The 144,179-nt window shown below is 38.8% G+C and overlaps 2 protein-coding genes across 2 annotated transcripts; one reads left to right on the top strand and one right to left on the bottom strand.

Annotated features, from left to right (window-relative positions):
• Positions 1 to 8,411: 8,411 nt before the first annotated feature.
• LOC140227989 (iron-sulfur cluster co-chaperone protein HscB-like) lies at positions 8,412 to 110,798 on the top strand. The gene is made up of 6 exons (XM_072308388.1): positions 8,412 to 8,922; positions 36,742 to 36,838; positions 38,898 to 38,987; positions 90,799 to 90,940; positions 91,678 to 91,725; positions 107,487 to 110,798. The coding sequence occupies exons 1-6, from the start codon at positions 8,504 to 8,506 to the stop codon at positions 107,573 to 107,575; spliced, it is 885 nt and encodes a 294-aa protein (XP_072164489.1). The 5' UTR covers positions 8,412 to 8,503; the 3' UTR covers positions 107,576 to 110,798.
• Positions 110,799 to 127,348: 16,550 nt separating this feature from the next.
• On the bottom strand, positions 127,349 to 129,463 carry LOC140227779 (uncharacterized). The gene has a single exon (XM_072308176.1). It carries the CDS (start codon positions 129,461 to 129,463, stop codon positions 127,349 to 127,351), a length of 2,115 nt encoding a protein of 704 aa, XP_072164277.1.
• Between the last annotated feature and the right edge of the window lie 14,716 nt (positions 129,464 to 144,179).

Raw genomic sequence — 144,179 nt, forward strand, 5'->3', positions numbered from 1 at the left:
TGGCTTTCAGTATCCCAGACAAGGCAGAAACACCCGATGCATACTTCAGCAGTACATTGCAAGCCTTGATCTGAACAGGCAACTATCACGAAGAAAAACCTACGGCATTTCATTAACAATATTGTTCAATAATTGTCTTGATATAGTTTACCAGCCTAAAGTTTTCATGGTGTATACTTTTACAAGGAATTGTCACCAGAGAAATGATGTTGTTCAGCTTGTCCCTCCGTTCGTACATCAGTCTGTTATCGATTATGGCAACGTTGTATCACGAAGGGAAATGAAACGAAAAGTACAAGTGGACAAGTTAATGCAGGGAGATTACTTTAGCAGTTGAACACATCGTCACAAATTGAGGAATATCGGAAAATCCGTTGAAGAGTTATATATACACATATATTTAGAGTTTCAGTGCCGCCATTACGAGATGAGAAAGCTACATCTTTGACGTCAACCACGGAAAATTATATAAAGAAATGTAAAGAAAATAGGCATAGTTTCACGTTTCTAGCATTACAAAAGGAGCACTTGATTTACTTCTTCCAGAAGGGGGTGGGGGTAATATTACCCTTAACATTATGGCAACGACAAATAAGTGGAGGCAATTTGTACTTTTCATTTAGAATCAGATTTTATGGAATTCCCTTGATATTTTCTTCATATACGTTTCCATACCTGAAAGTGACACTGAAACTTTAAAAAATGCATAACTTCCACTGGATCATACGATTTTCCATGTTCACTTATGGGTTCTTATGATATTGCTCCAATCCACGGGTACATTTGGGTTTCATTCCCCTTTAAGTACTGTTTGAGGTATCCAAATGAAACTTTGCATATGTATGTACGATTGGATGAAGTTACTTCTACCACCTTGTGGGTGCCAGCGTTCAAGGTCAAATATTGTAGGTCATTGTCAAATTCTACAATGTCATTTCGTGCTCTTTCTTTGTATCTCACCTTGTAAGCACTGTCGACATAGTATTGTGGTGTTCTTTTAATAACTTTCCACACTTTTGAGCTATATGACCACCAAATTCACTCCCCAGAACATCTAAAGATGGCTGTCAAGTGTTGATATAAGTCCGACTCCGTCAACAGTCAAAAAGTCAAATGAGCTTACATTTGAAAATCAGTGTAATCACAAATTCGATATGTGGGCAAGACATCACTTCGCTTTTACCCTGTTAGATGGTGAATATTTGTGAAGCTTCCGTTTCTAATTCATACAGCATCAACATACCTTATGTCTGAGAATTGTGGTAAAGAAGATTAGATACTTTGGCAACAGCGTGTAAAATTCGCAAAATTTTATTTTGTGCCTTATTTGCTGAACAAACGTCGTAGGAGGACTACAACCTGCCAGGCAGTATGGCGGAACAATTACTCTATTATTAGCGTCATATAATAAATGACAATGATGTAGTTCTGAAGCATGCTATTCATTAGATACTTTTGCAATGACTCCATGTATACTTTTAATCGAACTAGGTATATAATCACCAATGTCTTGTACTTGAATAACGACAGAATGATTTCGGTGAGGAAAGTTTTCTGTCACGTCATTTAGGAATAAGGGAACGTGTCAATATTATGCTATTTGTTCCATAGTTATTCTGAAGTGGTTAAATGTATTTTCCTTTAAAAAAAAATCATTTTATATATACCTACGTTGCATCCAGATGCCTATTCGTTGAAAAATGTGGGCAATGTATTCAAAGGACAAAGATCATAATGGGCCTAGGGTATACAACATTTCACTCGTTATTGTTTTGCTTTGTTTTGTTTTGTGGGGGATTTTTTTGGAGGGGGGAGGGGGGGGGACACGGTTCAAAGTGTCCTGAAACCTTGTATAATACATGCATTTAATCATGTATGATGCCAAACTGTTCCCGCTCATACAAATGCAGCCGTTTCAAGGAAATAACATAAGATTATTCTTATACTACATGATTTGGTAATGCTTAAGTGGTTCATAAGAGTCCAGTGAAACTGAGTACAGAACAAAAAGTGGATTTGACAATGGTATACGATATCCGCAATTTACTCTTTGACGGGGTCTATCATCCGATTAATATGTATAAGCACGGTAGTCCCCTATTCGGAAACTACAAGTTACTAGTAGATAAGCTGCAATCATTTTGCACGCGACCATGGCGTTATAGCCAAAGATGATCTGCAAATCCCTGTGTGCCTACAGAGGATTGGAAAACGTAACAACTTTCTATGTACAGAACTACGAAACAGAAACTGGTGCATGTATTATTCTCAGTCACCTTGTTAGTCATTATGATGATTTGCTCATTGCAGTTCCGGAATCTCAGCTCGAGGGACTCGAATTGATCACCCAAAACAAAATCTGAATACATAACCATGATAACTGCGATTCTGCCTAGTCTCCATTGGTAGCCCATAAGGGCTGGTATCAAGTTCGATTTTCATATTATAATTATACCTTGTATTTAGATGTTTTCATCGAAATGCCCGTATACCTGAATATGGTATGCGTATGTCAGTTAAGTATCTAAACCATAATGAATTGTAGTCGTAATCTAAGTGCCAAGGATCTCATGATTTGAATAAGTGTGAACACCAAGACATGTCGTGATAAGGACTTTAAGACACTTGGCATCGTCATTATAAAACAAACTCCTAATTGTAAGACATGTTTTAAATTTTAGATAAATTCATGTCTATGCTGGAAACATATCTTTTTGATGATTCATGATGACGTCACTGTTACATGAATATTGTACGCATGGAAATATGTAGGCCTATTCGTTTAAATGCATACAAACAACTTGTTAAATCCTCTTACATTTTTTTTTTATAGATATGGTGCATACTTTAGAAATGTACGTAGCATGCTTTTGTTTTTTGAGGCTTTGTGTACTGGCAAAAAGCATATCTTATTCTTATAGATTATGTGAATAAGTACGTATTCAAGTACGTTTTGAATAAAACGTATCCAGACAAATGTATATCATATTTTTACCTCTTCCTTCATGCAGATGTATGCTCTTGCCTAGAGGGTTCGTTTGATAGATAGTGATAGTGCTCACCTCATTGGAAAGGTAATTGGGTAAATATCTGGTTTTAGTATGTCATTCAAACACAACTATAAGTTAACTTCTACATTAACATTTCAAAACTCACAAATTCCACGCACACATTTCATGATTCACAGGATCCAAATTACACCAATCTTATTTACTTTGCAGAGTGCAACAACAGCATAAGTTTGATATACTGAGCAAACAGGCTTGCATTAGTTCGCACTATTCAAGGTTTAAAGTAGTTAAGTAACCAAATTGTACCTTGTTATGTATATTAAGTATATTTACCTTATAGGTATAATGTTGCAAATATGTGGTGCTTACTTCATCCATAACTGCTGCAAAATTGCTTCTTTAAAGGAGCCAATCAGTGTCACTGCCTGTTCCTCTAGAGACGCAATATTGCCCAGTAATCTCAAGGTTCACTTGAGGTTATACTGGGCAACATTGCGCCTCTAAAGGCGTAGACAGTGACACTGACTGGCTCCTTTAAAGAAGCAATTTTGCTGCAGTCATGGATCAAATAAGCACCACATAGGTGCAACATTATACCTATATATATGGCACAAAATCGCACCCTCAAAAGAGGCTACAATCTTGGAACTTAGGCTGCTTCTTTGCACCCTCACGAAAGGTGTAAAGTTGCACCAAAAGTAGAGGCAAGAGAGGGTGCAAAGTTGCGCCGAAAATTAAAGGGAGAAAGTTCGCACCCTCAAGAAAGGTGCATCTCAGCACCAATTAGTGTGGGTGGAAAGATGCACCCTCAAGAAAAGGGTGCAACTTAGCACCACTTAGTGTGGGTGGAAATATGCACCCAAGGGAACCACTTCGCACCCTCAATAAAGGGTGCAATGTTGCACCTTCTTCGGCGGTGCAAAGGTGCACCCACAGGTTGCAAGGTTATACCCCTGCGCAAGGTACCACTTTTGCACCCATTTCTCGAGGGTGCAAGATAACACCCATAGGGAGCCACCAGTGTGACATCACTTTGCACCCTTAAAAGGTGCAAGAATGAATCATTTTTTCTTAGTGTGTAAAGAACATTTTATTGGCATATTTATGGACCTTAGCGAAGAGATGGTGATATGTTGATTAAAAAACTCCGTCATTATGGGGTGCGTGGCAATACTTTACTGTGGTTTATAGATTATTTGAATAATAGGCAACAATATGCTCAATTTCGAACTAAAGAGTCACAGTCACAACGACTTGTGTCCCGCATGGTTCCATCTTTGGACCGCTATCATTCATTATAGATATATAAATGGATATTGTTTATTCGGCACCATTATATTACATTTCACACCAATTTCGGATGATACAATTGTATTTCCTCACAGAAGTTTTGATACCCTTGTACGAATGCTAAATACTGAATTATTGGAAATCCATTCGTGGTTTAAATGTAATAGATCATCACTGAATATTTCAAAAACTAATTTTAAGTATTTCAACTGTTCACATTCTCAACCTGATGAATATGATATTTGCGTAGATAGAAAATTGTTAATTGGACGAGCGTCTACCAATTTTGGGGAGAGTAATTTTGAATAATAAATTGGTTTGGCATGATCATTATAAGGAATTATATCCAGACACATTGTCATATTGTATAAATTGCAATATTAATTGTTGTCATCCAAATCATTATATACTTTATAATGCACATTTTGTTCCTCATAATAATGACTTATTGTAATAGGCCTATTGTCTTGGGTAATTGTAATAAGACCCAGGTAAATATGTGGTTTTTATTGAAAAAAAAAGAAAGAACGTAATCAGAATGAAATATGTTCACACTCTGCCTACTTGGCGCATACGACCCCATTATTTGAGCAGATAATTTTGTATTAAAATTTGTGACATACGTACGTTTCAAACCTCTTTATTCATGCATAAATATATTTATAAAAAAGAAATTGCCCGTGCAGTCATGTCAAAACTTTTTCGATTATAATGCAAACTTACAAGTAAGACACTTCACAGATTTCCATATACATAAAATCCTAAATCCCTTAGATAGCTTACAGGTCAATGAGGCTTCACGGACCACTTGTTTAGGCTAGCAATATTTTGATGTAGATTATCATTGAACAATTTGCCTATATAATTTAGAATTGTATCATTTGAAATAACTTCTTGTACTAATTCTACAATGAATATCATGAACGCTGTCTGTTCAGCAATCAAACAAAAAAAAGCATGCACACGAGGGTATACCCCTGGAGCTACTATTAGTGTTATTTGTATAGCTCCATGGTATACCATAAGGGGCATTTCTCCTCCCACACGAAGGTGTTTTAGCTTTTTTCAGACCTGAAATTCAGCGATCTGGTGCAAACTTTTGGTGCAATACTTAGATTTTTTCCAGTGCCAAATAATAATGGAAATAGATAGGGCTTTTCAGGGAAGTGTTAAAATCACGGAATTAGGTGATCCGAGTATCCTCTCGGATCACCTTCTGTATTTGTACGGATTCTTTGTTGGTTCTTCTTATTTCTGGACAAAAGTTGTGTATCTACTTACTCAAAAAGTTCTCAGAGTATCAATTTCAAACTAATACCATATATGTATCATGTCCCAAAGACGACAAATTTTATGTATCACTGTGATCAGTCGACCATGACGTCACTATGACGTCATTATATGAAAACACATTTTCATTCATATCTCATTGATGGAATGGAATTTTTCAATGAAATTTACGTCACATACATTTCAAGTTATGCGCATTTTACTCATATTCTCAAAATTCATATTTTCTCTTAAAACGTGCGCGTACGCGCGCGTTAAAATATTTGTATGCTCAAATCGAGCTCAAATTTTTTTTGCACACGTTTCAGACCATTTGGAGCATTTTTTGAAAAATTGAAAAAATTGGACGGACGCGTACGCGCGCGCACATATACGCACGTACAGCTCATATGCAATGAAAATTCCCCGTTTTTTTACACTTATCGGATGCGTAAAATGTCAAGGAATATTTCTACCAAGTTTCAAGTTGATCTGACTCAATATGACGTCATACGGGCCCGTCAAAGTTGAAATTCCGCGCGCGCGTCAATGGCGATATACAGTGCAACAATGCAAAAAAACCGCCAATTTTGAATCCGATTTTACTCGTCAGGATGGACGGTGACCCCCCATTTTCTTTACATATTCTGAAAGCTGATGAGTTGTACATGTCATTTCATGGGTTGGCGATGCTGAAAAAATGATTAAAAGATATCAAATTTCTTAATAAATTTTAAAAAGTAAATTTTCAAAATGACGTCATCAAATTTCAAGTTCACTCAAGCGTATCTCACTTATTCTTTTGTTGATTTTCGTCCAAATTTCAATATAATGTAGCTTATTAAATGGTCTTTCAGTCATATAATAACAACATTTTGATTGGATGACGGCATCACCTCGTAAAAAGGGATTAAAAGTAACATTGTCAAATTTGACCAGTTTACGTGTTATCTCTATGGGAGTGCAGTTTTTCTGGAAATGAGAACTGACATGACTATTTTTATCGAGCACTAGCTCACTTATGCTTCGGTGAATTTCTCCCATATTTTAGTATGTTGTAGCTGAGACTTTGGGCTATCGTAAGTGTACCCTTCGTTTTTTCATACGTTGTCGGCATCACGTCCAAAAACTTGGTTGAAATTAAAGTTTATCTTCGATGTATTGAAATATTTCTTCCTTTCTGCAACTTTCTTTGCAATAACTCAAGAAAAACATACCCTATCACCACCATGTTTTGCACATGTTTAGTTCTTGTCACGTCCATTATTTCATAAAATAACAACTACTTGATCACACACCATCTTGGGTATTTAAATTAGGGTCAAAGGTCATAAATGTTTCATCCTGTATCTTGGTGAATACATGTCCTATCTCTCCCATATTTTGCACACGTAAAGACCATATTACAAGGATCATTTCACAAAATAACCATTTTTGGCTCAGATGCCATCTTGTCTGTGCAAAGTGGGGTCAAAGGTCATATGTACTTCTTCCTGTATCTTCGTTATGACGTGTTATCTCTATGGCAGGGAATTTTTCTAGATGTGAAAATTGACATGATTGTCTTTATTGACGACTAGCTCACTTACCCTTTGGTGAATTTCTTCCAGATTTTAGTATGTTGTAGTCAATTTAATACTCTTTAAGTTTTGTTCATCAAAGTTTTAATCGGATGATGTCTTCACCTCGTGAAAATGGATATAATGTAACCTTGTCAAATTTAACCAGTTTACGTGTTATATCTATGGGAGGGAATTTTTCTGGAAATGAAAATTGACATGACGGTCTTTATCTAGCACTAGCTCACTTACTCTTCTGTAAATTTCTCCCAGATTTTAATATGTTGTAGCTGAGACTTTGGGCTATCGTCAAAAATTCTCCGTTTTTTCATACGACGCCGAGATCACGTCAAAAAACTTGGTTGAAATCAAACTTATCTGCGATGCATATTTCTTTCTCTCTGCAACTTTCTTTGCAATAACTCAAGAAAAAGAGCCCCTATCATCCCCATATTTTGCACATGTTTAGTTCATGTCACGTACATTATTTCATAAAATAACAACTACTTGATCACGTTAAAAAACTTGGTTGAAATTAAAGCTTATCTTCGATGTATTGAGATTTTCTTTCTTTCTGCAACTTTCTTTGCAATAACTCAAGAAAAACAGACCCTATCACCCCCATATTTTGCACATGTTTAGTTCATGTCACGTACATTATTTCATAAAATAACAACTACTTGATCAGACACCGTCTTGGGTATGTAAATTAGGGTCAAAGGTCATAAATGTTTCATCCTGTATCTTGGTGAATACATGTCCTATCTTTCCCATATTTTGCACACGCAAAGACCATGTTACAAGGATCATTTCACAAAATCACCACTTTTTCCTCAGATACCATCTTGGCTGTGGAAAGTGGGGTCAAAGGTCAAATATACTTCATTCTGTATCTTCGTTAGTGTATACGGAATTCGGTACCAAAGATGGCAGGTCTGACTCCCTTTTCTAAATGAGAATCCAAACATCACACGGTAAATATCCCCTAAACGCAGATGAAACATTTATGGCCATGCCTATTGGGATCAGGATTTGAATCGTTGATTTCCAAATAGATCGGATCACCTAATTTGTCAGTGTTGACAAATTCCAAGTCTAGTTTAGCTCTTATATTCCGAATGTGCATCACCTCTGTGTATGTACAAAGTCTCGTGAGGTACCGGTACAAAGCATCCAGCACTGAAATCCAAACACAGAGCGTAGAATCACCGCGCAGTGCGTACACGTACCGTGGTTTGTACCAAAGAGTATAGAAGCGCACGCAGCACTGCGTGCGCTCTATACTCTTTGATTAGTACTCAGTATAGTACTTTGCGTGTCAAACACACATAGATTTTGACAACTACGTTACAGATTTTTGTGCGGAAGGAAGCTATGGCCTCTCTGACAAAGTGCTGGAGAATGACTAATCGTACCTTCTCCTTTTGGCTCAGTTTCTCGCCTTTACGGATTTTCGTGGAAGAAAGATTACCCCCTCACACAGAAATTAGAAGTCTACCAAGAACGTTACATTCACAACTCCAGTCTAAGAACGTTTGTCAGCGAATGCGCACACCGCGACCAGTTAGCCACATGAACAGCAGAGCTCATGTGAACAGCGGTGTGAAGTACGTCCGTTGCTCCTCTTCGACAACCAGAACCTGTTGGAACTGTCACGCTGCGCTTCTGGGCGATTTGTCGGCAAGCGCAGGCCATGAAGACGTCCTGCGTCCCTCCGTCGCGTTTTTCTGTCAGTCATGCAGTATGATACAACCACTCGATGAAGACCTTAACCATTTCCAGATCCTGGGAGTGTACGTTGCCGTTAGAAAGAGTTCAGTATGTATGGTTGGACCTACTCACTACTCATCGACCGCCCATTTTTTTGCCTTTTTTATTTGCTTGATAAGAATATTTGGTAATCATGTAGAAATGCACACCATGCACACCTACCATTTCCTTCCTTAATTTGTCTGATTACCGAATATTTAACACTGAAATTGACGTAAAAACTTCACCTAACTGGCTAAACTAGTAGAACTCGTAAGTTTTACTACGTGATTGAGAAAATCCAGCACTATCAAATGCTGTTGTTCCCTTTCACAGTTTCAGTTCGAAGGTTTCGGTGCAAAAATATCGCCGTCGAACTTGAGTGGCCTCTTTTCAGCTCCCCGCGGTGCCGCTCCCTTTTCAGATCGACCGCTGTTTTTGCATTGACAATACACACAAACCGAGTTGTATTGAACGGCATGATGTACGAAGCTTTTTTAGAAAATGCATTGACATTACATTACGATTCGGTTAAAATATTCATTCAAAATTTTGTCCTTGATTAAAACCATAAATGAATAGTGAATTTTCATGTTTTCCCACACATCCTCATCAACGGTCAAAGCCAATACATTTTTGCAGTACAGTATGTGCTCTGCGCGCAGTGCAGTACGTACTAAGATGAGAAATGGTCCAACGTTAAGTGTTCTGTGCGCCAAAACTACACGGTCGGTTTCAAAAAGGATGGTCGATGTGTAGTAGAGCTGCCATACACCTTAAAATTGATCTAGCATTATTCTATTTATTAACAGTCTCACTTAATATCATTGTAAAAGTGGAAATTTTCGTGGTGATGAAATTTTCACGCAACCAGAACCTAGCGTGAAAATAAAAGCATGCAAATATTTTTGCCATGTGATCCAGTTGTTGTTGTCTTGATTCTGCGGTATTAAAAACATGCAAAATGCTTCTCATCAGGCTAAGCGCAAAAAATTAGTCGCACAAAAAATTTCCACTTTTACATTATTAGCTAGATTCTAACCCTGAATCCAACCTACATGTACTTTACTAGCTTATAATATAAGACAGAAAGATCCATCTGTCCGGATGAGTCTTTTTATTTTTTTTTGACGTTATCGCTCTTCTCCAGAGAGGGGATCTATGAAGCCAGACGCAGTCTCCGTGGGACATATCCCTCAATTTGGGAGAATATATTTTGAAACCATGGTCTTAAATGTATAAGCGGAGTTAACCATAAGAAGAAGAAGAATAACATTAGATGGCGTCGGAAGGGGGCGGTTGTTTCACGAAGTCAAATTTAATTGAAGATTGACATAAAAATTGTGGTATGCCACTGGTTCCCAGTTCAATTTCATTAGCCCATGATTAGCCTAATCACCACCCACTTCAAATTATGATTAATGTTAACATAATAATTCCATTGTTATTTATTTCAAATCTTGTTTTTTTATCAATGGCTACGTGAAATAAAGTCTCCAAAATCTTCATTTTCATTAGAAAGTTGAGCAACATTGAAGGCACACACAGCATACCATAATTTTTGTCAGTCTTAAATTTTAAAGGGAAGATAAACGCCAAGAGCAATGTGGATTGAGTGAAAGCAGCAACATTAGTAGAACACATCAGTGAAAGTTTGAAGAAAATTGGACAATCGATGCAAAAGTTATGAATTTTTAAAGTTTTGGTGTTGGAACCGCTGGACGAGGAGACTACTAGAGGTTATGACGTATGAGTGGACAACAATACCAAGAAAATATAAAGAAAATTCAACAAAAATCCATTTTTCATGGAAATTACAAATTCCATCAGCTTCATATTGACATATGTTAAGGGTAGCAATTATTTCCCCTGCTTTCTGAAAGAGGTTGGTCCATTGCTCTTTCATAATTCTAGAAAAGTGAATTTTTGTTGAATTTCCTTTATATTTTCTTTGTATTGTTGTCCACTCATACGTCATATCCTCTAGTAGTCTCCTCATCCAGCGGTTCCAACATCAAAACTTTAAAAATTCATAACTTTTGCATCGATTGTCCGATTTTCCTCAAACTTTCACTTATGTGTTCTACTAATGTTGCTGCTTTCACTCAATCCACATTGCTTTTTGGGTTTACCTTCCCTTTAAGTTTGACTCAAATTCTTCTTTAGGGCGGTGAGTTGGCTCAGTCGGTAGCGCGTCTGCTTCACGATCACGCGGCCCGGGTTCGAACCCGAGTCTGGACTGAGCAATGTTGTGTGTAAACATACCGTCCCCTCTAGCAAGAGGCAAAACACTCTGTCCCTCGGATAGGACATAAAATGGAGGTCCCGTGTATGAGAGAGTCACAGCTCATGCACGTAAAAGATCCCGCTTCATTCATTCATCGCAAAGAGCAGGGTGTCTAACCCGGTGAAGTGGTCCCACCCCACATCCAACTGGACCCCATGGAAGACCAGCTTAGTGTAGCTGAATATGGGCTATCCAGCCATCTTCATAGATGGAAAAAATGAACAACATTTGGAAACCCCCCCCCCCCCCCCCCCCCCGGTCTGCCTAACTAACTGAGGCTGGTAAACCTACACGTGTAGGCCCAATCAGACACTGTGCGTGATGACACTTGTGCACAGCAACAGGGCTGTGTATACCAGGTAGTTGGGCTATGCCTAACCACGGGGCGCTCCTTTAAAGCCTCGACCGAAAGATCAGTCTGTATCTGGCCGTCAGAGATATTTTCTGCAGAGACTGCATCTGGCTTACAGTAAAGTGTATCTGCACCCTGAAATTTATTTTTCTGACATTGTAGGTTGTTGTATTGGTAATATCCCTACCAAATACAATGTATAAGAGTGCAAAGTTACTCACACACAGAGATTAATAGCAATATACGCTGTACAAATATGTATATAGATAATTTCTTTTTGTGCTAGTTTTTTTAAAATGTAGAAAATGTCCTCTGATATTATTGGAATGAGAAAGATTGGTAGTTACACATATCTGAAATTGACACAAAGAAAAAGTTGTTTTATTTATGTTTTTGTTTGTTTTTATGTATGCCTCTTAATGAAATTTGTATATTTTATATTGTAAACTGACTGTTTTGGGTGCACCAGGTGGGTTGGGGAGGATGGCCCGTGGGCCCAAGTCATTTAGTTGGCTCTTTCAAGAACCGGGCTGCCCAACCTGGTGCACCCTTACCACTCCAGTGTATGTTCTGATTTTGAAAAATGTAATATGATATTTGTGATTGAAAGCTGAATAAAATAATGGTAATAAAGAAATAGAACAATCTCTTAAATGCCAAAAATTACATGCGCCTTGATCTAAGAGTAGTCGCCTAGTGTTATCGACTGCATTCGATTGCGTAGTTCGATGATTTTTTGTACGATCAGTGTACTATGATACTAGTGCTCTCAAAACACACAAACTCACGCCAATGTTCACGTACGGTATGCAGCTAGGTTGATGCTGCCGCGCCACGCCGCTGTGCCGGGCCACCAGGCACGGCAGCATCAGCCGCGGCAGCATCAACTCATGTGGATGCATATCCGGCTCGAGAGAGAACCAGCGGGTGAGAGGCCGGTGCAACCGTGCGGCATAGTATAGCATGCGTGCAGTGGACCGGCCCAGCGTCTATGCACAGACTCCCGAAGTCAGTTTATAGTCCCGTAGTACTACCTACTAACTGTGCACTTGCGAAATAAAATTGCAAGACGTTCGTATCCGACGATGGAAAATATGATACTGAACACAGTCCCGGGCATAAATTTTGATTCTGTGCGCTTGTAACAATTTTAAACAGGGTGGCGGTATTCGAGACCCTGGCGAGGTGTGGGTACCTCACTTACTGTTCACATGTTAGATGTCTGACGTTTAGTAACTAACATTGTTAGAGTCTATACACAGCCCATATGCTGTTGCCCAGCGTCTGGTCGGGCTAACGTTATAATAGGGGTCTAACGTTAGACACCCAGACCTAGACCCGTTAGTACCTAGGCCTAACCCTGTTACTTAATTTACTAGATCTACTAGAGTACTAAACTTCTAGACCACACAACAGAGTATACATCTTCAAGAGATAGACTTAACATTAGATCTTCACAGGTTAGTGACAGTGTTTCTGACTACTCTAGTAACCATTCTAGCGACCATCACTTTTCAGTGACAGTGCCAATTTCACTTCATCATGAGTTACGGCAAAGATCGTACGATCTTTGGTTACGGCTGCCTACCTCAGTAACTTACTGTTGAGTCTACTCACAAGACAAACGGGCTTGATGAAAACTGAGGGTCAATAGCATGCAAATTCAGCCTGATTCTGGTGTTCTGATGATGATGTTCTGTACAGTCCAATGTCAACGATGTGTGAAGGCAGAATGGCTGTCAAAAGTCAGCTGGCTTGTTCTTCACACAACCTTGCATTCGGGTTTACAAGCCGGTGTTCCGGCAAAGTGGTGCAACGCAGATAATAGGCATCTTCAACGTATATTATTCGAGTCGTGATCACCAAACACTAAGCTCCTTGCGGGAGGGCCAGCAAGTCCGGGCTCCACTGCTACGATGCTGTCTATCTAGTTTTCGGTACATACTAGTCATGTCGGGCTATCCGGGCATACCGGCATTGGAAAGACACACGTACGTGTACGCGTGTCCACCCAGGCGATACCGATAGACGGTAACATTATACTGTGTGCAGACGGAGGCAAACGAAGAAAACGTGCACACACAAAAGGTCAACGCACTGCAACTATTTTCATTTTTGGTAACTAATGCAGCGCGCACTAGTGTGTGCTGCTTTATTAAAATTAATATTAATATTTAACAATTTTGGGCTTTTTTTGTGATGAGATATAATGTTCTCCAGTGTCCTTAGGACATGCTCTTACACCTCCCAAAAATAAATTTCGGGGTGCAGATACACTTAAATGGAATCCCCTCCTGAAGTCTAAAAATGATAAAAGACTCCTCCAGACAGACAGATTTTTCTGTCTAGGCTATAAAGCCCTAACCACTCCACGTAGGTCCTGCAGTACATACATTGTAGTACATGTACTACATGTAGGCCTACTACGAGCCAGACCATGCTAGACACAGCACTGCCGCAAAGCACAGCGTTTATTTGGCTACCCCAATAGGCCAAACCCTAATGTTAATCCTAATCTTGGCCTGGGCTGGGGCAGTGCCAGTGAGGATGTTTCACAAAGAATGTTGTGCAAGTCGATCATATTTAATAGTTAACCTGTTGAGGACGAGTCCTGAGTATACTCGGGCAGGTGTCTATGGGAAATTCTTGTTGCAGCAAAATCAGTCTGTCCTCAATGGGTTAAGATTAACTTGAAATTATAGTAGCCCATGCCACTTGATTCCCTGTTCAGTTTGATTCATTCTTTTCAGAATCTGCTGCACTGCAAATTTTTATCAAAATTTTCTTGACAGATTCCTTTGTCCCTTGTTAATCTCAATACAAATGGATTGTGGCTGCATGGAGAAAGCAAAAGCTCCCTAGATATTATTTTCATTAGGAAGTTAAAATACTGTACCACTGAAGAGACACACAGCTTTTAATATTCAGTTGATCTTGACTATTTGAATAAACATTCTCAGACTCTGTGAAACACCCCCCCCCCCTTCCTTGTCTATGTAGACAGATCATGACATGGGGTCCATGTAGAATATAGAGTAAAACCACCAGTTTTCAGACACTTGAATTTTTGTGCAATATTTGTTCAACTGAAATGATACTTTAAAAATCATGTGTACAACAGTGTTAATCAAACTACTTTTATCTCGATGTCAATTCTGTTAAAGGAAACCAAAACCCAGAGAGAAATGTGGATTGAGTGAAAGCAGCAACATTAGTAGGACACATCAGTGAAAGTTTGAGGAAAATTGGACAGTTGATGCAAAAATTATGAATTGTTAAAGTTTTGGTCTTGGAACCGCTGGATGAGGAGACTACTAGAGGTTATGATATAAAAATATTAAAATGTAATAAAGGGAACTGCACTAAAATTCAGTTTTCATGAAAATGACACATTCCGTCAACTTGATACTGACATATGTTAAGGGTAGCAATTATTCTCCCTGCTTTCTGAAAGCGGTTAGTCAAGTGCTCTGTCTTTATGCTAGAAAAGTAAATTTTGGTGAAATTCCCTTTATATTTTCTTTATGTTGTTGTCCACACATACGTCATAACCTGTAGTAGTCTTCCTGATTTTCACCAAACTTGGTAGCTAGCATCCTGAGGGGAATAGGATCTTAATTTGTTCAAATGGGGCACCATAGCCCACCTGGGGGCCCCCAGGGGGGCCCAAACACCCTAAAATTAAGGAATCTTTAAAAATCTTCTCTAGAACCAGAAGTGATAGGGCTAAGATAATACTATGAGTTAGTACATTGATAACTGTAGTTTCAATTTTGTTCATGGGATTGGCGGAATCAGGGGTGCCCCCCCCCCCCCCCCTTGGGACCCAGGAGAGGGGATGAATTGTACATGTTCATCTTCTTTTTGAAAACCTCATGATGAATTTTGACCAAACTTAGCAGGTAGCATCCGTAGGGGGATAGAATCTCAATTCCTTCAAATGGGCACCATGTCCCTCTTGGGGGGCCCTTGCCCCCCCCCCCCCCCCCCCACATTAAGGAATATACAAAAATCTTCTACTTTACGTGTAGAACCAGAAATGATAAAGCAAAGGTAATACCATGAGTTTGTACACTGATGACTTTAGTTCCAAGTTTGTTCATTGCAGATCCAGGGCTGCCTGCCCCCCCCCCCCCCAACCCTGGAGTTGGGGGGGGGGGGGTCCATATATGCAGACCTAAGTTTCCAATGTTCTCAGGTAAGAGTGTACAAGAATGCGTGAAAGGTACTCAGGTGAGCGCGTGACCCCCAGGTCTCTTGTTTGGATATCTCAGCCATTTGAAAAATGATTTTCATCAAATGTTGAATCCTGCTTAAAATTACATGCACTTTCATATTTCATAAGAGGTTTCTCATTATCTCACTTAGGAATGTTCAAAACATGAATCCCCACCTCAATCAGTACTGTACAGTCCCTCTGATTAAGTACTGGCACATCATAGAATTTCACAAAATCCCAAAATATATCACCTTGATAATCCAATCAGAATCCATGCTGCCCCTCCAGAATTCGTACAGCCGCTATGAGCGTTCAATGTCAATGCTCATACAAGGCCACTAAAAAATGCACTGCGCCATTCCTTGTTGGTACAAGGTTGCATTGGAGAAGTTGTGGCACCCGTTGGTGTCCAAATTTCGGGGAGTTGGCACTTGCATCAACACCTGTACATTTAGTCACTGCATCAGCATGTACAGAGATTTTGTTTTTCTTTTGTGTTTTTGCAGATACCATCACAATCTGTGTTTGCAGTAAGCAAGAAAATCTTGCAACAGAATGGCATAGTTTTTTATTGTTAGCACTTTTTCTGCAACCTTGATTCTTAACACTGGACTTAATTTGTGCGCGCTTTGGAAAAGTTGCACCAAATCTGCATTTTTTTACAGCAAAATTTTGGATTTTGGATGGAGTTTTGGAGATAACTAAGGGACTTTCCTAGTGTGAAGGACAGTTGCCGTGATGTGAAATGAATGATGTGATATATGGGCCATTCTCTCAAAAAGAGTGCAAAATTGCAATTTTCATGTCGCCAGCATGTTCATACAGTTTAAATCGATATTTTTTCCCTTAGAAATCAAAATTTTTAGTTCATTTCACCCGAGAGGTTAGACCTATAATATATACTGTACGAGCTGAAATTTTCGCGGTGGTTTTATTTCCGTGAATTTCGCGAATCGCCTTTGAACCGCGAAAATAACAACACGCGAAAATAACAACGCGCAAACTAAGTGCAGTTAGACTCTCGCAACCGCGAAATTAACAACACGTGAAAATGTCCTCCAAGTAGCAATTCGCGAAAATATCTGTACGCGAAAATTTCAGCTCGTACAGTATATATCTATAAAGCTATTAGGATGTAGTGGCTCGATTATCCGCGTATTACTTTGTGTGTAGCAACCCTGTGTTTTGGCCAGTTTTTTAATTTGTCACTGCTTTATGAATATCGGTAAGATTTCCCCAGCCTTACATAGCTAGTGGAAATTTCCATGTACAGTTGGTTGACCTTTGCAATCTAGTTTAGACCGGTTCACTGTCATGTCGTGTCGCAATAATGTAGCACACGTTACATAGATTTATTATTCATGATATAGTGTTAATCCAATCACTGTAGATTTTAGTGTGTATTAAGTGCGTAATTAGTATCATTAACGCTTCTTTTGACCAATCGCGACCTCTATTCGCGCGTCACCCATCGCACATGCGAGATGTCACGCGATCCTTCGCCGCATTGAAACACTCCCGCTTCAACCGCCGTTGAGGAACGATCTCCGGATCACCACCTGCGGTAGAGTCACCCTTCACCTTTTACGTTTGATAGAACTGTGTTTTATGGGCCCGCTGGCTGTTTAAAGTTTCTACCCGGCCGCTGTCCTCTCTGCGCACCGTACCAGAGATCCGGGGATGGAGCTTCGCAGTTTTGTTGCCTCCGACACAGAACTCTCATTTATATTTGTCCTCCGACACGCCTCGTTTTATTGACATTGTCGTCGAGTGACCGCACACCAGACATCGCTCCCGCCATGGACGACCCGCTGTCCGGCTGAGCATCTAGATCAACATCTACTGTACATCGTTCCAGGCGACTCACTGTCCTGTCGAACTCATTTTCTTCAGCCTCCTGCCGACGCCCGACTCACAGCGCTGGTAGAGAGCTGCAATTTCATCTCAACCTCCGTTTGGCTCTTCAGCCCCGTACGACGGAGCGTCGCATCTTTAAGCGTCTCCAGCAGTCATCGTCATCATTATCGACTTCATCACCGCCTGTCGAGACCCCTTTTCATCTCTACTCTACATCATCTTCTACTTCACGAGTTTCCTTTCCAGTCACGTCATATCGCGATAGCCACAACTTCCGTGCGCACAACAAAATCGCGTTCAGACAAAGACTTCGCCAGGAACTCATATTCATATTTGGAACTTTAATCACATAGCCTACACTGTACTTATACACACGTGAGTTTGTCATGTAGACCTAGTCTATACTAGCGGCGGCCTTCCGCTATATAAACAGTGCCACTCCTGCTTAGCATGTTAACACACCTCTGCTCTGCTAATTACAGTATCACTGTTGTGGGGGTTGTCAGATCTATACTCTACGTCAACATGTCAGATTGTCACTTTACCAATTATCATGTTACGTTTCATTTGTGCAATAGCTGACAATAATATTTATTTTTTTATGATAAACATCTGAAAAGGGAATGTCTTGATTCATTTCAATTATTTCATGTGTGAACTCCTCTCCAGGTAGATCATAAAGTTTAAAAAGGGAGATTGATTGTTTGAGCACGCCTTTTGTTTGTGTGATTGAAGCTGTAATGTTATGTTCACCTTTTGACCTTCACTACACCACACACACATTCTATTACTTACCCAAAATTTTCTTATCAATTTTTCCCACAAGGACATGTGGGATAATATTAGAAATATGATCTGAAGTTTGATAAAACCACAAATACCCCATGTCACCAGAAAACGAAGTGCTCATTAACAAGTTCTTACTCATTAACATATCATTGAAATCAAATTTTATGTACTTCATTCCATTACCCCTCAATTGCCTAAATGACAAATGATATTACATAACAATATGATGTTTTGATATTTCTCTAGATCATTTATATCATGTCGCCAAATTGCAGTCAGATACATTACCCTTTTTGAGAGGAGATCATAGTAATGCCACATAGCAGTGTAATTTAATGTGTTAAAAAAAGTCAACCTCATGCATACATTGAACCATGATTTATTCATTGAATCTCTTGTTACAAATATATACACATGAATACTGACCCGAAGCCATGGAAACCGTATGTTACGATGAGCTGATATCAGATACTTTACTTAAACTTTGTTTCATTTAGAAAAAAGTATGCTGTAAATAAGCAAAGCACGGGTACTTTTGAATACTTGTAAATAATAATAATAACAATTGTGGATTTATTATTGCACAGTTTCTAATACTATGGAGCATGTATACTCAACTGCACTTAAGATATAATAAAAAAGCACAAATAGATTGATACGAAAATAACACAATCTAATTCGTAAATGAAAATTGTACAATATAATGAAATTTAAGGACTAATGCTTACATAATCATAATTCATAAAGGATATCTGATATCTGGGAACCATGCAGAGATGTAATGAACTGTGACTATGGGAAACTCTCCTTATGACAAGTTTTATGAAACAGGCCCCTACAGGCCCCAGGGGCCTGTTTCATAAAACTTGTCATCAGTGACAAGTTGTCATAGATGTGACAAGCTACTGAAATCCTTGCATCTGATTGGCTGAGAGCAAATTTGTCATAGCAATGTGGCAGTTGTCACTGATAACAAGTTTTATGAAACAGGCCCCGAACGTATGTGTTTTAAGAAGATTTTTTAAACTGTCGATTGATGATGTATGTCTGATTGAGGGAGGGAGGTTATACATCTTGTGAAAAGTTAAAACCTCAATCCTCATCTCAACCAGAATGGAACTATCCCTTAGAATTGTGGCATTTACAAAAAAGACAGTCAGATATATGTTACAAATCATTTTATTTGTGCTTTGTTTTGTGGGTTTTTTTTGTGTGTGTGTGTGTGTGTGTGTGTTTTGTACATGCATAAATATCACAATAACTTTGTGTCTGTAAAAGTCAACTTAGAAGGACTTCATGGGCTTAAGTCTGGTACCCACCTTATGTTATCGACTTCACAGCAAACGAAACTACATCAACGGTCTACCTTTGTTATGCCTCCGCCACGAAGTGGTGCCGGAGGCATTATGTTTTCGGGTTGTCCGTCCGTCCGTCCGTCCGTCCGTCCGTCCGTCCGTCCGTCCGTCCTTCCGTCCGTCCGTAATGAATTTTGTGGACAAGGTAACTATCGAAACCTGTTGAGGTATTCTAATGAAACTTGGCATGTATGTGTATTAGGGGGTGAAGTTGTGCCTATCAACTTTTGGCTGCACATGCTCAAGGTCAAAGGTCAAAAGGTCAAGGTCAAATACATAAAATTTCACTATTTCCACCATATCTATTGAATGCCTTAAGATATTTTCTTGAAACTTAGTGTATACATGTATTACCCAATTAAGATTCTCTGGTGAAAGTGTGGGTCATGAGGTCAAAGGTCAAAAGGTCAGGGTCAAATACATAAAATTTCACTATTTCTACCATATCTATTGAATGCCTGAAGATATTTTCTTGAAACTTAGGGTATACATGTATTACCCAATTAAGATTCTCTGATGAAAGTTTGGGTCATGAGGTCAAAGGTCAAAGGTCAAAAGGTCAGGGTCAAATACATAAAATTTCACTATTTCCACCATATCTATTGAATACCTGAAGATATTTTCTTGGAACTTAGTATATACATGTATTACCCAATTAAGATTCTCTGATGAAAGTTTGGGTCATGAGGTCAAAGGTCAAAAGGTCAATTAGAAATATTAAAACTTCTTTTTTTTTCTCTGTACCTTGGAAAATTGTTCAAGGTATCTTCATGGAACATAGTATATACATGTACTGACTGGAAGTGATTATCTAGAGAATGTAGGGTTCATGGATCAAAGGTCAGTGGTCAAAGGTCAAGTGCAAGACTTCAAAATTTTACTATTACCCTCATATTTATGCAATGCCAGCAGGGTTATTTTTTTTACACTTGGTGTATGCGTGCGTAACCTAATAGAAATTCTCTGGAAAGTTGTTTTTTTTTCTCTCTTTTTGCCTCAAAGGTCAAAAGGTCAAAGATCAATTGAAAGTGCTGAACTAACTTTTTCCTCCATATCTCGGAAGTGGCTCAAGTTAGCTTGAAACTTAGTACATATTATGCATGTTCTACCTGAAAGTAATTATCTCATGAATTTTAGGGTCAAGGGCCAGATGAAAATGGTAACAATTTACTATTCAATTCAGAAATTGCACTTTTTCTCCATACCTGTACCTTGAAAATTACTCAATGCCTAAATGTATGAATGGTTCAAAGTCAAGTTAAAGTCCTTAAATCCCTAGATACATGCTCTCCTATTCATCCAATTAAACCTACGTCAAGGAAGGTGAACATTCAACACATTTGTGACAAACTTGTCATTCCAATATTTTGCCAATTTTGTGAAAATGTAATCACACAGTGTCCACATGTACTATCTAGACCTATTGGGAAAATCATGCATTATGGCGGAGGCATACCAGTCGCCAAAGCGACATTTCTAGTTCATTATGATTTTTGCATTTTATCTACATAAAATGCACTCAATTTTATGGTTAAAGTCAAGAGCACTTCCTTCGTTGCATGTTTATGCTCTGAAAATGACAGTGGGATTTTATGTCTAATGTTTCGCATCAGGTTTTTTGAATCACATTTTTGATGGGGGTTTGATGTAAATCAGTAGTTTAATGTGTCAATGAACATACATTGTATATGCTGTGCCAGATACACGTTATCATTTATTGATTCTTGAGACCTATTTTTTTACAGACAGGAACAACAAAAAAAATTGAATTCATGTATATTATTTGCATTGAAATCTTTTCAACTTCATTTTTCTGTCTTCCGTGTAATTACGCAATTTTTGAACAATATCAGAAAAAAGTATTTATGGATTTGTGTTTTTTTGGTTCTTGTATTTCATGAATACCTCAATTTTATTGAAGAATTACAATGTATCTCTAATCTTCTATCTGTGAAGAGAACATTCTGTGGTGTTTTACCGAAAATAGTCACATTGTGATGTTCTTACTAGTTAAAATGAGTATATTGCCATGATTGATGTTGAGTATGAAATTATATCATAACGCATGCTAACAAACTTCTGATACGTCAGATACGTTACCACACACTGTTCTTCTTTCAATCAAAAATGCATTTAATCTGGCAGAGATGTTACATGGCATTTGCTATTTATGAAAGTGTAATAGTTATTCATGTTTCATACATAATCAATGAGATTGTTGATATAATTTGAATGCAGGTAAAGAGTTAAATTAGGGTCATATATTTAAAGCTGAAAGGTATATGTTCCTGAGTTTTATTTAGCCTTCACTTTATGAATCATTATTTTTATTACAGATTAGATCAAGGCTAACTCCAAAATGTTTCCATGATGTTTGTTTATTTGTAAGCTTGTAGTTTTACATAGGCATTGCCATTTTAAAGCAAGAAATAAGCAGACAATGAACGATTTTCTCTGGTAATGTACAACTTTTGTATCTGATATGTGGTTTTAACATGTAAAAAAGGACTCTGCATTTGGAAATGTTTCTAGAAAAAAATATGAGCTTTCAAATATCACCCTTTGATTGTTTTGTATTCCTAAGGGATTAAAGTTTCTGAATTGATAAGAAGTGAATGAAATCTTTAATGCTGAATTTTTGTCATTTGTACAACTGTAATTGCACACTTTTTTGGAGAATAGCCCATATGTGTTTGTTGTGACAATAGAATTTGCTGGCTTGTTATTATAGCAATAAGTGTCCGGATTCTGGTTGGTGGTCGAAAACTGAGGGTTTCACTCTAGACCGGTAATCTACTTACTGTAAATGTCCATATGTTTGCACGATTAATTTTTCCCACTGAGCAGGTCAAAAAGATATTCGTGGGTTCTTGAATTTGCACTGCAAGATTGTCAACTGGTTCAAATGTGCAAAAAAACATTGTGAAGATATTTTCACAGGTTTTAGAAGTCGCGCTAGCCCAAAGTAGCAAAAATGCACAAAAATGTATGCATCAGGAAATTTTTTTACATTTACAGTAAATTTCGGGGCCTCCTGTTATTACTATGTGGTAGATAATGGGCAATACATCTGTCTTTCTTCTTACTAAGGCTAAAAAAAGGAGGGGGATTTTCCACATTTTCTGTATGCTCTTGAAAAATCTTAACAGATTTTCACCAAAATTAATTTTGATTTGTTAAAATAATGATGTTAAAAAGAGGAGGGGTGAGAGTTGAAGCCTAAGAGTCCCTAAACTCTGTTTTTTGTTAATCTCCTGTAGAACCGAAAAGATAGTTTGTTGCTAAGTTGGTGCTATGAAGACATTAATGACTGAAATATCATGTTTGAGTATGGCGGATGCAGGGGTGCCCTGATTGAGGGCGGGTTGGGGGAGGGGGGAGATTTTCCAAATTTTCTCCATCTTCTTGAAAAATCTATGACAAATTTTCACCACAATTGGCAGATAGCATCGCTATGGTGATACAATCTTAATCTTAAAGGTGGGAGGAGGTGGAGCCCCCCCCCCCCTCCCCAATCTCGGCCCCTTGAAAGGGATGGAGACGAGGGGGTGGGGTCGTGGAATTCAGAATTTCAGGTATTTCTTGAAAACCCTATGCATGACAAATGGGATACATATTTGAAGAAATTTTTTGTACAACTAAGAGTAATAGAACACAATTTTATCACATTTTTTTTTTGAAGGTTGGCCTACTTTGATGAAATTTCACGTCTGCTTATAACATGGTGGCTACCCTCGTCTTAGCCCCCGCATTGGGGAAAGAGAACAAATTGGACTTGTTGCCCCTTCGAACAAAGTGGGATTCTATTACCCTAGAGATGCTACCTCCCACGTTTGGTGAAAATCTGTCAAAGATTTCTCAAACAGATGCAGAAAATGTGGAAAATCCCCCTTCTTCCCTTCATTCTATCCCCCCCCCCCCCAATAAGGACACCCCTCGATCCGCCACAGTCAAACATAAAATTTCAGTCATTAATTTCTTCATAGCACTAACTCAGCCCTATCTTTTTTCTTTTTCTTTTTTTTTTTTGTTCGACAGAAGATAAAATTCCACAGTTTAGGGACTCTGAGGGTTCACACCCCCCCCCCCCTTCAGCAGTGTATGCGTGTGTATGTGTGGGGGGGGGCTCATTTTCTCAAATTAAGATATTAAGATCATATCACCATAAAATGCAATCTGCCAAATTTTGTGAAAATCCATTGTAGATTTTTCAAGAAGATGCTGAAAATGTTGAAAATCCCTCTCTTCCCCCCCCCCCCCATATCTGGGCACCCCTTGATTCGCCATAATCAAACATGAAATTTCAGCCATTAATGTCTTCATTATCACTAACTTACCTCTATCTTTTCCGGTTTGGCAGAAGAAGAAAAAATGCAGAGTTTAGGGACTCTGAGGCTTCAACAACCCCCCGCCCTCCTGTGGCGGGGACTCAATTTATCAGTTAAGATCATACTACAGTGAAACCCCGTTATAACGAGGTCCGTGGGACCGGCGATATTACCTCGTTATAACCGTACGCATCAAAAACAAAGAAAAACATAAGCACGACGTCATACCCGTCAAACTTTTTAGGAACATCCTTTGCGTTGTTATTACACAATTATGGATCGTTATTATTGAGACAATAAAGGGAAATTATTTGTGAATTGATACATAAAAAAGGCAGGAAAAAGTAGGGATTGAAATGCGTTTATTCTTTATTTTTCTTCCAAAAATCTCTTCGCATGATAGTTGCACATTATGTTTTTGAGAAGTAGGCCTACTCGGCAGGATCATATTCGTGATTCTTTTTACACCCATCTCTTCCTCTTGTATCGAACCATTCTGAAAGAATTTTTTTCCGTTTGTGAAATACAGTGTACAGCGTAAAATGACAATGAACAAAATCAGATTGTATTAAATGTGTTTGTTATTAAAGTTTTTCTAAACACCAGCGCAAATAGTGTAACATACGTGCGTTGTTTATTGTAACTTGCGAGGTATGTTACGCTGTTGGTGCCCAGCGGGAATGCGATGATTTCATGAACCATTTCGGCTGAAATCCTATACAATGTATGGTCGTTGTGCCCGAAGGGACTAAAAAATGCATTCTTTATTTTCTTCCGAAAATCTCTTCGCGCTTTGTACACCCGTTCTTTAAAAATATGCGACAGTGTTGAATTTGGAAGGTTGTGATCCTTTTTACGCAAATCTATACCTCATAGACCATTCTGAAAGAAATAAAAATCTTCGTTGTGAAATGCAGTGTTAAATGATAATGAACATACCCAGATCACCTATTCAAACTGTTAAATCCGTTTGCTTCTTTTTCTGAACACCAACTCAGTTAAGTAGATTAACAGGCGCTATTCAACTATCTTTACGCTACTGTCACCTGGCGGGATCGCGATGATTTCATTAATTATTTCGGCTTTAATCATACACACTCATATTTATACATGTATTATCATTTGTTACATGATAATGAAGAATCCCAGATCTATTCAAACTGTTAAATGCGTTTGTTTCTTTTTGAAATGATGAGTTGCGCACGCATTCCAATATTATTGTCCATTTTGGGTACGGGTGTCGCTACATGAAAAGTTTTTGAATGCGTTATATTTTTTTCTCTCTCGTTGCGCTGTTGTCTGACCTAATATCATGCACGCTTCTCGAAAAACAATATCAAAGGATTTTATTCAATAACTTAGTAGGAACATTGGAAGGTATTTCTGTGTCTTATCGCGTGGTTTAGAAGAAAACATGAACTACTCTGCAAAACAAGTAAGAGACATGGATAGCGTGAATTTGGCTTTCAATGTTCCGTTCGTCGTGTGTTTGAAAGCGGCAAGTCAAGACATGGAACCTCGCGAAAAAGAAAATGGAATGATTATGATTATGTTATGTGGTTTAGAAGAAAGAAACATGGAAGGAACGGTACTCGGTTATTTGTCACTGATAATGGATGGTAAAGGAGGATAACGGAGGGACTGAAACATGTTTGTTTCCGAGTCTTCCCGCTTTTATTTGTAGAGATCGAGACGGGACGGACACTTGTGCAGTGTGTTGACTGCGTTTTACACAGACTATGTAAAACGGGGATAGCGTGAATTCGCTTTTCAATGTTTCTTTCATTGCGTGTTTGAAAGCGGCAGGTCAAGAAATGGAACCTCGTTGTATCGATCAAATTGCATATGTTTTTCTATATCATGATGCACCGAAAATATCCTCATTATAACCGAACTCTTTATAACCGATTCATTCTGCCATAGGTTTACACGCAAAGGAAAACGGGACCGACGCGATCACCTCATTATAAGCGGTTCCTCGTTATAACCGAACTCGTTATAACGGGGTTTCACTTTACCATAAACATGCTATCTGCCAAGTTTGATGAAAATCCATCGTAGATTTTTCAAGAAGATGCTGAAAATGTGGAAAATACCCCTCCTTCCCCTTCCCCCCATATCTGGGCATCCCTGGATTCGCCATAATCAAACATGAAATATCAGTCATTAATGTCTTCATTATCACTAACTTACCACTATCTTTTCTGGTTTGACAGAAGAAGAAAAAATGCAGAGTTTAGGGACTCTGAGGCTTCAACCCTGAGTGCTGAAAATTTGAAAAAAAAAAGACAGGTGGTCACTATAGACAGGTGGTGGCTAAGACATGTGGTAAAGGTAGTAATGATTCATCCGCAGGTTTGAGAGTTTCTCTTCCATCTATACATAATATACACATTGCACATTCCCCGGCGACTTTTACACATTTCCCAGCAAAATTGAACATTTGCACATTTCCTGGCGTCGCGTTTGCACATTTACCGTTGATGAAATTTAGAGATTCGCACATTTCCCGGCAAGACGTTAGCACATTTCTTGCCGTTTGTACATTTCCAGGCGAGACGTTTGCACATTTCCCGGCGTTTGCACAATTCACGGTGTTTGCACATTTCCTGACTCCACAGGGGTTGCCTGCGAGGTGCTGCTGCTAAGGGCCTCGTACTGGTGTTTTGCATGTACCTCTGCAGGGAATCCCCGCGACTCACCCGGAAAAAAGTTTTGGTTGTGCTCAAAACTTGGCTGCGGGTAAATTGGACTTGCTTGCGCACTTCCAGGCAACTACGGGCGAGATACACGCTAGGTACTGTCAGGTGCGGACCAGCTGCAGAGAGCTCCGGGTAACAAATATGTTTCCCCACAAGTCAGCACGCAAAATTTCCCCAGGGGCCTGTTTCACAAAGGTCGCACTTAGTAAGTCAGACTTAGCGCTAGTCAATCTTAGTCTAAGTGCGACTTTTTAAGTCTGTTTCACAAAGTCAATCTTAGGCTAAGACTGACTTATTTGATTTGAATAATAATGTACGAGCCAAAAATATGCAAATTAGCCATTTGTTGTCTGCTGATGATTTTTGAGTAATTTCTGGAAGGGAAATTGCTTTGATTTTCTGCAACTACGATTCATATGACATTACTGTATCATTCGTTATTCACAGTGCTCATTTACTGACTCATATTATTTCTCTTTTGTACATGAATAGCCGCTGGTTTGATGATTATTTTGATATGAGATGTTTTGTGCATGAGGCCTCTTTAATCCAGTCCCACATGTTTATATTGGACTGTGTGAAAGTTAGGATGAATGGGGTTACTCGCGCAGCTCGCAGCAGCTACAAGTTGTAGCTGGCAGCTGGCACTGAGATCTCTGCATTCTGTACAACCATTCACATTGCACAATTGGTAACTGTGGACCTTGGTAGAAGAGGATTCTGGCTAGCCTCTTGTTGCACAGGAAGAAAAGTTTTCTTTTCCAACTAGCTAGGGTTGGTCGTAACTACAGAAGTGAGTGTATATAATAGCTTAATCTGTTAGTCATTGATTAGGTAGGTCCTTGAAATTATGCAATTTGAGCAAGAGATGATTCATCGAAGGTTTAGGAAGGGACTGAATATTATGAACTCTGTGTGTGTTGTACCAGTACTAGACTCTGCTCATTACTAATATCATGTCATTAGACAATGTCTACATTAGCCGGACCAGACGCTGTTAATACGCTGTGCGAATAACTAGGCTGTGTATAGTTATGTCTACATTATATAAACTCTTATCAGTTCTAGAATAGTATTAGTATGACTAATACATGGCATGCCTAACAGTTAGTGTAGAGTCTGTGCACTGTGTTATTAATCAAGATAGGGGCACAGTGCCACATCTCCATGATTTTGAAGAAAACAAAGTGCATGATTGCCCTAGACTGCATGTATAAGGTTAGTTAGAACCATAATAAATCATGGCTAATGGCTATCAATTGGTCGAATTTTAAAGTCCAATTGCTGGGCCCTGAGTTGAATTGGGAAGTAATTGATGAATTTATGTGTTTTCGGATTTTGGAATGTGTTTGAGAACTGCATCAATCAAGATTAGGCATAGAAACTACTAGACCTCTAATGTTTTCCGTGTATACGTTACTGTAGCCTTTGATGCGAGGCACTGCGAGGCAGAGGTGACTGTCTATTGGCTAACCGTTTCCTCTAACTGACACAAAATGCTGGGGGTGGGGGGTTGTTATGTCTTATTTTGTTTTGTTTTTTGCTTCCAGGAAAAAAAAAAAGCATTCATTAAGATGTAACGTTAACTGGTACCGTAGAAATGGAAACTTGGCTAATTTCATTGGCAGTCATGTGTAGAGGTAGACCAATAAATCTGCCTCTTGTCGGGTAGCCTCTTGTTAACTGTCTTTATACGGTCGCGAATGCAGTCGACCGTATTACAGACTGTACAGATACAATTAGGCTACCGAACAAGAAACAAATTTATCGGTCTAACCAGTTAGTGTAGATAGACACAGCCCCATCCTGTACACAAGAGGTATAAATATTTCTATTACAAGTATAGGTCTAACTAATTTGTTAGGTTTTTCTAATTTGTTGTGAATGCATGATATTTATAATGGATAGGCATGCACTAATATTCATGGGTAAGTAGCTAAGAAGATAACACAGGCAAGAAAGGATTGGTAGAAATATAATTAATTTCCAAAGTCCAGATACATGTAGATTATATATAGCTCTTTATGAGCTAAAATTTTGGTTTAACTTAACAGTTCAAACTATCAGTACATTTGTAGGTAGGGATCTATTTTTCTATTTCTAATTTGGACCATTGTTCAGTGAATAGTGTAGGAGTAGACCCTCTACGAAACTAGTGATTCTCTAGTTCGTTAAAAATACTGGCATCTCACTCAGGATAAGATAAAGTGGAAGAAATTAATGAATATTAGATGTTGATTATGCTTTTGAACTTCCCATTTTGGAATTTAAGTCTAACTTTACGCATGGCTTCAGGCCATGCGTAGAGTTACGCAGGACTTGGTGGGACTTACGCATGACTTAAGCTTTGTGAAACAGGATTCAAAGTCCTGCGTAAATTTACGCAGGACTTAGGGATTTACGCAGGGTTTGGGGATTTACGCATGAGTTAAGTCAAACTTAAATCTTTGTGAAACACCCCCCTGATATGGTATGACAACGCCTTGAGCATGCTGAAAACTTGTTCTTTGTGAGTCACGGGGGTTGCCCGCAGAGGTACATACAGAACACCAGTAGGAGACCATTACCGGCAGCAACTCGCAGGTAAGTCCAACACAGATACTTCGCAGTACATGCAAGTCGCTCATAACAGAAAATGGATCAGTTTAAAAGCTCTCACGCAGGTCACACGGAATACATGCAAGCACAGTAGTAGGTAAGGACCATGCATCTAGAAGGTAAGACACAAGTGCGAAACTCACAAACATTCTTGTCCGCCTGCAGACATTTCTCCTGCGTGCTGGAAAATCCCTACTCGCAACAAGCCTACATAGCTTGCCCGAAGAGGTGTGACACGGCCTTTAGCATATATGCATGTACTGACTGCCAGTGATTATCTAGGGAATTTGGGGTCAGGTGGTCAAAGTTCAAGGTCAACTCCTCAAAATGTCACTACCAATGGTACTTCCCTCATGTTTATGCAATTCCTGCAGGATTTTTCTTGAAATTTGATATATACTTGCATACATGTATTACCTAATAGATATTCTGTGGGAAGTTTCTTGCCAAAAGGTCAAGTGAAATCGCACTTACACTTCTTTCTCCATATCTCTTAAATAACTCAAGGTATCATCATGAAACTTATTACATATTTATGCATTTTCTACCTAATAGTGACTTTCTTTGGAACTTTAAGGTCAAAGGTAAAGGGTCAAAGGCCAGGTTTAAATACTAAAAATTATTTTATAATTTAATACTGAAATTATACTTTTTCTCCGTACCTTGTGAATTACTCTATGCATAAAATTTTCAATGGGTCAAAAGTCAAGTAAATATCCTCAAATCCCCAAATACCTGCACTCTGACAATTTAGTCATTCATTCAATTAAACCTAGTTCAAGGAAAGTGAACATTCAATGCATTTGTGACAAACCTGTCATTTTAATATTTTGCCAGTTATGTGAAACTGTCATCACACATTGTCAAGACATTGTACCACAGACCTATAAATAGGAGAACCATGCATTATGGCGGAAGCATACCAGTTGCCGTGGCGACATTTCTAGTTTTCAGTTGATTCCATTCAGATTTGTAAGGAGTACCATACATGTACTTTACTCGACCTAATTTTATTCTGATACTGCCCCAGTGTTCCATCTTTTACAGGTCAAATGTCATATATTGGTTACTGTCTTGCATGCACTTGACAGTCACATTTTAGACTGACTTCCAGATTATATACAGTGCACATCATAGTTTAGATTATATATAGTGTACATTGTAGTTTACTCTTCCAGTTATTGATGCTCCCATGGGTGTATGCAAGGGGGGTCGGGAGGGTCGTACGACCCCCCCCCCCCCCCCCCCCCCCAATTTTCAAAAGGTCCACTTTTTGTAAAAGACATTTTTGTTTTTTGAGGGCTTTTTACCCTGTATAGGCCTACAACAGGGGAAAAAAGTGACCGGTGTTCCAGCAAATTGTCAAAAACCTCGTAAATTTCGTAACTTAGTTTTAATATGCCATAATTTACCTTATTTCTAAGCCGCACTGCCATGCCGAAAAAGTCACTTTTGTATGCACCAAATGGCCCTATTTTAAGATATAAAATTCAAAAACTCCCTACCATGGGAGGGGGGACCCCCCTCCCACACCCTCCCCCCGCTCGGTCGCTTCGCTCCCTCGCAAAGGTAAAAGTCCAAAAATTGTGATTACGACCCCCCCCCCCCCCCAGAAAAAATCCTGGATACACCCCTGGCTCCTCCTGATATTCCTTATATATGGTCAAATATCACATTACTAGAGTATGCACCAAATGCTCCAGTTAAAATGCAAAATTAATGAACTTCACTCCAGTGGAAAGGGGGTAGGGGGAGACACCCCCCCCCCCTTCCACACCATCCCTACCCCCCCCCCCCCACCATCACTTGGATTAGTCACTTGCTTACTCCATGGACCAGTCCATGCTTACTCACACTTCACAACAAACTCTCACTCTAGTTTGGCAGCCCTGCTATGTACTGATGTATACAGTGATCCACCTGTTAAGCTAATTTAACTTATTCTTGTATCTTCTGGTAATGGTGAATTCTTACTTTGAGTAAGTTACTAAAGTTAAGCAATTGTCATTATTTGGGGTTGATAATCCTTCAGAATAATGTATAAAGAACTGTGACACTGACAATTCTTGTAAATGTCTCAAAACACAGATGTATGCACCAGCTGACAGAAAATGATTGTTCCCCCCCCCCAAAAAAAAAATGGCATTGCGAAAGGTGAATGCCAACTCTTGCTCAAAGTTACATCAGATATATCGTCGCCGGTCACACGAACCGACGAATCCCTCAGGTTTGCGTAAGAATGACAATTCGAGAAAATCGCGTTTGAAGTTAACCCATTTTTGACTTATGGTTGCTACACTTTCATGTCTATAATTTCCAATTATTTTTGTAGTACATCAGACTTCAATTCTTGCTCTAACTTGTGAAGTTTTTATCGAATCGTATTGTTAACAAAGAAGCGGGAAATCGTCAAAGAGCTGCATGCAGGTATTTTCGGTCTGCAAAGAACGTTGTCATTTTCCATGTGTGTCCAAATGTGTTGGAAAATCTCAAAATCGAAAATTTGACCCAAAATCGAGTGATTCGTCGGTTCGTGTGACCGGCGACGATATATGTACAGATTTTTGTTTATCTATTATGCTTACAATTCATTTGTAAATTGTATCGAGATGCAACACTACATTCCCATCTGTCTAATGATTGCTACACTAACCAATTACCAAAATTGTGTAAGTTACAACCTTAAGCATTAAAAAAAAAAAAGAGATCAAGCTGGCTCTAAAAAGGATTTAAAGTTATCCATAGTTGATATCTGAAAAGATATGTAGTGTAAGGCTAAGAACTTAACAAAAAAACTTATAATGTCCATGATTATTGGCCACATCTGGTTTGTGTAGTTTGCCAATCAAGCTTTTCATTTGATAGCAAGTGTGTTTAGCCTATTAGATAACAACCAATTAAAGCAAGGTCATGTAAGGTTATTTAAAAGACCATACTCTCTTAATGCTCCCTCAGTTTACTCAAGTCACCAAAAAAAATATTTCTGTCATTGGTGTAGAAATATAGTTGTATTTCGTGATTTTTTTGTCGTTACTCACGTTACACCTTTGTCACTCATGTTACATTGTTACGTTACGATTTTTGAACCTCTGTCATTATAATACAATTGCATGTACACAACTCTTTCACCATTTTTCATATTAGGTAGAGGCAGTATGGAGAGAATTTCCATTGGCACATTTTAAATCCAAGGGAATATTAAGATATGAAACTATTTCATTATTTTCGTTGCTCACGTTACATTAGTTTAAACAGTTTGGCAGTATACATTCTACCAATTCATGGGAATACAGATCATTTTTTTTCCTTACTGACAACTAGTAACTAATACCCAATGCATCATAAAAATCAACAAATCAAGTACTTACCATTCTTTTATATTCTATGGATTGAACTCAAACATTCAAGTACATTTTCAGTGTAATTCTCAATGAAAATGTAAGTTAACTTTAAAGTGTAATATCTGCCATTCTGGAGGTATATTAGTGTAAAAAATGGCTGTTCCACATGCCCAGAAGTATACTGAACAAAATAAAATAGGTGGCAAGTTTCAACATAACAATTCATTTTTTCACCCCTTGACACCCATCTCATGGAATTGCCCTAATGGCACTCTAGATGAGTATAATATTAAAATTACAGCATAATGTTGTTTATATCTTTACAACCGTAAACTATAATTCGTTTTCTACAAATGGATGAAATTTTATGAGATATGGTCTAATAATCACAAAGATATGAGCATTTCTTCATTACACATCAGGAAACCGCTCCATCCAAGTTTTGTATTAAGTACGTTAGGTAGTATGTGTAGTCAGGTTCAGCTAAAAAAATTTATCTGTTCAAGTGGGGCCAATAATATCTATTCACATTCAGCCACGGGTGTAAATCTGCAAGGATTTTCTTTTGTGCAGGACTTGGGGAAGACTTATTCATTCATCCCTTCCTGATGCGTTCAGCGAAACATGACAAAATCTGATCAAAATATGATCAAAATCTGAACAGGGTACATGATATGAATTCGGGGTCATCCCACGAGACCGACACCCACAAGTCATACGGTCCACGAGACCTACATCAAAAATAGGTCCATGAGTCCTACGGCCCATGAGTTATACGGCTCATGAGTCATACAGCCTATGAGTTCGACACTATGCACAAAAGGCTCACGAGACCGACACTAAGCAAAGAAAGCCCACGAGACCGACAGTACGCAAAAGAAGCTCACGAGGGGCCCGTTTCATAAAACTTGTCATCAGTGACAAGTTGTCATAGATGTGACAAGCTACTGAAATCCTTGCATCTGATTCGCTGAGAGCAATTTTGTCATAGAAATGTGGCAGTTGTCACTGATGACAAGTTTTATGAAACGGGCCCCTAATCGACACTAGGCAAAGAAGGCTGACGAGACCGACACTAGGCAAAGAAGATTCACGAGACCGACACTAGGCAAAGAAAGCCCACGAGACCGACACTAGGCAAAGACGGCTCACGAGACCGACAGGATGAACAGCGCCATCTACATGTGAAATACCTGTACAGGGTGTTCCATTAAGGGGAAAATTAGATACAGGCGAGTGGAATTTTGTCACACTATCGAGCGAGAAATTGTAACTAATTGAACAGTACCATCTACATATCAATGACATCAAGTAACTTTGTATTTCTACATGTGTGGCTTTTAGAGGGCAGTTCTGTCACACTACAGAGAGCGAAATTGTTACCAATTTATCTCTTTTTTTTTAAATTAAATTGTGCTCTTCAAGGGACCCCCCCCCCCCCCCCCCCGGAAAAAAAAAAAAAGTGTACGAAAAAATAATAGAGGACAAGAACGATGTATGGGTTGATTTTAGAATGTCACTGTGCTATTTTTAATAGGCTTTCCCAATTTCTAGATAGACGGTGGACAGGCTGTAAGTTGCTTTTTTTTTCACCCTTTTCTTTCTCAATTCCTTATTAGATAACCTATTGTCCTGCTTATACCCACCTGTGTAGAGTTCAGTTTGTAATTTTTTTTTCCGTAGCTATTATATGACATTTCAAAGGATGAAAATGTTTTATATTGATTCACCTCTATTTGTGGCTTGTATTTGTAAAATCATTCTCCTCAAAAAGGTTTATTTTTCGTGAAATAGAATGGCTGTTTTCATGGATGCATGTTCTTTTTCCGAATCCTGAACAATACCTTGATATTAAAGACGAATACATTTTATTTCTGCGAATTTATACTAAATCAGCAGCTTTGCAGATGACTACTTCCCTTCCATATCATGCAAAGCAAGTATACACTGCAACATTAGCCATTTTGTGCAATATTTTCTTGTAAACTTCATTTCACACCTGGGTATTATTCTATTTAGTTGATCTGAATGTCCACATAATTTTATTTTATTTTATTTCTATGCAGGTGTACACTGGTAAAATATTTTTGCAAAAAGGGAAAACGATGTTTTGGCATTTTCAAAATTAATGTTGAAATATCTCATGCACTTTTACTGAATTTTGTTTATTATTTACAAACAGTCAATCACGCAAACAATTAAAAGTCTTGAACAGTTCAGGGGGCGAGGGAGGGCAATTGACGGTGTAATCCCCTAGCAACTCTCCTTTTCCATCTCTCATATCTTCCTTATGCCATTATCTGGACACCCTATACAATTGATTGGTTTATAGGTGGCGCTCTTCATCCTGTCAGTCTCCTGGGCCTTCTTTGCCTAGTGTCGGTCTCGTGAGCCTCTTTTGCCTGTAATAGTGTCGGTCTCGTGAGCTTTGTTTGCCTAGTGTTGGTCTTGTGAGCCTTTTGAGCGTCGTGTCGGTCTCGTGGGCTTTGATTGCATAGTGTCGGTCTCGTGAGCCTTTTGTCTGTAGTGTCGAACTCATGGGCTGTATAACTCGTGGGCTTATTTTACTTGATGTCAAACTCGTGGGCTGTATGACTTGTGAGCTGTATAACTTTTGGGCTGTATGACTTGTGAGCTGTATGACTTGTGGGTTGTATGGCTCGTGGGTGTCGGTCTCGTGACATGCACCCAATGAATTTGAGGCAGAATTCAATCAACGAGCACCATGCAAGGCAACAATACTCAGAAATGTGCTCAAATACAGGGAAACGGGTACAAGCAAAAACCTTAACAAGGACAGATCGGGGAGAAGAGTAACAGTTTGAACACAAGAAAACATTGAAATGCACCACGTGAGGCAAAGCCTCATCCAAGAATCCCAACAAAGTTGCAGGAGAAACAACGTTCCACACGTAATTGGACTGCATACCTTATTCAATGTAATGACAAAACTTGGATTGAGAGGTTTTCTGATGAGTGCTGAAAGAAGGCTCATATCTCTGTGTTCAATTGACCATATCGCATGAAATTTAATCTAGTGTTATAAAATGAATGCTAGTTTATGCTAGTTCACGATTATAAAATTATATACAATATAATTTAGAGTGCCATTAGCATTTTTTGTGGGACACGCTGTATACATAAATATTGTCTTGTGAAGCTGTGCCTAGTCTTCACAATATTCACCTTTATGTTTTAAGAAGGGGAGGGGATCAATCATGAAGATGAAGCAAAAGCTGCTGCTAGTGCCGGGGAATACAATCGCATCGCACGGCAATGGACAGTTCTAGTTTTATTATGCGAGGAAAGTGAAAATGTTGAATTTTCTTTGTATTTTGTTTGTATTCTACACATGTGACATCACAAGCTGTAGTAGTCGTTTCATCCAGCAGTGCTGGAGCAGAAACTTCACAAATTCATAACTTTTGAATGGATTGTCTGATTTCCCCCAAACTTTCACTGATGTGTTCTACTAATATTGCTGCATTCACTCAATCCACACGTCTATGAAGGTGAACTTATCCTTTAAATACATGTATGGCAGCCTTTAGAGGTTCATAGATTGCATTGCTGAATGTTGGAGAACGGGATGAAACCCTGTGTGTAGAAATCAGTAAAAGTGTATGGTCTTTTTTTTCCATATAAATCCAGCTGATATGGCTCTAGGTAGGGCCAAATGTTTTCTGGTATCCCCTTCCATGCCAACCGATTTTGATGTTCAATGCAGCTGTAAAAACAGCAATTGCAATCTCTAAGGGATCAAAAGGTTAGGTATAACAGTTATGTAAATATTCAGTATTTATCACAAAAATGTTGTAGTAATCATTCAATTTAGTGGTACAGGGAACTTTGTTTAAAGTAACACATTGATATCATAACAGGTATCTTGTTATATCAGAGATAAAAGGAATGAGACCTACAAAATAAAGTCGTTATACCAGATATCTCCCTATATCTAGGTTCCATTTTATTAGTAGGGACGGTTAGACTAAAATTGACTTTAAGATTCATATGGCATTTTTGTTTTTTCTGCAGAGAAGAGAAATTTGATGTGGATATTGCAGATCTGACAAGCAGGTTTCGAAATCTTCAGCGAGTGCTCCATCCTGACAAATTTGGAAAAACTTCAAAGGTTTGTGTTTACCTGTAGGATACATCGCATTGCAAAAATTAGGATTTCCAGGGTGTAATTGGTCACATCCCTTCTAACTACTGCACAAATTCTCAATATGGGGTTTTGATGCACCATCATAGACTCCTTACATCCTCCATGTAGTTGTCATTTGTATTTATGCAACATTATACAACAAAGCATTCCCACAGAATGGTTGTGGCTACCACAGTTAGCAAGATTATTGTAGTAGAAAACAAAATGAAGTTTAAATATTTATTTGGGGGAAAATATTCATCAAATATAAGACAGTCTTAATTTACTGTCTTGCTGTCCAAAATGATGATAATGGTAGTACAGTTGAACCTCTATTATCCAGCCTCCCTTTATCCGGATCTCTCTATTATACGGATGCAATCTCACCGTGATTTTTTTTTTTAGCTCACCTGAGCCAAAGGCTCAAGTGAGCTATTGCGATCACCCTTCGTCCGGCATCCGGCGTCCGGCGTCCGTCGTGCGTAAACTTTTTACATTTTCATCTTCTTCTTGAAAACCCCAAGACCGATTTTCATCAAACTTGGCAGGTAGCATCCCTAGGGGGTTAGGAACTCAATTTGTTAAAATGGGCACCATGCCCCACCCAGGGGGCCCCCAGGGGGGCCCAAACCCCCCAAAATTAAGGAATCTGTAAAAATCTTCTTCTCTAGAACCAGAAGTGATAGAGCTAAGTAAATACTGTGAGTTAGTACATTGATGACTGTAGTTTCAAGTTTGTTCATGGCAGAATCAGGGGTGCCTCCCTTGGGACCCAGGGGAGGGGGGTGGGGAGGGGTCCTAATGGGGCCTAAATTATACATTTTCATCTTCTTCTTGAGAACCCCATAACCAATTTTCACCAAACTTGGCAGGTAGCATCCCTAGGGGGTTAGGATCTCAATTTGTTAAAATGGGCACCATGCCCCACCCAGGGGCCCCAGGGGGGCCCGAATCCCCCAAAATTAAGGAATCTGTAAAAATCTTCTTCTCTAGAACCAGAAGTGATAGAGCTAAGTTGATACTATGAGTTAGTACATTGATGATTGTAGTTTCAAGTTTGTTCATGGCAGAATCAGGGGTGCCCCCCGTGGGACCCAGGGGAGGGGGGTGGGGAGGGGTCCTAATGGGGCCAAAATTATACATTTTCATCTTCTTCTTGAGAACCCCATGACCAATTTTCACCAAACTTGGCAGGTAGCATCCCTAGGGGGTTAGGATCTCAATTTATTAAAATGGGCACCATTCCCCACCCAGGGGCCCCGGGGGGGGGGGGGGGGGCAAACCCCCCAAAATGAAGGAATCTTTACAAATCTTCTCTAGAATCAGAAGTTATAGAGCTAAGATAATACTATGAGTGAGTACATTAATGACTGTAGTTTCAAGTTTGTTCATAGCAAATCCAGGGGTGCCCCTCTTGGGGGCAGGGGGGGGGGGTTGGGAAGGTCCAAATGGGGGCCTGAATTGTACATTTTCATCTTCTTCCTGAAAACCTCATGATGGATTTTCGTCAAACTTGGCAGGTAGCATCCCTAGGGGGTCAGGATCTCAATTTATCAAAATGGGCACCATGCCCCACCCAAAGGGCCCCAGGGGGCCCCCAATCCCCCCAAATTAAGGAATCTTAAAAAATTTGGGCCCTTATTGTACATTTTCATCTTCTACTTGAGAATGCCTGGTCAAATTTTAGTAGAGCTGTGAATGATTTAGATTAGTGACTGCGTGAAAGGTGAACTTGCGATACTCAGGTGAGCGCTAGACCCGCGGGTCTCTCGTTAAGAAATTATATGTCAAGGTAGAAATGTAAAGAAATGCAAGTATTCTGTGCTATTAATAATGTCGCATACTGAAACAAATGACATTGAGATATGAATTACACTGAACAACAAAATAATGCTTGATTATTTAGAAATGACATGTTAATGTATAAATTTGTCCACTAGATGACTTGTATGAGAAATAATCAGATGATACAAAGAGAATCATTTCGACATTCTGTGCTATCAATCTTGTCACATAATGAAACATACGTCTTTTTATCACACAGATGGAGCAAAGCTTTTCAGCATTGCAGTCATCTGCTGTAAACAAGGCGTATAAAGTTCTCCTTAAGCCCTTGTCAAGAGGCATGTACCTGGTGAGTGCAGTTGCTTGATACAGTGGTTCTAGCTTTTGCTAGTTGTCAGGATGTTCGTCTTGCACTCCAAAATGAATCTAAATGTTTTCTGTGTGCAGGATATTCCACTTAAAGGACAAGTTCACCTTCATAAACATAAGGATTGAGAGAATGCTGCAATATTAGTAGAACACATCAGTGAAAGTTTGAGGAAAATTGGACAATTGATGCAAAAGTTATGAATTTTTAAAATTTTTGTGTTGGAACCGCTGGATGAAGAGACTACTAAGGCTTGTGATGTCATATGAGTACAACAGTTTAAAGAAAATGTAAAGAAAACTCAACATATTTTCACTTTTTTTCGCATAATAAAAGAGCACTTGACTTGCCTCTTTCTAAAGGATGTTCGTCTTGCACTCCAAAATGAATCTAAATGTTTTCTGTGTGCAGGATATTCCACTTAAAGGACAAGTTCACCTTCATAAACATAAGGATTGAGAGAATGCTGCAATATTAGTAGAATACATCAGTGAAAGTTTGAGGAAAATTGGACAATTGATGCAAAAGTTATGAATTTTTAAAATTTTTGTGTTGGAACAGCTGGATGAGGAGACTACTAAGGCTTGTGATGTCATATGAGTACAACAGTTTAAAGAAAATGTAAAGAAAACTCAACATATTTTCACTTTTTTTTTCGCATAATAAAAGAGCATTTGACTTGCCTCTTTCTAAAGGCAATGGGAATAATATTACCCATAGCATGTGTCAGTAACGAGTCAAGGGAATGTGTACTTTTTTCAAAAGATGAAATTTTGTGAAATTCTCTTTATAGTTTCCTTATATTGTTGTACGCATGTGACATCATAAACTGCAGTAGTCTTCTCATCCAGTGGTGACTGCACAAAAACTTCAAAAATTCATAACTTTTGAACGGATTGTCCGATTTTCCTCAAACTTTCAATGATGTGTTCTACTAATATTGCTACATTCTCTCAACCCTTATGTTAATGAAGGTGAACTTGTCCTTGAATTGAGGGAAGCTTGTATACCAGTACTGTGGGCATCTCTGTCATCTTGTGTTTTTTATGCCTCCACCACAAGTGTCACCAGAGGCATTATGTTTTTGAATTGTTCAGCCTGCCTGACATCTGTCTGTAATCAGCTTTGTGGACACCATATATCTTGAAAACTATTTGAGGAGTCCTAATGAAACTTGGCATGTGAGTGGACAAAGTTCTGCCTATCAGCTTTTGGGTGCACTTGCTCAAGGTCAAGATGTCCAGATCAAATTTTTACAATTTCATTATTTCCCCCTCTCTATGCAATGCCTGGAGGTATTTTCTTGAAACATACTGCGAACATGTATTGCCAGATAAAGATTTTATTGGGAAAATTTTGGGCTACAGGTTCAAAGGTCAAGTGAAAATGCAAAAATTGCACTTTTTTGTCCGTATCTCAAAATGGCTAAGGAATCATGACACTCAGTATATATGCATGTACTGCCTAACAATTCTTTTGGAAATTTTTGTGTCATTGCGTCAATGGGCAGGTTAAAATGCTAGAATTCTACTAAGTTGCACTTTTTCTCCATACCTTGGAGATTACTCAATGCATAAAGTTAATAAAACCAGGAATAGGCCTATGGGTGAGAATTTTTAACGATGAACAATTGCTAATTTTCACACCTTACGACACTTTTCATCGAAACACACTAGGATGATCTTAGAAACTATTTTCTTTTATCATTTGAAAGTCTGCTAAATTTCCTTTCAGGAAATGTATTGGTATACTTTTGACTGATACTCTGTACTGTAAAACATGATATATTCGCGGCATAAAATTTTTTGCGAATTAGAGCCAATAGCCTTTTTGCAGCATGCAATTATCACAAATTGCCACTGGCATTCAATGCATATAGTGTAGACAAAAACTTTCATGTGCATTTTAATTTCGCAAATCTCGGCGCCCGCGAAATTAAAATGCACGCAAATATTCCTCGTTTTTCAGTATTTGACAAGAACTTGAAGGGATTGTATAGTTTTGGTTGAGACCTAATTTCAGGTTTCTAACATTTTTGGGTGAGATTATGAGAAACCTCTTATGAAATATGAAAGAGCATGTAATTTTATGAGAAATTCAACGTTTATTAGAGAGAAATTGGTTTTGAAATGGCTGAGATATCCAAAAAAGAGCGATTCTAATAAAGTGTGGGACCCACACTTTATTACAATTGCTTTGTTTTACTTTGTTTTTGGATGTTTCAGTCATTCCAAACCCGATTTTCATCAAATAAACTTTGAATTCCTCTTAAAATGGTATGCTCTGTACTATATCATAAGTGTTTTCTTGGTATCTCACAAAAAGCTAAAAGCCCAATTCTCATCTCCATCTATACTGTACCTTAAAACGTCAAAATATGGTAAAAATGCTATTTTCACAATCATTAATATTATTCACACCAATGATGTGACTTTTTAAAAGTATGCCTATGTGACATCAATTATTTGGCTGTGTTCTGGATCTGACATATCTTGGGTATGTACCATAAAAATATAAGAAGTCTATGAACTCCTATATGATTACAGAGAACAACTGACATATTAAAGTCCAAAACAGATTAACGTCTATCGCTACTGCAAATCCTGCTTTGTTCGTCCCAACAGTAATGTGTACTAAAATTTGGTGTTCCACTTAATGAACATATCCTGCAAAAATTGTAGGTCTGCTTGCTGTTCATAGGACATAACATTCTTGCTGTTCATAGGACATAACATTCTTTTATTACTAAGATGAACCAGCCGATTACATAACATCCGAATAAAAAAAAAAAAATATTATGCATAAACTAAAATATTTTGCATGAAATTGATGGAGGATCTCTATTTCCGTTTTTTTTTTTATGTCCTTGTTTCATTCCCCTGATAACAAGCAATGAAGTTTCGTATCTACCGCAACTTTGTTTGCTGAATTTTTGTTGTTATAGCTGATTTATATGATAACATAACAAAGAGTGATACAGATAATAATGCTGCTCAACTGAGAGCAGTATGTAGAATTTGTCTACTATTTGATGGTATAATTTTCACATTGAATTTATTCAGCATATCTTGACGCATGCTTGATATGACAACTTTTTCCGGACTTTTTTTTCTTCTCTCTCCTTCAATACCTTTACTCCCAGTCATACAGCTGTTTTTGCTTGAATGATAGTGCATATTATTTTTTCCTCATCTTTTCTTGTTTTATATGTGTTTTCAACTTAATGTACTCACACATAATGATTTCGATGTTAGAGTTTGCTGCATCTTGCGACCCTCCAGACTATCGCGTTCTTTTCTAGGCAGATCCTGACGTACTGCGAACATCTGATAACGAACGAATGTTCAGAATGTATTTGTTATGTAAAGTTATGTAAATAGCATTCCCCAGAGTAAGACTTTCTCCTTCAAGACCTTTATTCCCCGTCATATACCTGACCTTGCCTGAAGTTACAGTGCATATTTTTTTCCCATCCTTTCTCTTGTGTGAGTGTGTGTTTTCTACTTACCGTCTTCATACATCAAACGTGATTTTGATACTCATTAGAGTCTGCTGTAGCATGCAACCTTATACAATAGACCATCGCGTTCTTTTCTAGGGAGACCCTGGTTACGTATACCGGACTTCCGATGGGAAACGAATGTTCGGAATGTATTTATCATGTAAAGTTATGTAAATGATCTTTCCTTGAGTAAGACCCGCCTTGTATTTTTGTAGTCTGTTCATGATTCACATTATTCTCTTACCACCATCTTTGTTTTGACGCTCATTGTAGTTTAATCATTATACGGTTACCCCACATACTGACTCTCACTTGCGTATATTATAGGCATTATGCTTTACTCGAGTCACTTCTTTTACGTGACACTCAATACCCCAATGAGATAAAATCTGCAATCATTATGTCATGTGATACGCATCAAATTTTTTTTTCTTGCTTTTTTTTTCATCCATCATGTTTGGCTCTTCTTATTTTCTCGTAGAGTAAGCTTCGTATTCTTATACCAGTAACCGAAACATGACGTTTTATTATTCCATTGATTTAACCATTCTACCATTGTTATACATAGTTTTGTCGTAGGAAATATAGAGCTTTAAATTAGGCGGTAGCCTTATACATTGTGCCATAAATTGTGAGCTTCATCAAAAAATTTAGTGACATTTCTGTTGATTCATTTTACTGAATAGTTTATTCCAGCATTTATGGCATCTTTCGTCCACAATTGCAAAAATATGCAATTTTTCTGTATTAAGATGTTATCTGCCCTGCTTTGGCAGGGGGAAGCGAGTCACAAAAGTGACATTTCTCGTAAGGAGCTAAATGTGTCTATTACTTACACTGATGTCAATGGACTAACATGATGTCTTATCTAGCGTGTCCCTTGATGGGATGAGTGTTTCTGCACGAAATTTGGCCTGGAGGAGGAGCTCATTATATGAATTATGAAAACATCAATAACTCAAATTCGGATGGTATGTCACTTGCTTCCTTTTGCCAAGGTGGGGCAGTTATCTCCCCGTACCTTAAGGCGGGCTCACACTGTGCGATTTTTACTGCGATGCGCGGCGACGCGACAATGAGCGATATCGCAGCCTGTTGCAATCTGTCGCAGGTGCTGCGATGTATACCGCACACTGTGCGATTTGTGGCCTACGATTTACACCGTGCGCATTTACACCGTGCGCATCGTACATTATGGCACCTGTTTTTTTTTTGTTTTTTTTTTGGCGACGTTGGTTTGAAAAGTACATGCATGTTCAAGCTTGCTTTTTTCATTATTCTAAAGTAACTACAGAAATTACTAGATATGAATCGAATAACACTGTATATTCTAAGAAATAAAGTTAATGATGATAGAAAAAAGAAATGCCATATTCTGGTATTAATTTGGATCACTGCCTGGATCAAAGCCCCCCCCCCCCCCTTTTTTTGGGGGGGGGAGGGGGGGGTTACGTGGTTGTAGGATTCTTGATCATTGGAAATAGTCATTTACAGCATATTACGCATATTTATGTAATTATTACAATGGGTAGAAATCACAGTAAGGGTGAAAAAGTACTGCTTGGTGGAGGTCTGTATTCTCTAAGTGCTTTTCTAAGGCTTTGATAGTGGAATTCTAACATTGTGGTTTCTTAAACACATAAAATATTGTGCTAACATATTTTTTCTGGTTGGCCCTTGAAAAATTCACTCTTGTTTTGTGTATGTAATTACCATTCAGATGTAAGGGAATCACACTTATTTACAATATATATTGATTCACAAATAAAAATGTGACAAGAATAAAGATAATGATATATTCAAGTCATTAAATTAAATCTGAAATATAGACACATTGATCACAATTAAAGTCAATTCAATAGTGTTTATTTCCATCATCAAAAAAGAAAAAGATAAGATGGTACAAAGCGGTTCAAGTTGTCGATTTGTCTTTCTATATCATGACTACAGCTGTATGCTTCAATTAGTTCAATACAGTTGTACTGTCAAAAAAAAAGGCAAAAAAATGCAAAACTAGTAGGAAAATCAATATCATAATTGTGCTGTACAATTCATATATACATACTGCAGTATCGATGTCATAATTCTTAAAAGTATCAAACAAAGTGACAAAAAACATCAACTTCCATTTCTTTTCCACATAAACAATGAATAAATTCAGTCAACTTGAACATCTACAAGAAGTTCAGCTCAACGAGTTACCATTACAATTTGCATGAGACAACTACCTATGCCACTACAATTTCCCAAATAATGTTGCAAAAACAAACAAACAAACAAACAAACCTCAGAGAGGAAATTGCTGCAATCTAACATACTCTACAAGCAATGTTTACAGTTAGAGTTTGTGTACAAAGGTACATAAACACTTACTGTAAACATACATTGTATTTTGAAAAATGTCAAATTGAAATGATCATACCAGCATCCGAAGGGGTGCTTTGAGATGCACTAAATGTGCTACTGGTCCTAATCCAGATTAATCAGACACTGCATACACTGCAAAATACTGTGGCAAAGCAGTCATTTGAATTGAAATTCCAACTGTGTGTGAACCTTGTCAATTGTTTACCTTAATAATGTAATGTCATTACAGGAGATCTCATCTTCAACATTGTCCATTTTCTGTCCATCCCAGATTATGTTGGTGCCTACCTTAGGCATTCTTTACAAGAAGAAGATGTGCTGGTTAAAATGTGCGGAAGAAAAAAAAAATAAAATGTTCAAGGCTAGAGTACATACGTATGTAATTTTGGTTACACATTTTACTTTCCAGAACTGACTTATAAGCAAGAAATATACAATTGTGTTACCAATAAATCAGGAAGATACAAATGAATGGACATTGAATTGCTTTGACTGATAAAGGGTAATTGGCAAATTGTAGCCTACAATGTAGCAAATACAACTATAACAATTTGCTGACTGAAACTCTCAGATGTTGAGTCCAGTAATAAATGTTATCCATCGATACAGATAGAGGTATGATAAAAAACAAGCAAACAAACAAACATAATTTTGTGCAGAGGGGGGAGATCAGCAGTTAAAATATGTATGATTGAAATACCATGCAGCATTTATACGGTAGCATATATATGACTGCATAGGAAAAAAATAGCTATCTCAGAACGCTGACTGCTGCATTCACATTGCTCTAAATTCAGAATTGCACAGAAACATGATTTCTTGTTTGCAGCTCTAGTACAACTTATTGCAATGATACATGTGCCATTCTCCATTTTTCTAGCTCAAACATTTCTGGCAATACATGTATCATTGTCAGACTCACATTTCAATACGCTTAGACAAGGGCGATGAAAACACACTGTGCAATTCCATCATTGTGCAATGATTAAAGCCTTGTTGATGTAGACTGGCATTTTAGGGTGATTAATAAGTTTACAAAACTAAGTTGTTCAATGGTCAAGTTAAACTAATATTAAAAAAACTTGCAATAAGCTCTCACTTCCACAAAGGCCTAGGGTGTTTTTACTCTGCGCAGTCCTGTGAGTGACGAAGAAATATGATGTCATGTCACTACCACTTTTGCAACAGTGCAAGTCATATACAACAACTTCAAGGTAAAACATCTCTTGAACTTCTGAAGTTTTCCATCGATTCAAAAGAAGTTTTGCTTACATGTTCAGCTCACTGCAAAGTGTGTTGCCGTGGCAACAGCACTAATTGCCCTCAAAGTTATGTAACAGCTTTAAGAACAGCTTTCTTCCCCAGTTTTCGAGCCATTAAAACAATGTTTGGCACACATGTTGAGTTTAATGTAAAGTTGCACAAAACATACATTTCTTAACAGTAGTGGAAAGAGTGTTGCTATTGTCTCTGAACATTGTAATGGTCCTCACAAATCAAACAAAAGCTTGTGGAATTTTTCCCTCTCCAGTTTTTCAGTGATATAAACAAAACATGGTACATTTGTTGTACATGATTTAAAGTTGCGGGATACATTTTAAAGAGAAAGGGAAAGTGCATTGTCAAAGCAACAGTGCATAATCGCCTTAAAATCATGACAAAACCTTGCACATTGAACGAAATTCTTCAGCTGTTTGTTGGTATTTCAGAAAAAAAAAATGACTCACGGTGATTGCATGTAAATTTAAATTTTTCGAGAGTAGCTGTGTTTATATTTGGTGGGAAAAAAGAAATCAAAACATTGTAAGTTAACATCAAATGCATGTAAAATTCAGGGAAACTTGCACTGGTCCAACATAAAGGAAAGAAACAAGTCAATATGTCAGTTTCTTCAAGTTCCACCTTCTGGACTGCCTGCTGTAGTAGCTACCACTTTCCTGCTTTGAAAAGTCACATTTTGTTTCCAGTAAGTCCTAGAGAGACAGCAATGTCATCCCACACCGATCTTGCAGTTACAGGTGTAAGTGTTGAGGTGAACTACATGACAAGGGCTAAACAAACACCAAAAAGAGAGCAAAAGGGAGAAAATAGGGGAAATATTAATTGTTACAAAAATGCATAACGTTCCCTGTGAAGCAAATGTTTGTAGTTTAGGATGCCTCCAACTTTCCGCCCATTTGCTTACAGTGTTTACAGCACTTGAACTACACACATTAGCAACTGACAACCACAGTTGAGTTATCGAGTTGAGTTTTTATGAAGTTCCTCGACCATGGAATTGACTGTGGAATTTTATTTTCTTGAAAAAGTAAAAGAACAATGTGGCATGTTTTTATTTAATACTTAGAGAACTTACGCCTGAATAATCCTTTCGACAGTGATCATAGATTTGAACCCCCTGACAAAAAGAAGTATCCCTGGATGATAATTCTTTGAATAAAGTCTACTCAACAATGTTCTTTGAAGTATGTAAATCAAATTTGAGATTTTCAGGTACACCCCAAATACATAAATATGTTGCACTTGTCTTTAGAGAGAAAAAAAAACAACAAGCATGTTTTTGTTTTTCTTTCTCTCTCTATTTTAGAGGTAAAGCAAACATTTTCCATTAGTGCATCAGCAGGGTACCTACTGCTGATAAAATTTTGGTTTCCCTTGCTTCTTGACTCCTTATCTTCTTAGGTTTTGCTTTGACAGGTCCTGCTTCTCCTTCTCCTGCTCCTTATGTGTAGCATTTCAGCCTTTGACCTCTTGCTGGTAGAGTCTTTATCATCTTGTAATTCCTAGTAAATAGGAGAAAAAGAAAAAGAAAAAAACACACAAACATGATTACATTGTACATATTACATTGAATTAGAATGATGAAGAGGGATGCATTCCTCCTATGTCTTACAATGGATTCATTCTTTCAAAGAAATGATGTTTTCATTTATTTCTAGAAATTGCTTACAATGACTTTATTTGAAGTTCTATGAATAAAGTATTCATCACTTTTAGGCTAGCATGAATGAAAGTTTTATGTTCTTCAAAATACTGTAAAAGACAATTAAATTACACTTTTTGAAATAATTTCTTTCTTGCTCTCAACTTAACTGTCAAGCCACCATAAAAAGAAAAAGAAACTGATGTACTCACACATGCAATCACATAAACATTTTGGAAAGTATGAAAAAGTGTTTATTTTATCTTCTAACATATATACTGTACCTCAGTCTCCAAAATTGGTTAGTGATCCTCTTGGCATGTTTGTCCTCAAAAATTGCAGGTGAGAGAGGGATTCATGTACTTCTGCAGGACAACCAGTTGCCAGCTGCTCCTTTTCTGCTCTTCCTTTTCAACAATCCTTTTGAGACAAGCCTCCAGTATGAATTCCTTAGAGATTTCATTTTTATTCAGACCTGTTTAGGGTGACACAAAGGGACAACTATTTTTAGGCATTTATGATAATTACAGTAGACTCTAAATTTACCATTTGGGTAAAAAGGACAACATTTGGGAATGAATCTAGAGTTAACAAACACATATAGTGATAAACAAATTTATTCAACTATTCACCATTGTTGATCATTGGACATAGGAGAAGCACTTGCATGTAACCAGGGAGGCGAGACAAGAATAACATCATAGAGGCCTGTACATAAGTGCTTCATAAATTCATAGATCATAATCATAATTATTTCAGTCATTTACTAAGGTCTAAGGGCTCAAAAGCTTAACCAAATTACACTATGCATTACATGTAGTGTACGTTTAGTACAAGTATGTCAATATAAATGTATTGTTGTCAATATGTCAACAACAACATGTCAATATATATACATGTGTAACACATGACGCACACAGCATTGTTTCCTACAGTCTGCAATTTTGGATAATTCATGATTGCCCTTGAATGATGTTTTACATTCTGCAATCAAACTGCAAGTACAGTTTCTACACCCTACAGAACAACAACAACAACAACATGTCAATATACATACATGTGTAACACATGACGCACACAGCATTGTTTCCTACAGTCTGCAATTTTGGATAATTCATGATTGCCCTTGATGTTTTACATTCTGCAATCAAACTGCAAGTACAGTTTGTACACCCTACAGATTGGGGCAGAGTCTTTGATGATTTCAGACTGCGAGTGCATTTTGATATACTTTGTTATGAAATTAAAGGGCAATTAAAGTTAACAGAGAGTATGACATGTACACCGGTACTGTACTGTATACTATATAGCCTTACCAAGTGCTGTGCACAGCACGTTTGTGACTTGCTGAGGCAGCAACGACAAGGCTGTGTTTATTATCGACACAGATTAACAAATGACGCACTGCCGGATAATCAAATACTTTGTAGCACTAGTCTGCAGACCTGAGCATGAACATGTTACAGCCTCATACAGTACCGGTAACAACTTTCAGTTTGGAGTGCATGATCGATCATCACATAAAAACTCGGACAAACATGGATAAAATGTTAATCACCTAGTAACCTACATGTAGAGAGGGTCACTTCACTGCATTGCAGTTGTTGTGTGTGTGTGTGTGTGTGTGTGTGTGTGTGTTTCTAGACTACAATTTCTGTACAAGTCTCCAAGAACAACTGATCAATCTAAATTATCTCAGCTCCACTTAGGCCTTACTGTTAAAAATCTAGAGTGCTATACTCCTGGCTTAGTTAATTTCCATGAGACTAGACACTACGTCTACTCTATAAAAAATTAAAAAAAATAAAAAGTTTGGGAACAGTTTGTTTATTTTTTGTCTAGGATCTGGATTCATACTGCTTGTAACTATAGCAATGGATCTCAATTACAGTGTAGGTCTATTAAACGCCAACGGTTAGAGTTCTAATTCCTCTAACGTTTAATACGAAATAGGTCTAAGCCTACGGTTCTAGCGTTAGACCACAGCCAAGGGCAGGAAAGGCTAGCACAGCTACTGACAATCTAGATCCAGTAGGTGCCTAGGCCTAAGTAATAATCGACACTGTATTTCTGTAGCCATCACTAGCTTAACCAGAGTAGGCCTACCGTATGATTTTGAAATCCATGAGCACATTTTGGCAAAAAAAAAAAAAAAAAAAAAAGTAGACCCATCTAACGTTAGCACCCTTACGTTAGATCACCGTAAGGGACTAACATATTACTATCGTTTAATGTTGTAGAACGGGTCTAAAACTAAGAAGAAGCCTGCTGACTGTGAGTAGTGCTAACGTAAGTGCATGCTAGGAGTAGGACTGCTAGTGCTAGACTAATTAACTGTTAGATCTAGTGCTTAGGGTCTAGACAGACTAGTTAATCTATATAAGACTTTAATAAGAATGTAGATTTTTAGAGATCTTATCACTTATATCAAATATCAGTTACATCTTGATGGGCTATACTTTCAATTATCAATATCCTTTCCTACTGTATCAATGTGTAAAAAATTAGCTGGATCTGTTTCTGTTTCTGTTCCGGTTCCGTCGGCATACTCAGAATTAACTGTACTCCACCAACGTTTTGTAACCGTGTGTTAGTATGGTCGTGTGTGCAGGGCAGGAAGAATGTTTCACATTTGAAGCCTCTAGGATCTCTAACTGTTGGTTATGTAGGTTACTCTTTTTCAACGTTATGTCGTTAGACAGAAACCACGTCTAACGTTAGGCCCTAACGTTAAGTCTAAGTGTTTACTGTTACTGTTAGTGTTCACGTCCACGTCAGATCGATCCAGTGGCAGTGCAATAGTACTAAGCCATTACGGTCTAGACTTACTAGGGCCTGTCCAGACCAGGGCCTAGCCCTAGTAGTTTATACAACGTGTAGGTCCTATGTCGATTTATAAAATTCGACTGGAACACGTATGTACAATGTAGATCTAGGGTAACTGCGACAGCCGCCACACGCAGTACCGCGGTCTCCGGGGCTAGATCTACATTTTGTAGGGCAGACTAGGCCTAGAACCACTTCTAGGCCCACACACGTATTTAGGCCTAGCCCGACCAGACGCTGTTAATACGCTACGCGAATACAGCGTCTGACCAACGAGCGGGCACCTACAAAGTGGGGAACCACAACACAACTACAAAACTTATGAAAATTTATACGTTCTTTATAAACAATGTACACGTTACCAAACGTTACTCACCTTAAGTGCATGCTTGTATTACAGAAGGTTCGTAAGTCCATTGAGAGCCCTCGTGATAAGTCCGTGGAACCAAAAAATGATACTTTCTGGCGGATTCCCTAACACCGTCAGGGTTCATCGTTGCAGAATTCAAAATGGCGCCTTGATCTCTGCGGAAATCTTTTGCGTGCGTGCGATGCGCTGCTTGAGTGTTGGTGTAGCAGCACGGTCGACAGCGCGACCTTTTGAAAGGGCATTCAGATCATGTGACCTCCGGATATTGGAAATGGCCTGGCGTGAAAGACGATGTACCGTTCGTGAACCGTTCACACATGCTGCATATAACCATCATTTTAGGTAAGTTATCAAATCTAAATTTCAATATTCATAGCATAGATATGAAGTCTCATTATCATTTTGTTCGTCAGATGAGTTTGAAGTGACAAAAAAATGATCTAAAGTATCAAAATTCAATCCGATCGCATGCTATCGTTGGACCCTCTTCGTGTTTGGAGCTTCGTTGGTACAGCCCTGTCGCGCTACGTATGTACAGCGGCGACTGGGCTGTGTATAGTAAATTTAGGCCTAGCTAGATATGGGTCTAGTATACTCAGTAGGGCCTAGGCTTAGTATAATTTAAACATTAGATCTAGATAAGTCTAACACTTAACAAGTTAGTCCAAGGCTATGCATACAGTACCGGTCCGGCGGTAGGCCTACGCAAACAAAATTTTAACCCACCCACAGACTGTTTAATCTGCCCTCTTTCAAACTCTATACATGGGACTACGTATGGACAAAACAGCTGCAATGGACGCGAGAAGCCCATATTCATGGTAGAATTACTCACGATTGCACTCATCTTCGTCATGATGTTGAGAGAGATCAGTAAGCAATTGTGGAATAAAGGAAGCATATCCAGCCAAATCTTGATTAGTATTTCTTCTACTGCCTTGTTTCGCTGAAAGTTTTCGATCGTCGTTGCAAGCGATTGTCATAGAATTTTGCACGTGTTCAAAGTTCTGCGATGGGCTGCGATGGCTGCGATAGCCCCCAAATCGCCGGTTGTCGTATCGCAGACATCGTCACACTGTGCGATTTCTCGTCGTGCAACATCGTAAAGGGTAAATCGCAGTAAAAATCGCACAGTGTGAGTCCGCCTTTAGATATACATGTTTTGCATGGCATCTCAACGAATGCCAAATTATTATGGGAATCTGCTATAGCTTGTGACTTTCCCCACATACCATCACATTCTGTACTTGGTGGATCATCATATGCGTACTCCTGATTTCCAACTGTGTAGGAATGCTGGAAATGTATTTGTGTTGTAAGCTATATAAATAGCCAGTAAAGGCTCGGTTGTATATTTTTGCAGTCTTTCCACTTATTTACAATATAAACGTGTATACTTATATATATATATATATATATTTCTTTTTTTCGGGGGGGGGGGGGGTTGCTTTACTACAGTTTAGTGAGGCTGGCACTTTACTATATCTACAAACATTTCCGACTTTACCAGACTCATGACAGATTTCAGCCATTGTGAAACTTATCGTGTTTACTCAGGGCGCTCTGTACCTCATTTGTTGATTTTACTATTTCATACCCATATATTTGATTGTTAAACTGATTTCAAGTAGACTACATTTATGATAATGAGCATTCGTTTATTTGAAATATTTGGATTTATACTTACAACCAAGTTGTCTCATGATTAACCATGCAAAGGTTCTGGCCATCTTATCTGATATTCTGCTTTAAAGTACAACACAATGTTCACCCTTTCAACAACAAATGTAAAACTTTTTAAATTATATCCGGATATAGAGCCCGCGGCGTGACGCTGTATAGCAATGCACGTGCGAGGCCTGGAACAGGCATGTGTTGTGGTTTATTCAAGTTTCCCGCAGTTAACTATGTTGTCATCATTTGTAAAGGGCACCGTCCTTCCTTGTCCTTCTTTGCACTGCATTTTATCTTACCATTTTGTTAATCAAACAAAAAAGTATCGATATTCACATAACACTTACTCAGCCGATTCAAACAATATGAGATCATATTGTATTAGCAGTACTCATGTATTTGCCTATAAGTATATTCCTACATAAAATCTGTTACTTATTGAAATTTAGATAATTTAAATTCCCTTTGCATTTTCTTTTGATTTGGATTTTCATTTTACTTTTTTTTTTCCCTTCCTGTCTGCCAAATTCTAAACGGTGTATGGTGGTGGCTGGCAGGAAGATGTGCACCGATGCTTTCTGTTATAGCGTATATGTACTTTCTGAGGCGGATTTTTTGTATTATTGCAGCGGTAGGGCAATGCTCTCTGCTGGTAACATCATGTGCATTCCTTCTTCTTTTGTCTATACTCTCCGCCGATCATCTTGTGTATGCATGTTTTTTTATTTTATTTTGGAAGCCCACCGAGACACTCGTTGTATCTTCGTTCACCTGTTGTGTGTGTTCCTTGTTCTTCTCTCTCATCGTTATTGACCCTTCTAGCCCAATTCATTCTGCATTCTTTTACTCCCAGTTCCCTTCCTTCGCAACGATCCTCTATCTACTCAAGTCTTTACGCAACCCATGCACACTGCTATGTGCATTGATTATTTCCCGCGCCTTGTCACATTCCGTCTGCTGTGTCTGCTGGCTATTCTCTCATTGCATAATAACCTGGCATTCCTTCAATACAGCGCTACTGTTTATGCAGGTTCATATCTTAGACAATTTCATCTTTCGTTATGGCTGATCTCTCAAATGCACCCTTTCATTCCGTGCCAAATGATGATTTTTTTGAATTGTATCGGCTCACAACATCCGAATCTGACTCAGTTGATGAGGCACCAGTAACACAAGCAACTCTTTATGACAACTTCGTTGCTGATAATCTTAATTCAGCAGTAAATGAACTACCTTATGATTTTAGAAATGATTTAAATCTGAACACGTTATGTAATTACATAACAGTTAATCAATTCAAAGATATGTATTTTAATTTCTCTAAAGACACGTTTTCTCTGTTGCATTTTAACATAAGAAGTCTGAATAAACATTTTGATGAGTTAAAATTGTTATTAGAATCCGATGCTAGCCAATCACTCTCTATCATTGGACTTAGCGAAACCTGGTTGACTTCCACTACGGAAGATTCCTTTGCAATCGACGGATACAATATGTATGTCAGTAATAGATCGGACAGAAGTGGAGGCGGTGTTGCATTTTATGTATCAAGTATTTACAACTGTATTGTTCACAACGACATTTGTAGAAAGGACAACACTGTTGAATCTCTTTTTGTAGAAATTTCTATCCCAGGATGTAGGAATGTGTTATTGGGTATAATATACAGACCTCCTAATTTGAATACTTTAGATTTTGTGACATATCTTTCAGACCTGGTAAAAAACCCAGTTTTTAGAAATAAGGATTGCTTTCTACTTGGTGATTATAATATTGATTTGCTGAAATCTGGAAATGATTATATTTCAAGCAAGTTACTGGAGACATTTTTGTCTTCATCCTTTTTGCCACTCATTACTAAACCGACTCGCGTCACGGATCACTCAGCTACTTTAATTGACAATCTGTTTTGCAATATCTTACCTCTTACCGATTCTTTTATAATTCTCTCAGATGTGACCAACCATTTCCCAATCATGACTCATTTTCCTTTGAAAACTTTGGCTAATGATGCTAAACCTTCGGCTCCTTTATGCAAACGTAGAGTCCCATGTGAAAAGTTAGCCAGTTTTGATGCCGCTCTTGATAATGCCGATTGGTCATGAGTTTATGAAAATGATGAAGTTAATCTGTCTTTTGATAATTTTATGGAAATATTTGATTCTCTTTTGGATGATATTATTCCAAAGCAAAAAAGTAAAATGGATTATAAAAAGACGCCTACGTTACCGTGGATTTCAAAATCAATTCTTCGTTCAATTAATAGAAAAAAATCGATTGTGTTATAAATATAAAATGGAAAAAACTGAACGATCAAAGAACAAATATACATTACATAAAAACACATTAACTAGGATTTTACGTTTGGAAAAGAAAAGGTATTATTCTCAGCAGTTGTTGAAATTTAAGTTTGATATTAAAAATACCTGGAAAGTTTTAAAGCAGGCAATGAATATTCCGAACAAAAAAGCAGAAATAGATGAAATAAAGTGGGATGATGAAATAATTGATGACCCTGTTGATATTGCAAATGTTTTTAATTCTTATTTTTCAAAAATAGGTGAAACACTTGCTCATGGTATTCCGGCTACAGAACAGAATTTTACTGAATTCTTAGGTCAGTGTAACCCCAACTCTATTTTTTTAACTCCAACAAATAGATATGAGATTATCGATATTGTATCCTCTTTAAAAAACAAACGTAGCTCCGGTTATGATGATATAGATAATTGTATTCTTAAGGGTGTTATGTCATCAGTCGCAGATCCCTTGGCTCACATTTTTAATCTGTCAATTTCTAATGGTATGTTTCCTGATAAACTGAAATTGGCTAAAGTAATTCCAATATTTAAAAAAGGTAATAATCTGGATGTCAGTAATTATCGTCCAATCTCTTTATTATCTTCACTATCGAAAGTTTTAGAAAAGATAATATACACCAGAATAACCAAATTTTTAAATGTGCACAAAATATTCACAAATTCCCAGTTTGGTTTCCGAGAAAAACATAGTACCATCCATGCAGTTCTTCATTTTATTGATAAAGTCGTTAATGCAACTGACAATCATTCTCATTTAATTAGTATATTCTTGGACTTCTCCAAGGCCTTCGATATAATTAATCACAACATTTTACTCCACAAGTTATCGCACTACGGAATACGTGGGAAGGCCTTGGAGTGGTTCAAGACTTATTTAGCTGACAGAAAACAGTTTGTTTCAATTAAAGATAATAATTCAGTTATAAGAGATGTAAAGTGTGGTGTTCCACAGGGAAGTCTTTTAGGGCCGCTGCTATTCATAATATATATCAATGATTTTTCCTCTGTTTCAGAGGTACTTTCCTTTATACACTATGCTGATGACACCAGTGTTTTTCTTGCCCATAACGATATCGATGTTCTTGTTCAACAAGCTAATACAGAATTGAAAAAAGTGACCAACTGGGTCAGAGCTAACAAGTTGTCATTGAATGTTCAAAAAACAAAATATATGTTTTTCAGCAATACTGTTGATTCTTTGAATTCAGAAATAGTTCTGGATGATTGTAATTTAGAAAGTGTGTCATATTTCAAATTTCTTGGTATTTTTGTAGATAATAAACTTTCTTGGAAAATACATATTGATCATATTTGCAAAATCATCTCTCGAAATATAGGTGTTATGAACAGACTAAAATTTTATATTCCTGAAAAGACATTACTTGTGTTATACTCCTCTTTGATACTCCCTTACCTTCATTATGGAATTTTAGCTTGTGGCAATACACATCAGACGCTGCTGAATAGAGTGTTATTATTACAAAAGAAAGCCCTCCGTATCATTTTCAATTCTCCCACTCTTTCACATACAAATGTATTGTTTAACTGTAATAAGCTACTAAAAATTAACGAATTATTTTTATGCAACTTAGGCCAATTTATGTATATGTATGATAACAGTTTACTGCCACCTATCTTTGGTCCTATGTTCCAAAAAAATCAATCATTCCATAATTACCCCACCCGACGCTCTAACGAGTTTCATTTACCACTTCTTCGAACGATTCTAGCAAAGAATACACTTATTGACACTGGACCTAATTATTGGAATTCCCTGAACCACGATATAAAATCTGCTCCCTCTATATACTCCTTTAAAAGGAGATTGAAGTTTTTTCTTTTGCAATCCTATAATGACGACCCCCTGAATCAGATTAGTTCATAGGCTTATTTTGTTTCCCGTCCGCAAAATCTTTATTGCCGTTTTTTTTTTCATTATTGTTACTTTTGCCTTAGCTTTGATTATGATAAGATCTTCTTTAACTTATACCTCGCAGTTGAAGGGTTTGTTGTATATTCTTCTTTTCTTCTTCTTCTCTTTCTTCCTCTAACCTCCGAGGATGGTTGTCTCTGTTGCTTACTGTTGCTTACTCCTGTCTATTTTGTTACCTCTTCGTCGCGCTGTAGTCTTGTTTCCTGTCGTGTCGTCAAGTCAGTTTTCTTCCCTATAAGTAGTCTTCTTGCTGTCCCAGTCTTGTCTCATGCTCATTATTTCGTTTGTCTTGTGTGTAACTGTTTGTGTGTAACTGTTTATCCGTCTGTCTCTTAGTGGGCTGCTAAACTTTTTATGCCAAACTTTTCGTGCTGCTTTGTTGCTATATTTAGTCAAATTTTGCATCGAGTTTTTAATACAAGAGGGGCCCACACTCTACAAGCATTGTCTTTTTAGTGGGTCCCTCCGTTTTTTCACACAGTGCATATTGACAATTCTTTCATTTTCGTTACTTCTGCAACAATTGCAATGCATTGATACTATTAGTTTTTCTCATTATTGTTGGTTTCTTTGTACGAATTTGCATACATTGTTTCTGTCACTCAAGAAAGTGAGATTTATGTCTGTATGATTTTATTGTGGAAAAACGAATAAATTCGAACTTGAACTTGAACTTGAACTTTTGCAAGATTATATTCAACTTACCTCATGGAAGCATGTCTGCTATTTACTCATAAAGATGGTAGCGCCTAAATGTTATTGGTAATATTGTTCTCGGTCTTTATCAACTGTAAAGATCTGGCCACATGGTAATACAGTCAAACCTATCAATAGCGGCCACGTGTCTATAGCAGCCACCTACTTATAGCGGTCACTTAAAAATCTCCCGCACGAAATTGCTTTGCTATAGATCCTTTATATAGCACTCGCCTGCCTAACGTGGCAAGCGGCCACTCAATTTTGAGTCCCTTGGTGAATATCGAACTGCGTATAGTGGCCACAAAAATTTAGCTCAACCATTAAATCAACCATGAATACATTAGCTTTGTGTGAATTCCTACCAAAACCTATCAAAAGAGTAGAAGTAGGCTAAAAGAAAATTTAAAATGAAGTAGATTGTAAAAAAATATATATGCGGTATTAGGGCTCGACCTTAGCGGGAGCCCGGGGACCATTGGCTCCCCAGAATCACTACGGGCTCCCTAGAAATGTATGAAAAAGCCCGGCTGGCTCCTCAAGTTTTTTTTGCCGTATAGCCTCACGTTTCAACACAGAATTTAGTTTATGTACCGTACACACTCACACTGTCATTTAATTGACGAGCGCGAGCGGCCCCGGCGCGCGCAGCGAGCCCTGACGCCCGAATTAAGTTGTTATCCCTGCAATTGCAATATAGACTATGCGCACACGCAATTCGCTGCTTGCGTACTGTGTACACCGAACGGAACTTCGCGCGCCTGAATCCCTGTAGCCTGTAGCCAGCTGAAACAGTACCTTACATGTGTATTTCGTTTTGAGACGGGGTAGAAGCGCTCCGTTGTGCAATATCTGCTTTTTTTTCTCTACTTCTTCCGCTTTTCCCTTGCCTCCCAAGTACGAAATGATTTTTAGAGTGTTGTGTGTGTTTTTTGTAACGTTATTGCATCATTTTTCTGCAAGGAAGAGGTGAGTTTCTGTTCGTGTATTGATGTGCACTGCAGTATGTAACTATGTGCAGGTGAAAAGCGTTCGAGCTTTATTTCCCGCGAGTATCGTAGAAACTCGATGTATTTCTAGGCCTATTGAAGGAGATCTCATATAACAGAATACTTATAACAAACTATTTTCCGGTCAAAATGAATTAATTTCCTTTGTTTTGTATCGTTTCTTGACGATCCCAAGGATCTCGTCGCAATACCGAGTTTCCGATGTGTATAAATTTTCGCGTAGCTTTTGGTGCTGCAAACTTTTGCTAGGGCCTTATCCTACTACTAAACATATCGTTCCATTTCTGTCGTTTCTCACACCTCGTTTAATACGATTTCTTCCATTTCATATCACTTTATCCGTTCTCTTTATACTTTGAAATATTTAAACATAATTCTTTCAAGTGTCTCGCACTGTTATTTTCGTAACGGCGATTTCTCCGATTTGCAGCAATACTTTTTCGAATCGAAGCGACGTGTGTTGTCTTTTCTAAATATTTGTGTTGTTGGGAGGTGTTGATACGTTGTATTTGTTATTTATTTTCCTCGGTGTTTATCTCGAGTGACTATGCATGTTTCTTAATGTTGATAGGAAAAGGCTAAAATGATCTGAGTGATGTCTAATGGTGATGAAAACTATGCTGGTATAAAAAGATGGCTTACTGTGAATGCTGAGCGTTCGTGCCTTTCGTTTTATTTCACTTTCCTCTTATTCTTCTTTCCCCCTTCACACTCATCTTCCCCCTCCAAAGAATGATAAAAAAAGAAATTACATACACCTCACAACAAAAAGATCCACGATCTACCAACCTTCGTAAAGTTAAATCTAAATGTTCGATATCAGCAAAGAATAAGGGGAAAGCACGAATTACAATAAATTAGAGCAAAGAGATTGTGAAATACTGAATACATGCAGTCTCTGGGCTCGAAGAAACTTGACACCCACCCATCTCCCCTTGTGGAAATTTCCACAAAAGCAGGTGCCACACCCAGGTGCGTGCCAGACGAAAGAATGCGCGCGTTGGAATAAACAGCGTGTAAATATCCTGGAAATATCGATCGAAGAACCAGCTCATTAGGTGAATTAAAGGAATCATTGCAAAGATATCGAGATTCTATAACCTTTCTTTTGGCGTATAGTAGGAAACATCAAACAGTCGAATATAGTGTACTTAATTGAATATCTTATGTTCCCTGAAAAATAAAAAAAGGATCGATTAATCAGTCAATTAAAAAGGCAATCACAGAAATACTTAAAAGGTCTCGTATGCCCAGACAAATTCACTACGAGTAGGTCCAATGAGATGCAGTCATCACCTGGTTAGACAGAAAAATCATGACCATTGACAATTTCAGTTCATGCTCATCATAACTGCTTATTATTTTTCAAAGTTTTGGCTATCAGCATTCGTTCGTAGGTGTTTTTTTGTTTGTTTGTTTTGTATGTTTTTCCTCATGAAAGACGTAATGACTTCTTCGTATCGAATGTAAACTGCATGTTTACCGTAAACAAGCCATTCAGCTCAGCTATGGCGCATTCGATCCATCGAACTTGCAGTATTACCTCTTAGGCTGGAGCACATGGCGCATTCTTTTAAACTTGAAAGTGAAACCACGTGTTTGCACAGTGGCGCAACCACACACAGCGCGGCATTTTGCGATCATCGTTATAGCAGACTATCCGATTCCAGTCAGGGTAAAAGAAATTGGAATAAGTTCGGAAAATACTGATGTTTAAAATCCAGTACAATGAAAAAGCCTGAAAACAAGGCATGATTATGTTTTATAGTAAACAATAGTTGGAAACACCGAACAGAGTTTTGCATTCGCTCACACAGAAGCTTTCTTGAGAAGATGAAAGCATTCCCCCTCCCCTGCTAGATAGTGGAAGCTTCCATAACCAGCCCAACAAGTTTCTGGCGGTACATGTACATGTGCTTGTACACGTATGCTTTGCGAGAAAGCAATCAATCAACGCTGAACATTGCATAGTTTGGATTCTTTATCGTGCCGGTGACCAGCTCGATACTTCGGCATGTGTCGTAATTTTATGTTTAGAGTCTGTAAGCCTTATAAGTCGACGAGTTTAATTCAAAATAGCAAAAAGAGGGAGATGGAAAAAAATATGAATTCTGGTGGAAAAATACGGATTTTTTAGCTGCTGAGTACGGATTGGTGCTTCCAAAGCTTGGCAGCTCTGCTGATCAATCAACATGATTGTGGCGTGACATGAATGTTTCTAACCTAGACCTTGCAGCTACAAAAAAGAAGAACCGAGAAAGAAAGACAATATGAACAGACCAGGGTAAGAAATTACAGAAGGGAATGGGAGAGGGACCACACAAAACACCTACACACACACACACACGCAGGTGCATGGCAGGCACAGGCACACACACACACACACACGCACACACACATTTTGACTGTGCTAAAACCCGTTAGAGACTAAGAACAAGGTATCTCAGGCTTGTGTCTATGGAGAAATGCATGTCATATCTAAATGAAATCTTCTCCACCAGGTTAATACATGTAATAGACCTCTACTGCTGATTATGACTGAGGGAAACGTGACTCCCTAAAACTCAATTTGGCTCCCTAAAAAGGTCCCTGAGGAGCCCGGCTGGCTTCCTAGAAAAAAAGTTAAGGTCAAGCCCTGGCTATTATACCATACAAATATTGGAAGTCAAAATGGCCATCGACCTGTCTATAGTGGCCACTTTTGTCATTTTATGTGTTAAATACTGTGGGAGTGCATTTTTTCTGGAAATTAAATTTGACATGACTGTCTTCCTCAAGCACTAGCTCACTTATCCTTTGATGAATTTCTCCCAGATTTTAATATGTTGTAGCTGAGACTTTGGGCTATTGGAAGTGTGCCTTCCTTTGTTGCTTTTTATGCCTCCGCCACGAAGTGTCGTCGGAGGCATTATGTTTTCGGGTTGTCCGTCCTTCCGTCCGTAATCAATTTAGTGGACAGCGTATCTAAAAAACCATTGGAGGTATCATAATGAAACTTGGCATGTGTATGTATGAGTGGGCGAAGTTGTGCCTATCAACTTTTGGGCGCACATGCTCGAGGTCAAAGGTCAAAGGGTCAAGGTCAAATGCTCAAAATCTCACTATTTCCCCTATATCTATGCAATGCCTGGAGATATTTTCTTGAAACTTGGTGTATACATGAACTACCAAATAAAGATTCCCCAGAGAGAATTTTGGGTCATGAAATCAAGGGTCAAAGGTCAAGTGAAAATGTTAAGATTTCACCTTTTTTTCTCCTTGTCTCACAAATATTACAAGGTATCTTCATGGAACTTAGTATATATGCATGTCCTGACTGGCAGTGATCATGTAGGGAATTTAGGGGTCATGGGTCAAAGGTCAGGGGATCAAAGGTCAAGGTCAACTCATCAAAAATGTCATTATTTCGGGTCTAGGGCAATTACCCCCTGGGCAATTACCCCGCACCCTTCCTCTGGCCCTAATCGTAATCCTAATCCTGAACCTAACCCTAACCCTAACCCAAACCCCTAACCCTAAACCTAACCCTAACCCTAATCTCTACTCTAACCTTACCACCAACCAGTAATTGGCCGGGGGGTAATTGCCCTCTCGGGGTAATTGCCCGGATACGCATTATTTCCCTCTTATCTATATGCAGTGCCTGCAGGATTTTTTTTTTCTTGTGTGCATGTATTACCCAATACAGATTCTCTTGGAAGTTTCTTGCCGAAGGTCAAAGGTCAAGTGGATGTGCTAAATTTCACTTGTTCTTTAAACTTATAAAAGGGTCAAAGTTGGGTACAAATCCTCAAAAAAAAAAACCATATACCTACACTCTGAGATAGTATAGCCATATTCATCCAATTAAACCTAATTCAAGGAAAGTGAACATTCAATGCATTTGTGACAAACCTGTCATTTTAATATTTTGCCAGTTATGTGAAACTGTCATCACACATTGTCAAGACATTTTAAATCTGTAGGTATAATGACAGGTTTGGATTTCTTTTTCCTTGATGAAAATCTCACAAATCACATGGCCCTTCGCCCTCAATCACAAATATATAACAGATAGGGTCATCTGAATCACAGTCAGGGCTCAAAAATTTCTTTCCAGATACATCAAATCACTTAATTTGTCAGTAGTGACAAATTCTTGAATCTAGTTTCTTTATGGTCTGCACTATTTTAGGTTCTCAAAGTTTTGCTAACGGATGTTTGGTCCAAGAAAAGAAATACCTTGGGGGTGTTTCATCAATGTTGGCAGTGCTGACAAGTTTGCACTGACAATTTCAGCAAAATCCTTGGTTTTGATTGGCTGAGATGCTCTGGTCACTGACTGTTACTATGGTGATTGTCAGCGATGACAACTTTTTGCGCTGACAAACGATGAAACACCCCCCCCCCCTGATCATTACAATTATATCATTGTACGATAACTTAATGTTACTTGAAAATATTACTAAATCACCGAGTCTTTTATACCCAAAAGCAAATAATATTCAGCCTTCAATTTAATTGTAATAAAAGAAGTAAAACATTTTGCTCACGGATATGTGCATTCGTAGGAGAAGTCCATGGATTACGTACAATCAGTAGAAGACAGAGGAACAGTGTCACATTTTAGTGACAGATGCTCTCCAGGTATATCTGTTGAGTAAGATAACTGCCATCTCAAAATGAACACATCCATTTTATGGTCCCCATTAGTGATGTTCTGTGTAATTGTCATATTTCTTATGCCTTTATACACTCTTATTTTTTCTTCACAAGAATTTTTCTCTAATTCCCCATATTCATCCTGAACATGCCATGGCCAAAAAAAAAAAAAAAATCAAAGCTATAAAGTGCTTCGCAATCATAGTCTGAACTATATATTGAAAGGAAAAGGATGAAATGATGGAAGAAATCTGTAATGTGCAAGAGGCAAGAAGGAAACGTAAAAGACTGTGGGAGCAGTTGAGTGAAAATGAGAAGAAACAGAGAAGGGATAGAGTTCCAGTGCACTAGAGAAAATAAGTACAAGTGCACTCCTTTTGTAACATGATGAAACACTGAAACCCTGCATATATCATATTTTGTCTTTTGATACTCATAGTTTGCTGAAAAGCAATGTTAATTCTGTGTCGTAAGTTTTGTTTAAATTTTACTTTTAAGACACAGAGGGAGCATTAAATTGCTTGTGCTTTCATGCTTACTATGAAAACACACGTTCAAAAAGTGATGATTAAGGAATAGGTTAAAGTGCGTAATTTGATAGGTTTGCTATTCCAAAGGTTCGTTATTTCGAAGATCCATTATTCCCTTGATTCGTTAATCCAAAGTTTCATCATTCTGAAAATGAAAAAAAAAAGGTTTGTAATAAATTCCTGAGATGGTTCCTTATTCCAAAAGTTCTTATTCTGAAAGTTTGTTGATCCAAACATGAAATAAGGTTTGCCATTCCGAAGGTTCGTTCTTCTAAAAGTGGAATAAGCCTGATATTCGTTAAGGTTCAATTCAATTTAATTCAATTCAATTCAATTCAGTTTATTTCCACAAATCTGATAAAAGAGGCAATTACATTGTACATCACAGCATACAAGGGACATCATAAAGGCAAAATAAAAAATATACAAAACATAGGCGTTATATCAAGAGAAATGAAGGAATCAACATAGGCTTAAAACAGCCTTTCAAGGTCAATCCCCAAGAAATATATACAACTATACATTGACAAGACAGAACACACATCATAAAAACTTAAACAGAAGACATTACAAAGTACCAAACCGACAAGAGGGCAATTCCATAAATGTGTCAACCAGCAGGTCAAATTTCCAAATTGAACACACCAAGCTAACTGACACATCAACTGAAAGCTTATTGTATGAACTTTCAGAAATCACACATAAGAAATAGTTTGCACCAAGGTCAAAAAATACTAGGTGCATTTTGATCTCCAAAGTGCTGTCTAATTGCTTTAATTTTATTTTCCTTTAGTAAATGACATTGTGAAATTACCACTTTTGGTTTTGTGTATGAAGAGTTTAGTTAAGTGAACAAAAATTTGTTAGCAACAATCAATTTGACCTGTGTAATTCTCTGTACTAATCGTTAATTTCAGCCCATTGGGCCATGTACGTCTGTAACAAAAAAACAAAAAACAAAAAAAATACTAATGCAAAGCAAGCTCATAACCCTCTTCTGAAACAAACATAAAGAAACGTCTGCTCTGTAATAATTAAGTAGTTGATTATTGTTAAAAAGTACGTCTGTAACAGACACATATAGTGGGTATGTGAACTTTATAATTTAATGAGGATTGATTGTCAATTTTGACACTTAGCCTTCAATCCAAATTTTGACCATGAAGACGTCCTCTAATCGAAATTCTGACATGGGGTAAATCGAAAGAGAATAGTTTAAGCTACAACATATCTAAATTTCAGAGAGAATCGACCACCAATAAGCGAGATACACGCAAATGAATTCAAAATTTGTGACGTCATTTTTTTAAAATCAATTTTGTAAGTTTAAAGGCATAATTTACCATTTGCAGATGAAACAAAAACCCAACATTAGTGCTTTAAAATAGTTCTAAAATGAGAGTTAGGGATAGAAACAACCACTGTAAAAAATTGAATCCGTATAGTCGATGTTAAGTATTGTTAAATACACAAAATGTGCACAATAGTTATGATAAGAATGCTTTCAGACTAAACCGTATACAGTTATGGTTTATTGAGAAAAATGCTGATATCTCCTCACATTTTAGGCTTTATTGCAAAAATTTTACATGGTAGGATGTTTTGTGATACAACAGACCTACACATGTATGCATCAAATGTGATATCTTGAACATTTTTGAAATCACTGCTCCCAAAGGTAAACTGGACCTTTAAGAGACTATATGTGACCATGCACCTCAAAACGAACATAAAGTCGCACACACTGATTTTGCGTGAGGACTGAAAATAAGTGAAATGGGTCAACCTAGCCGAACTTGACTTTTTTATATTTTCTGAAAGAGCGGGTCTTCTTTTACATTATGCTAAAATTTTGTATCATAAAACGGGCAGGAAAGTGTGTTATTTTAGCAGTTTATCTCAAACATTTTTAGCTCACCTGAGCCAAAGGCTCAAGTGAGCTATTGCGATCGCCCTTCGTCCGGCGTCCGGCGTGCATAAACTTTTTACATTTTCATCTTCTTCTTGAAAACCCCAAGACCGATTTTCATCAAACTTGGCAGGTAGCATCCCTAGGGGGTTAGGAACTCAATTTGTTAAAATGGGCACCATGCCCCACCCAGGGGGCCCCCAGGGGGGCCCAAACCCCCCAAAATTAAGGAATCTGTAAAAATCTTCTTCTCTAGAACCAGAAGTGATAGAGCTAAGTTAATACTATGAGTTAGTACATTGATGACTGTAGTTTCAAGTTTGTTCATGGCAGAATCAGGGGTGCCCCCCCCCCCCTTGGGACCAGGGGAGGGGGGTGGGGAGGGGTCCTAATGGGGCCTAAATTGTACATTTTCATCTTCTTCTTGAGAACCCCATGACCCATTTTCACCAAACTTGGCAGGTAGCATCCCTAGGGGGTTAGAATCTCAATTTGTTAGAATGGGCACCATGCCCCCCCCCCCCACGGGGGCTCCCAGGGGGGCCCAAACCCCCCAAAATTAAGGAATCTTTTAAAATCTTCTCTAGAATCAGAAGTTATAGAGATAAGATAATGCTATGAGTGAGTACATTAATTACTGTAGTTTCAAGTTTGTTCATAGCAGATCCAGGGGTGCCCCTCTTGGGGGCAGGGGGGGGGGGGTTGGGAAGGTCCAAATGGGGGCCTTAATTGTACATTTTCATCTTCTTCCTGAAAACCTCATGATGGATTTTCGTCAAACTTGGCAGGTAGCATCCCTAGGGGGTCAGGATCTCAATTTATCAAAATGGGCACCATGTCCCACCCAGAGGGCCCCAGGGGGCCCCCAATTTCCCCAAATTAAGGAATCTTAAAAAATTTGGGCCCTTATTGTACATTTTCATCTTCTACTTGAGAATGCCTGGTCAAATTTTAGTAGAGCTGTGAATAATTTAGATTAGAGACTGCGTGAAAGGTGAACTTGCGATACTCAGGTGAGCGCTAGACCCGCGGGTCTCTTGTTGGTAGAATAGTGTGATTAGGTGTGTCTTTAGAATCCCTTTTTATGCCTCCGCCACAATGTTTTCGGGTTGTCCGTCCGTCCGTCCGTCTGTCCTTCCGTCCGTCCGTCCGACCTTCCGTCCGTCCATCCTTCCGTCCGTCCGTACTGAATTTTGTGGATAGGGTAACTACCAAAACCTTTTGAGGTATCCTAATGAAACTTGGCATGTATGTGTATTAGGGGGTGAAGTTGTGCCTATCAACTTTTGGATGCACATGCTCAAGGTCAAAGGTCAAGGTCAAATGCTTAAAATTTTACTATTTCCCCCATATCTATGCCATGCCTGAAGATATTTTCTTGAAACTTAGTGTATACATGTATTACTCAATCAAGATTCTCTAGTAAAAGTTTGGGATTATGCGGTCAAAGGTCAAATGTCAAAAGGTCAAGTAAAAAATGTGAAATTTAACTTTTTTCTCCGTATCTTGGAAATAGTTCAAGGTATCTTCATGGAACATAGTATATATGCATGTACTGACTGGCAGTGATTAGCTAGGGAATTTGGGGTTCATGGGGTCAAAGGTCAGGGGTCAAAGGTCAAGGGCGACACTTCAAAATTTTACTATTTCCCTCATATTTGTGCAATGCCAGCAGGATTTTTTTTTTTAACTTGGTGTATGCATTTTTAACCTGATAGTGATTCTCTAGAAAGTTTTGTTTTTATGCCTCCGCCACGAAGTGGTGCCGGAGGCATTATGTTTTCGGGTTGTCCGTCCGTCCGTCCGTCCTTCCGTCCGTCCGTCCTTCCGTCCGTCCGTAATGAATTTTGTGGACAAGGTAACTATCAAAACCTGTTGAGGTATCCTAATGAAACTTGGCATGTATGTGTATTAGGGGGTGAAGTTGTGCCTATCAACTTTTGGGTGCACATGCTCAAGGTCAAAGGTCAAAAGGTCAAGGTCAAATACATAAAATTTTACTTTTTCCACCATATCTATTGAATGCCTGAAGATATTTTCTTGAAACTTAGTGTATACGTGTATTACCCAATTAAGATTCTCTGGTGAAAGTTTGCGTCATGAGGTCAAAGGTCAAAGGTCAAAAGGTCAGGGTCAAATACATGAAATTTCACTATTTTTGCCATATCTATTGAATGCCTGAAGATATTTTCTTGAAACTTAGTGTATACATGTATTACCCAATTAAGATTCTCTGGTGAAAGTTTGGGTCATGAGGTCAAAGGTCAAAGGTCAAAAGGTCAAGTAAAAATATCAAAACTTCTTTTTTTTCTCCGTGCCTTGGAAAATTGTTCAAGGTATCTTCATGGAACATAGTATATACATGTACTGACTGGAAGTGATTATCTAGAGAATGTAGGGTTCATGGGGTCAAAGGTCAGGGGTCAAAGGTCAAGTGCAACGCTTCAAAATTTTACTATTTCCCTCATATTTATGCAATGCCAGCAGGGTTATTATTTTTTTACACTTGGTGTATGCATGTGTAACCTAATAGAAATTCTCTGGAAAGTTTTTTTTTTTCTTCCTTTTTTGCCTCAAAGGTCAAAAGGTCAAAGATCAAGTGAAAGTGCTGAACTAACTTTTTCCTCCATATCTTGAAGTGGCTCAAGTTATCTTGAAACTTAGTACATATTATGCATGTTCTACCTGAAAGTGATTATCTTATGAATTTTAGGGTCAAGGGCCAGATGAAAATGGTAACAATTTACTATTCAATTCAGAAATTGCACTTTTTCTCCACACCTGTACCTTGAAAATTACTCAATGCCTAAATGTATGAATGGGTCAAAGTCAAGTTAAAGTCCTTAAATCCCTAGATACATGCTCTCCTATTCATCCAATTAAACCTAGGTCAAGGAAGGTGAACATTCAACACATTTGTGACAAACTTGTCATTTCAATATTTTGCCAATTTTGTGAAAATGTAATCACACATTGTCCACATGTACTATCTAGACCTATTGGGAAAATCATGCATTATGGCGGAGGCATACCAGTCGCCAAAGCGACATTTCTAGTTGTTTTTGTTTTTTGTTTTTGCCAAAAAGGTCAAAAGGTCAAAGATCAAGTGAAAGTGCTAAACTTACTTCTTCCTCCATATCTCGGAAGTGGCTCAAGTTATCATGAAACTTAGTACATATTTATGCATGTTCTGCCTGACAGTAATTCTCTTATGAGTTTTAGGGTTAATGGCCAGATGAAAATGGTAACAATTTACTATTCAATACAGAAATTGCATTTTTTCTCCATACCTTGAAACTTACTCAAGGCATAAACTTATGAAAGGGTCAAAGTCAAGTTAAAGTCCTTCAATCCCCAAATACGTGCTCTCCTATTCGTCCAATTAAACCTATGTCAAGGAAGGTGAACATTCAACACTTTTGTGACAAACATGTCATTTTGATATTTTGCCAGTTTTGTGAAAATGTAATCACACATTGTCCACATGTACTATAGACCTATTTGGAGAATCATGATTTATGGCGGAGGCATACCAGTCACCATAGGGGCAATTCCGCAGTTAGGTGGACATGACATGGATAAAAGAAATGTGCCTCTTTATCTTACCCTTTAATCTAGGTATCAACTAATGCCATGGATGTTCACCAATCATTAGGGTCTTTTAAATTCAGTAGATTTTATTTTTCGTATTTATTGATTTTGCGAGATCTAAAACCATCATTTAAAGTGTACATGTGGGACTGGGGACGCTGAAATTCACTTAAATGCAAATTACAGTGGGTTCCTTTGAAATTTTTTCTTCAAAGTTTTGCTAAAGGGTAAAAGATGAATACATTTAAATACACTAGAAGTCATGTGACATTTTGTCAATTACAAAAGGGTGAAATGACCTGCGGAATTATTCCGGACAAATGTAACGTTACTAACCGTAACGTTACTAACCATGCTTTTGGGGGTCTAGCTAAAAAATTATCGGTCGAACTGCTAAAAAAATTTGCATGAACATTTGTCATGATGCAATAATTGAAATTAATGCAACACTTTGTTTGAAGTAACTTGAATTTTTGCACACTTTTTGTTACAAAACATTGATTTTTTTGTCATGTCCTTTTTTCGTAACGTTACTAACCAGCCCTTTAAGTTGCTATAGCAATTCTAATATTTCTTGGATTGTGTTCATTCTTTTCTGTATCATAAACCTGGGAAGGATGAACATGTTTTTGACATAATTTTGACTTGAAATGAATAAATGGTAATTTAGTGGTAAAAACAAATATCTAAATTTGTTCAAATGTAACGTTACTAACCGCAGAATTGCCCATAGCGACATTTCTAGTTCATTTCTGAAAAACCTTGTCCACACTCTTCACTTTCAACTCTAATAACTTTTGAAAGGATAATGCTACTGCTTTGAAAGTTGGCATTAATTATGGACAGAATGTGTTAATGAGGCATGCTTAATTTCAGTTTAATCTGATAATCCCTTCATTGTTGTTACTCCAGTGGTTTACTTCCTGTTGTTTGTCCCATTCATCGCACAGCCAGCACGGTTTGGTAAAGATTAAGCGCTTGAATAGACACTGTACTTCAGAGCCTCTTTTCTCAGTTCACACTTTTCCTGAGTTTGTGCTTTCTTTCCAATATTAAGATAGGTTAGGAGAGTCCATTTGATTTGAGTTATTACATCATTTTAAAGCTTAAAGTCTGGTCTTTCAGAATATGGTCTTAACTAAAAATTCATGTCTGGCGACTTTTTGTTTGTTTTGAGGTGCAGGGTCACATATGATGACGTCACAATGTCCGATCGGCCCAAATGATGCATGGATTCATACCTACAACTCATAGGCTTTCCAAATATATAAAAAAATTGGGGGTATCCATGCGTTCTAAGGAGCTGTGGCAGTTTAAAGATAGACATGTTTTTGTGTGTTATTCTCCATAGAGGCGCGCGCGGATTTCAGACTTTGGCGCGGGCGTGCGACATTATGGTAATTCTGAGAAAGTTGAAAATTGTTGCAACTTGTTAAGTATTGTATCAGGAATCCAAAAATGTAAGAAAAACGGTGTTTCGACGTTCCTTATGCGCTGCGCCCGTGCAAAGCGCACGCGCGGACGCTTACGCGCATAAATTTGAAAAATGCTCAAAATAACCTGAAATGTACTCTCCTTGTCTCAGTTGGTGATTTTGAGCATTTTAAAATTTCGACGTGCGCATACGCGCACTTAATGACGCGCTAAAAATACCAAAAAATTCCATATGTTAAGTCATGACCTGAAGTTTATATGTACTAAATTTGGTGGATTTATGGTATTTAGTTATGAAGATATTGATGATAATGTGATTTTTCAAAATGGCGGATGGGTGACGTCACGGTTGACTGATCACGTTGTCTCAGTTGGCATTTCTATTCCTGACAAGGACAAAACTATGCTGAAAATTTGGTGATGATCAGATTGTGATTTTTTGAGATAATGTCTTAACAAATTTAGGTGGGAAATAAAAAAATAAATAAATAAGATTCTGACGAAATCAAGAGGTGATCTGCAGGGATGCTGCAGATCACCTAAAAAGGCACTGCGCAGGAGATTGATGTTTGGACAGTGGAGCGTGATTAATGCCAAAGATATAACTGTCAACACCTAATCAGGTGCACCACGACGGTTAAGAAATCTACGCGCACGGTATGACTATCGCGATCAAAAATCAGAACACAGGGAAGAAGAAGATGATGGGGCAGAACGTAGTGCTATCGTAAGCATTCCATTCGCACGGGTGCTATGTGCATACCATGTACGTGTGTTGGTAGGTGTTGGGAATTTTTCTTATCGGCTGTATACCGGGTATTTCTTTGGGCGCACAATTGTTCTGGTCTCGGAATATTTCAATCGAGTGTGAAAAGATTGGTGACATGTCTTCGCTGTCCACGCGCGCTTAATCGGAGATGCTGAGTGATGTTTGCAATTTCAATTCGAGCAACATGCTGGGAAAAACAATAAGTTAATTAAGATCGGGACATTAGATTTCCCTTCGAGGTAACCGTACTTCAAGTTATTTTTTTCGTACTACACGAAATACACAGAAACTTATGTAGTAACAATCGGGACTTTCATTTTGCCCCCAAGGTAAGTGATATTCGGCTTATCCAACATCGAGGTATCCGAAGTTGACTGTACACAATATAAAAAGCAAAGGGCCTAAAACGGATCCCTGAGGTACACCAACATTGATAGACTGTATAGGAGAGGAATGTCCCCTAACACAAACATACTGCATATGATTCTGAAGATAGCTCTTGAACCAGTCTAAGGTTATCCTTCTGATGCCATAGTATTGTAATTTGTCTAAAAGAATGTTGTGACTGATACAATCAAAAGCCTTTGAGAGGTGTAAAAACATACCTATTACATATTCCTTTCTCTCAAATGCATGAGCAACTTTGTCACAAAAGTCAAGTAATGTTATATATGTTGAATACCTTGGTCTGAATCCAAATTGTTTTGCATATATGATTATAATATATTTTTATAACATAGGTATGACGTCAATCACTTGTGAGCAAGTTTTTCAAATAACTTAGAAAATATGGATAAGATAGAAATATTAGGCTTATAGTTTGATGGGATAGAAGTGTCACCTCTTTTATAAACAGGAACAACTTTGGCAATCTTTAATGAATGTGGGAAGACACCTTGTTCGAATGAAAGATTAAAAATACTACACATAGGAGTGGCAAGATAATGGATAGATTTCTTTATAACTTCAGAATCAATATCATAACCAGGACTTTTGTTTGGTTTGAACTCAATAGCTGTCTTAAGAATTTCACTTGGTTGTATGGGTCGTAGGAAAAAAGAATCTTAAGCAAGTTCTCTTGGGTAAAAAAATCACGAAAAGAATTTGCAGCAGGAGGCAAGTTTTCTACAATATCAGAGCCAACTGACCTGAAATGATAATTACAAAAATTAGCAACTTCCTGTGGGTCTATTATATCAACATTATTGTGTTTAAGATCAAAATATTGCACTTTATCCTTGGTTTTATTCAGAATATCATTTATAACATGTCATGTTCCTCTGATGTTGTTTCATACTTTCAAAAAACGACTATGGTAATAATGTTGCTTTTCACAACGTATTGCACTAGATACTATATTTCTATATTGCGTATAAACACTTTCGATACAAAATGTATTTTTTCTTACACATCTTTCTTAATTCCTTCGTAAACCATGGATTAATATCAGCTTTTTTACATCGTATTTCTTTCAGAGGAAAACATTGATTTTATGCGGTTGTCACCTTGTCAATAAAAATCTGAAATCTATCAACATCACTGCTCCTATAAACATCATTCCAGTCGGAAGACCCAAGTAATCTTTGAAATTCACCAGTACTCTCATCATTTATAAATCTCTTGTAACATTTGGATTGAGAACAATTATACTTTTCAAACCTGAAAACTGTAAATACACTTAAATGATCACTAACATCATTTACCAAAACTCCAGATTTCAATACATTAATAATATTATTTGTGAAGATGTTATCAATAAGAGTTGCAGAATTTTGTGTTATCCTAGTGGGATTTAGGATAAGTGGTGTAAAAGAGAATGATGTTACCAAATCAATAAAACTATTTGCATGTGGATTAGAAATCGTTGCTAAAAGATCAATATTAAAAAAAACAACAATGAGAAAACATTGTTTATTTTCTCTAGATATTGCACTGAGTGATTTTTCTAAAGCAGACAAAAACTCATTCATAGATTGACCGGGAGGCCTGTATACAATGGCAAGAATTATATTATTTGATTTGGAATATATTTAAATAAAAATTGATTCTATGAAAGAATTAAAACCATCTAAATCATTCCTTCGCTTATATCTCATACCATTTTTCATCAAGCCACCAACACCTCCTCCACGTTTACTTGTCCTACCACATCCAACAAAAACATACCCTGGCATATTGATTGATTCATGTGTAGAAAGCCAGGTTTCTGTCAAAGCTATACATGAAAGTTGGCAAGAAATATCGGCAATCACACTGCGAAAGTCGTCAAAATTTTTCTTAATACTCCTACAATTAAAATGAACCACAGAAAAAACATTTTTGTTTTCATAATTGCTACAATTCATTACATCACTGAAGTCCTCTGGTAAGATATAATAAACATTACCAATATTCACCTCATCAAAAGAGAAACTATAATTATCATCTGCTTGGAAACATGAATTACAAATTGATTCAGAAGCCTTTAATACTTGCCTATGACATACACTACATAACTTAGAATCTGGAAACATATAGAAAAAACAATGACACAAAACACAACAAAATTATCTCACAATATAAAGAATAACATCCCAAAACACTTGCTAGGATATGTATACAGAAAAGGGACCAGAATAGATTGTACCTGGAGATCAGTTAGCCAATGGCTGTAAGTCATAGTGCAATAGAGAGTACAGATGTGGCACTCACATCATGTAAACCAGTTTACATTTCATATCATCAGTCTCGCACATGTGGCTTTTTTTGTCCCCGCCGAACGAGTTCGAGCAGGGGACTATGAAACGGGCTCCGTACGTGTGTGTGTCCATGTGTATGTGTGTGCGTCCGTGTGTGATCAAAATGTTCAATTTGCTACTTCTCTGTCATTTATGAGCCAATTTTGATTCTGTTTGCTTTATATGATAGCACTACATGGGAGCTTTGAAACTTCTACACAGAATTTCAGTTGTGACCTTTGACCTGTATTGTACATTTTGCTATAAAATGCTACTCCTTCACCATTTCTAACCCGATTTCGATTCCGTTTGCTTATGTGATGGCACTAGGTGAGGGCTTCAAAACTTCTACACAGAATTTTGACTTTTGACCTTGATTTTTGACCTATATTCTACATTTTGCTACAAAATGCTACTCCTTCGCCATTTCTGACCTGATTTCGATTCCCTTTGCTTTATGTGATGGCACTAGGTGAGGGCTTCCAAACTTCTACCCAGAATTTTGACCTTTGACTTCTTTGACCTTTGACCTTGATTTTTGACCTATATTGTACATTTTGCTACAAAATGCTACTCCTTTGCCATTTTTAACCCGATTTTGATTCCGTTTGCTTTATGTGATGGCACTAGGTGAGGGCTTCAAAACTTCTACACAGAATTTTGACCTTTGACTTCTTTGACCTTTGACCTTGATTTTTGACCTATATTGTACATTTTGCTACAAAATGATACTCCTTCGCCATTTCTAACCCGATTTCGATTCCGTTTGCTTTATGTGATGGCACTAGTTGAGGGCTTCAAAACTTTTACACAGAATTTTGACCTTTGACTTTTTTTTACCTTTGACCTTGATTTTTTACCTATATTGTACATTTTGCTACAAAATGCTACTCCTTTGCCATTTCTAACCCGATTTCGATTCCATTTGCTTTATGTGATGGCACTAGTTGAGGGCTTCAAAACTTCTACACAGAATTTTGACCTTTGACTTCTTTGACCTTTGACCTTGATTTTTTGACCTGTATTGTACATTTTGCTACAAAATGCTACTTCCGGCGGGGACATATATTACGCACCACGTTATTTCTACTTTTCCTTGTTACATTTTCATCTTCTTCTTGAAAACCCCAAGACCGATTTTCATCAAACTTGGCAGGTTACATCCCTAGGGGGTTAGGAACTCAATTTGTTAAAATGGGCACCATGCCCCGCCCAGGGGGCCCCCATGGGGGTCAAACCCCTTAAAATTAAGGAATCTGTAAAAATCTTATCTAGAACCAGAAGTGATAGAGCTAAGTTAATACCAGGGTTCTCGCCAGGATTTTCTTCACGCTTGTCGGCATTTATGGGCGCTGTTCTGGGGGTGGGTACGGGAGGGGGGTTCCCCCTCCCGCGCAAAGCGCGGAAGCCTTCGCTAATGCTCAATACAACACAGATAAATCGCCGCTAAAATGCCACTAAATGCGACATTCTCACGGAGATGTAATGAACGTTGTGAGGGGCATATTCTCACAGAAACAATGCAGAAACTCCATACCTTATGTTAGCGGCAGTTCCTAAATAATACCGGTAAATGAAAGAGAAGTATAGGTGCCGATGGTGGAGGTTCCGATTTCTTTTAGGCCTTTCCTGTTTCACTGTTGCAATAATTAGCCGCCTCTGCATCGCAACAACGCGCGCCGTGTTGCTTTCTCGCCGTCTGCTCGACCACGTGGTAGGCCTATTGCATGCAGATGCGCGAGAAGCGATCGAGAACTTTCGGGACATCGTTGCACTTTCCTTTCTGGGAAAACTGCGGTAGTTTGGCCGTGACATCAAAGAGATATCCTACAATTTTAAATGTAATGATGGTCATTATTCCGAAGGTTTGTTTAATCATAAAATGAAACGATTCATTACTGAGTACTTCGAAGGTTTGTGATCGAAAACAACAACAACACCAAAGGTCGGTACTACAGATGAATGTTCAAAATAAAACTGATTTCGTTCGAAGATTAACAAGCATTTTTTCTTTATTATTTTCCGATCAACGAACCTTCAGAAAGGAATCTATCATCTATCATCGTTATTGTTTCAGAATAAAAAAAACCTTCAGAATAAGAAAACACCGTTGTTGTATTCCGAAATTATACTGGCAGAACATTCGAAATAACAAAACTGATTTCGTTTGGATATAAACGAATATTTTCTCCTTTATAATTTTTCTATTAACGATCATTCAGAATTAAGAATGTAGAGTATTATTTTGCCATTATTCTGTCGGAGTAACGAACCCTGAGGGTAAGAAAACTATAACCGTTTTAATTTCTTCTTTATCGTTTTCCGATTAACGATCGTTCAGAATTAAGAATCTAAAGTATTATCGTTATTCTTTCGCAGTAACGAACCTTCAGAGTAAAAGAAAACTAACAGTTTTGGGGCCGTCGTTTTATTCTGAAATTTCACTGACGGAAACGTTCGAAATAACAAAACTCAAGTGATTTCGTTGTGAAATGAACGGACATTTTTTAAAATCATTTTTGGATTAACGAACCTTCAGAATAAGGAATATAGCATTGTTTTATCATTAATCTGTCGGAGTAACGAACCCTAAGAGCAAGAAAAGTGCAATTGTTTTTTTTTGGGCAGTTGTTTTATTCCAAATTTCACTGGCAAAACGTTCGAAATGACGCACTGATTTCGTTTTGAAATTTACGGACATTTTTCTTTATTCAATTTTCGGTTAACGAACCTTCAGAATAAAGAATCTACAATTTATTATTTCATCATTACTACTTCTGTCGGAATAACAGACCCTTATAGAGTACGAAAACACGCTGTTTTGTGCCGTCGTTTTATTCCAAAATTTCACTGACAAAAACGTTCGAAATAACAAAACTGATTTCGTTTTGAAATGAACGGACATTTTTTCTTAATCATTTTTTTTTTTTGATTAACGAACCTTCAGAAGAAGGAATCTAGCATTATTTTTTCATTAATCTGTCGGAGTAACGAACCCTCAGAGTAAGAAAACTGCAATCGAGAACTTTCGGGACATCGTTGCACTTTCCTTTCTGGGAAAACTGCGGTAGTTTGGCCGTGACATCAAAGAGATATCCTACAATTTTAAATGTAATGATGGTCATTATTCCGAAGGTTTGTTTAATCATAAAATGAAACGATTCATTACTGAGTACTTCGAAGGTTTGTGATCGAAAACAACAACAACACCAAAGGTCGGTACTACAGATGAATGTTCAAAATAAAACTGATTTCGTTCGAAGATTAACAAGCATTTTTTCTTTATTATTTTCCGATCAACGAACCTTCAGAAAGGAATCTATCATCTATCATCGTTATTGTTTCAGAATAAAAAAAAACCTTCAGAATAAGAAAACACCGTTGTTGTATTCCGAAATTATACTGGCAGAACGTTCGAAATAACAAAACTGATTTCGTCGTGAAATGAACGGACATTTTTTCTTAATCATTTTTGGATTAACGAACCTTCAGAATAAAGAATCTAGCATCATTTTATCATTAATCTGTCGGAGTAACGAAAAAAAAAATGAACCTTGGTGGCGATAACTGATGCTGGTGTAGAGAAAAACAAAGACAGCTCGCTCAAAAGATGCTTCCTTCTTTCAGTTTATTTTCTCCCCAGTCATTCTTATCGTTCTCATCCCATGAACCCCTGCCATGCACGGACGATGAACAAAACAAAATGTTACCGACGCTGCAAGGAAAAAAAAAAAAAGAAAAAAAAAAGAAAGAAACACGTCCTCGAAGCAAATTATCTACACTTTTCAAGTTGAAAAAATTGACGTTCGTAATGATGAATAAAAAAAAAAGCACGACCTCAAGCAGTGGGGAAACTTGATATCATGGCTTGTGGAAATTTCCACGAAATTTCCACGAAAGCCAGGTGTCAGGTAAAGAATGTCGCGCGTACTGCCACCTTGCTTCAGTAGTCGTAAACAGCGTGTACATAGCATGTAAACCAACTGGGAATATTGATGAATGATCAGCCATTTATTTTCTGCCCATGAAGGCCCCCTAACCCACCTTTACAAACCAACCCAGAAGCACGTGGAGCATTACGTACGTTGAACTTGAAAGACCATCATGACAGAATTAATATAAATTTCGGCCCGGAGAAGGAAAATGGAATATTCACGAATGACGTTTACAAATCCATGGAAATTGAAAAGGCTAAAATGGAACGCATGGCTTTTTAGATTTAAAAAAAAAATAATCCACTGAAACTACCAAAACCTAAATAAAAATTTGCATTTGCTTACTCCATCGCACGTTCTTTTTTCTTTTCTTTTTTTTTTAACGAAAAATGGAGTTAATTTTCTCTCAGCGGCAATGCTTTGAACGCATCTAATTTTGCATCATTGCCGATGGCCAGCTTCCTAAAGTATTGATACGAATCCTTTCAAATATACGAAACAAAGTCTAAAAATCCTGGATCCTGGCGGTGAATTTCGATGGTATTATAAATCCTGCTCACTATCAAAATTTAATCATCTGTTCCTTGCGCCATTTTACCAACCAACTGTAACTGTTCCTGAAAATTTCATCCTAATCTGTTCCCAAATTTTGACTTATTTTGCGAATAGAGAGACAGACAGGCAGACAAACTAACAAACAAACCAAAGCAGCCACAAAAAAAAAAATAAATAAAAAATACAACCTTTGGCGGAGGGGGGCATGCATTTCATATCGTTTGTTTTTGCGTAACCCGACAACAAGCGTGACAACAAGCGAGCACGTGTCAGCCTTCCTCAGCCTCCTTCGGCCTCCGACCCTCTCTTTCCGTCCTCTCTCTCCCTCTCACAATACACTGTACCGTTGTACACGCAGGCAGCTGTAAGTGGCCGGCTGGGTGCTTGTGCATGTGTGTGTGGATCCCAAATCAGAGCGCATGCGAGTGAGCAAGTGTGTGATGTGGTGTGTATCAGCTAGTACGTCGCTCTGTTGAGCCGCGTTGTTGTGATCGGTGCGGTGACTGCGTAGATAAATTTTTGCGCTTGTATAAGTATGTAAACTGCTGCTGCTTTCAACATCTAGCTTCTTTTCTAGCCAGATAATAAAGACTGAAAAAGGCGAGAAATTGGTCCGAACTTAGCTCGTCAAGCAAGTTACCCTTGTCGGCAAGTTCACGCGTGGTGTTACCCTTGTCGGCAAGTTTTACCCTTGTCGGCAATTGCTTCTTCAAACCGCACGCTTGTCGGGGCCGACAAGGGTGATATACGCTGGCGAGATCCCTGAATACTATGAGTTAGTACATTGATGACTGTAGTTTCAAGTTTGTTCATGGTAGAATCAGGGGTGCCCCCCTTGGGACCCAGGGGAGGGGGGTGGGGAGGGGTCCTAATGGGGCCTAAATTGTACATTTTCATTTTCTTCTTGAGAACCCCATGACCCATTTTCACCAAACTTGGCAGGTAGCATCCCTAGGGGGTTAGGATCTCAATTTGTTAAAAATGGGCACCATGCCCCACCCAGGGGGCCCCCAGGGGGGGCTCAAACCCCCCAAAATGAAGGAATCTTTAAAAATTTTCTCTAGAATCAGAAGTTATAGAGCTAAGATAATACTATGAGTGAGTACATTAATGACCGTAGTTTCAGGTTTGTTCATAGCAGATCCAGGGGTGCCCCTCTTGGGGGCGGGGGGGGGGGGGGGGGTTGGGAAGGTCCAAATGGGGGCCTGAATTGTACATTTTCATCTTCTTCCTGAAAACCTCATGATGGATTTTCATCAAACTTGGCAGGTAGCATCCCTAGGGGGTCAGGATCTCAATTTATCAAAATGGGCACCATGCCCCACCCAGAGGGCCCCAGGGGGCCCGAATCCCCCCAAATTAAGGAATCTTAAAAAACTTGGGCCCTTATTGTACATTTTCATCTTCTACTTGAGAATGCCTGGTCAAATTTTAGTAGAGCTGCGAATAATCTAGATTAGTGACTGCGTGAAAGGTGACCTTGCGATACTCAGGTGAGCGCTAGACCAGCGGGTCTCTTGTTTTAGACATCATTGCTAAATGATTTTGGTGCCAATAAAAGCCTCTAAAGTAATTTAATATTGCTATCAGTGAAATGTATGTGTTATCACCGAGTCCCATTTTAAGCACATGCCCACCGAACCCCTCATGGTGGTTACGATGCATTACGTTTATGGTGGTTATTACATTCAGGGTTAAGACGTATTACATTTAGGGTGGATATTGCATTTAGGGTTTAAAAGTATAACATTTAGGGTTTGTATTACATTGAGGGTGGATACATTTAGGGTTTTGCTATAACACACATTTCCCATAGACACCTGCCCGAGTATACTCGGGACTCGTCCTCAACGGGTTAAAGGTTAAAGTGTAAATACATGTAGGGTTGACTCAATTTCCATAGTACATATTGTCGCTGGGGTGACAAGACCTTATATCTCAAATTTTGGTTAAAATGACATTTTTATACCCCCACCCACATATAGGAATCACTCTGAGGTCGGTAGCCGGTCAGTCGGGCGGGCGGTCAGTCCGTTGCAAAATCTTGTGGATCAAACTCCTCTCTCATTTTTTGAGCAATTGACCCCAAATTTGGCATGTGTGACCACTATCAAAGGGAGATACATGTGCAAGATACCTTTTTCATTAGTATCGCATAATGCGTTGCCATGCAACAGCATATTTTCATAAGAACTTGTGGATCGAACTACTCTCTCATTTTTTGTGCAATTAACCCCAAATTTAGTATGTGTGGCCGCTATCAAAGGAGTATATGCAAGACACCTTTTTCGTTAGTATTGCATAATGAGTTGCCATGGCAACGGCAAATTTCGTAAAAACTTGTGGATCGAACTACTTTCTCATTTTTTTGAGCAATTAACTTCAGATTTGGCATTTTGACCCCAAATTTGGCATGTGTGACCACTATTAAGGGGAGATGTGCAAGATACCTTTTTCGTTAGTATCGCATAATGCGTTGCCATGGCAACGGCATATTTTCATAAGAACTCGTGGATCGAACTCCTCTCTCATTTTTTTTAGCAATCAACCCCAAATTTGGCATATGTTACCGCTTCTATCAAAGGTAGATGTGCAAGACAACTTTTTTGTTAGTATCGTGTAATGCATTGCCATGGCAATGGCAAATTTCGTAAAAACTTGTGGCTCGAACTACTTTCTCATTTTTTTGAGCAATTAACTTCATACCTTCATAAATATGACGATTGAGAGAATTCAGTTCTCAACATTAGTAGAACACATAGGTGAAAGTTTGAGGGAAATTGGAAAATCCGTTCAAAAGTTATGAATTTTGGAAGCTTCAGGTCCGCAATCGCTGGATGTCAAGACTAACAGCTTGTGATGTCATATTTGTACAACCATATAAAGAAACTATAAAGAAAATTCAACATATTTTCACTTTTTTCTCACATAATAGAAGAGCACATGACTTGCCTTTTTCAGAAGGCGCAGGGGGAGTAATATTACCCTTAACATATATCAGTTACAAGTTGAGGGAATGTGTACTTGTTTCAAAAAATGAAATTTTGTGGAATTCTCTTTATATTTTCCTTATATCGTTGTACGCATGTGACATCATCAACTGCAGTAGTCTTCTCATCCAGCAGTGACTGCACAGAAACTTTAAAAATTCATAACTTTTGAACGGATTGTCCAATTTTCCTCAAACTTTCACTGATGTGTTCCACTTATATTGCTGCCTTATCTCAGTCCACATGTATATGAAGGTGAACTTTTCCTTTAACCTAACTCTTTTAGTTTTTAAGCATTTGGCTTGAAAATTGGCACATGTGACCACTATGGTACGTAGATGTACATACTGACTACTACTGACTTCATACGTTACCATGGTAACAATATAGTTTGAATGAAAATCTACGAAAATATCGTGGATTCAGGTAACTCCCTCAGTCTTAGGGCACTTGAATTGAAATTTGGCACACATGACCACTATAGTATAATAGATGTGCAAACTAAATCTTTCGTTAGCGGTGAACAATGCGTTGCCATGGTAACAGTTTTTTATTTCACCAAAAAGCATACAAAAATATTGTGGATTCAGCTAACTCCCTTAGTCTTTGAGCATCTAGCGTGAAATTTGCCACACATGACTACTGTGGTATATAGATGTGTAAACGTAAAGGCTCTCTTACATCCGGTCGTGCGTGGTACTACGAGTGGTTTGCGTGCCAAAAATGGACCAAGTAGTGAGATGCACACAAGTGGAAAGTACTTTTTTTGGTGGTCGCAAACACAATGCATAGCACGCAGCCTGAAAACTGGCCGGCCAGTTTTTCGCTACGACCTGGCTGCAACAATTAGCACGCGTGGGGCACGCCCGGAGTATGCAAGACAAAAGTACTGAGTAAGTTCGATAGGCATGCTTGTAACACAGGCAAAACATGCAACAATTCAGGGGTATTTTCCCACGAAGGCATACTTACCATGCAAGAGGCTCTTACTTTCCACTTGCTTTCAATGTACGTGTTAACAAAAGGGGGGTGAGCGCACTTCCTCCGTGCGTATTACCTACTTCCAAAATGCGTGGTGAGTACTACTACCGTACTTGGTGAAGTACGTCACTCTCAGACAACGAACGTGATCAGCACGATAAAAAGTGCGTCAGAAGTACATGTTGAGACATGCTCAGGTGCATCTTGCTCCTATATAAAAGCTGATATGGACAGCGTGCTTTCAGTTGGGCGTCAACATTTTCTGCAGTGAGTCCACATTTTGTGCACAATGGCTCCCAAGGGAAAATCATTAAATCATCAAATTTCCCCTGTACAGAGTAAGATTTGGATCACGATGCGGATCACTACCCAAATCTTACTCATTTTGCCGCCCAAACATGCCTACTGACATCAGCAACAATAATGTTTTAGTTCATGCATAAATCTCGCGCCGGTTAGTAACGACAACGCACAATTCCCAAATCTCTTGAGAGATTTTGAGAGAGCAGGATCGGAAACCTAGGCCCGTTTCTAGACACTTTACGTTTTAAACTTGATTTGAAATATCAAATGCAAATTCCCCAAAATTGCATTAAACTTTGCGATTTAAATTCAAGTGCGTTGCTGCGAAGATATGCGTGTGATTTTGCATGATTCTGTCGAGATAATTTTTCAGTGCCGACTGAGTTGAAATGTGTGTCGCCATATTTGTTCTGTTTTAATTTGTATTGCCATACTCTGAAAATGAATTGTTCTCGTGCTCCGATTCGCAACATTACCGCTCTGTACGGCACGGGCCCGTCTGAAATAAAAAGAAGCAGAAAAGTTTGTTTGAAAATGACATCTTTCGGACTACTACGTATAACCTTCGTAAAAACAAACCTCTTTCCATTGTCGGACTAATTTAACTTTGGACTGAGATTTAAACCTTCGGCAAAGCGAACTTTAAAGGATGGTGAACGAGACATTAAAATCAAGAAAATCATACAAAAGAAGGTGTCAAAGCAGAGGGAAATGTCTGTTAAAACAGATTTTTTATGTGACTTTTTAAAATATATTCGTACCACTGAAAAATCGTGAGTTAAAACTGACTGATTTACTTCACCGATTTTCGCTCCAGAACGGCCGTCTTTTTCGGGGCCCTAAAATATGACGTCATGACGTGGACGAACGTACCCTTTACGATCGAGTGGGCAGCGCTAGCTAGCTCTACATCGAGTCCGCCATTCATAAAGCACGTACATTGTAGTTCTTTGTGAACGGATGCAATACAATACTGTACCTTGCCTGTCTTTAGTCGCATCTGCTTTATCGGCAGAAACAGCAGGGTAAAATGTACCATTACTTATAAAAAGAAGAGATGAATGAATGAATGAATAGATAAATAAATAAATAAATAAATGAATAATAGCCATAATAATACTAATAATATAGTCTAAAGCAACGTCAGTAGCGAACCGCCGAGTCCCCGCCGGAGAGCTAGTTTGGTGTGTATGGAAGCCCCACTACATATCGACCACATTCTTTTAAACTGACCGCATATAATTCGCGCACTGAACACTTAGTACGCACTTCGTCTGCGCGCAAAGCACATAAAAATGGATCGGCTTTGAATGTAGATGAGGATGGTGTGGGAAAACGCGATAATTCACTGTTCATTAGTGGTTTTAATCAAGGACAAAATTTCGAATGAATATTTTCACTGAATCGTAATGACGGCAAAATCGTGAAATAGGCCCCACCATAGTGCGCGTGCACCCGTGCGTTAGCAAGCAAGGGTAGGTCCTAGGGTTAGGGTTAGGGTTAGGGTTTAGGGTTAGGTAGGGTTGTATTCATGATTAAATTGGCTGTTAAATTAGTCGAGGGACATTACGGAGTCCTTCCGAGAAGAAAGAGAGGACGAAAGATGCTATGCTGTGGAAATCGGCCCCACCGCTGTATCAATTTCGCGTAAACGCTGTTTGGTGGGGCCGCATTCACGAGTATTAGTATTATACTGTGGAAGGAAGCCCCACCGCCGTGCTTACCTACCGATGAACGCCACACGATGGGGCTGAATTCACGAGTATAAATAGGCGAGCCGCCGTAGTACTAGTACGGACACGAAGTGGTGGGGCCTATTTCACGAGTATGCCGTAATGGCAACACAATGTAATGTCTATGACAGCACAATGTAATGTCTTTTGGAAGTTCCTAAAAAGCTTCGTTGACGTTTTCTACAACATGGTGTTCAATACAACTCGGTTTGCGTGCATTGTCAATGCAAAAAACAGCGGTCGATCCTGATAACGCGATTTACCGCGGGGAGCTGAAACGAGGCCACGCTAGTTCGTCGGCGATATTTTTGCACTGAAACTTCGAATCGAAAAGGGAACAACGGCATTTGATAGAGCTGGATTTTCTCAATCACGTAGGTCAAGTTTTTTACGTGAATTTCAGTGTTAAATATTCTTATCAAGCAAATAAACATTAGGCGGTCGATGAGTAGTAGGTCCAACCCTACATAGGCTACTCCACTACGTAGATCCTTACGTTAGCTAGGTCAGAGTTCTTGTTCTACCGTAATGTTAGGCTCTACTACTGTGCTAACTAGGCCTATTAAACGGTTACTATAAGCCGTCTAAGAGTAGAGACTGAGGCGCGAAAGTGCAAGTAGAAATTTAAAAAGGTATACTTCATGGTAATTCGAAGGAAGATGGATTCAATAAGTGAAATTATAACTCACTTTTGCTTGATAAGAGTAAACAAGACACGTACAGATACCTCGGTGCACTCAGGTCATCATGCGGAATTCACGCTTTGAATGCGAACCACGGCGCACGCGGCGTGATACAGAGCGTAGCTTAGGTGCAAAGTTAGCTAGCGTCAGCGAGCGCAGGGCTGATTCGTCCATGTCATAACGTCATAATTTTGGTCACCAAAATTTCGCCATCAGATCGGGTTCAGGTGGTCTAAAAAGGGCCTCAAAACACCATCTCTCAATCGTTCCAAAGACACTTTCACCTTCTGAAAGTTAACTATTCATATTCCTAGAGACTTAAGCTTTGCAGAAATATATAAATGACTTTGTTTATGAATACCGACATTTTTTTCTTGTTCACCATACTTTAGCAATAATTCGTTGTCATTTTTTCATTGACATTTTGTGAAGCAGCATGTGTTTCGGCAGTTTCGAACGTGTGAATGTTGCGATGTCTTTCCCCTGCAAGTGCAGACCAAATTTGGTCACGGTGAAAGTTCCGTTACGAAATAAAAAATAATGCGAGCCTTTTCAACCATAACGCACTTCCGTAAATTTTTATGCGTTTAAATGCAGTTTCTGGTTTCGGACAAAACCTGCAAGTCTTTTCTGCAACGCTCTTGCTTTTTAAATACAGCGTTGCTTGTGATTTGACGGACTTGCATTTGATTTTTAGAGTTGCGTTTAAATGCAATTGACTTTAAATTTCATACAATTTTCTAGTTTCGTATGATTATCAAACGCAAGTCTTTTCAGTGTTCCGTGTGATTTGATGGACTTGCATTTGATTTTTAGAGTTGCGTTTAAACGCAGTTGAGTTTAAGTTTCCAACAATTTTCTAGTTTCGTATGATTATCAAACGCAAGTCTTTTCAGCGTTCCGTGTGATTTGATGGACTTGCATTTGATTTTCAGAGTTGCGTTTGATTTCTTATTTTGCTTACGAAATAAAAAATAATGCAAGTCTTTTAAACTATAACACAACTCCGTAGATGTTTAGAGATGCATTTAAACGCAGTTTCTTATAGTTCCGTACAAAAACCGCAAGTCTTCTCTGCACCGCTCTTGCATTTAAATACAGCCTTACGTGTGATTTGATGGACTTGCATTTGTTTTTTAGAGTTGCGTTTAAACGCAATTGAGTTCAAAAAAAGTTCCCTACAATTTTCTAGTTTCGTATGATTATCAAACGCACGTCTTTCAGCTTTCCGTGTGATTTGATGGACTTGCATTGGATTTTCAGAGTTGCGTTAAATTGCTAATTTTGCTTACGAAATAAAAAAAGTAATGCAAGTCTTTTCAACAATAATGCACTTCCGTAGATGTATAGAGATGTTTTTAAACGCAGTTTCTAGTTTTGTACAAAACCGCAAGTCTTCTCTGCAATGCTCTTGCATTTAAATACATCGTTGCGTGTGATTTGATGGACTTGCATTTGATTATTGAAGTTGCGTTTAAACGCAATTGAGTTTCAGGTTCGTACAATTATTTTCTAGTTTCATATGATTATCAGACGCAAGTCTTTTCAGCAACGCACTTGCGTTTAAATGCAAAAGTTGCGTGTGATATGATACACCTGCATTTGATTTTTGTTTTGAGTTGCATTATTAGTTGCATTGCAATAAATTTTCTAGAAAGGGCCCAGGTCTTAATACCGCTTCGGAATAATTAACGTCAGAATATTCGGATTTACAAAAACATTTCATGTTAGGATAATGAATACCTACTGGGACATAGTGAAGTGTACAAAATTTGTGCGTTTTGAGAAAAACGAGAGGGAGAAAAGGGGTAAAGTGAACTGCCTTGGGTACTACATGTAATACTCCAGTGTAAATGAGTGTATGCCTTTTCTATTCTGGCATACAAGACAATGGACGCATGGCGCGAACGCTACCGCGCCGTACTCTAGCGAATTACCGAGTAGAAATGCAGCGAATCGGAGCGGGAAAACAATTCTTTTTCAGAGAATGGCGATAAGATTTTGAGCGAAAATTATGTCGACTTAGACGAGGGAATTAACACGTATTTCAGCTCAGTTGGCACTGAAAAATCAGGTCTACTTACGCAAGTTGTCGACTTATAAATGTCGACTGAAACGAGGAAATTTTCAAGGAATAACAAAGGCAAAAATCAGGACTTTTTTATTGTGTCGACTTAAGCGAGTTGTCGACTTATGCAATGTCTATTAGGCGAGGTCTACTGTTCTTCCCCTCCGATTTAATTTTCACCCTGCGACAACTCCACGCCTGACAGGAACTCCGAGTCTGCACGATCTCTAAACACGCATGACGGGATGTAAGAGAGGCTTAATCTTTCATCAGTGGTGATCAGTGTGTTGCCATGGTAACGGCATATTTTGAATGAAAATCTTACAAAAATATTGTGGATTCAGTTAACTCCCTCAGTCTTTGAGCATTTGGCTTGAAATTTGGCACATGTGACCACTATAGTGTATAGATGTGCGAACGTGATCTTTCATCAGTGGTGACCAATGTGTTGCCATGGTAACAGCATCTTTTCACTAAAATGCATACAAAAATATTGTGGATTCAGGTAACTACCTCAGTCTTTGAGCATTAAGCTTGACATTTGGCACATGTGACCACTATAGTACGTAGATGTGTTAGCGTAATCTTTCGTCAGTGGTGACCAATATGTTGCCATGGTAACAGCATCTTTTCACTAAAATGCATACAAAAATATTGCGATTTCAGGTAACTGCCTCAGTCTTGGAGCATTTAGCTTGAAATTTGGCACATGTGACCACTGTAGTACGTAGATGTGTTAACATAATCTTTCTTCAGTTGTGATCAATGTGTTGCCATGGTATTTTGAATGAAAATCTTACAAAAAATGTTGTGGATTCAGTTAACTCCCTCAGTCTTTGAGCATTTGGCTTGAAATTTGTCACATGTGACCACTAAAGCGTATAGATGTGCAAACTGGATCTTTCATCAGTGGTGAAAAATGCATTGCCATGGTAACAGCATCTTTCCACTAAAATGCATACAAAGATATTGTGGGTTCAGGTAACTGCCTCAGTCTTTGAGCATTTAGCTTGAAATTTGGCACATGTGACCACTGTAGTACGTAAATGTGTTAACATAATCTTTCGTCAGTTGTGATCAATGTGTTGCCATGGTAACGGCATATTTTGAATGAAAATCTTATAAAAATATTGTGGATTCAGTTAACTCCCTCAGTCTTTGAGCATTTGGCTTGAAATTTGGCACATGTGACCACTATAGCGTATAGATGTGCAAACTGGATCTTTCATCAGTGGTGAAAAATGCGTTGCCATGGTAACAGCATCTTTCTACTAAAATGCATACAAAGATATTGTTGGTTCAGGTAACTGCCTCAGTCTTTGAGCATTTAGCTTAAAATTTGGCACATGTGACCACTATAGACTAGTACGTAGATGTTCATACGTAATTTTTTGTCATTGTTGATCAATGTGTTGCCATGGTAACAGCATATTTTGAATGAAAATCATGCAAAGATATTGTGGATTCAGGTAACTCCCTCAGTCTTTGAGCATTTGGCTTGAAATTTGGCACATGCAACCACTATAGTACAGAGATTATAATGCAAACTTCATATTTCATTATTGTCGAACAATGTGTTGCCACATATGGTAACAGTGCATTTTGAATGAAAATCATACAAACATTTTGATTCTCCTAACTCTCTCTGTTTTAGAGCATTTTGGCTTCAAATTTGGCACATTGTTACCTGTACATTACTTAGATACTGTGCAAAAAATATTTTGTCAGTGTTGAAAATGTGTTGCCATGGTAACAGTATATTTTAAATGAAAATGATACACTGATATTGTGAATTCAACAAAGCCCGTCAGCCTTTTAGCATTTGGCTTGAAAATTGGCACATGTGATGGCTATGATATATATAGTTGTGCAAACTTCATTTTTTCTTAATGTCCAACATTGTGTTGCCATGGTAACACAATTTTCAATGAAAACCATAGAAATCATCAATTTATTTATCTTGCTCACTCAGTTTTTGAGCACTTGACTTGAGATGTGGGACGTGTGACTAACAGTGAGCAATACATTTGTTCACTGTTGAACAGTGCATTGCCATGGTAACATTTTTCCCCCATTTAAAAGTAAAAAAAAAAAATAATAATCCTGGTTGAGCTAATGCTCTCAGTTGTGGGTGGGGGTATATTAATCACAATGAGTGATAGTTCTAGTTGTGTCTGCATGTTGTTGTGTGTTGTGAAGACTTGTATTTAATACAATTCAATTCCTGAGTTGAAAGCTATTGTTTAACCATTGGGAGCAGTGATTACAAAATATTTGAGTAAATCACATTTGTGCATATGTATAGTTCAGGTGTATCACAACACATCCTAACATATAAAAATTTTGCAATAGAATTGCAAATAGAAGGAGATATTATGAATTTATTTAATAAACCACAACTGTAGATGGTTTCTTCTAGAAATGATTTTAATGAAACAATCGTGCACATGTTGGACATTTACCAATACTTAGCATTGATTATACTGATTAACATTAAAATTTACATCGGTTGTTTCTATCCCTAAATCACATTTTAGAACTACTTTGAAGCACATGAGTTTTTGTTGTTTTTTCAATCTGCAAACTGAGTTATGGTAAATAGTGGCTTTAAAGGGACAGTTGCTTAATCAGGTCAACAGTCTCTCTACCCTTGAGTCTTCCTCAGGTTGGTCCTCAACTTGAAATTTGAGCATGTTGCAAGCTCAGAATCTGAAAATATTGCAGAAATTGTATGTGCACATCACGAGCATGTAGTAAGTGATATTTCACAGCCTATCTCTCTTTGTGCTGCTTACATTCAATGTTCTCTCTCATGGTTTGCTCACAAATATCTCAGTACCAAGTAGTTTGATATTTCTTATGTCATGCACATGTTTTTCACATGTTTGAATAAATTTTATTTTGAGCTTAATTATACAAATTTTTGAGGGTGTTGCACAAGAATTTGAGCATGTTACATTTACATGCTGAAACCCCTTGTGGACCATCCTGATCATTATTGACTAGTGATGACTGTATGACTGTTTTCCAGTTTACATACTGCCTTGAGGTGTATACAAAAAAGTAGAGTGTAAATTGAAACATGGTAGGATGTGACAAATTGTAAGCCTAATAATACTCCATGGAATACCCTGACAATTATTTATTTATTTGTACTTACTTATTTGTTTATTTGTTTACTTATTTATTTTTGAGAGGTCAGGGAGTTCTTCCAATTGTAGCATTGTTCACATGTTCAGTGATAGAATATAAAAGATGCCTCATAACATCTGAACTTAGCCTTGTAGAACTGTAAAGATATCTCTATGATGCCTTTTCTCTTCGACAACCAGCTAGAATTACATGGCCATTCTATTGAGGAAGGAGAGAGCAGTATTGACCCAGCTTTCCTGATGGAGGTAATGGAAGTGAATGAGGAGTTAGCCAATACAGACGACTTGGCTGCTGTCCATCGTATTGGCAAAGACAATTCTGGTGAGATATTCTGGTATTCTGAGCTAAATATTTAGAGCTTACAGGAGATGGCTAGTAACTGATCAGTGGGAATGCTGGGGGATGATTGTTCCAATCCTTGTGGGATTCATTTAAGAGTACATTATATATCTATTGTTGTGTGAAAGTTATTTGCTTCAGAATGGTCTCATATTCAAGTAATGTGCAGTTTAATGCTTCCAGGCTAGCATGCCTGTACAGTGACGGGGCATTAAACTGCACATTACTTGAATATGAGACCGTTCTGAAGCAAACAATTTTCACACAACAACATATATATAATGTACTCTTAAATGAGTCCCACAAGAATTGGAACAATCATCCCCCAGCATTCCCACTGATTCCCACAGATCAGTTACTAGCCATCCCCTTTAAACCCATTCAAGCATTTGTGGGATGAACTTAACACTTCACATCCTCAACCTCAGACACTTCAACAGCTAGCTGCCGCTTTGGAGGGTGAGAGGGCTATTCAGCACAATGTCATTGATCATCTGATTCCTTCAATGGGCAGGATGTACCAGACAGAACTTGACTCTTATGGGGTCACACTTATTGCTGACTGCTCATAATATCAAACAGAACCATCAGACATTAAATTTCAAGTTTCTGCTACATTAGAAACATTTGATGAAAAATTTGGCTTTATGATACTTTTTTTTTCAAAGAATGTATTTGTATTATTGATACACTTCCAGTTTTGTCTTTTTCCTTTTCAGTAAGGCTGGATGCTCTCCTGAATGAGCTGAGAAGGGCATTTAAACATGGTGAGTAATAAACCACTGTCCAAAATGCATATGATGACGCTTATCTTAGTGATAAACAAAACAAAGTTCAAAGTGCATATTAATATGAAAAAGCTTATCTTCAGAAGGGTAGATTGTCACAGCCAGTGAAAGCATGTGGTGGCTTGTTGGTCAGTGTTGACTACTTTAGATATGGCACTCAGGCAAAGTAGTAAAACACAATATTTCAGAGAATTAGGTTAAATTCCAGTCTTTGGATACAAATATTGTGGTGATACAAACAAACACACACACACACACAATCACAGAAGGTTCAGTCGATGCTTACAAGACATCTCAACTTCCACTCTATGGAGATGTCAGTCTCATCCCAATCTCCTATTTAAACTTCTACCCAAAAACCTAACAATTAATTCACAATAGAACTATAATTACATAAGATTTACTCTCATTACTGACATACACACCTTGTACTTGACTTCTGACCGACCCTGTTATAAGTTTATGCATTGAGCAATTTTCAAGGTATGAAGAAAGAGTGTAATTACAGTACAAAATAGAGGGTTTTTTTCATTTAAACCGGACCTTTGACCCTTAACCTTTGACCTTCTGGCTGGAAATTTCCCAGAGAATCTCCATTAGGTAATACATGTATATATTAAGTTTTAAGACTAATAATGCAAGCATTGCATATACTAGTATATGAGGGAAACAGTAAAATTTTGAGGAGTTGACCTTGATCTTTGACCCCTGACTATTGACCCATGACCCCTAAATTCCCTAGATAATCCCTGCCAGTCAGTACATGCATGTGTACCAAGTTCCATGAAGATACATTGAACCATTTGAGAGAAAAGTGAAATTGCAACATTTTCACCTAACCTTTGACCTTTTGACCTTTGACCTTATGACATGAAACTCTGGAGAATCTTTACAAAGTAGTTCATGTCTACACTAAGTTTCAATAAAATACCTTTGGGCATTGCATAGATATGGGGGAAATAGCAACATTTTTAGCATTTGACTTTGACCTTTGACCTCTTGCCAATGTCACTAAAATCTCCTCAACTAATTGCCCCATCATACATCATACTTGGACCAAGTTTGGTGAAAGCTACTTCATCCAGTTTTGAGTTATCACGTAAACAGATAAATTTTAGGATTTGACCTTGATCTTTGACCTTTGACCTCTGTCCGATTTCACTAAAAAACTAATCATGTAATTGTCCCATCATACATCATCCTCGGACAAAGTTTGGTGAAATTTGCTCGATTCAGTCTTGAGTTATTGCGTAAACGGATACAATTTCATGATTTGACTTTGACCTTTGACCTTTGGCCGATTTCACCCAAAATCTAATCAAGTAATTGCCCCATCATTGGACCAAGTTTGGTAAAATTCCAGTCAATATTTCTCAAGTTATCGCGTAAACGAATGCGGACAGACGTATGTACGGACGGACGGACGGACAACCAGAAAACATAATGCCTACGGCACCACTTCCTGGCGGAGGCATAAAAATAGGTGTCACAGAAGTATTTTGACAGTCTGGTTGTTAATTGTTAGTAAGCACATGCATCACCACTTTTTATATGCCTGTAGGGTTGTATTATGGTATGGCCTGTATTGTCTGTCCATTAGCTAATTGTTGTGCAGATAACTCCTTTATTGTTTGGTAAAATTTATGCATTCTTGCATGGATGGATCATATTGATGTGTAGTTGTGTGTAAAGGTGAGATATCTTAGGTAGGTCGAAGGTCATGGAGGTGGTGTGCCTGAAAATACACATTTCTCAAGATAACCAAGTATTCTTCAAGATACAGTTTTGAAATTTCAAACCTGGCAAGTGTATACTTTGTAAGGTGTACATGATGTAATGTGATTATGAGTTCATGAGGATAAAGGTCAAAGGTTACCAGGTCAATATATGCATGTGCCTGAAAATACACTGTTTAGGTATGTTGAGAACAGTTTGAAATATGAACTTTTAATCTGGTAGATATTTACTTGGTATGGTGTCGATGTAATGGGTTTGTGTGTTTATGAGGTCAAACGTCACAGATCAGAGACATAGAAATACATAGCACTCGTTGAATTAGCAACTGTAAGAGATAGATTTTTAGTTTCATCCATGTTTTAGATTTTGAAGTACGATTCAGCTTGTACAGTGGAACCCTGTTATAACAAGTATTGAGGGACTGTGAAAATTAGTATTACCTTGGTTTATGAACTATCTCATTATATTAGGGTAGAAAAATAAATGTAAAAAGTTTGCTCTAATTTATATTTGAACATTTGCTTAAATGTTCCTCACTAAAACGGTATTTGTATCCAGTATCATAAAACATTTCTACATGTATGTTGGTTGAATGTTGATGCCTTTGAATCATCTCATAAAAGAATTCAAGCTTACTTCATCCATTGTGAGATGAATAAATGTAGAAGTACTACACAGCATTACATGAAAGGTGTTCTCTTGATAATTTTAGCCAAATTTTACACAAGTTGTATGTGTATACAGTGTGTGTGAGGATGTGTGTGGGTGTGTGTGTTCTGAATTACAGTCAAACTCGGATACCTCGAATTCGTCGGGACTGAAGAAAATGGTTCGACGTACGCGTACGTCGAATTTTCTTCGACTTATCCGATGTTTATCGATGTTCGACGTTTATCGATGTTCAACATGGTGTCTGTTATAGTGCCTACTGATTGTTTGCATGCTTGTCAATTTGAATTGAATCAACTTTTATATGAATGAATTGAGTGAAAATCGGAAATGAAATAAAAATTTCAGAAATAAAGATTTTGGTGACCCGATCGCGCCACCAAAAAAAATAAACAATTAAAAAAAAATCGGATGTTTGCCTTTACTTTTGAAAATGAACAGCGGTAACAATCGCTTACGTAAGATGCTAAAATAAATGTCAGGGGTTTGCGTTTAATTGTGGAAATGAATGACGGTAATATTCGACTTGGTATGATACTAAAATAAATGTCGCATGTTTGCTCATACTTTTGGAAATGAATAACGATGAGACTCAGCTCCGTATGGTGCTAAAACTAATGTTAGGTATTTGATTTTGCGTTCGGAAATGAATAAGGATAACATTCGGCTCCGGAAGACGCTGAAATAAATGTTGAATTTTTGCTATGACGTTCGGAAGTGAAAAACAATAACATTCAACTCCGTACGATGGTTAGATAAATGTCGGATGTTTCCTTATACTTTCGAAAGTAAATAGCAATAGCATTCGGCTCCGGAAGATGCTAAAATAGATGTCAGATGATCGTTTTTATGTTCGGAAGAAAATAGCAGTAATATTCTGCTCCATCATGTCCATATGATGCTAAAATAACTGTCTGATGTTTCGAAATGAATAACGGTAACATTCAGCTGCGTTTAATGGTAAAATTAATGTTTGATGTTTGCTTTGACGTTCGGAAAAGAGTAACAATAATATTCAACTCCTGACAATGATGAAATAAATGCTGGATGTTTGCTTTTACGTTCGAAAGTAAATTGCAATAACATTTAGCTCCGGAAGATGCTAAAATAAATGTCGAATGTTTGCTTTGATGTTCTGAAGTGAATAACAATAATATTCAACTCCGTACGCTGATAAAATAAATGCCGGATGTGTGCTTTTACGTTCGAAAGTAAATGTCAATAGCATTCAGCTCCGGAAGATGCTAAAATACATGTCGAATGATTGCTTTTACGTTTGGCATGTTTGGAAGTGAACAGCAGTAACATTCTGCCCCATACGATGATAAAAAAATATTGGATATTTGCTACGGTACATTTCGAAATAAATATCAGTAACATTCAGCTATACGTTTCATGGTCCAAAATGTCTGATGTCTGCCTTGACGTTTAAAAATGAAAAACAGTAACATTTGGCTCCGTGCGATGATAAAATAATTGTCAGATGATTCATTTCACTTTCGGAAGTGGACAGCAGTAACATTCGGCTCCGTTCGACAATGAAATAAATGTCGGATGTTTGAAATGAATAACGGTAATATTCTGCTTTTCACTACGATGCAAAAATGAATAACAGATTGTTGCTTTAACATTTGGAAATGATTAATGGTATTAATCCACTCAGTTAGATGCTAAAACAAATAGCGGATGTTTGCTTTCACGTTTGGAAATGGATTAGGATAGTATTCAGCTCCGTAAGATTCTAAAATGAATGTCGGTTGTTTGCTTTTACATTTAAAAATGAATAACGGTAACTTTCGGCTTTTTACAATGCTAAAACAAATGTCGGATGCTAACAAATGTCAGCAAATGCTCCCATTTTCTCATTTCAAACGTAAGTTTTGACCTCCTCAATATAATGGGCATCAACTTTTTAAATAATCTCTACGCCTATTTGTCAAATCTTTAAACACAGAGTAAGATGATTGAATTTTCTATTCATTTGTTTTAGACATGGGCATCTGTATCACTTCAATAATGCTTAATATTAATTTGTCTATGTTTAGTAGGACCGATTTAGTTTTTCTAATGTTTTTCCTGATTTTTTTTTTTTGGGTACCAGATTTTACTTTCGACCACCAGAAAATAAAAATCAATGATATTGGTGGCCCGATAAAACTTAGTGCGGAGCCCTGTGTATTCTATTCTTCATTGTGATCGGCCTATACTTCCAGATTTTCATAATCGCATTGCTGGGAAAAAAAAAAAGTTTCAGTGCTTGCGTTCTCGGGGAAGTAAACTTCGCGAAAGGCAAAAAAAAAAAAAAATAGTTTTAAAAAAGGCACTACGAGGGAGATTGATGTTTTGACAGTGGAGCGTGATTAATGGCAAAGATATAACTGTCAACGTAAGCAGGTGCGCCCCGACGGTTGAGAAATCTACGCGCACGGTATGACTGTCTCGATCAAAAATCAAAACACAGTGGTTAAAGAAAAGCAAATGATGGGGCAGCGCGTAGTGCTATCGTAAAGCACTCCATTGGCATGGGTGCTATGTGCATACCATGTACGTGTGTTGGTAGGTGTTGGGGATTTTCCTTGTCAGCTGTGTATCGGATGTTTCTTCTTGGGCGCGCGATTGTTCTGGTCTCAGAATATGTACAATCGAGTGTGGAAACATTTGTGACATGTCTTCACTGTCAACGCGCGCTTAATCGGAGATGCTGAGTGATGTTTGCAATTTCGATTCGAGCAACATGCTGGGAAAAATAAGTTAATTAAGATCGGGACATTAGATTTCCCTTCGAGGTAACCGAACTTCAAGTTATCTTTTTCGAGCTACGCGAATTTTAATACACGGAAACTCCATCGGAACAATCGGGACTTTCATTTTGCCCCCGAGGTAAGTGATATTCGGCTTATCCGACGTCGAGGTATCCGAGTTTGACTGTAGTATATGAGTTAGTAAGAAAATTGCTATACAATGTGGGTATTTCCATAATTAAGGGGTCTAATTTATGAAATTGGTGTCTATTACATCTGAGAACCGCGTGTTTTTGTTGCTTAGAGTAAAGATACACAGAGCTGAGAAAGATTGTAAAATGATTCTGTAAATGATATGACATCCTCATGTTTAGAATCACTTTGAAATCTCACTGTACTATTTGCATTTGTTCTCGGCACCACAGAAACGTGTGCGTCAAATGAATCGAGGCAAGAAACATTTCAATGGAAGGAGATGGGTTGCTATGTAAAACAAAAACAAAAAAAGATCTGTCACTCAAGAATACTTGTCACTGCATTGCATCACTTACATTTATTGTTTGATCATATCTAGGTGTGTAACGTGTGAAAAAGCCATTACATAACTGTAAATAATGCTCAACTGATTGAGAATAAATAATGCTCCACAAATCTACATTTTCATGGTCAGGAAGGCGAACACGAACCCTCCTGCCCAGAAAACCCCAACACCACTGAGCCAGCTGGCTGTATGCAATGTGCCTTGATCGCCTGGACAGAAAATAGGAAATACAAGAAAGACAAGGGGTTTACCAAGCATGTTAATATTATCATATCTCAATACCTGAATGTATAGGCATAGAATTCCCCCCCCCCCCTTTTGATTTGTTCATGAATACATTTTTCTCTAAACATTTCTACATCACAGGATTTCATGTCATAGCATTGTAATTACCGAAAAGGCGCTTGAGGCTATAACATAGCTACAGACAGAGAAAATCCCCTCCCCCCCCCCCCCCCGCCAATTTTTTTTTTTTTTTTAATTAAAAAAAGAAAAAAAATGAACAGGTCCTAAGGAGGACCATGGAACCATGAAAATTACTTTGTTATATTATGGTACAAAAACGAAATTTTTTGTATAAAGAGCTGGGACCTGCAAAATTATTAGATATAAGTGCTTTTTTTTTTCAACTAAATGAAGTTTACTGTATGACATGGTTTATGAATTATACTGTTACTTGTCAGCAGTTATTTGCTATGAAAAATGTAACTAAAAGTGTTCATTGTTGTTTCCAGCTACTTCCAGTTTGGGGACATGTAAATAACATTTTTTTATTTACTGATGATACATAAACTTGTTATAGTGTAAACCATTCTCACAAATCTGATAAACTAGTACAACAGGTCCTGTACTAAAGTTCAATAGCATGCATGTAGTAGCACATTTGCACTAGTATGGGTACTCACTCATTCTCAGTTACATCCTTTCGGTGGGGACCCTCATACTGCTGTACATACTGAAAGTACGCTGTCTCCAGTACCCACTTGTGTAGACATACCGGCTGGAATCCTGGGTGCGCCGTGATGCAATTCAGGTCCTCCTCACCTTTAATGTAGTCATTCATCTTCCTCACCAGTACAGGAATCGTTCTTTGCAGCATATGGACTCCCTCACTGACTGCATTGGGATACACCCACCACTGCATGAACACCTGTATTATCAAAATACAAAGCATGAATATAAAAGTGATGCTAAAAGGGGTTGTTTATATGTTTACTTCTGCAACAGTGAATTGTCTGCACAAATTAATACATGAAATAGCCATGCGAGCATGTACATACATGTACATGTAACATTGCTGGGCTGCCATCCATTACATTTTGAGCATTTTATGACATCAGTTAAAAAAAAAAAAAAAAAGCACTCTAACACGTATGGTTAGAACTTAGAAGAACAAGATATTTCATTATACTTCTCTGCCCAAGGTTGAGATGACTTCCGCAAGATGTTGAGTTATACACTCAGAATTTATACAAAATAAGTCTACCACTATATACCAGAGGCGTCTCTCCACAAAAACACATTGTTTGTGAACAATGGCTTGCCACCCCATGGCAATGCTCTGCTATACATGTACTGTATAGAGTTTTTGGTAATCATCCACTTTAGCGGAATGTATTATTTTTGGTTGCCTGGCTTATTTCAGTTGAGTGTTTATTCCATTAAAGTTTGCCTAAATTAGCAACCAAACATATCCCACTAAAGTGAATGATTGTCATAATCTCTATGCAGTGAATAGCAGTTATTGGCACTATCATAAAATATACAGCTTTGTCACTCCAAAGCGGGTGTATTTTCTGCTTTAGTGGCAATATTTATACATGATCTAGTGATTTGGAGACTCTACTTCATAATTTTACGAGAAGATAATCATAAAAGTTACTTAGGAAGAAATGACAGCTATAGCGTAGGTCTATCACAAGTACTAGTAATAGGCCTAGGCTACTGTTCTTCTTTGTGTCACCAGCAGCCCACTTCCGAAGCTTCCTTCACTTCTGTTCTGAATACTATCTCACTTCTAGTAAACTATTAAATACTAATGTACAAAATAAGTTAACTTTAATTTACCAGTTATTATTTCCCAGTCTCACTGCTCCTGCAGCAGTAGGCGCAGGTGCGTCACCGTCAAGATCAGCAGCACAAGCTTCAGCATCTTCCCTGAGCCCGCCCGGAGACATGTCCACCGGCTCAGCCTTGGGCTGCGGCTCCACCTCTGCAAGCGGCTCAAACAAATAGGGCCTAATGCCCCTTGCCGTTGGCTCGGCTCCACTGTCGTCATCTGATCTGACTCAAACCCCAGATCCATTGTCAAGAAGCGGCGTTTTCTCAAATTCTCAAAGCTACAAATTTAGTCCGAACGCAAAGGCTAGTGACTTATTGCACTTGCAGAATTGACCGTCTGCTCCAACAACGCCAGTCGCGCTAGTCAGTCGTATTTATCAAACTTGTGTACGCAAGACAATGCCCGTGTTAACAAGTGCCCGAGTATTCGAGCGGAGAAATAAAACGCCTGTATTGAAGTCTACGTATGCAACACATTTTCGCACTAACAGGTTCGGGAAGAATAAAACAATGTTGACTATAAATAAGATAAACTTGGTAAAATACCAGCCCAAATCAAAATACATTGTATGTTTATGTAGAGTAATGTTCAAATTCCTTAAACATGGGCTTTTTTCCTTAGTTTAAAATTTCAGTACTTCATGATCGTGCTTTCAAAAGAGGGCAAAATTATCGCTCACACATATTTTTTTAACATGCAGTGCAATGCAAATATGCGAGCTCCTTCGAAGCCGAGCTGGCTCGTATATTCTGGTTGTGACGTCACACACATTTCTGTCAATCACCCGCCGCTGAGCCGGATTTTTTCAGGGGCATTTCCGATGGACTTGGGTTTTGGCATTTTTTCGTGAAAATGGATCATATTTTTGAAAATCCAATGACGGATTCGAACTCAGACGTACACAATACGTGTAATTAGCCTTTGTTTACATGTTAAAATAGTCTACCTTTAAGTTTTTATGGCGCGTTTCTATTATGGGTCATAACTTTTGATCCATAGGTCCATTTGTGACTAAACTTGGATGGTAGATGTCCCTTGGGGAGTGGATGATCACCACAAGGTCAAAGGTCACAAGCAGGGGTCAACGAACTTTTAGAGCCCAATGTTAAGTTTTTATGGCACATTTCTATTATGGGTCATAACTTTTGATCCATAGGTCCATTTGTGACCAAACCTGGATGGTAGATGTCCCTCGGGGAGTGGATGGTCACCACAAGGGCCAGACACATTTTGGCACTTGCCTTGTTTTGTTAAAGGATGGTACAGTATTGGTGGAGATGAGAATTGGGCGTTAAACTTTTTGCGAGATACCAAGAAAACACTTATTATATAGTACAGAGCATACCATATTTTAAGAGGAATTCAAAGTTTTTTTGATGCAAATAGGGTTTGGAATGACTGAAACATCCAAAAACAAAGTAAAACAAAGCGATCGTAATATAGTGTGGGTCTCACACATTATTAAATTGCTCCTTTTTGGATATCTCAGCCATTTCAAAACCAATTTTCATCAAATAAACGTTGAATTCCTCATGAAATTACATAGAGCAAAATATACATTTATTCATTGTTGAACAATACACTGCCATGGTAACAATGTTTTCTTTCATTCTTTCATTCTTTCATTCATAGAAAATCATAGAAATTGTTGATTTATCTATCTTACTCAGGTTTTGAGTACTTGACTGTTATAGATACATGTATGGCACATGTGACTATCAGTGAGCAAAAAATACATTTATTCAATGTTGAACAGTACATTGCCACGGTAACATTTTTTTTTCATTCTTTCATTTAATTTTTTTTTTTTTTCAGTGAAAAGCATACAAAGTAATTGCTGGTTGAGCTAACTCCTTCAGTGTTAAGTGGGGTTATTAATCACATTGAGTGATAGTTAGGTGATACGCTATCAGCGTATCACCTATTGTGATTGTCAAAATCTCTCTATTTCTTTTTATTCTTCTTTCTTTCTGGACAATTTTGTGTCGTCAATATCTCAAGAATGACATTACGGAATAACATGACACAATAAGGTTAACATATCTATGACGTCATCTAGGCACAGTTTTGTGATTTTCGGACCATGTTACATGATCGTTCATAACTTCATAACTAAACGCCATTTCTGTATCATTTTTGGTGGACATAAAGTTCAGGTCACGTTCTATCTTACTTTTTAATGCTAATTACCTTTTCTTAGGACATCATTACGCGCGCGTCAAACTTTTATAAGGCTCAAAACAACTTTCCAACGGGAAATCTCGAAGTTTCAGACAATTTTAAGCGTTCCGCGCGTACGCATCCGTCCGCGCATTTTCGCGCAAAGAACATGAAAATGCACATTTTTTGACAGATTTGGATTCCTGATACATTAAATAACAATATCCATTGATTTCCGATCAATTTTGACCTATAACAAAGGAATGCGCTGGCGTCAAAGTTGAAATTTTGTGTGCGCGTCTATGTGCAAATAGAGCGAAAAACATGTCTTTGTTCATTTCTCCATAGCTCTTTAAAACGTCCGGTGACCCTATGTTTTTATTGCATATTGCAAAAGCATATGAATTGGAAATAGCATTTCAAGTATCAATATTTCCATAAAGACATTATGACGTCATCATATCATCATCTGAAATAAAAGTGTAATTAATTTTTTTGATGTACTGTTTCTGACATTCATTTGCTCGTATCTCTGTTGTTTAAGCTCAATATTATCCCAAATTCAGATATGTTGTACTTTGAACATTTAACATTGCCTTTTAAGTCCATGTCATGGTTTTAAAATTTGATGAAGTCATCATACTTTAAATTGTGATTAAAAGTAAAGATGCAAAATCGGACAAGTTTACGTGTTATGTCTATGGGAGGTGATTTTTTTAAAAACCATGCATTGACTTGACAACGTTTAAGCACCTTTATCTCAGCTGATTTTGCTTCATTTCCTCTGAAACTTAAGTATGTTGTAGCTGAGACAATAAGCTGCAGTAATCATGCATTTCATTCTTTGAAATCTCTTCATCAGGTTGACAATTTTGCAGTTTAAAACTGAAAATGAGAATGGAATGTGGACGAAACGATTCCTGATTCATCTTTCACATACATAAGTTTACGTTCCTCATATTTTCTCATCGAGACGTATGGCCGAGTGGTTAAAGGCGACGTCTCAGAGACGTGAGGTTGCACACGTGCGGGTTCGAACCCCACAAGAGCACGAAAGAAAATACTCTTTTTTTTTTTCCTTCAATGTAGTACCGTTCGCATGTAGACACACCTTTACGCACACACACACACACACAGTATCCCTTTGTTTTGTGTTGAAGACCGCATTGCTTCGATTGCTGCAAAATTTTGCAGGCTGGGTTTTTCAAAGTGATCATAGTATATTGTAACAAAATGATATTAATTTTGTGCAGGTGAAATGTGCATTTTATTTGAAATTCGTGCGACTCCAAAGATTGAGTGAAATTTGTTCATATCAATATACCCCGCGTTCACATTGGTCCCCGCGACGCGGGGAAAGTCCCGAGCTGTGGGACTTTCTCCTCAAAAATCATAATGTGAACGCTCGCTGGGACTTGTCCCCTCGTCCCCGCGAAGCAAGTCGGGTACGGGGACAAGATTTGGAGGGGAGAGTGACCTTGGGGCGCAATTGATAGCGTCCAGCTGTGGTCATCCAATGTGCGCATGCGCTATGCCTGGATTCAAGTGGCAGAGCTCGCTCCAAGCCCCAAAATGCCCCCACAGCTCGGGGACAGATGAGATACCAGTGTGAACGGTCAGTCGTAAAAAAGATAAGATCTCTTGTGGCTGTCCCCGCGTCGCGGGGACCAATGTGAACGCGGGGTCAGTAACACAATGTAGTTGTGGTTACTTTGTGCTGATTTATGCATGTAACAAGCTATACATTGTAAAAAATGTATTTGAATTGTTCCTTTAAGTCAGTCTTCTGTATTGATGATTATTTGTCAATTAGTGGTTTTTGTGGAGATTCAGATAGTGATAAAAAGTATGGGTGATAAGTGCAGCGATAATTCCTACAGTTAGTTCAAAGTTGTGTTACAGAGGTTTGATACATACATTTAGCATTGTGTGTGTGTATATACGTGTGTATACAGGTTGGCGATATGACACATTCTAGACAATTAATCTTAATTAGCAAACGTGATCAGCTATGGAACTGAATATGGTATTGATGTATAATATAAATAATTTCGATCAAACTGTGACGAGTTTAAAGGGATAGCTTAACTCTTTGTAAAAATAAAGCAATTATAAGGAAATTTTAGGGGAATTTGATAACCATGCCTATAATAATTTCACACAGGTACTAATAGCTGCCTCGTGTTCCAGTGTATGATTGTCATGTCAATACCAAACTGGTGCCATACAATGAATTTGTTATACTTTGAACAATTGTCTATCAAGTCCATGTCGATATTTTCTACTTTGATGATGTCATCACACCAGAAGTTGTGATTAAAGGCAAGATATCAACATCAGCGAAGATTATGTGTTATGTCTATGGGAGGGAATTTTTTTTTTTTTTTTAACCATGCATTGACTTGATAATGCTCAAGCACCTTTACCTCACTTGAATTTGCTTCATTTCCTCTGAAACTTAAGTATGTTGTAGCTGAGACAATAAGCTGCAGTAATCATACATTTAATTTTTTTTTTCAAGTCTTCTCATCAGGTTGACAATTTTGCAGCTTAAAACTGAAAATGAGAATGGAAGGTGGATGAAACGATTCCTGATTCATCTTTCACATATAAGCTTACGTTCCTCATATTTTCTCGTCGAGACGTATGACTGAGAGGTTAAAGGCGACGTCTCAGAGACGTAAGGTTGCACACGTGCGGGTTCGAACCCCATGAGAGCACGAAACAAAATACTTATCTATTTTACGTTTTTCTTCAATGGTGTATTACACATTCGTCCATGTAGAAATCACGTTCGTATATAAATGCACCTATACACACACACACACACCCACACACAATATCCCTCTGTTTTGTGTTGGAGACCACATTGCTTAGACTGCTGCAAAATTTTGCAGGCTGACTTCGTCAAACCGATCATAGTATGTAATGACGACGACAGAGGTGTTGTACTTTGAACAATTGTCTTTCAAGTCCATGTCATTGTTTTGTACTTTGATGACATCATCACACTGAAAATTGTGATTAAAGGCAAGGTATCAAAACCAGCCGATTATAGGTTTTATGTCTGCGGGACGTATTCTTCCCAAGTTGCTAGAAATGGCCGAGCGACATCAAACGTTACAAGGCCGCATTTCCGTCTAGCAATGCAATACGTGTTCACGCGGCCACGTTTGTTGAGTGTGCATTGACTTTTCCCCTGTTATATCTATACATTTTTTGTTTTGTTTTTTTGTCTTTCCATTTCCGTGGATGTCCCGTGGCCGAGTGGTTAGAGAAACGGTTTCGCATGCACGCTCAATATAACTTCAAGGTGCCTATATCACATTCTTTTCTTTGTCGATCACAGATGACCGACATCTGATGACCCCAAGCGTATCACCTAACTCGTCCTCAATGTGACAAGTTTCATATCTCGTTCTAGTTGTTTCTGTTTTATATATTTCTTTCAGTGCAATCTTGTGAAAACATTTTCTTCAAAATTGCAATTTCAAATTGCATGAAACTTATGTCATCTTTGTTCCATGTCTCGAGGATAAAAAACCCTGAATCTCAATGTGATCAGTCAACTGTGACATTTTCTAAAGTGAAATTATCTCTACCTCAATTTCTAAACCTCATTTTGCAGTAAAACTTGACAGATACATATTACATGCAATTGTCTATGTTTTCTGTCTTAAAAAAATGGCATGACATGCACATCAAAATTTGCATACGTTTCAGACCATTTTGAGCATTTTAAAATTGTGCACACTCGTCATTTGCACCCATATGGGCGTCTGTGACGCAAAAATGAAATGTTTGCATGGATTTGGTTTTTAATGTCATTTGAGAATATTTTCACAAAATTTCAAGTCTATCCAAACATCAATGGGTGATATACAGTGAAAAAAAGGATACATATGTATTTTGAATCCATTGTAGCTCATTAGGATGGATGATGACCCTCATAATTTGTTATATTTTGTGTATTAAAGGCTGGCAAAATTATTCAATGTTATTGAATTCCTGCATGAAATGAAAAATGCAAAATTTCATAATGATGTCATCAGATTTCAAATTCATTGGAGTGTATTTCATTAATCCTTGATGGCTTGACCAAATTGTACCCAGATTTCTGTATTTTGTAGCTTATTGAATTTTTTATCAAATTTATTTTATCATGTCATCATTGTAAGAAAAATAATTGAAGTTACCCTTGTAAAATGTGACCATTTTTTGTGTCATCTCTATGGCAGTTCCTTTCTTTCTGAGAATGCCAAATGGCATGACTTAATTCATTGAGCAGTAGCTCACTTATCCTTGGCCAGATTTCCCATAAATGTGTATAAATGTGCTTCTCTCTTCTCCCTGGGATTAGTATCCTTCCCCAGACTTTCTGTGAGTTTCCGCACGCTTGAAATATTGGTATATACCATATTTTGTTCCTACCCATTATAGTCTGTAGAAGGAAATATCCAAATATGTCCACAAATTTCCACAGGCTCAATATCTTCTGTATATTTCTTCATAGTATGGTTTGCGAAGTTGAAGACAGGGTTTTCCACTGTTTTGCTCCACAGAGCCAATATGGCGGCTGCAGTATTAATGTACTAGTCACAAATGTATGCTGTACTCCAGCATACTATTAAATACTATCCTAAATGGCATGAATTCCATACCATAGATTTGTTATAAATGTATGACACAGGATTAATCCAATTGCTCTGTCACACAGAACATAAAATGTGACCACGCATTGCACAACCAACAAAAAAGTCACATGCACTGATTTTGTGTCTGGACTCAAAATAGGTGAAATGGGTCAAACTAGCCAATCTTGAGCTTTTCATATTTTCTGAAAGAGCATGTCTTCTTTTACATAATGCTAAAGTTTGGAATCATGAAACGAACAATGAGTTGTGTTTTTAGCAGGTTTTCTCAAACACAAATACAATCAAATGTGACTTTGTGCCACTTATGATCCACAAGTGGCTCTTGTTGTATGACAGCTGTTGCATTTGTGAAAGTCTTTATACGACTTGATGAGATCGAGGGGCCATTGGAGCCTGTTGCTGCCTGTCATTCGTCCAAAATGGTCTTAAACTGTCACAGACCAGTTGTGAAAGCGGCTTTATGAACACTGTCACAACACCTGCATATAAGTGTATGATACAAGACAAATCCACAAACCAGCACTTTCTGTTACAGCGTAATTCATGGGCTGATCCCTTTGCTTGGGCAGAATCAGCAAAGTCCACTGAAAGGAGGATAGAATTCCAAATTCCCTTTTCTTGAACAATACCTCAGCTTTTGTAACAACATAAATGAGGTCATGCCTTCCAGTGAAATAAAACATTGCTTTATTTCTTAAGTTAACATGTTAAAGCACAACCATACTACAGTTTGTATGATTCTGTTAGGCACAACTTCACTTTGTCCTTAATAATAAAGCGTTATTTTACAAGCAGTACTCTGTACCCCTGACGACTTTTTCAAGTTTCGTATCTGTACAATTGATTGGCCTGAGTATAAGAATTAGTTATGATACAGAAAATTTTCGTCGGTTTGAGAAAGATACGCTGTATTAGAATTATTGTACCGGATTTGCTCTGGTAGAAAATTTCACAGTGAGTTGCCTCTGTGCTTGTTTTGGCAGTGTGAATTAAAAATGCTGAAAACTTTCAATGAAGAAACTTCCCCCGCAGAAAAGGTACATTGCCATTGCCAAGTTAAATGCACTGCACCCACTGCATTGAAATAGACATTGATGTGTGATTTTACAATTTGACCATTATAAGTGATCCTAGTTAATGTTACCTTTCATTCTATCTTTGTTCTTTGACATCAGGAAATTTTCCGTCAGCACGGGAGACTCTCATGAGACTGAAGTATTATGCCAACATTGATGACAAAGTGAAGGAGAAGCTTGGAACTTAGTGACTGTGATAGATGAGCAATGCAGAGGAAGGGGAAAAACACTGTGTCTGTCATCTGTCAAAGAGTGCACAGATAGACAGAATTCTTCTGACCATTGAGAAGTTAATCATTTTGTGCAATTTTAATGTGTCATTTTCATATTAGCATTCATCATGCAGAGTTTGTGGTTTAGTGCGGTTTATTTGGAAAAAAAACACTAAATGTTTAACCATTGGACTGTCATTAATGTACAGGGGAATCCTGTTCTAGGGCGCGTTCATGCAAATTTCGTAGCCAGAATCACAAACATGAATCATGATTCAAAACGGCGTTTCAAATCACGATCTCCGCAGAAGAGCGTTCATGCGCGGGCTTTCACAACGCCGATTCTGGCTCAGATCATCCATTGCCATTGCGCAGCGCACTGCGCAGTTTGACCTTGTCTCTTCTGCAACTCGAGCCTGACCTGTTAAATCCTTCTGCCAACTGATCAGTCAGTTTATTGTATGCCTTTCCGTTTTATTTCGGTGAATACCTTCCAATAAGCTGTGGCATTTAGGCTCTGCCCACAGATCGAGGAAAAATCTTAATTCTTCGTCTCTCCAATTGTTTGCCTTGGGAGACACAGCTGCAGCCATTACTATTATCGACTCAATCGGAGAGTAATTACATGTATTATTATAATAAATAGCTAGCTAGATACTATAGCATAGAATTGGTGTATGGCATTGATGTAAACAAACTAGTGCAGGTATGGTACCAAAACACAAGATCCCCAAGACGTACAAAAGCGCGCGAACAGAACCAGAAGCTGTGGGATACCCCGCGACACAAGCATGCGCACAGTGCACAATGACGTCATAGAATCATGATTGAAATCACGGTTGCGTTCATGCGGTTTCTGCGATTGTGATTCTGGCAGAATCATGATTCAAAATGCCCTTTTTTCCGCGTTTCAGATCGCCGTTTTGAAATGCATTTAAATGGAAAAATCGCATGAACTCAACGCAACTAAACATGTTTAGAAACGCAATTCTAGTTTCGCATGAACGCAGCCTTAGTGAGATTGGATACAAGAATTCACATTAATGAGATAATTGCACAGTCCTAATTTTTCATGTTTACATTATTATCGAAATTCAAAGTTTCTTTTCTTTCGAGATAAATTTATGGCCTAAAAACAGAAAAAGAAAGAAGTTTGTGTAGTTATAACATTTGTTTTCAACCAGTACCAAACAGAATGTAAAGAAGAGTGCCACAACTTCCTGAACTCTTTTTCTGAGGGCCCTGATAAGGCTGTAGCCTTCAGTAAGGAATACATGGCACTATATACATGACAAACGCATCAATTAAGATTATTCTTTGTGGCTTAAATCAAAAGAGAATAGTCTAGTTACATGAATGTATCCAAAATGTTATGTTAATCTTCCAAAAGCTACATATCAAATGAGAGACACTGAATTACATACAGTATTAGCAGTAAAATACTGTGAGATCATATGCTATAATTTGAAGCATGTCCTCAACATGATGCCTTGCAACCAGCTTGCAGCACATAGTATCTCTAAAGCAGATGTTCAGATTTTGGTATTAGGTATTGGAGTAATGTGATGTTTGGCATGGTTTCTGTAAAGGAAATGAACACTTAAAGGATAAATTGTGATGTAGAATTACACCTTTATTTTATTAGTATCAATTTGTCATAAAATGAAAAGTAGTCTTATGTAACGTTTCTCAGCCATGTGAGTAATGCTAAACATATCGTAGCGTTGAAAGCGCATTGCCCTTTAGTTTTAGTTGCAGTGATTTTTCTTCCAATATGAAATTTATTACCCATATCGGGCCACCTATGGGATATTCCGTAGTTCGTCCGAACGCCGCAGAGGCCACATATGGAATATCCCGTAGTGAATGAAATGACTTATGAACGACGTCATCCTTAAGTTCTTTCACCTTGTAACCTTTAACAACATATCCCAGAATGCTTTGCAACACTGTGTGCAATAATTCAAGAAGGTTTTGTCAGTCGAATGCCAACAATATCATAAAAATCGTTGAAAAAATGTGTGTTTACATGGAATAACGTAATTTAACCACAAAGCGTCAGTGGGTGCTATCTACAGCTGTACGGAGTGCTCGATTTTGGATTTTCTGCCGCAGTTTTTTAGGTTTGGACACTTGCTGGGCGATGATATGACTGTGATAATAGTCTCGCATGTACATCCACAGGTATGTTCAACAATAGACCTGCAATTATTGTATCAATGGTCATGATTTTTATATGTCCAGAAAGCTAACACTCTGATCATTTCATTTCCGGTACTGGATTTGTAAAATTACAACTTTTGCTATTTTTAATCCATGAATGAAAGCAAACAAACAAAATAATTTCTTAACTTTTGGATTACTGTACTTCACTTCTGCTGAGTACTATGACTGCAATGTGCATTGAATGGCAGAGGCCACATACCATTTTAAAGGGAATTTTATCATCTTTCAAATGACATATAACTTCTCTATGTTTTGTTCATTGCTTGCTAATTAAGAGCGATTGTTTGGAGAGTTGTCTGCCTGTCGGCGTGTGTGTCCAAACGGTGCTGGGCCACTGCAGTGTTTGTTTACAGAATCAGAAAATGGGTCCCATGTACGACATGATTACATGCATTGTCAAATCTAAAACAGGCATCAATAAGCATTCAGAATAACAATTCTTTATATTATCATCGCAAGAATACTTGAGCACTTTCCCTTCATATTTCCTGTTTTTCTGTTCATCAATAAAGCATCATCATACAATGCATGTAGCCCAGTTATACAGCGGACTCCCGTTATAACGAAGTCCTCAGAACTTGGTTTTCTTTCGTTTTTTCAAAATTTTGTTATAACCCAACAAAGAAACAGTGGAAGAACATACAGCAGATAATGTTGCAGCCTGAATTTTCAATTTGTTGTAACCAGAATTTCGTTGTAACTATGTTCGTTATAACGGGAGTGCACTGTATCAGAGCTCATGTATACAGTGTACATTTATTGGGTGTTTTTTCCAAGTATTCGGATATGAGAATCCACAACAAAATAAATCATTCGGAACTGACAATCTCGCTTAATGGGGTTCCCTTGTCTTGTAACATTATATTACAGGCTTTGAAAACATTTTTTACATGTACATGTACTGTGTTGAGTGAAGTGCCCAAGCTCTAGTGTTGGAGACATGTGGGAAAAGAAGAGTGAAATGTGCCTCATAATGTCGTAGTCTGGAAAGGGGGTTGTTGTCAGGACAGACACTACCAGACGAAAGACGAGGACTGGGGTTGTACAGTTGAATAGGAATTTATTGTCGGGCAGGGGACTATGAAACGGGCTCCATACGTGTGTGTGTCTGTCCGTCCGTCTGTCTGTCCGTGTGTGTGCGTCCGTGTGTGATCAAAATGTTCAATTTGCTACTTCTCTGTCATTTATGAGCCAATTTTGATTCTATTTGCTTTATATGATAGCACTACATGGGAGCTTTGAAACTTCTACACAGAATTTCAGTTGTGACCTTTGACCTTGACCTTTGACCTATATTGTACATTTTGCTACAAAATGCTACTCCTTCGCCATTTCTAACCCGATTTCTATTCCGTTTGCTTTATGTGATGACACTAGGTGAGGGCTTCAAAACTTCTACACAGAATTTTTATACCCCCGCCAAACGAAGTTTGAAGGGGGTATATAGGAATCAGCGGGCGGTCGGGCGGTCGGTCCGTTGCAAATCTTGCGTCGCGAACTACTTCCTCAGTTTTCAACCGATTCCCATAAAACTTGGCACAGTTGTGTGCCTTGGGTTGTAGATGTGCAAGACATACTTTTTTACAGTACCCAAAAGTACGTTGCCATGGTAACGGCATATTATGGGCAAAAATGGGTACAAATCTTGCGTCGCGAACAGTTTTTGATCAATTTTTATGAAATTAGGTACAGATGTTCATCTGAATATGTTAATGTGCAAGACACATATTTCCGCAGTGGCAAAAAGTGCGTTGCCATGGTAACGGCATGTTATTGGTAGAATATAGGGCAAAATGCTTCATGGCAAAACTGCTTCATCAGTGTTCTTCCAATTCTCATGGAATTCATATTGAATGTTTGTCTTAGGATATAGGTCAGCATGACACATTTCTTGACAGTGACAAAAAGTATGTTGCCATGGTAACAGCTCACATATTATGAGCCAAAATGATGGAAAATTTTGTGTTGCAAACTACTTCCTCAGTTTTTGCCCAATTTCCATGAAACTTGGTACAGATGTGTGCCTTTGGTTGGAGATGTGCAAGACGCATTTTTTGACAGTACCCGAAAGTACGTTGCCATGGTAACGGCATATTAATGGCAGAAGATCAAGGAAAGATCTTGCGGATTTAACTACTTCCTCAGTTTTTTGACCAAAGCTTATGAAATGTGGCACACACCTTGATCTTGGTGGGAAGATGTGGAAGACATATTTTTCGGACGTGTCGGAAGCTGCATTGCCATGGTAACGGCATATAAATGGCAGAAGATCAAGGAAAGATCTTTTGGATTGAACTACTTCCTCTGTATTCGACTGAAGCTCATGAAATGTGGCACACACATTGGTCTTGGTGGGAAGATGTGCAAGACATATTTTTTGGACGTGTTGGAAGCTGCGTTGCCATGGTAACGGCATATTAATGGTGGAAGATCAAGGAAAGATCTTGTGGATTGAACCACTTCCTCAGTTTTTGACAAAAGCTTATGAAATGTGGCACACACAATAGTCTTGGTGGGAAGATGTGCAAGACATATTTTTCGGACGTGTCGGAAGCTGCGTTGCCATGGTAACGGCATTTTAATGGCAGAAGATCAAGGAAAGATCATTCCTTGGGTAAGACTGTCACGGGGCGGGGGTATTATCACCTTAAGTGATATTTCTAGTGACCTTTGACTTCTTTGTCCTTTGACCTTGATTTCTGACCTGTATTGTACATTTTGCTACAAAATGCTACTCCTTCGCCATTTCTAACCTGATTTCGATTCCGTTTGCTTAATGTGATGGCACTAGGTGAGGGCTTCAAAGCTTCTGCACAGAATTTTGACCTTTGACTTCTTTGACCTTTGACCTTGATTTTTGACCTACATTGTACATTTTGCTACAAAATGCTACTTCCGGCAGGGACATATATTACGCACCACGTAATTTCTACTTTTCCTTGTTCTGGCTGTGATTCGCTGTATACAAACTCAACGTCCAGGTAGTAGAAGACAGATGTAAGGAAGAAAATGGGAGAGGAGGAAGAAAGAGGAAAGGACAAAAAGAAAACCTCTGCATAATGCAGAAGAGAACAAAAAGAACAATCATAAATACATGCTTGCTCTAATTTGTTCACATCATTGATACACTACTCTGACCTCATTTACAATATGATTATTATCCGGTGTTGAATGTTCACAATGAAACAACTACTTTCAACACAGCTCATAAACCTAACAAGTGATTACCTTTCATAATCATGGTGGATTATGCACTACTCATCTAAAATAAATGTATTGGCTCACTCCACTGATCACTCTTCCCCTCTAGCTCAAAGCTAATATCAGAGAAACGTAACTCCTTGGGTGTAGTAATCCAGAAGCAAACAACCAGTAAATGTATGGCCATAATCAATTATATAACTGTAACCCAACAGTTAACAAAAACATGGAATTGACATATCATGTTCTTCATATGTAAATCTTAATTGGGAAAGTCACTCTCCATCCAACTCCAGACGTCAATACAATAAACAAAAAATTAAGAAATGTTTAGAAATAAAATGTACATCCTGACTCACCCAACCACTCAAACTGTAATAATGCTGATTTCCTCCTTGTTGTTGTGTCACATGGGCTCCCTCAGATACAACGAGCTATGGAAAACATATACCAAATAGTACATTCCTGATCAATATCTTATACACTTTGTAAGATATAATTTCTGGTAAACAATCTTTCACAAACCATCTTCTCTCGGATACAATTTGTCTTAATATAAAAAAAAAAAATCCACTCATGACCTTAACTGTACAATATTGGTCACAATGGAGGGTAACCTTACATTATACACTCTTATTACCATGATTGTTACAACACACACACAAGTTAGCATGTGTTTGACTAATGTAAATTATATACATGTATACATAACATACAAAAGTGAGTGAAATCTATCAATCCAAAAATATAAGTGATAGGAGGCATCTCACGTCTTGTAACACATAACATGTATGCAATATGTTGAATAAAAACATCTGTATCTCTTCAAAGAGCATCCATAAAATTAGTGGGACACTGTTTAATCTACACATCCTTGTCAGACTAAATAGTTCAGTATGCATAACTAAAACACCTTATTCAACCCATAGTGAGCAATTTCCAATCTCACCAACTTCACACAATAATTACTCACTTTTCATATTACATAATCTTGTCACTGACAGTAACCATCAATAATCCACTTGACCATCAACATATAAGCTAGGCCATTTCTATGCACATTCAACATGCATTGCCTCTCTATGATCTGACCTAGTAGACTATGTATTATCTAACAGAGTAAACAAACCTACTGAACTTGCACTGCATGTGTGCCCTGTGATCATCCTCTAGCATGCACACACACCAAAGAAAGTGAGTCTTAACTTTTTCATTTATCTTGCCATACACAGGCTTTCTGATCTTTATATCACATCTCTACTGTGTCCAATGCTTACACATCCTCTGCTTGCATTTACCAGACTTTCAATTTACTTTCCCCTTTGATAAAAGTCTGGTGGATACACACCTAAGCTTCTACAGCTTGACCTAAACTCTCTTTGTTCTTGTGCACTGTATGAACAATACCAACTTTCCATCTCACCACGAGCACATTACTAACATACTCCAACATTCCGTAACTCTCAAACTGTATAAAGATTATCCTTCCATCTTAATACTCTATCTAGAATGAGTACAAATGATAACAAACTAAAATACGTATTGTACATACCTCAATGTTGTATCTAAACACATGAAATTCTGCTCTTGAATCAGCACCCTTGATGACCCATCCTTTGCTGTCATCCTTCAGCATGGTCATATCTTTTCACATGGTCAGCACTTTCCCAAGGAAATTTGGGGACTGACCACTGAACAAACTTTACATATCCATTCGCCTGTATGTATCATTTTCACGACATACATGACTGTACACTGTACTTACACATATACAAGTAATATTCAATGTTCAATCTTTAAACAAAAGTTATAGGGTGCTAATCCCTTAATATAAACAAACAAAAGAAGTTGGTGTGGGACTACTTTATGGTGGCGTAGCTAGGGTTATCAAAGCACACAGCTAAACCATAGTGATTCGGTTCCCCAGTGCTGTGATTTGTGTTCACTGTTTTCAGCTGTTTTTCCTGCTATGTTGTCCTTAAATATACCAACAGCATTCTTTAACAATCTGGTATAAAAATTCTCATATTCCCACAATAATCTTTCAGATTTTTGTTGACTCAATGTTTAAGATTATTTCTCTTTCATCAATTTAGAACCTGAAAGTTGTTGGTGCTCTCTCATATCCTCTGCTGAAGCATAATTCTGTCTAACAGATGCAAGAATGCATTCATTTGCATGTGCAGGTTACCTGTCATCAATAGCTGTGTTCAGAAAACGACAGTTTTGGTCGGAGTAGAAAACTTCGGAGGAAGGGTCGGAGGAAGCTTGGTCTGAGTAACTTCAGAGGAAAGGTCGGAGTAGTGCCCGTCTGAACAAGGTCGTGGGAACTTCCTCAGCTCGGAGGAACTTACCACGACCTCTTCCTTCGCCCAAGATACTCCTGAGTTTTCTCAGGAGTATCTCGCTACCACGACTAGCCGGTCAGAGTAAATTGCCCGTGTGGACAAGCCCTCAGAGTATCTATGAACTTTCATACCTTTACAACCTAGGTAAAACTTCCGGGTCAAATTGCAATGTTGACATTTTACAAGCACACATGCACGTGCAGTACAATTCTAACCTAGCCGATCGCGACGAAGAAGCTATGGAATATAGCGCTCAGAAATTCTCATCGACAAGTATGGAGAAGACAAATGCCACTGGTTAAAAACAATCGTATGGTCGACGTGCGCTGCGCTACCACTTCCGGAAGTTACACCGACCCTCCGCGTTGATCCCCGCGAAGGCCGTGGGAAATATGTCAGAGTTTCTTCCCATGACCGTCGTGTGGACACAGGGTCATGTTAAGATAAGTATGAATTTTAATTTTAATTGCCGCGCCATAAAATTTTACTCCGTCTAGAAATACGTCTGAACATGGCTATTGAAACTTTAAAGGATATGACAATGAAAAACCCAGCATGGTATGGTAATTATTGAACAATTCCACATAAATGTCAGTGAAACTTAGAGAAGCATTTGTTGGTGGTTAATAGAATCAATGTGAAATGTCTAGTCTGTATGCAGGGCTCAACATTAGCTGTGACATGGAGCAACTAGACATTGATGTTGGGCCACTGAATTTCTGGGAAAGATATTGTTAGGCCTGATTTGGCGACTAAGATCCCAATGAACAAAACCATAAAATTGATAAAGATCACTTAAGCGCCATTAAATTTCCTTAAGTATCACCACTTTATATAGAATATATGCATTTATCAAATATCAAGATTGTTGAAAATTTTAAAGTCGGGAGCACAGTATTGCTATTCTCCATGAACTGCACAAGGAAAGGTAAACTTGTAGGCTCTAGCAGTCCTTCATCAGACATTGCAAGTAAAATTTGCAAGATATTCAATGCTATTGCACAAAATTTGAATATACTCCCGTTGCAATGAACGAAGGTTAAAACCAAATGTCATTACAATGAAGTAAAAATACAGGGACCATATTATCATTTAAGTCTAAGTGCACAGTTCGCTTACAACAAACATGGTTGTGTGTGTTTAGAGAGAAATTGCTTTGCTTGATTTGCTCTCTGTGCCACACAAGTGACACAACATTTGCTCCTGCGACAATTGCTGCAATCTTATTTTTTCCAAGGACTTAGGGTAAGAGCTGTGATATGGTTTTAGGTTTTGTTCGATATGAGGATTAGAATTAGGGTTATAGGGTTATGTTTGTGGGTAGAATATGTTTGGCTTAGCTTGCAGATATTTCATGGAAGCAAATGGCACAAATTGTCGTCCCCTGAAACAGGCATCAAATTGTGCATGGAGCTGACGGCACAAATTGCCGCCCCTGCACAATTTGTCAATCTGGCAACAATTTGTGCCGAGAGCTGATGGCACAAATTGTCACCCGCCCTTGAAGCACATTTTTGGGGGTAATATCATTCTTGACATAGTCATTGAAATACCAACACATAACTTACATGGCTACATCCATGCAAACAAGCCATGTAAAAAGTCACGGTGTGGTTTCAAAGAAGTGTGTATGTGTGCGCGCACATGGTAATTGGTAACATGGTAACATGGTAACAGGAAAATGTTGACATATTGACAAAATAAAATGTCTTCATTTCAACTGAGTCTGTTGTTTTCCACCGAGTCCTTCTTTTCAACTGAGTCCATTCATTTCAAATGAGTCCATTCTGCATTAATCAAGTCCATTTTCGTATTCCACCAATGAATCCATCATGTCCATGGTGAAAACAGAACATCGCTGTTGAGAATGATAAGCGAATCCTTGGTTCTACGAGTTGCGACAGGTGGACTCCTTTGAAGATAAATTCTATGTCAGCTGCTGCTATATAGCTGCTTTCTCTGCATATCAGCGACGGTTCAGTAATTGCAAGATTATGCCCTCTCTACTCCTTGTGTTTCTATAACTCCTTATTTAACCCAACAAACTATTTAAAGTATTGAGGGGGAAACAACTTATATTAATATGTAATTCATTATTTCTTTTAACCTTTCTCTCTTTCTTTTCCTTCAACCAAATGATAAAATGTTTTGTTCCTTTAGTTTCACATTAAATTGGCTGTACCCAAACACCACTATCCACTAACACCATTTACAAAAACTTTGTAACAGTTCAGGCGCGGTGGAGCACCCCAATTTGCATCTCATTATCGCCCCGTTCTATTTGAATTTCCAACGGGCATCCACGGCTGCCCGAAACTGTGTGAATGAAAAAGTCGAATCTTTACCTTCTCCTTGTGCCGCTAGTAAACTCAAACTTCCCACACTATCTAAGTTTTTAAAAACCTTCCTTTCGATAAAAAAAATTATGAAATTTGCTGCACTAGAACTTGAGATATTAAAGCGTTTTGAAAATCACCTCTCGCAAAACATGCTCTCTGTTTTTTTCCGACTGGACTATGGCCGGGCTCCAATGTGTCCGAAACTGGCAACATAAGTTCATCAGGCCTCAATCCATTTATGGTGAAAGTTTTCGCTTTGTTCCACCTGTACTTTTTGAGAAATCAACTTGTTTGTACAGGGTTTGGAATAGAAAATTGTAGTCGGCGAAACAATTGAAAATGACGTCATTTCTTTTCCCGTAATATTGGGCATGCGTGGTATGTGAGATTCAGGATTTCGTGCTCATTGTTGGTTTGCATGTGACGCAGTCAATTTTGCTGAGTGTCGCACGGCGGTGATTGCTGAGCTGCTGCCGCGCACGCTGCATGCAGCAATGCGTCACGTGTGCTGTGACATGCAACGCTACAGTGACGCGATTATATATACATGGGACCGACCTGTACGCTTTGCGTTCGTGTCATTTTTGACATCACCTTCTGTTTTTTTCCGACACAACCATGGCCGGGAATATTACGGTGTAAAATTTAAAATGCAAGCAGATAAATAAATTTCGGTGTACTTTGTTCGAATGGCGCTTTGGTTCCGCAATCACACTTCGTGAATTTTAGGATGATTTTCGAGGCATATTTTTGGTAATTTTGCTCGCCAGGTTTTCGCTAAAATTTCACATTTTATCATTGTCAAATCCTTTAATATGTTATATGTGCATATTTGGACATGTTTTCAAATTCAAACTAACTCAATTTTAATCAGAAAATGGGTTTCCTTAAATTGTTATTAGCTTGAGAAGTTGTTTACTTTTTCTCAACTACGCGAGTACATGTTGTTTACTTTATGCAAATGAGGCTCGGCTGCCGATGGATTTCTGCGAGATGATTGGGGTGCTCCACTGCGCCTGAGTTGTAACAAGTGAAACATTACACAAATTCCTTGCTTTGAATGTAGTCAGCAAGAACTTCAGTCATTTTTTTAAGCTACACATAAAATACAAGTTGAAACACATCTGCTATAGTTAACATGCAAATACTTGTATGTGTGTCCTAGTTTTGTAACTGATGAACTTTTAACTGCTTTACCTGTAACAGTAAATAACAACATTTAGAGACTTGAAAAAATAACTTATTTGTAGCATGCAAATATGTCCAGATAATATAACATTCTTCATACATGTACTATCATTTGTAGTAGCTGGTAGTGCTACAAAATGCATTATGCATACCTGTATCAACTATCAACATCAAAACAACTTTCATACTAAACAACTCGTACTCCTCATCAGAACTCTCTATGTCTTCTATTGCATGCACAGGTTTCTTCCATGTCTTTCCTTTCCTCTGGTCTTTCTTCTGATCTTTCCTCTGATCTTTTTTTCTGATCTTTCGTCTGATCTTTCTTCTGGGTCTGTCTCTCTCGGCATTGGGTGGAAAAGTGATTCCTCTTATGGCATTGGAAACACTCTTTACCATATGCTGGACATTGCTCTTTCTTCTTCTCGTGCTTGCGTCCACAGAATTTACACTGAACTATTGGCAATTGTTTAGCTTCCTCTCTGCTCACAGCACAAACATCCTGTCGTTGATCACCTACCAGGACATCCACTCTGGCCTTGGAAAGCACGGAGGCCTGACAAGCTTTCACACATTTGTCGAGATCGAGCGAGGATTCACGTAGAAGTCTTTCCCTCAGCATGTCATCTCTGATGCCACATACTATTCTGTCACGAATCTGTGACTCCCTCAGCTCTCCAAAATTACAGTGTGCAGCTAACAGCTTCAGTTCAGTGTGAAATCCATCAAAAGATTCTCCACTAGCCTGACTTCTAGTAAAGAACCGGTACCTGTCAAAATACAGAAAATATTTTAGTTCTCTCAGCACAATAGTAACAAAAACACTAGGGGTCTATATATGAAGTAGTCCTACTCAGCACAAGATTACGTATGTTAGTGCAGAGAAGCAGTTTTGGACAGTTTGCACAGGACTGTCTTCAGAAATGCTTTTTATCAAGAGCAGAAAAATGGGGGAAACAGATTTTTACAATTCTTAACAAATTAACATTTCCGCCTCCCTTGGTTGATCATCCCTATTATGACTCTACTCTCTCCTCTCCCCTAAATAATAATAATAATGTTACTGATAATAATAATGATAATAACAATAATAATAATACACTGAAATAATGATAATAATACAGTAGGCCAATGCAATAATGAATGGGGAGGTGGTGCTATGATCCATAACTTAAGAGTGGACGGAAGAGACACAAACAGGTACTGGATTGTTTTGATGTTTAAAATGAAATAGCAATGATGATGAAGCTATTTGAAACGTCTATCAGTCGTAGAGAAACCTTGACATGACGAAAAAAATATATTCACTATCCTTGACGGATAAACTTTTTTTCCTTAATTCCCTTGATTCATCTCCATGGAATGAATAATATAAAATAATATAAAAATATTTACTGACTCTGTTTTCTCCAGATAGTCAATCTCCCAGTAACCTGAGTAAAAATCTACTGTAATCAGGTAGTTCCGTCCATTTAAGTGGAACAAATCTGCACCCACCTTTGCCCATGGCCTTTCTGGAATGGCATGGGACTGCAGTGTTTCCTTCGGTTGTTCTCTCCCTAGAGCTTGGCAGATGTCACATTTCTGTACATAGTCTCTTACGTCTACACTCATTCCAGGCCAGTACAAGCATTCTCTAGCCCTTCTCAGACAGCCAGTTACACCGATGTGGGACTCATGATTTTCTGCAGTCATGTCTGGTCTCATGGCTTTAGGAATGAGCACTCTCTCTCCTCTGAATATGAGATCATCTCCAACACTGAGCTCATCTCTCACATGGAAATATGGAATAAGCTCTGGTTCCACTTCCTTCTTTTTCTCTGGCCAACCTCGTTTGATCACTTTTTGCAATCTCTGCATAGTCTTGTCCTTCTTCGTTGCATCCCTGATGTCATGTAGCAAAGGTTGTGATATTGGGATGTGCCTTGCTAGGTTAACAGTCTCTAGCTCTCTCATGGTCTCATCAGTCATGTCAGTCTGAAGATATGCCCTGCTTATCGTATCTGCCAGATACATCTCCTTCCCTGGTATGTATCTTATTATCACATCTACTGCATTCTCACTAGCATCCTCTGCAGTCTTTTGGGTGCTCGATGGAGGGGTTTCATAGTGATAATCTCTAGTGGTTTATGGTCCGATTGCACAATCACTGGCGTTCCGTAGGTATAAACATGGAACCTCTGAAGACCAAAGACCACAGCCAGTAGCTCTTTTTCGATTTGTGCATATCGTGTCTCCGGATCCGTTAGGGCTCTGCTGGCATAAGCAACTGGACGGCCTTCCTCCATCAGGGCAGCACCAAGTCCCGTTTCTGAAGCATCAGCCTGCAGCGTCAACTCCTTGGATGGATCATAGTAGCTGAGCACTGGTTCCGCTGTTACCAACCGCTTTATCTCCATCACTGCCTTGCCATGCACCTCTGCCCACCACCAAACTACATCCTTCTTTGTCAGCTTGCGTAGTGGCTCACATAGGTCACTTAGTCCAGGCAAGAATTTACTCAAGTAGTTAACGAACCCAATAAACCTCTGAACCCCTTGGACATCTGTAGGGTTCGGCATCTTTAAGACTGCCTCCACTTTCTTTGGATCAGGTGTTAGTCCTGCAGCAGAAACCATGTGTCTTATGAAGGAGACTTCCTTCACCTTCAACTTTGCCTTTTCTATGTTGAACTTCAGGTTTCTGTCCCAACATCTGCTCATCAGAGCTCTGACCTTCTTGTCATGGTCTCTCTCTGCCTCTGTTACTGTCTTTCCTTTCCCAAAATCGAGGATGTTGTCAGCGACACATTTGACACCTTCGAGACCCTCAAGCACCTGGTTCTGTCTCCGTTGAAATTCTTCAGGGGCTGTACTCAGACTGAATGGCATGCGCTTCCATTTATATCGACCATGTGGGGTATTGAATGTCGTCAACTCAGAACTTGCCTCATCCAGTTCTACATGCCAAAATCCATTTTTAGCATCAAAAGTGCTAAATACCTTGGCATCATTCAGGTCTGTGAGGATGTCCTCAATCGTCATCGGGTAGTGACTCCTTTTCAGGCCCTTGTTTAGATCCCTTGGGTCCAAACGTAATCTCAACTTTCCGTTTGCTTTCTCTACACACGCAAGGCTGGATACCCATGGAGTGTGTGTTTCTACTCGGGCAAATATGTCGGCTTCTGTGAGTCTATCCAACTCCTCCTTCAGCTTATTCTGCAAGGCAACAGGGACTTTTCTTGGTGGATGAATCACCGGAATAGCATTGTCATCGACTTGCATGTGGTACTGTCCCTCAAATCTGCCAGTCCCTTCAAACACATCGCCATACTCAGCCATCAGTGTTTCCTTTCTAAGAGGGCTTTTTTTGTCATCAACCCCCAGAATGTTCTCTTCACAGACTTTGATGAACCCCATCTGCTGGGCTGCAATGCTACACAGGATTGCAGTCTTTTTTTTTTTCATCTTTATTTTGGCTTTCCCAAGAGGCACCTCTGTTGTTTCATTGAACATCGACAGCACTAGGTGTTTACTGTTGTTCACATCTTTGGCATACATCTTGGGGATAATGTTACATGTGGCTCCACAATCCACTTGGAATTTCACTTCCTTCCCTTCCAAGATCATGGTTGCAAAGATCTTCTTTTGGAATTTATTTGCTTCAACTCTGTGCACATGCTCTGACTTCACCTCATCTTGCTGCAGTTCCATTATGTGGATTTCCTCATACTCCTCATCAGAACTCTCTATGTCTTCCATTGCATGCACAGGTTTCTTCCATGTCTTTCCTTTCCTCTGGTCTTTCTTCTGATCTTTCCTCTGATCTTTTTTTCTGATCTTTCGTCTGATCTTTCTTCTGGGTCTGTCTCTCTTGGCATTGGGTGGAAAAGTGATTCCTCTTATGGCATTGGAAACACTCTTTACCATATGCTGGACATTGCTCTTTCTTCTTCTCGTGTTTGCGTCCACAGAATTTACACTGAACTATTGGCAATTGTTTAGCTTCCTCTCTGCTCACAGCACAAACATCCTGTCGTTGATCACCTACCAGGACATCCACTCTGGCCTTGGAAAGCACGGAGGCCTGACAAGCTTTCACACATTTGTCGAGATCGAGCGAGGATTCACGTAGAAGTCTTTCCCTCAGCATGTCATCTCTGATGCCACATACTATTCTGTCACGAATCTGTGACTCCCTCAGCTCTCCAAAATTACAGTGAGCAGCTAACAGCTTCAGTTCAGTGTGAAATCCATCAAAAGATTCTCCACTAGCCTGATTTCTAGTAAAGAACCGGTACCTGTCAAAATACAGAAAATATTTTAGTTCTCTCAGCACAATAGTAACAAAAACACTAGGGGTCTATGTATGAAGTAGTCCTACTCAGCACAAGATTACGTATGTTAGTGCAGAGAAGCAGTTTTGGACAGTTTGCACAGGACTGTCTTCAGAAATGCTTTTTATCAAGAGCAGAAAAATGGGGGAAACAGATTTTTACAATTCTTAACAAATTAACATTTCCGCCTCCCTTGGTTGATCATCCCTATTATGACTCTACTCTCTCCTCTCCCCTAAATAATAATAATAATGTTAGTGATAATAATAATGATAATAACAATAACAATAATACACTGAAATAATGATAATAATACAATAGGCCAATGCAATAATGAATGGGGAGGTGGTGCTATGATCCATAACTTAAGAGTGGACGGAAGAGACACAAACAGGTACTGGATTGTTTTGATGTTTAAAATGAAATAGCAATGATGATGAAGCTATTTGAAACGTCTATCAGTCGTAGAGAAACCTTGACATGACGAAAAAAAAGATATTCACTATCCTTGACGGATAAACTTTTTTTCTTAATTCCCTTGATTCATCCCCATGCAATGAATAATATAAAATAATAATAAAACCGAATGACTATGATCTCCCCTCCCACAAAATAATAACAATAACAATAATAATAATAATGATAATGCTATTTATTATGATAATAAAAACAATGAACAGTATCAATGACATAAACGGATGGTTCTAGATCCATCAAACCAAGTTTTGATTATGAAAACAGAAATGAGGGAGCAAATGAAGACGAAAATATTCTTTGTGTATTTCTTCTCTCATAACGTGGTTGAAGAAATATTAAAGGAAAAATACGAAGCCCTGACACCCATGGATTCCCACAGGTACCTAATACTTATAAAACCTAATGACTATGATCCCCCTCCCCAAATAACAGTAATAATTATAATAGCAATATAACAATAGGGGCGTAATGAGAATAATAATATGATAATAATAATGATGATGTATAGTCTGAAGCAGATAAACGGATGGTTCTATGATCTATCAAACCAAGTTTTGGTGATTAAAAACAAAGAGGGAGCAATTGAAGACGATCAAAAATATTATATTTTTCTCTAATAACGTGGGAAAAGAAATAGGAATGAGAAAAAAATGTTAGGCCTTAAGACCAGCCATGGATTCCCTCGGGTGCCTGCATGGATGCAAGAGCAGGAGGTATAATTAATATCAAAGTCATAGTGTCAATAGTATCTCCCCATTCCGACGGAAGAATCTGTGGGCAGAACTTCCGGAGAATCTCATAAGCGTTTTTGGTAATTTTTCCCTGAATGTTTGTTTTTGGGTTTTGTTTTGTTTTTTGTTTGTTTGTTTGTTTTTTGTTCTGCGGGGGTGGAAATGTGTGTGTGTGTATGTGGTGAGGGGGGGTGGTGGTCATGGGTATAGAAGAGATCGAGCACAAGTAACGAAAGAATAAAATAAATTTCTTTTTTTTTCATCAATAAAAATGTGCAAAATCGTATCTATGAGAAAAACAAATTAAACCCCTCAGACCCGTGGATTTCCACAGGTGCTGCTAGTATATATATATATATATATATATATATATATATATCTGGAGTTACTTTTTCCTAATATTCTGTCTGTGTTCGTTTATACCAACACCAATCACTGGATAACATTACAAACCATAAGCATGTCCTGCTATTGTCATATGAACAAAACGTTTGAAAAACACTGTGAATCTTTAACTTCTGGCTAGTGTTACAACTGTGACTAGCATCTACAAACAGCATTTAAGCAACGCAACACTTCGGCCTTTCGTTCAACACTTTTGGCCTTGAACTCATGTCCAACTTTAACACTGTTTTTGGTATGAGTCTTACCAACAACTTCTAACTCTTACATTGTTCATGATATATGATTTCTACATATACCTTCTCCCTTTTCACACATGAATTTGAATGGCATGTATCTTGTACACCGGTCAAGCATTTTAAAGGTAGGGAATCCCATTTGCATGCCTCAAATGAAGAGTTGTATAAATACAGTAGTATGTTGAAGAGAGTATCATTTTAGAAACTCACATAAAGTATTGAAAGTGGAATGTAACATTTAGTACATTTTTATTGACTGTTAGATTTTGAATTGAATTTTTTTCGGGGCTCACCGTGAATTCCAGTACATTACTAGGCTACCTTTGCAGACCCATGCACTGCATGTGTGTCCATCATGTATATTTTGTGAAGAAAGTTCATCAAAACTTACAAACATTTCTATATACATTCTTGCCACACACTCTATATGTTATTACATCAGCTCTTATACTTTTAGATTTGTGTTTATAGATAAAAAAAATACAGAAGACTGCAACAAAAAGGCTTAAGTGTGGCTGACATACAGAACTACTGAGTAGTTGAGTTTTGTGCATTATTCAAATTGTAGATAACTGTTGACTTCCAAATTTCTCAGCAGTGGCCTAAACAAGTCCCCTGAGGTTCATATTTAATGTTTTGCTGCATTTTGGGAGGTCTGTAAAAGGTATCCCCTACCTTTAAATGCCATATCATGCACAATTAAAATGATTAACAACTTTAAGGACTTTGCTTGACTCTTATTTGCATCTGTTTCTCATGAGTATTTATGTGTGTTGGTATCTGGTTGGCTTACGGATCTTACGACCGTACCTACTGACCATGGGAGTGGTACTTGAGGTTGTGTTCTGACTGCGATTGTTGCTTGTGTTCTGTGTGTCTGTGTGAGGGTGATCTCGATGACCCGGAGGGGTCTCCACGACAGACTTGCTGTTGTCAGCAAAATGTACACGCTTTCTGGGTGTAGGCGTACTGCTGGCTGGTACATCTCTCAGGTGAGAGCGATTGCGTCGTAGAATCGAACCGTTGGGAGTTGACACGGTGTATGACCTAGGTTCATCACACACCTGTGTGACCTTGGCAGGTATCCAGGTGTGCTCCTGAGGGTGTAGAACGTGAACTTAGCTGTCCTACATGTAGAGGTGCGAGTTCATCTCCTGCATGCTTGTCATGCATTTCCTTCATCTTTGACTGCTTTCCAAGAAGGCATTCTCTAGTTGATGAATCTCCCGTGAGGTGATGGCTCAGAAGGCTGGTTCTGATCGGTCTGTCAAACATGAGTTCAGCTGGTGACTTCATACCCGAGTCGATGGGTGTTGCTCGGAGGTGCTACATCGTTTGTGTGTCCTGACCAGTCTTCGCACGCTTCTGTAAAGTGGACTTTACAGTACGCACCATCCGTTCTGCCAGGCCGTTGGAACATGGATAGTGGAGTGACGAGGTCATATGTGTGATGGACCACTTCTTGCACATTTCCTGGAAAGGTCTGCCGGTGAATTGTGTACCATTGTCGGACACAATTTCGGCTGGTGGACCAAACAAACTGCACAGTACACTCATCACACCTGCTACAGCTGCACTGGACGTTTCTTTCAGCTTGTAGATCACCGGGTACTTGGAGTAGTAGTCTGTAACAAGAAGGTACTCCTTCCTCTGGAATGTGAAGAGGTCCGCTCCGAGCTTGGTCCATGACGATGGTGGTACATTGTGTGGGATTAGCGGCTCTTTCTGGAGTCTAGCCTGGAACTCCTGACATGCTCCACAATCCTTTGTTGATCCCTGGCCAGAAGACGGTTTTGCGGGCAAGCCGTCTCGTCTTCTCTATGCCCATGTGGCCAATGTGAAGTTGTCCTAGAATATCTTCTCTCAAGGCTTGAGGGATGACAACTTGTGTGCCTTTAAAGATAATTCCGTGTGAAACTCCCAACTCATCTCTGTATGGCCAGAATGTTCTCAATGTTGTGGGAATTTCCTTGATGGAGTCTGGCCATGCGTTGCTTACGAGTTGCCACAGCTCCCGTAGGATGTGGTCACTTGCTGTCTCCATTTGGAGCTGTTCCCTCTTGCTCTGACCAAAGGAAACGAGGTCGATGTCGAGTAGGTCTTCGGCTTCAGTGCAGATTGTCTCTACTCTGACGTCAACTGGTATATCCTGTGCTTCCCGTGGATTAGGAAGCCTGCTGAGAGTGTCGTACAGTACCATCTCTCGCCAAGGCTTGTACTTCACAGTACAGTTGTATCCCTGAATCTTTATCAACAGCCTCTGAAGCCGGGGAGGTGCACTTGTTATTGGCTTTCGCCAGATCGTTTCAAGTGGTTTGTGGTCTGTCTCAACCGTGAATTCCTTTCCAAAGAGGAACGTATGGAATCGGCTGATTCCGAAGACCAGTGCGAGTGTCTCTCGCTCGATTTTAGAATAATTCGACTGCGCTGGAGATAAGCTCTTGGATGGGAATATTCTACAGGTTCGGCGTTCTGGAGGAGACATGCACCAACTCCCTTCATTGATGCATCTACTTCCAATGTTGTCTCCTTCCGTGGGTCATAGTACCTCAGGCAAATGTCCTCAGTAATGGCATCTTTGAGCGCTTCAAAAGTATGACCATGCTTGATTTCCCACAAGAATGGGGTGTCCATCCTTAACAACTCTCGGAGAGGCACTGCCTTCTCAGAGAAGTTCGGGATGTAAGCTGCCAGGTATGTGAACAACCCAAGACATCGCTGGACGTCCTCTTTGTCTTTTGGTGTTTGCATTTCTACCTTCATCGGATCCAGCCGAATGCCACTCCTCGTGTACAACAATCCGAAGAAGCTGATCCTGTCTTTCTTGATTGAACACTTGCCGCTGTTGAACACAAGGCCTTCCTGCTGGGCTTTCTCCATCAGGAGCCATAGATTCTTGTCGTGTTCTTCCTCCGTGCGACCAACTACCACGACATCACCTGCAATGCATATGCATCCAGGTATGCCATCGATGATTCTGTCCATGTGTTGTTGGAAGATGTCCTGACTAACACATAGTCCAAATGGTAACCTCTGGAAACAGTATCTCCCGAATAGCGTTCTGAACGTTGTCAATTCCTGGCTCTTGGCTGCTAGGTGGATGGACCAGTACCCAGACTTAGCATCAAGTTTGGAGAAGTACCTTGCTCCTGCAAACGTCAGATTGACTTCCTCCAGTGTTGGTACTTTGTGCGGACGTTTGAGTGCGTTGTTGAGTCGTCTAGGGTCAAGGCACAAACGAATTGAACCATCTTTCCTGACTGTCGTCGTCATGGAACTGCACCAGTCAGTGTGGTGCTCAATCTTGCGGATTACACCGTTTTGCTCCATGGTTTGTAGTTCTGTCTTGATCTTATCCCGTAAGTGTACGCTACACTTCCACGGTGGATCAATTGATGGCTGTGCATCATGCTCCAGGTGCAATGATGCTGTTCCTCTGAAGTTCCCGATCCTGTCGAATTGTGCAGGATATGCTGCCTTCAGGTCGTCCACGTTCCTGATGACGCGTGACGGTGTATGGCACTGCAATTCATGTATCATCACAATTGCCATGCCGTGGCAGCCTGGCAAGCCTAGGATGGCAGGTACGTCAACCACATAGAACGTCTGAGTGTTCCAATCAGTGCTCTTGTATCGCCACATGAGGTCAATCGTGCCGACACAGTTGATTTGGCTGCCATTGTATGCAGTGAGTCTCGTCTGTGTATCTTGATGTACAGGTCTCCATCTGTTGCCGTACATATTCTTGACGATCCGCAGAGGTAGGGTGTTACCACTTGCCCCTGTATCTACCTTTAGTTTGAGGATATGTTGGCCTGCTTTCTGAGGGCAAACAATATCAACTTCTACAAAGGCTTCTGTCCTAGCTGTGTTGTATGTGACTTGTGGTTTGCTAACGTCAATCACATCAAACCTTTGTGTTTCTGCAGTTGCCTCATGGTGAGTATCATCAAAGCTGCCTCCATGTGCAGTTATCTCATCAACAGGATCTTTTCGATTGTTCCTGGACTTGGAACGTCTGTTCCTCCACTGGTTGGATGAGCTTCGTTTGCCATGTGTCTGTCTCTTAGGGCTTCTTCCTCGTTTCTGTGCTTGGCGACACATCTTCACCCAGTGTCCTACTTTGCCACATGAGTGACAAGTATCCTTGTATGCAGGACATCTGCGAGGTGGGTGCTTGGTACCACAGTTGCCACATGAGTGCTGACCTTTCTTGTAGTGTGTTATGGCACCAACACTTCTGTCTATGTCCATAGTCTGCAGAGACTTACGACCTGCTGCCAGTGCTTCGTACTTCCTTCCCTCAAGTAGGATTTTGTCAATGGTGAATCCCTTTGGTTGCTCAAGGAGGGTCCTCTGCAGTTGCTCACAAGGTGTCGGTGCCATGACCAGTTCCATGATCCGTTCCTGGAGTTCTGACAGTGAAAAGTCACATTCGTGAGCTTTGTCGCGACAGCGAGTCACGAACTCATCAATATTTTCATCTGATCGTTGTCGATAACGCATTAACTCGAGGCGATGGATACGGAAATTGACATTGATCTTCAACTGGGCCTCGATCGTGGACCATATCTTCGCAGGATTCTCTAAGTCATCATCACTCAGGCCAGATGTATTCAGTCTTCAGAGACCTTCGCCGCCAAGGGCAATCTTGATTTTTACTGCCTGCTCCTTGGAGTCTGTGACCTCTTGGTCCTGCAACACAAGTGACATTCTTTGCCTAAAGACTTTGAATTCTGCAAGGAGGTCTGGCCCCTTCCATACCATTTCAGGGTATCGTGCCATATTGTACTGTATGTGTACTAGCAAGGGTGTTGAAAGTGATTGATACGAACACCACAAAAAGGTTTGCAATCTATGACACACACAAAAAGGAAGGGAAACCTGTTACTATATAGTATGCTACACTACACTGTATCAATACAATGGCATCACTATGTAAGATGAACTTTTCATCAAAGCAACAAACACTGTACACGATAATGGACTAAGTTAACACACTCTGAACCGACTTTACACTCTGTTCTATCTTTGTCTACTGCCTGCTTAATGACAAGGTGGGTGTAATTCAGTCCACAATATAACTCAGTTATACCACCAATACATAGAACATACTGTGTTAATTACAGCAGTAACTGGCTGAAATGCAGCGTTAGCGGCAACGTTCAACAGCATAATAGGCGAGTGAATTACAAATCATTGCAATAACACGTACTACACATAGGCCTACTCAATGTCCCATTGTGCTCGTACGTGTGCAAACTAGCGCTTCAGTGTCGGTTCAGGATAGGCAAAATGCATACACCCTTGAAGCAAACCCGTACACATGCAGCCACACTGTTTTACATATACATGCTGTGTATATGGTACTGCTGGGACCGCAACGTAGAATCATAGAGCCACTATGTGTACTAGTATGATACGGCAAAATATGATTCATAGACCAGAACTCTTTCCCAGACTGTATAGTCTATCAGTGCATAGGGTCTAGACAAGATTCTATAGACAAATATCTAAAGATCTAGGGCTAGATGCTCCACGTCTAGAACAGGCACATTTGGTAATTGGTATAACACATCCACTGATCCAGCAAATTCACTCCATAGACTCATAGGATAGCGGAAAAAATGAGATGATATGTACGTTACCACAGGTTCTGCCTCCTTTTGCGATGCCTTGAATCAAGATCACATCTGCTTAGACACAAGATATGATAACTGTGGATCAAATGCACACTACATGTTGATACATACGTTACTATACTAACGTTAGGCATCTAGACTATGTACCATTTATTCACTCAGCAAACTAGAATCTGGCATGTTCTGTTTTCTGCTAGTGCTCTAAATGTTTGTGTTCTAGTGTTCATTCATCTCATGTTTGCTATGGATCCCGTCTGGTTGCTAAGTCATCATCGAGAACCGGTAGGCCTACGGTCGATAGACCTACTGCTCAGCATCGGTGCGACCTCACTGTAACATTCTTGCTTTGCAGCTCTTACAAGAATAAAAGACGGGTTCTTAGAATGGATTTAACAGAAACAGAGTGCCATGGTCTGTGGCTTTATTACAGTATATGTTGTGCTGCCCTCTACATGAATAAGCATTATAGTGTGAGATTTAACACATAGTACATAATGTCACATCCTCCCCCTTTTGAAAGCTTGCAAAATAAGCAGAATTACATATATCATGTACTTCAAAATGAGAAAATGAACATCTCTAGATGAGAATGGGTTCCTCAGTTTTTACAAATTATGCTGATTATTATCCATCTATTACAAAACTGTATGTTTAGCCATGTGTTGCTAATACCTGATAATAATAAGCATTTTACAATAAAAGTTAACACTTTCTCCAATACTCCAAAAATTACATTTGGCTTCCAACATCTGCCAAACTACTAACATGCTACAAACTATCAAAACAGACATTTTAAGAACAACTTGTCCTTATTCGGTTTCCATATGTCCTTGATACATATAAAGCAGTACTTTCTGCAAATGATTCATACAATTCACCCAAGAAAACTTAAGAAGTTTTCTGCATGCTAAAAACAACATATTTTATGCAACAATGATTTGATATGCTTACAGCTTTTTTAGTGTTTTCACGTATTCTAATTTTGGCATAATATCTTTCCAAAAAACACTGGCATTTATAAGTATGACAAAATAATACATCAATAAATTTTGCTTCCAACTTATGTACATATTCATGTACATTTATGAACAAAATCATGAATTATGAACAAAATCAGAATAACCACAAACGCTCTTTGCAGATAAGTCCAAATCAGTCCATCAAATGTTCATGATAATCTGTGATATGTAAAAAAAAAAAAAAAAAAAAAAAAAAACATGCATGTCCATATGAGTACATATCACATTTTTTCCTTTCCCTTTTTGTTCAAGCTTCAGGATGCAATAACAGTCTTGTTTCATCATACTGCTCCAGCGTCCATTGACAAATATGCTCCAAGCAAATTGAAATAATAGTTCACTATTATTGAAGAAACAATCATTGTTAAACTCAAATCTCTTTAGAGTTATTTTCTTTCAATATTTCTCCTGTTTATGAGAATTGTGATTTTAAAAGCATGCATTAACAATTAATACTTCACGTAATCAGCCAGGTTTTTTGGCTCACGTCTCCGGCGGGTAGACCTTCTCACAAATGGTTGTCCATCAGCTGGTCGCCCATGCTGCTCACTCGGGTTGGTGCGCACAGGCCTGGAACGTGATTCATGAGAAACACCAGTACGCGACTGTGAGGTAGAGCCTTGTCCAGGATCAGCAGGGGGCGGGGTAGGCTCAGGATCAGGCATCTGAAACATAGGTGAGTCAAGATCAGGAGACTCTGCTTGAGCGAAGATGTTCCCTGTTCCATCTAAACACCTGATTGTGGTACATCACCTCGTAAGATCGCTCGTCAAGCCGTCGTACGACTGTCGCCTTCTTCCATTTGTCATCACCTAGTCTGAAGGGTTTCATTTGTACAACATCTCCATCAAGCTCAGGTAGGGGTTTGGAATGTTTGTTAAAATAATGAGCTTGTCTTTTCTGATTAAGCATGAGTTGCTGGATTTCATGCTTGCTCTGATGTTGCATTGGTTTGAGAGCGTCATGAGTTGTTGGGATCTTGGTCTTAGTGCGTCTCCCAAGAAACCGTTGCACAGGGCTGCTATCAACACCTTGGGTAGGGGTGTTTCGAATGTTCAGTAAAGCCAGGCATTGATCCTCACCAGACTTCCTGCATTTCTTCAGCATGCGTTTAGCGGTTTTGACTGCTGACTCAACCTTGCCATTTGCCTTGCTGTTGTATGGTGATGTTGTCCGGTGTTTGATTCCCAATTCTGTCGTGAAATCAGAGAATTCTTGGGACTGAAATGGGGGACCATTGTCGCTGACCATGACATCTGGCAGGCCATATCTTGCAAAATGGTGTTTAAGTTTTGATATGACCGCTCCAGCAGTTGTCTTGGAGAGCTTGTCCAATTCCCAGAAGTTGGATTTATAGCACACTGTGACTATGTACTCAGCACCTTCAAAACTGAAGAGATCCACTCCGATCTTCTCCCATGGTCGGTCAGGTAGTGTGTGTGACATGAGAGGTTGTGGACTTTGAGAATTGCTGAGTTCCATGCATACCTCACATGTTTCAATCCATTCAGTGATCTCCTTGGTCATTTGCGGCCAATACAGATATTCTCTGGCCCTTCTCAGTGTTCCATCAATGCCATTGTGTCCAATGTGAAGATCCTCCTTGATCTTCGGTCTCATTGCTTTTGGAACAATCAAACGTTCTCCACGAAAAATCAGCCCATCTTGCACTGACAATTCATCTCTAAAATTGAAGTAGGGCTTCACCATCAGCAGCAGCTGATTTCTGTGTTCAGGCCATCCATCAAGGATTGTTTGTTTCAGTGCTTGCAGACTTGGATCCTCAGCTGTGAGATCTCTCATCTCTTGAAGATTTTGTTCAGGTAGGGTGAGGTGATTGACTGCATTCACCCTTTCAAGGTCTTCCTGGCCTTGTGCATATGGAAGTGTGGCTCGGCTGAGGGTGTCTGCCATGAGATTATCCTTGCCTTTCAAATAGCACACATCTATGTCATAGGCAAGCATCCCTTGTAGTCGCTTAGGGGCTCTGTCAAGAGGTTTACAGCAGATACTCTCTAGGGGCTTATGATCTGTGTAGATGATCACTTCACGGCCAAATGTGTATTGATTCCATTTCTCCAGTGCGAACACAATGCCAAGCATTTCCTTCTCTATGACAGAGTATCTCGTTTCAGTCTCGCTGAGGGCTCGGCTGGCATAGGCAATTGGTGTGCCGTCCTGCGTCATCACAGCTCCTAACCCACCGGCACTAGCATCAGTGTGGATCACCAGTTCTTTCTTTTCATCGTAGAAAGAGAGGACAGGGGCCTTGATCATCAAGTCCTTCAGTTCTTGGAACGCTTTGTCACAGTTAGCATCCCATTTCCACACCACGTCCTTGTGAGTCAGATTGTTCAGAGGTTGCATAACTTCAGTCAGTTTGGGCAGGTATCTGGCCAGATAGTTCACCATACCACGCAAACGATGAACGTCATCCTTGCATGTTGGTGGTTTCATGTTCACGATTGCCTCAACCTTGCAAGGATCAGGTTTCAGCCCAGAACCGGATACTACGTGGCCAAGAAATGTAATCTCTTTCAGATGGTATTGACATTTCTTTTTGTTCAGCACTATGCCCACAGATTGGCACCTCTGCAGAAGTTTGCGGAGTCTTTCATCATGCTTAGCATCACTGCTTCCCCAGATGATGATACCATCGGCCACACATTGTACTCCAGTGAGTCCATCAAGAGCTTGAAGAAAGCGTTTCTGGAAGATCTTGCTGCTGACCTTCAAACCAAATGGGAGTCGTTTCCATTTGTATCGTCCCCACGGTGTTGCGAAGGTGGTCAGCAGACTGGACTGCTCATCAAGGGGACAGTGTAAGTAGCCATCCTTGAGGTCACATATTGAGAAGACAGTTGCATTTGAGAGCTGAGGCAGGATATCATCAAGAACAGGTAAGGGGTAATGTTCCCTTTTCAGAGATACATTCAGGGGTCTTGGGTCTAGGCACAAACGAACTTTTCCATTCTTCTTCTGTACTACAGCCATTTGATTGACCCAGTCAGTTGGTGCAGTGACTTATTCAATGATTCCTCTGCCCTCTAATGTGTCAAGTTCTTCCTTGACCTTGGCCTTCAGAGATTCAGGGATAGTGCGAGCAGGCTTGATGCTAGGCTTTGCATCATCCATCAAGGTAAGATGAACATCTGATCCAGGAAGTGTACCAACTCTGGTAGACGAGAAGACATCAGGATAATCATCAGGTATGTGTGTCAAGCTTATGTTGTTCACCAGTTCCAGTGAGTCATAGTTCACTTTTGATAAGATCCATTTTTTCTGCAGCTTTCTTGCTGATCAAATGACGAAGATCATCTTCAACTATGACATAGTCGACATTGTATTTCTTTCCAGTGGCTGGATTTCTAGTTTTGACCTTGCATCTGCCCAGTGCTTGTAGTGTAGATTTGTTCCACATTTCAAGTTTGACTACTTCGTCTCTGATTTCATCTTTGGAAGTGAGAAAGCTCTTTGGCAGCAGGTTTACAGTAGATCCCGAGTCAATCTGAAATTGCACTCGTTCATCATGAATTATCATGTTGCACAGTATAGGGCCATCATCAGCTTCAATACAATTGACAGCATGATGTGTGACACAGCTAACGCTTTCAGTTGATGAGGATGCATCATCATTGTCTTCCTCAACTAGGTTTACAGTGTTGGCAGGACAGAGTTTTGAAATCCTGAAATGGTTTGGCTTCTTGCAAGCATTACACCTTTGACCCCAGGCAGGGCACATTTCTTTCTTCATTTCATGTTTCCTGCAGCAGAACTTGCACAACAATGTCTTCTTGCTATGCTGTGAAGAATCCTTGGGTGGTTTCTTTGTGAAGTTTGTAGAGTGGGCCTTGTATGACTTACTTGAAGACTTGTGGGAGCTTCCTTTAGCAATGGCATGGACCTCCCTACGCATTGACAACAGCTGAGAAGATGCAGCTTCCATCGCCTTACAGATATCAATGGCTTTAGTCAATGTCAAGTTGTCAACAGCCATGAGACTTTCCTGCATTCGCCTGTCACGTACACCCAGCAGTAGACGGTCCATAAGTAGCTTGTCAGCCATGCATTTACAAAATCCACAGGTTTTACTCATATTGCGCAGGACACTGATGTACTCATCAATGCTTTCACCAGCATGTTGATCCCTTCTATTGAACTGAAATCGTTCAAAGTATTCTCTGCATGAGCCCAAGAAGTGTGCATCTAGTTTTGCCAGAATGGTTGATGCTTTAGAACAGTTCTCACCAAGGGCAAATTCCATTCCGTTGTACACCTTGATACCTTCAGGTCCAAGACAGTGGAGCAACAGAGCTTTCTGATAACTCTGCTCTTGAGAATTGAGGTCAGTTAAGATACAGTAATTGTCCCACATTTGCCGCCACATTTTCCAGTCCTGAGCAGCATTTTTTCCACTAGGGTGAAATTTTTCAGGAGGTGTAAGATGAACATTGGGCCTTAGAAACTTAGATCTCGCACCTACAGAAGAAGTACCAGAAGCATCAGGACGGGCAGAAAGAGGATCATATCCAGTATCATTCCCATCCACTCGTTCAGCAGTATCGGATTCAGACATGATGCTAATCGGTGCTAGAGTTCTAACAGCAAAAGACAGGTGTGGGACTTACCACTCAGTGGAGCTCAAAGCAGGCACAAAACATGTGAATTGTGGTCCAAAATCAGATCCATTCTATCAGTTCACAGGACATTCCACGGTAGAAAAAACAGTTTCTACACCGCTGCCACCATGTAACATTCTTGCTTTGCAGCTCTTACAAGAATAAAAGACGGGTTCTTAGAATGGATTTAACAGAAACAGAGTGCCATGGTCTGTGGCTTTATTACAGTATATGTTGTGCTGCCCTCCACATGAATAAGCATTATAGTGTGAGATTTAACACATAGTACATAATGTCACACTCACCTCCCTTGGCCTGCTACCCTGCAATGCTACCGACTTGTGCGTGCGATGCTCGCCCTGCATGGGCTTGGCCTGTGAGACTGCGTGATGCGCTGGCTCTGATGCGATGCGACGCGATGCAATCGGCGACTCTATCCCGGCCATTCGGTAGAACTGCGTGTGATGGTGCAATGCTGTCCTGGCACTGCTGAAGAGCTGCGTCGTGACCGCAATCAAGAGCTCGTCGTTGTAATCGGCGATGCACACACTCTGATCCTGACAAGTGCTCACGCTGACTGTCGATGAACTAGGCGACAACGTTATGATGGTGATGCTGTAATGCACTGCCTGCAGGTTGCCATCCCATACTCTAGATGCTCTCTGTGCAGCTAGGCGTCAGACTCAGATTGTTCGATCTCCGTTCCAAGACCGGTCGCAGCTACTGTAGTTCCATACGCTTATCGTGCGCGTATATACTCAGCAGTTGCTCGTATAGGCATTCACTGGTGCATGGTAGTGGTACAGTAGACCGTCGGTCCTACTGCAACTCCCACTGCGCTACGTGTGTACGTGATCTGCATAAGCGATGGGCGCGCACAAATCAGGCATCCATGATGTCGTCCTTGTGGCGAGTTCTCTAATGGCGAAAATACATGGCCCTGGAGGGGACTATGGCGATCTCAGGTGTTTTGTCAAAGTCCACAACGCACTGCCACCATGTGATGTGATGCTTGTGAATGTTCAGAGACGCCATGTCAAGGCCGACAATCATGACACGATTGGACACAGTAGCTCTTAAGGTTCAGCCATGTTTAATGTGCAGTGAATATCGATCACTGATATCGGTTGGTGATATCGATAACAATCGTGATATCGTAACAGTGGGTTCCTCTATATCTGGAAACAATGATTACTGCCACTGCTGGTAAATCCGGTCACTCATTACATATAACCCATGTAAAGCCTATAGGTTGAAAACTGTCTGGTATTTCCGGTCACCTCTACTTCAGCACCCTGTTCTGCCCCGGTTCTGTCTTGAACTCTTATTTCGTGTCTCCTAATGAGCTCATAATGTCATAGTCTCACACGTCAGCACCATTCAGGACGTCAAAAATCAATATTGGCACCAAAAAGTTCAACTCACAACTCATGTCGGTGAACTTTCGCCGTATCGGAAGTGCACTCTTCCGTCACTCTATCTCCGTCGTCATCGTGAAAACGGTCCAAAATCTCCCGACGAATCCAGTAACAGCATTATCCTGACACCATGTTTTGTTATTGTCCTTCTTCTAAACCCTACTGTACCTGATAACTACATTACAGCTTCACAACAATCAATTAGGAGGCTTTCCAATCTTGAGTTACTTTGGGTTCAGCCATTTACTGGATTCCATCTTCTGCACTGCACTGCACTGCACTACAGATGGCACTATTCCATGACAACACACACACTATCTTTTAGGAAAACTTGTATTATATGTCCAATTGCTTCTTCCCAAACACAAATTCTGCATACCCTAGTTCATTACTATAAACATTTGTGACATTATTTTAAAGGTTTGTTGATCCAAAAAAAGGAGTAAGGTTTGTTATTCCGAAAGTTTGATAATCCAAAGATGAATAAGGGTCATTAATCTGAAAGAAAAAAGTGAGTACTAACAAACCTTTGGAATTACAAATCTTATGTTTTCGGTTTAACAAACTCTCTGGATAGCAAACCTTACTTTCATTTTTTTCGAGCCCACCGGAGGTGTGGGAAGACTAAGGGATCGCCTGTGTCGTCTGTCAGTCCGTCGTCCGTCCGTAGCACTACAGAAACTTGAATAACTCTCTACTGAGGACTTCAATTTGAATCAAACTTGGAGGGAAGAGTGGTTATACAAAGTTACACATTTTACCAAGCATGAAGGTCACCTCAAGGTCAAAGATCACAGGCAGAGGTCACTGAACTTTAGGGCCTAATGTTAAGTTTTTACGGTGCATTTCGATTATGGCTCATAAATTTTGATGTATATGTCCGTTCATGACCAGACTTGGATAGTAGATGTCCCTTGGGGAGTTGAAGATCACCACAACCTCAATGGTCACAGACAGGGGTCAACAAACTTTTAGGGGCCAATGTTAAGTTTTTATGGCGCGTTTTGATTATGACTCGTAACTTTTGATGTGTATGCTCGTTTGTGACCAAACTTGATGGTAGATGTCCCTTGGGGAGTTGAAGGTCAAAGGTCAAAGACAGGGGTCAACAAACTTTTAGGGACCAATGTTAAGTTTTTAAGGCGCAACACAATTTGGCACCTGCCTGTTGGATTAATGATCCTTTGGAATAACAAACCTGATTTCATTTTTGGATTAGCAAACTTCACAGTAATGAACCATAATTCAAGCATGATGTTCTGTAGGATTAAATTGGATTTCCTTTTGTAATCATTTCAAACATACTTATGGGGTTAAATAGTTCAAACTTACACTCTATTATGAACTCATCAATTGTTTAACCCCATTTTTCTAGTGTAAGGGGAATTTGGTAGCATTCTGAAACTCTAGTCACAGTTGCAGAATGATATTTGTTTGTAACATGCATGGAGTTTACATGTCTTCGTGGTGCTTATATTCCCAGTCTCTATGAAAATTATTTGAAAAATCAATGTTTGTATCAAATTAACATCAATTATTAATACCTAATGATCACTACAATTATGAAAGTGAAGTGGTATCATAATTTATATTGATAATTTGATAATTATTTGTTGTTCGGCTGGCACAAAGTAAAATACACAATACAGAGACAAATCAGATTTACAAGATACAATATACGGTGAGACCCTGATATAACGATGTCCTTGGGCCTGCGATATTACTTCATTGTAGCAGGGTCCTCATTGTAACTGTACAACTTAAACATAAGCACTAAGTTTTATACAAAGTTTTATACATGTACCAAATAGTCAAATATATGAGAAGTCTTTACATTGATATTTCACAAATATTGTATGTGGATCATTGTTAAGAATAAATTGAACTCTTTGTGAATTGATACACAAAAGAAATGGCTTGATAATCCTTTATTTTGTGATGTTTAAAGAGTGATGTATACAAATGATGAAGAGGCTTGCAGTAACACTATGTAAATAGTCTTTGAAAGAACTGATTAGTGAAAGAAGACTCTAGGAAGAGGAAAGTGAGTGAGGAAAGTGACAAAGAAGGAGTGCATAAAGGAAGGCAGATAGTGACAGTTGAAGGGTAGCAGCAAGCTGGAAGTTGAGTTTGCACTGATGGACACAGGAAACTAGGTGACAGGGACAGTTGTAAGGAAGGACTGAGTGAGAATCAGGTAAGGGGTTTAAGGAGGGAGAAGAGGATGTAATTCATTCACTAATTCGTCTTTTTTTTTCTAATGAAAACACTAATTTTCAAATCTACAAATGCTTGGGCAAGGTTGATGAAATCATTTCTTTTGTGAACTAGAACAAAGTGACCAAAATAGAGCTTAAGCATTCAATCAATATGCATTAATGTCCTCAATTGTAGAACTGAAGTGAGTGGTGATAAAAGAGGGGTAGATGTAGCCCAGATGGATATACTAGCACTTATAGCATAGAATAGACTAGAATAGAAAGTTAAAGAAAACAGAAGCATTACAGTTGTTTTCCAAGTCACCCTGTGACATCAATATGAATCAGTCTTTCCCCTTCTTGGAGTTTATGAAACCCTTTATTTTGCTTCAAGCTAGACTTCCTTTTTTCTTTTCTTTTTTTGTCAATTCTCCTCTCCCAAGAAGAGTTATTGGTCCTAGGAATTTATGAGTTTGACATTGGCTACTTTCTCCAGCTAGTGGTCAGTTCACTGCACTCTCCATACCCAAAGCCCCAATCCAAATTACAGGAATGACGTGTTTTTGCTCTGTGATCCCCAAACATGAATTACCCTCTGGGCTGGAAGGTCGTTTTCCTGTCTCTTATTTTAATGCTGTTTATTGGAGTGGGTCAGACAGAAATTTCCAAAGACAAATTCAGGGACAACGACTCAGAACAACGATGATGATAACGTTGGACGTCATAAGGACACTAGTATTCATATGGTTTATCATTTTGTAGAGATTCGCGCGGGGAGGGCATCACTCAATTGCACTATACTCAAACATAGGGAGACTTCAACTTTTGGTGTATAGTTCCAGCTGACATCAGCAGCTTTATTTATGTAACCACAGTTACATATTCACCAGATCACGAGACATTTCAAACTTAGAAGACGATACACTCGGACTGACTGATGATGAGCAGCAGCTCATCATCATTTTCAGACAATTTTCTCCCCTACATACTGTACAGGTTTGTCCTTGGCGAGATCTAAAATTCAACTCCTCTTCCCACACCCAAAAAGCTAACCTCAACAACTAAGGACAAAGGAACACAATTTCCCAAGTTAAACACAGACCCAATTAAAAACCCATCCAAGGTGGCCAACTTAATTCCCTAACAAAACATTTTATAGTGCTATTAAGTTCCTTAGCTGTGGATACAGAGAAGGCACAATACACAAAAAGCTATACACCCTTCCCTGTTATCTACCACAGGTAATCCTCCCATAGTCCCAACTCAATTGCCCACCAAAATAAAACCCAAACAAAGTACAGCTCAATTAACTCTAACAACAATACCTGCACTTTAATTGCAATCTCCAGTTTCCTGTCCTAGTTTACACCTTATCAAAAATTCAAACTAACAGCAAAATCTAACACTAAATCTCTCACAAAGTGCGAATTACTTCAAGTTCCCCCCAATTAATGTCATTTTACCACAAATACATAAATTCATCTCAATCCAACCTATTTTGCAAGGTGCTAATGCTAGAATTCACCTGCCAGATAGAACAGTTTTTACAATATGCACAGAGCATTTCTATCATTCTCCTATATGGCTCTAGCCTAGCCCAGTAACCAACCAATCAACACATAAAAAAACACAAATACTGTACAACTGCTTATATACCTTTACCCTTAAACACTGAACAAACCTCATTTGTTTCAAGGATATAATGCAGTTATTCACAAATGATCATATTCATTCAAATACACATTGATCCTTTAGACACCAAATACATGCATACTAATCTTATCTTGTCAGGACGGTCTGTATACTGTATTTAACAAAGGACAGAATCATTGCATTAATCTTTTTTTCCATTAGCGAATCCTTTTAACATCCCGAATTTGTCATATCAATTTTCATCATGAAAAAAAAATAATTCCAGGAAACCACTACATTTCTTCGAACACATTCAAATGAACAAATGGTAAAGAATTCGATTAATACAAACAACTGGAGCTTTCTTCTCCTTCTACCCTGTTTACATTCCTTGTCACAACTTACACACTCATTTGTGAAATAATCTAAGCAAAATATACTTCACTATTAAGGGATTACCTTAGTTTCGTGTATAACATTCAAATGATAAAACCCTGCAATGCATTCACCAAACAATCCACATCTATTTTGAAAAATGGCTTTCTATTAACAGAATTATCATCCACACAAACAACAGAATAGCCTTAATTAACAGGGCTATATGCCCCAGAACAAAATAATCTGCAAAATACACTCACTTGCAGTGTAAACTGTAATACCATGAGAAATATCCATCATTCTCAAAGCACACACTTCATCATTAAAACATGTTTGAAACTAGCATTATCATTTCACTTAACTGATGAAGTTGCTTAACTACACAAAACCTTTCTTTTCTTATCCCAGTGTCAAAGTTTTGTGCTCTCAACACAAATTTACATTAAGAGTCAAATATTGTTTGACCGCAACAAAAATATCCAGATGAACATATCAAATTCTCAATTGACAACCAAACTTATTTACCATTGATGATAATGGAAAATAAATCTATCCTGCAGCCAGAAGACATTTAACACAATCTGGTCTCCAGTTCGACTCCCAGGGACCCCAAACTATTCTCTGAACATTTACATGATCCCATACATTATTCTGAGGTGTGCGTACCTCAGTCACCACAAAGATACTGGCATCCGAGTATCAACATCAGTAATCTTCCCCCCCCCCCCCCTTTTGAAGCCAACCGCAACTTGTGTGCTAACGGAGTGCTTTGTGGCTGCCTATTTACATGCTCTTGGACATCATGATATGCACCTGACAAAGTGGGATCCGTCATGGAATTCCCGTCCAAGGATTCTACTATTAGATGCACCCCAGCATCCAATTCCTCCTTGGCATCAAAACATTTGTCACACTCATCATGCTCCTGTCACCCTGCATCAACTTTTGCACCACCCTTACTTGCACTAACACAACCTTCACTTTGCGACTGTTCTCTCAAAAGAGCAGATGCTTCTTCATTCACCTCCATGGTAGCTGTGCCCGAGATATCTTGCTGCTGAATGACTGGCTCAGTGAATACATCATGTGTTCCAGCATCTGCATTCACATCATTCAGCCCATCTCTCCTCGGCATACGACCACCATAGAGTATGAACAATGCTTCCCTCCGAAGCACTTCCAAATTGCCTCCCCGATTTTGGAAATACAGGCGCCTCAACATAACCCGTTCCATCACATCTCGTGCCCCATTGATAAACTGACTTGACAGAGCTTAATCTCTCAGCTGCCCCAATGCTGCAGCTTCTGTCTCATATCGTCTGCAGCATCCACTATTTTTGCATAGAGACGCATGAGAGCTCTGCTGAAGTCCGCCAAGCGCCAAGTCCTCATTATCACGCTGGACATGATTGTGGAACAAGCATTGCAAATAATGAGAATTCTCCCTACTAAAACATGAACGGAGAGCCTTAACTACCTCTTTAAAACTCCTCTGTTCCTCCTTCGACAAGCAATATATTATCTCCTCTCTTGCTGGCCCCGTGAGGTTGTTCACCAAAACCCAAACCTTCTCCTCATCACTGAAATGGAAAGGTTCAATAACGAAATTAAATCCCTCCAACCAGTTAGAAAAAGGTGTTTCAGTGCCATCTTCACAACACCCACCAAACTTTTCAAACTGTGCATGGCCTAGAGCGAGATTACAAAGCTCAAATATTGCTTGTCAAAATGTAGTCAGAGAGCAATATTATCAATTTGCAAACCCTCCGTTATTGTGACACACACAATATAATGAACACAGTCATACAATGTAGCAAGTACACATACTTCACATGCTACAAATTGAAGCAATTTTACTAATCTTATTCTCAATGTCACAAATGTACACACAAGTCGTTATGTACATGTATCAAGGCTGTATGCATGGTTGTTTTAATGTGTATGTACACGGGGTTACCAGATTAATGGAGAACATTCTATATGATATAGATATAGTACATACAGGCTGACCAGATCAGTGGAGAATTTTCTATGTGGTATAAAATGTAGCTACAGTACATGTATGCATGTGACAGGAAATACATTATAGCTCACTCAATCTAGAATGATTTAACCCATTCCAGAAAATTCTAGGAAGTGCTTACAAATTTGGCTGAGTGAGGCACTGTCCCTGTAGCCCAATGTGATTGGTAGTTAATTTTGGCAATG

Source organism: Diadema setosum, chromosome 4, assembly GCF_964275005.1.
Source record: "Diadema setosum chromosome 4, eeDiaSeto1, whole genome shotgun sequence".
Taxonomy (NCBI): domain Eukaryota; kingdom Metazoa; phylum Echinodermata; class Echinoidea; order Diadematoida; family Diadematidae; genus Diadema; species Diadema setosum.

What these genes read in the sequence shown, in the direction of transcription:
- LOC140227989 (XM_072308388.1), top strand. Translation starts at nt 8,504, where the DNA reads ATGGCCTCTCTGACAAAGTGCTGGAGAATGACTAATCGTACCTTCTCC. An exon ending in AATTTGGAAAAACTTCAAAG is followed by an intron (nt 36,839 to 38,897) that starts GTTTGTGTTTAC and finishes TTTATCACACAG; the next exon opens with ATGGAGCAAAGCTTTTCAGC. An exon ending in TGTCAAGAGGCATGTACCTG is followed by an intron (nt 38,988 to 90,798) that starts GTGAGTGCAGTT and finishes TTCGACAACCAG; the next exon opens with CTAGAATTACATGGCCATTC.
- LOC140227779 (XM_072308176.1), bottom strand. Translation starts at nt 129,463, where the DNA reads ATGGAACTGGTCATGGCACCGACACCTTGTGAGCAACTGCAGAGGACC.